The sequence below is a fragment of the Coffea arabica genome, chromosome 5e (assembly GCF_036785885.1).
Source record: "Coffea arabica cultivar ET-39 chromosome 5e, Coffea Arabica ET-39 HiFi, whole genome shotgun sequence".
NCBI lineage: Eukaryota > Viridiplantae > Streptophyta > Magnoliopsida > Gentianales > Rubiaceae > Coffea > Coffea arabica.
The window spans coordinates 50980455-51102350 of record NC_092318.1 but is presented as its reverse complement, the minus strand read 5'-3'; the positions used below and the strand labels follow the sequence as shown (position 1 = coordinate 51102350).

At 36.9% G+C, this 121896-nt stretch overlaps 18 protein-coding genes and 1 pseudogene across 122 annotated transcripts in view; 10 read left to right on the top strand and 9 right to left on the bottom strand.

Moving 5' to 3' along the window:
• Positions 1-3246: 3246 nt before the first annotated feature.
• Positions 3247-8300, top strand: LOC113688155 (protein SEEDLING PLASTID DEVELOPMENT 1-like). The gene is made up of 9 exons (XM_027205840.2): positions 3247-3773; positions 3896-4110; positions 4406-4556; positions 5033-5224; positions 5456-5618; positions 5732-5964; positions 6556-6732; positions 6861-6983; positions 7669-8300. The coding sequence occupies exons 1-9, from the start codon at positions 3345-3347 to the stop codon at positions 7966-7968; spliced, it is 1983 nt and encodes a 660-aa protein (XP_027061641.1). The 5' UTR covers positions 3247-3344; the 3' UTR covers positions 7969-8300.
• A 7838-nt stretch (positions 8301-16138) lies between these two features.
• LOC113743398 (F-box/LRR-repeat protein 13) lies at positions 16139-19011 on the bottom strand. Its single transcript, XM_027271388.2, has 4 exons — positions 18872-19011; positions 17306-18531; positions 16942-17115; positions 16139-16488 (listed from the first exon to the last, which is right to left on the bottom strand). The coding sequence occupies exons 2-4, from the start codon at positions 18509-18511 to the stop codon at positions 16285-16287; spliced, it is 1584 nt and encodes a 527-aa protein (XP_027127189.1). The 5' UTR covers positions 18512-18531; positions 18872-19011; the 3' UTR covers positions 16139-16284.
• A 975-nt stretch (positions 19012-19986) lies between these two features.
• LOC113687840 (transcription factor GTE4-like) lies at positions 19987-25510 on the top strand. 2 transcript variants are annotated; one of them, XM_027205359.2, is made up of 5 exons: positions 20179-22672; positions 22947-22992; positions 23097-23204; positions 23349-23424; positions 24971-25510. In XM_027205359.2, exons 1-4 carry the CDS (start codon positions 20432-20434, stop codon positions 23408-23410), a joined length of 2457 nt encoding a protein of 818 aa, XP_027061160.1. In that variant the 5' UTR covers positions 20179-20431; the 3' UTR covers positions 23411-23424; positions 24971-25510. The 2 variants fall into 2 exon arrangements, with proteins under 2 accessions (XP_071905240.1, XP_027061160.1); XM_072049139.1 differs by lacking the exon at positions 24971-25510 and having other exon boundaries at positions 19987-22672; positions 23349-23423.
• Positions 25511-26643: 1133 nt separating this feature from the next.
• Positions 26644-30334, bottom strand: LOC113688097 (malate dehydrogenase, mitochondrial). The gene is made up of 7 exons (XM_027205761.2): positions 29941-30334; positions 29231-29404; positions 28971-29139; positions 28775-28836; positions 28533-28654; positions 27727-27844; positions 26644-27052 (listed from the first exon to the last, which is right to left on the bottom strand). Exons 1-7 carry the CDS (start codon positions 30208-30210, stop codon positions 26912-26914), a joined length of 1056 nt encoding a protein of 351 aa, XP_027061562.1. The 5' UTR covers positions 30211-30334; the 3' UTR covers positions 26644-26911.
• A 14-nt stretch (positions 30335-30348) lies between these two features.
• On the top strand, positions 30349-36427 carry LOC140006722 (uncharacterized). 17 transcript variants are annotated; one of them, XR_011814507.1, is made up of 12 exons: positions 30349-30708; positions 30837-30913; positions 31159-31295; positions 32555-32621; positions 32770-32823; positions 33031-33105; positions 33375-33431; positions 33527-33559; positions 33735-33843; positions 34411-34440; positions 34574-34674; positions 36083-36427. XR_011814507.1 is itself a non-coding variant. In XM_072049138.1 (8 exons), exons 3-8 carry the CDS (start codon positions 32613-32615, stop codon positions 33831-33833), a joined length of 306 nt encoding a protein of 101 aa, XP_071905239.1. In that variant the 5' UTR covers positions 30556-30708; positions 30837-31295; positions 32555-32612; the 3' UTR covers positions 33834-33844. The 17 variants fall into 17 exon arrangements, 1 of the variants encoding a protein (XP_071905239.1); XR_011814504.1 differs by lacking the exon at positions 33527-33559 and having other exon boundaries at positions 30467-30708; positions 30865-30913; positions 33396-33431; XR_011814497.1 differs by having other exon boundaries at positions 30556-30708; positions 30837-31295; positions 33396-33431.
• Positions 36428-38089: 1662 nt separating this feature from the next.
• On the top strand, positions 38090-45344 carry LOC140006721 (uncharacterized). Of its 28 annotated transcripts, XR_011814493.1 has the most exons (15): positions 38093-38463; positions 38592-38668; positions 38914-39050; positions 40310-40376; positions 40525-40578; positions 40786-40860; positions 41130-41186; positions 41282-41314; positions 41490-41598; positions 42166-42195; positions 42329-42429; positions 43838-44154; positions 44537-44662; positions 44751-44875; positions 44967-45344. XR_011814493.1 is itself a non-coding variant. In XM_072049136.1 (8 exons), the coding sequence occupies exons 3-8, from the start codon at positions 40368-40370 to the stop codon at positions 41586-41588; spliced, it is 306 nt and encodes a 101-aa protein (XP_071905237.1). In that variant the 5' UTR covers positions 38090-38463; positions 38592-39050; positions 40310-40367; the 3' UTR covers positions 41589-41599. The 28 variants fall into 28 exon arrangements, 1 of the variants encoding a protein (XP_071905237.1); XR_011814489.1 differs by having other exon boundaries at positions 38094-38463; positions 38592-39050; XR_011814490.1 differs by having other exon boundaries at positions 38094-38463; positions 38592-39050; positions 40786-40914; positions 41151-41186.
• Positions 45345-45844: 500 nt separating this feature from the next.
• LOC140006720 (uncharacterized) lies at positions 45845-53099 on the top strand. Of its 28 annotated transcripts, XR_011814466.1 has the most exons (15): positions 45848-46218; positions 46347-46423; positions 46669-46805; positions 48065-48131; positions 48280-48333; positions 48541-48615; positions 48885-48941; positions 49037-49069; positions 49245-49353; positions 49921-49950; positions 50084-50184; positions 51593-51909; positions 52292-52417; positions 52506-52630; positions 52722-53099. XR_011814466.1 is itself a non-coding variant. In XM_072049134.1 (8 exons), exons 3-8 carry the CDS (start codon positions 48123-48125, stop codon positions 49341-49343), a joined length of 306 nt encoding a protein of 101 aa, XP_071905235.1. In that variant the 5' UTR covers positions 45845-46218; positions 46347-46805; positions 48065-48122; the 3' UTR covers positions 49344-49354. The 28 variants fall into 28 exon arrangements, 1 of the variants encoding a protein (XP_071905235.1); XR_011814462.1 differs by having other exon boundaries at positions 45849-46218; positions 46347-46805; XR_011814463.1 differs by having other exon boundaries at positions 45849-46218; positions 46347-46805; positions 48541-48669; positions 48906-48941.
• Positions 53100-53600: 501 nt separating this feature from the next.
• On the top strand, positions 53601-60854 carry LOC140006719 (uncharacterized). Of its 28 annotated transcripts, XR_011814439.1 has the most exons (15): positions 53604-53973; positions 54102-54178; positions 54424-54560; positions 55820-55886; positions 56035-56088; positions 56296-56370; positions 56640-56696; positions 56792-56824; positions 57000-57108; positions 57676-57705; positions 57839-57939; positions 59348-59664; positions 60047-60172; positions 60261-60385; positions 60477-60854. XR_011814439.1 is itself a non-coding variant. In XM_072049132.1 (8 exons), exons 3-8 carry the CDS (start codon positions 55878-55880, stop codon positions 57096-57098), a joined length of 306 nt encoding a protein of 101 aa, XP_071905233.1. In that variant the 5' UTR covers positions 53601-53973; positions 54102-54560; positions 55820-55877; the 3' UTR covers positions 57099-57109. The 28 variants fall into 28 exon arrangements, 1 of the variants encoding a protein (XP_071905233.1); XR_011814435.1 differs by having other exon boundaries at positions 54102-54560; positions 56296-56424; positions 56661-56696; XR_011814434.1 differs by having other exon boundaries at positions 53605-53973; positions 54102-54560.
• Positions 60855-63391: 2537 nt separating this feature from the next.
• LOC113688096 (tRNA dimethylallyltransferase 9) lies at positions 63392-68958 on the bottom strand. 2 transcript variants are annotated; one of them, XM_027205758.2, is made up of 12 exons: positions 68590-68958; positions 68256-68309; positions 68025-68067; positions 67627-67735; positions 66839-67037; positions 66470-66692; positions 65900-65994; positions 65689-65783; positions 65373-65448; positions 64031-64170; positions 63800-63957; positions 63392-63639 (listed from the first exon to the last, which is right to left on the bottom strand). In XM_027205758.2, the coding sequence occupies exons 1-11, from the start codon at positions 68827-68829 to the stop codon at positions 63873-63875; spliced, it is 1359 nt and encodes a 452-aa protein (XP_027061559.1). In that variant the 5' UTR covers positions 68830-68958; the 3' UTR covers positions 63392-63639; positions 63800-63872. The 2 variants fall into 2 exon arrangements, with proteins under 2 accessions (XP_027061559.1, XP_071905238.1); XM_072049137.1 differs by lacking the exons at positions 63392-63639; positions 63800-63957; positions 64031-64170 and adding an exon at positions 64519-64602 and having other exon boundaries at positions 68590-68944.
• Positions 68959-70221: 1263 nt separating this feature from the next.
• Positions 70222-72571, top strand: LOC113688462 (protein trichome birefringence-like 31). Its single transcript, XM_027206282.2, has 5 exons — positions 70222-70639; positions 70921-71092; positions 71310-71509; positions 71607-71753; positions 71917-72571. Exons 1-5 carry the CDS (start codon positions 70263-70265, stop codon positions 72278-72280), a joined length of 1260 nt encoding a protein of 419 aa, XP_027062083.1. The 5' UTR covers positions 70222-70262; the 3' UTR covers positions 72281-72571.
• Positions 72572-72721: 150 nt separating this feature from the next.
• Positions 72722-78071, bottom strand: LOC113688461 (uncharacterized). 3 transcript variants are annotated; one of them, XM_072049130.1, is made up of 6 exons: positions 77684-78070; positions 76864-76996; positions 74651-76628; positions 74447-74512; positions 73989-74143; positions 72722-73189 (listed from the first exon to the last, which is right to left on the bottom strand). In XM_072049130.1, the coding sequence occupies exons 2-6, from the start codon at positions 76954-76956 to the stop codon at positions 72998-73000; spliced, it is 2484 nt and encodes an 827-aa protein (XP_071905231.1). In that variant the 5' UTR covers positions 76957-76996; positions 77684-78070; the 3' UTR covers positions 72722-72997. The 3 variants fall into 3 exon arrangements, with proteins under 3 accessions (XP_071905231.1, XP_027062082.1, XP_071905232.1); XM_027206281.2 differs by having other exon boundaries at positions 76864-77042; positions 77684-78067; XM_072049131.1 differs by lacking the exon at positions 74447-74512 and having other exon boundaries at positions 76864-77042; positions 77684-78071.
• A 7016-nt stretch (positions 78072-85087) lies between these two features.
• On the bottom strand, positions 85088-88669 carry LOC113688507 (UBP1-associated protein 2C-like). The gene is made up of 2 exons (XM_027206332.2): positions 87093-88669; positions 85088-85429 (listed from the first exon to the last, which is right to left on the bottom strand). Exon 1 carries the CDS (start codon positions 88429-88431, stop codon positions 87094-87096), a length of 1338 nt encoding a protein of 445 aa, XP_027062133.1. The 5' UTR covers positions 88432-88669; the 3' UTR covers positions 85088-85429; position 87093.
• Positions 88670-88809: 140 nt separating this feature from the next.
• On the top strand, positions 88810-92432 carry LOC113688509 (uncharacterized). Of its 2 annotated transcripts, XM_027206333.2 has the most exons (7): positions 88810-88981; positions 89253-89344; positions 89620-90038; positions 90123-90175; positions 90401-90438; positions 91156-91570; positions 91998-92432. In XM_027206333.2, exons 2-7 carry the CDS (start codon positions 89301-89303, stop codon positions 92220-92222), a joined length of 1194 nt encoding a protein of 397 aa, XP_027062134.1. In that variant the 5' UTR covers positions 88810-88981; positions 89253-89300; the 3' UTR covers positions 92223-92432. The 2 variants fall into 2 exon arrangements, with proteins under 2 accessions (XP_027062134.1, XP_027062135.1); XM_027206334.2 differs by lacking the exon at positions 89253-89344 and having other exon boundaries at positions 88818-88981.
• A 533-nt stretch (positions 92433-92965) lies between these two features.
• LOC113687632 (multiple organellar RNA editing factor 8, chloroplastic/mitochondrial-like) lies at positions 92966-96450 on the bottom strand. The gene is made up of 4 exons (XM_072049127.1): positions 95955-96450; positions 94697-94794; positions 94509-94574; positions 92966-93794 (listed from the first exon to the last, which is right to left on the bottom strand). Exons 1-4 carry the CDS (start codon positions 96368-96370, stop codon positions 93112-93114), a joined length of 1263 nt encoding a protein of 420 aa, XP_071905228.1. The 5' UTR covers positions 96371-96450; the 3' UTR covers positions 92966-93111.
• Positions 96451-96977: 527 nt separating this feature from the next.
• Positions 96978-99170, bottom strand: LOC113691003 (uncharacterized). Of its 2 annotated transcripts, none has more exons than XM_027209169.2 (2): positions 98883-99170; positions 96978-97979 (listed from the first exon to the last, which is right to left on the bottom strand). In XM_027209169.2, the coding sequence occupies exon 2, from the start codon at positions 97977-97979 to the stop codon at positions 97137-97139; it is 843 nt and encodes a 280-aa protein (XP_027064970.2). In that variant the 5' UTR covers positions 98883-99170; the 3' UTR covers positions 96978-97136. The 2 variants fall into 2 exon arrangements, with proteins under 2 accessions (XP_027064970.2, XP_071905229.1); XM_072049128.1 differs by lacking the exon at positions 98883-99170 and adding an exon at positions 98098-98846.
• A 2268-nt stretch (positions 99171-101438) lies between these two features.
• On the top strand, positions 101439-103405 carry LOC140006330 (ABC transporter G family member 10-like). Its single transcript, XM_072048155.1, has one exon. The coding sequence runs from the start codon at positions 101482-101484 to the stop codon at positions 103342-103344; it is 1863 nt and encodes a 620-aa protein (XP_071904256.1). The 5' UTR covers positions 101439-101481; the 3' UTR covers positions 103345-103405.
• Positions 103406-103851: 446 nt separating this feature from the next.
• Positions 103852-108154, bottom strand: LOC140006717 (cold-responsive protein kinase 1-like; annotated as a pseudogene).
• Positions 108155-111234: 3080 nt separating this feature from the next.
• LOC113687987 (protein DJ-1 homolog A) lies at positions 111235-114610 on the bottom strand. Its single transcript, XM_027205564.2, has 8 exons — positions 114335-114610; positions 114024-114224; positions 113401-113550; positions 113138-113323; positions 112848-112928; positions 112123-112323; positions 111900-112040; positions 111235-111570 (listed from the first exon to the last, which is right to left on the bottom strand). The coding sequence occupies exons 1-8, from the start codon at positions 114491-114493 to the stop codon at positions 111367-111369; spliced, it is 1323 nt and encodes a 440-aa protein (XP_027061365.1). The 5' UTR covers positions 114494-114610; the 3' UTR covers positions 111235-111366.
• A 4705-nt stretch (positions 114611-119315) lies between these two features.
• Positions 119316-121896, top strand: part of LOC140006716 (increased DNA methylation 1-like) — a 9965-nt gene continuing 7384 nt past the window's right edge. The window contains exons 1-3 of one of the 2 annotated variants that reach the window (XM_072049125.1): positions 119316-119787; positions 120802-120847; positions 120971-121896. The exon at positions 120971-121896 is cut by the window's right edge and continues 1659 nt beyond it. In XM_072049125.1, coding sequence (XP_071905226.1) covers positions 120841-120847; positions 120971-121896 — 933 coding nt within the window. In that variant the 5' untranslated portion in view covers positions 119316-119787; positions 120802-120840. The remainder of the gene's footprint in view (positions 119788-120801; positions 120848-120970) is intronic. The other variant, XM_072049126.1, reaches the window with a different exon arrangement.

The following is a 121896-nucleotide window of genomic DNA, read 5'->3' as shown; positions in this document are numbered from 1 at the left end:
TTTGTACGACCATGAAGTATCCATATCGGGGCAACAACCAGCATCACCACTACGCTGTACTAAGACCAGACTACGCTATCAAGGGAAAAGGATTACACAAACAGTTTGTAGATAACAAATGCAAAACGGCCATTGATATGCTTAAATTATACTTCAACAAATCTATTATAAGTACATTAATTACTGGGACATCACATCATTATACAGACAAAGTTGCTCATCAGGATTAGCTGGTCTTTACGTAGATGAACAAGCTTGTAGACTAATTGTAGCTTTTCTGAAGATGACGGTAGTGTTATGCCTAGTTGCTTGATAGTAGTCCTTCATGTTCGGTTGTTCGTGGCGCCATCATCAACTGTATTCAAGGCCTTTGAAGGGTCTTGAATCATTCATGTGCTGTGTGGCCGTGTGGGACTGAAAAAAAAGAAAAAAAGAAAAAAATAAAAGAACTATAGATCGTTCCCTTCAAGGTTATCCATCCTCTTTTGCTTCATTGGCATATGTTGTTGTTTCTTGCTACGTTGTGCCCATTGATATTGATATGCTGCCCCACTTCCCACACAACCTGGAGTCCACATTGTGTGTTCTTTGTGAAAGTGATAGGAGCAATTGACAAGAATAATCATGTAGAGGACAATTAGCGGCTCAACTAAGAAATGAAGGGTTATTGATGTGGTGTTAAATTTTGTCCAAGGAAAAAAAAATGAAATAATCAAACTCTGAAGAGATTTGGCCACATAAGTTACTGTCATATTTGTGAAACCAATTGCAGTCTGCCATCGCAGATAGACATGCAATAATTGATTGTTTTTGTGTTGATGTGAAGAAAGTGTAATTTAATGGGAGTGGGGGGGAAATAATCAGTTAGTCTCTCAGGTAACATTTACCCTTTTAGGTAAATTCCAATTGAAAGAGACATTGACAGTGATAAATAGTCAACTAAAGGAAAAATTTTAACATTTTCAGTGAAAATATTTTTCAATCAAATTTTTTACCGTGCATATATCAAATCGTTATATTATATATTTTTTTAAAAAATTTTGCAAAATAGCAATCTAAACGGATGATGGCATGCATGGTTAGAAAGAATTGAATCCAAATTAAGTTGTTGGAGCATTGGACTAGACTGCAACTATTACATTAGTGCTGTTAATCAAGTCCAATCGAGCCGAATATTTAACTATCGAACTCAACTCATGCTTAGTTCAAGCCAGGCTCGAACTCGCTCGACCAAGCGGACGAGACTTGAAGTGTGCTCGAATTTGGCTCGCCAAACGAGACACGTGACTCGACTTCGAGTTCGTGAATTGATCACAACAAAAAACCTATAAATTTCAGTTTCTATTCTTTTGATTTGTAAAATAACATATATATTCTTTCTTATTGAGTCCAAGCGAACTATTCGAATAATAAACGATTCAAACTTACTCGACTCATTAATTAATCGAGTAAATTTCTAATTCGACCTCGACTCGTTTACTAAAATTGACGAGCCGAGTTCAATCGAGTTTTCGAACTGTTCGTTTTATTTAACAGCCCTAATTACATGCACATGTACAAGCATGCCAGTATCTATCAATGCCATGTCATGAGAATGAACTAATGATCGCAGACAAATTCTTGGATTCATTAAACCTACGAACTAATCTTGGTTCTTAGGCCTTCAAATTGGTAGTCTCGCCTAAGACTACGAGGGTGACTAGGTGTTAAGCATTTCGTTAAGATTTTTCCTTGTTGGAAGCACTGAAGGCAAGAAAAAAGTGGTGAGGTCAGTGCTTAGCAAATCAGCTCCTGGCCTGTGTATCATTTGCCAATCAATCTTAGTTCTTTTCCTATTGACATTGACAGTTTGAAAATCCTGCACACGCGAATGAATGAAGAAGAAGCATCGATCTTAAAAATCAAAAGTCACTTCTCAAAATACGACTACTACAACGTGGCTATTCGGTCTGACTTCAAAGGAATTAGATTACGCATGGGAATCCGACTTGACCAAGAAAGTGATTCGAGTTTGGATTACTGACCAACTCATCCATTATCACTTCCCCGTTATAACGACGAAAAAAGCAAAAGATGGCCAGCATTCAAAATTAGCAGCTGCATGCCAACTCGTGGGATGGCGGGTTTCGTGATCGGGATAGACCTTCCTCCCATTGATTCTGTGGACTATTCATTTGGTCATTAATTATCTGCTTGTAACTACAGGGAACAAACTACACCATGATTTAATGCTTTATTATGTCTCTCATTAGGTGGTTGTTGAGATAATTCGGCACATTCAGAAATATCTTGTTCTCGTGAGATTGTTTAACATTAATCATTTGTCCACGGATGATTGGTAGTTTGGCACTTGACACCAACGTTCTAAAAATCGGACCGGACCGAACGGTTTGACTGGTCATTCTTTCGGTTCGATTCAATGATTAGTCCAAAAAATTCAATTAAATCCGTTAAATTCGGTCAAGAACTAATTGAGTCGATAAAAATCGAAGGGTTCAACTGGTTTCACTACTTTTTAATTTTCTAAAACAAATATTGCAATTTATTCAAAATTTTTAATATTAAAATAAATAAAAATGATTAAACCTTTAAACTGGAATTGTATCAATTGAACCGATCAAACTACGAACCGAAAGCTCTTCTAGTTCACTCCCCTATCCAAATTTAAAAGTAGACACCTGTTTCAATTTTTAGGTAAGCATGGACATGTAAGACTTGGTGCCAAAGCATTCAAGTAGTGAATGATCTGTTGAGTAGTGCAATAAATAATTCCAAAACTGGGCCACGATTTAGGTCTCCCATTTCTGATCAATTTCATTATCAAATCATGACCAGATCCGGGCAAAACCCCCATTTTGTGGACAATACTTCAATTACAGATCATTAACCCCACTTGAAGTCTTAATCATTTACTAACTGCTACCAAATTCGCCCTTTTTCGTGAAATATCTTCGGTCTTTCCTTTTGGAAAAATCTGCCTGGCAGTAATTGAATTTAATCTGCTCAAATTTGTCCAAGAAAAATAAAGAAACAAAATTAGGCTCCCATTAGCCCAAAGAAACATGTTATGTGTCTTAGACAGTTCAGAGTACTCGGGCCACTAATCTCATGTAAAGAAGCCTATGAAGTTTACGTCTTTGTTTTTAAAATCAGGCCCAAAAAATTTTAGGCCACAAACGGAGAGGGACAAAAAAAAGAAAAAAAGAAAAAAAGAGAAATGTAGAAGTAAAAGAATATTCTAAACGAACTAAACTGAAAATACATATTATCCATTTCCCCAAAGAACCCATGAACCCAAATTTACCGCCAAAATAGATCCCCCACCCCACAAAAAAAGAAAAAAAATGCTGTTTTCTTCGACTCCCCGTCTCCAAAACGCCCTTTTCTACTACCAAGTTGAAAACCCATTAAAACCCTTCATTTTCCTCCATCTCAATGGTAATCCGGACCAAAAGCTTACCGGGTTGGCGTTGAACCGACCCAGAAAATTTCGGGTCCTTTCTTCGGTGAAATCTTCGCCGCCATCATCATCATCATCTTCTACGGGTTATTGTTATTTGAGTGACGATGATTTCGATGTGGAATTGGGTCGCTTATTGGCACTGTTGCCGGAGGAAATGCGTCGGAGAATTAGTGAACATCAGGAGCTCCACCACCTAATTGAGGTGGTCATGGATTTGGGTCGGAAACCGCTAGCCCGCTTTCCTTCGGGTGACTTTATCTTATGGGATCATCCCATTACTATGGAAGACCTTGATTATGCTATTTCTCAGGTGAAAAAGTTTTAAACTTTATTCCTATTCTAAACATTACTAATTTGTTTTTATATTTGCTTTTTCATGTTGCTGGCAGTTTTGGGATTTTTTTTTTAATTTTTTTTTTAAAATTGTTGCAGGTTGGGGACTTTGCAGTTGATAATAGAGCAGGAGTTAGCAGAACTTTGCATCGAATTAGTGCTATTAAGAATAGGAAAGGTTCTATTATCGGTCTAACCTGTCGAGTTGGCCGAGCTTTATCTGGAAGTGCTAATTTACTCAGGGATTTAGTTAAAGATGGAGCTTCCTTATTGCTTATTGGCCCTCCAGGAGTTGGAAAAACCACGATTATTAGGTATATGAATGTTCATTCTGCTTCTTAAGTTTGTATGGTTTACTGCTATGTGATCCTTACTTAGTAGGGTATTCAAGGTATAGAAAGATAGAGTAATTATCTTCGTATTGGAGGTTGATTAAGGTTTATGAGAATATACATGCTTGTTTATGCTATTTTAATAAATGCCTTAGTTGGAGGTAGAGTGGGGTTCATAAGTTAATGCTTTTAAATATTTTTATGGGCTCATTTACCTTCTTGGTTGTTATATTTAAGAGTATCTGATTGCTCTTTGCGTTACTTCTGTGTATGCAAGGGACATAGCACGGATGCTTGCAGATGATTACGATAAACGTGTCATGATTGTTGATACCTCAAATGAAATTGGTGGTGATGGTGATATTCCTCATGCAGGGATTGGAAATGCTCGGAGGTTGCAAGTTCCTCATGCTGATATGCAGCACAAAGTATGACGTTGATCTTGTAATCCCTATCTACTTATGTAAACAGAGGATAAGAAAAATATGAATTAAGTAGATAACAACCGAAGGATGAAATAGTAGTGATTCGCTAAGAAGGTAGAGTTGCAAGCTGTCCACATCTAAAAAAGTTGAGTTTTGTAGTTGAAAGAGACAAAGTTTCTCTAACCCAAACAACAGGCAAAGCAAAATTTTGGTCTGGCTTCAAGTTAAGACAATCATCATGGATTAGACAAATTTAGAATTGTTTGTCTTTCATGCACCATAACACGCTACAGTACATTTCTTTACACTTAATGTTTGTGAACTCATTCTAAAAATTGGTAAGAACATTGATTTTGGTATTTCAGTGTAAAAACTTTTGCTGTTATAACTCTCGATGTCCAGGTGTTTCAGTGTAAAAACTTTTGCTGTTACACTTAACGTTTCTTTACACTTATGCTGTTATAACTCTCGATATCCAGGTGTTGATAGAAGCAGTCGAAAATCACATGCCACAAGTGATTGTGATTGATGAAATTGGTACAAAGCTTGAAGCAGTGGCTGCAAGTACAATTGCACAGCGTGGAATTCAGTTAGTTGCGACAGCTCATGGAGTAACAATAGATAATTTGGTAATGAATCCTGCACTAGACATGCTTGTTGGTGGAGTACAGGTATGGTTTAATCTGCAACTTGGTTTCTTGCCAAAGAGAGCACCTCTCTCTCTCTCTCTCTCTCTCTGTGAGATTGTGTGTGTGTGTGTTGGGAAGGAGTGGTGGGTTGGCGGTTTATAATTACTGAACAAATTTTTTCATTATTGTGTTACTAATAGTAGATTAGTTTGATCGTATGGTCACACCAATATTGTGAGCTTCACCAAATAATGACATTAATATATTTCTCAGAGTGTGACCCTAGGGGATGAAGAGGCAACTCGTAGGGGTGTTCAGAAAACAGTTCAAGAGAGAAAAGGACCATCAACCTTTAGCAGTGCAGTGGAGATAATTTCCAAGACAGAATTGCGAGTTCATCGTAGTCTAGAGGCAACGGTTGATGCCATTCTTTCAGGTTTAGTTTCCTTCCTCTTCCTGCAAAAGATGATGATGTTGTTTTCCAGCTTTCTATAAATTTGGGTAGTGGGATTAAATGTAGCTTGGCATTGTATCATTATGTTGGAGAAGGTCGCCACCCAACTTTTCAAGTTCGCAAGATCAAGGGAATAGAAGATGGAGGAGAAGATAATTCATTGTATCATGATCCTTTAGACTTGAAAACTGACAGTATGCTTGATGATAATGCATTGATGGATGATAATGACCTATCTGATCATGATGAGAGGTCATTAGAATCTCATCAAAGCAATGAGGAGAACTCCTCTGAAGATAAGGAAGCCCTTTGTTTATTTCTGTATGGGGTAAGATATCATCTCTTTGCCACAGTAGAGTAAATTACAAAGTACAACGCGCCTGTCCACTTTGGATCATTTCTTTTGCTTTCCCACTAAAGTTTCATTCACCAATTGCTTATTACTTACTAATTTGCTGCTTTCATTTTTCAATATAAGTGATCTGTCTGACATAAATTATTTTAGTGCCATCCAAAAAACCATAATTGGGGGGAAAAAAAAAGAACATGAAGATCTAGTGACTTTTTTGTTTCCTTGCAAGTTTGTAGATGGAGTATTTTGAATTTGAAATCATGTTCATGAAATTATAACGTTTTCAAGCTCATGATTTGATTAGATTCAGCAGAGCAAGGGAACTAGTTTAACTGTAATAAGCACTCTGCAACACCTTGTCCTGAAACTTCCTTTCTTATTCTTATGTTACTCATGTTTTCAGGGGATAAAAGTAGGTTGAAACGGAGCTGTCCCATTTTTTATGCCACACATCACCTGTTGATCTGTATTTTAATCAGTTTAACATCTGAAATATGGCAAAAGTTGTGATAGCTGTTTTTTGAAAGCAGTAGCATGTGAAACTCATATAGTAAGCAGGTGTTGTAGGTCTCTGAGGCGACTATGATACAAGGGATGAAACAATTAAAAATAGATGATGCCATTGAGTTCACAGATAATATCAGTGAAGCAGATGCAATGCTAGCCATGCAGTCCAAGCTTAAAAAGAATTCTCGAATTCAAGCTGCTGCACATTCTCATGGCATTCCTATTTATGTCACGAAAGTACGTGTTCCAATAGAATGCTTGATGTGTTTTCACTGTTAAGTTGTTAATATACTGATTTCGACTACTTGAGTTTGGATTTCTCTCTCTTCCTCCATGCGCACCACTAAGTTTTATGTTTCTCACAGGCAAGCTCATTTGCACAGTTAACAAAGGCTATTCAGGCGTTAATAACTGACTATAAAGATGGTTTTCGCTTTGCTGAATCTCAAGCTACGGTGAATGAGTCAGAAAAGATTGATGCGCTGGAGGTAAAGTTTTTGACTTCTTGTTAATGCTTATGGGAATAATTGAGGATTCCATCATTGATTGAAAACATCCTGAATCAGTAAGGGTTTTCTCTTCACATTAATCTTTTCCCTGCACTGGAGGGGAGGGGGTGTTGTTCTCACTGGTTTTGGTGAGACAATACGTAAAAATATTTACAAGTTTACCTGTTTCAAAACTTTGGGATCTGTTAGTTATCAGGAAGCTTTTTAGATGCTTCACTATTTGGTCCACCAATTAACTTGTTCTGGTTTCTTAAAATGTATTCACTGCATTACTAAGATGATGTAAGATTGCATAAAACTACATCCTTGAATTCTATAATTAGCCTCTCTGCAATCATGTTAGAGGTCTAATGAGGATCTTGTATCTTTTTGATTGGTTCAATGAGTACATCCATGAAAAGAAGCTATCCAGTTTAGGCGGTGTGCCTCAGTAGGCAAATGGCAGAGATGGAGTTGCACAAGACATAATTGAAGTGCATTTGACATAGCCCAGAATTGCTGTGACATGAAAAATGGGCTTATTAAACTCGTGTAATATTACAAAGCTGCAGCCTGAAACTAATTAGTGCCTTGCGGATGCATCCACTTCCACTTTCACATTTAGTTTAAACGAAGTTGATGCCTGGATTCAGATTTCATCAGTCAAGTTTTTACTTATTTACAGGAGGCAAGAACAGCTATAGAGACAGTTGTAATCCCAAAAGGGAAAGCAGTGGAGCTACTCCCTAGGCCACTGAATATATTGCTGCTCCAGAAGGATCTTATCCGTAAATACAAGCTAAATTCAGAGAGAGTTGGTGAACCTAACGCGAGGCTTCGAATTCTTCCCTTTCAAAGTGCAACACATGAAGACGGGCATTCTGATGACGGTTTGGATGAAGATGATGAATTACTAAAGCCCGCTGCTGAAACAAATGGTTCGCCTTATACTATGGATAGGCTGCCTCTCCTGCCTGATAACTAGGCATCATATTACCTATCACAAGTTTCTCTTTATCTTAGAGCAGACTTTGACATTTGTTGGTGCCCATATCATGTTTCTGTTTCTGAACAGGGCATAGAATCCCCAGACTCTTTACAATGACCAATTCCTAGTTTACATCACATTGTCTCCATGATATTCTATATTCAAGTCAGATTGAGGTATATAGCATAGAAAGGCCCTTACAATATCAATCAAGTTTTTGTATTATCGAAATGGGGTGATAGAGAGTGACGGAATCACTTTCTTCTCCAATACTGGATCCCGTCCTTCTCATTGCAGTTCCTAATGTTCATCCGCCCTATTCTTTTTAATTGCCGTCCGGCATATTTCTCACTTTTTCTGCTTGTTGGGTTTACGCATGTTTTTGTGCATAATTACTTGGAACCGCCCCACTATATTTTTGCTCCCGGCAGGATATCATTTTCTTCTTCGCCCCAAATATTCGGGTTGACCGGTGGGTTCATGCTACCCAAATTTATGGTACATTGTCTTGCGGAATGCAATGCTTCTACCCGGAATCAAACCATATACTGTATCAATTGGCTGGCTGTGGAATTTTGTAAAGGGTAGAAACGATCAAATATGTGCATTAATCTATCTTTGGAGATGGGAAAAGAAGACGAGGGCTGCCATTTTTGGAAACTGAGGCACTGTAGAATACGGAGAACACCATTTTCGTTGGTTGATTTCTTCAAATCTGTCTAGTGAAATTGCCCCCGTTATTTTCAAATAATTCTTTTTCATTCAAGCCCCAGCCCCTTTAAATTAGCACAAAAAATCGTTAACAACTGACCTTGATGCCAATTTACAATAAAATTCTGACACTTTTTAGCAGTCACATTCATATAATCCTGACCAAGAGAATAATCTAGTTCCCATCTTTTGGCGATTCTTTTTGTTCATTTGGGTCCAAATTGTTCCAGTGGATTAACACGTGGGGGGGGGGGGGGGGGGGGGGGATTTTGACTGATATGTTCATGGCGTTGACGTGAAACCATTGATTTTATGATGGCCTGAGAAGGCACTTTTACTCTCAAAGAGGCTAAGATAAACATACACTATATGATTTGTGGCTGAACTTTTCTGATTAAACTGGATTTGCTCGATCATAATAAGATAGTGCCGCCAAAAAACCATGGATCAATCGTTATCTTTCGTCCATGTCAGTGCTCTTTTTCACCCTTTAAGCATTAATGTTAATTAGTAGTGCTTAACCGACAATTAATCTCTCCAAGTCAAACCATTAAAAATGATGCCCAGAAGCAAGGACTTAAAGATCATCATATCTATCTAATTGTCATCAAATGTAAGCAACCGGAATTGGAATAGATTTCGAAACATTTATTCTTCCATTTAATTCGTGGACATTCGACATTTGTGGCCGTTACTGAAAACTCACGTACAAAACTACTATAGTTCTTGGCCATTCCTTGGAGAATTGTGCAAGAATAACTATATACAGTACAAGCAATTTCAACATGTATTGTTGAAGAAGGACGAGGTGGTGTTTAGTTGAAATTGCTGTGCTGTTGTGGAAATACAAATATTCTCCATACGACAAAAAAGTTGTACAAACAATAAATCTCTGAAATGCATTAAAGAAATATAAAATCATACATAGACCGAAAGATGAGTAACTTGGTTCGTTTGTGCACTGAGGTTGACCACAACATTTTATATATATCCGAAAGCAGATTGCACTTGGAAGATGGAACACTTTTTTCTCCTTGTCATTTTTCTGCTAAAGCAAATCATTTCGCAGTTCTTAAAATTTAGCATGGAAAGCTGCACAAACCTTTTGGATAGTTTTCTAGTGATCACTCGTTTGTCGTTGCTCGGAATTTGGTTGGTTTCGGGACATTATCAATTATTATTTTCCAAAACCCACCACTCGTTTCTGCTTCGAAATGTGATGATTTGTGATAGTAAATGTCCCACAAACAGAATAAAAGGTTGTGCCTTGTAAATGATTGTACCTGAAAACCCACTCGAGTCCGACCGACTTCTAGCCAGTAAGCAAATTCTAGTTAGTTGTTTGTCTACCCAAATGAACAGAGAAAGGGCACATGAGAAGAAAGCAATTAGGAGATGAAAATTTACTATCCAGTAAGACAATATGAAACTGAAAGTAACGTTTCAAATCATGAAAGGTTTCTGGGCTGATATAAATATTGGTTGGTCGGGCACTTTTTGGCTGGACTGTTAGGGAATAAAAGTGAAAAGAGTGGTCATCTTGTTCGACCACTTAGTACGATCAACTCCTAAACAAATCTTCATTTGATCATTAAAGCTAGTGTGTTCTACAGAGGTCAACTTCTGTGTTAATGATTGCTTGTGTCGATCACCATTGTCCAATGACTTCCAAACTCAACCAACATTTTCCGGTTCAGTCTAAGCTCTTGTGGTACAGCACACTGCATGACCTAATTTGCAGTTTGTCCATCACAAATGGTTTTCAAAGCTGGCTGAACATTTTTTAGTTCATAACTAGGATTTGATATATCATCAACCAATCGTTAGGATAAACTCCTACTTTGGACATTCATTAGCAACATGTATGTGGTCTTACCTTAGCACGCACTTAATCGAAACATTTCATGGTTAGGCGACTTTAGAATGAAAGCGTATGAATTTAGACTCTACAGGAAGCTTGCTCGTTTGGATTGCTATTTTTAAAAGTTTTTGTAGAAAAAATGAAATGTAACGATTTGACGTATATGAGATAAGGATGTGATTGAAAAATGTGTTCACGAAAAATCTAAAATTTTTTCTGCGGAGAATCACAATCCAAAGAAGAAGATATGACCTTCAATTTCATCTAGAAACCGACAATGGATAAGTTACTTTATTGAATCCTTGCTTTAGTTTAGGGGAAGATTGCCTGGTAGTATGACCTTCGATTTCATCTAGCTAGGTTGAACGGAAAAATTAGAATATTGCGAGACATATTGTCTTAATTGGACTATTAACAAAAGCGATCAAATTGAGACTTTAGAGGAAAAGAAAACATCAGCAGCAACATATGTCCAGACCCTTGTGACTAGGCAGAAGTTAACTCTTCTAGCAGCTTTAAAGCAAAATTAAAGCGATGGAGCGGAGAAGTATTCGTCTGCAGCATATCTTTAGGATTATGATGTGTGATTATATTATCACTTAGAAGAGGATACATTGGTGCAATGGCTTTCTTTGAATATGAAGAAATTAAAGGCGGCAAATAAATCTGCGCTGCATACATATGGCAATCCCACATCCAAGAACTATATAAAGAAATCAAACAAAGTTTTCAACCCACGTCGGTCATTGAATATGTCATTTTTGGAGGTCAAATAGAATCATCAACACGAAGAAAATTTAATTCAAGAATGATAGAAAAACACAAACTTTCATTTTACTTAAGCAAGCATTATGAATGAATGTGCTCCCGGCCACTTTCATCACTCTCAAGTGGTGTCCAGTAACCCTCAATATGAATTGGTGTCCATTTGACCTGTTTCATGGATTAAATATCATTAAATTCTTGTCAATGGAGGCTTATATAAACCCCCATCACCCATTATAATCTCCACATGCATTGCCAATAATTAGTCATATACTTCCAAGGATGGCTAAACTGAGGTTCTGCTTCTGCTTCATTCTTGTCCTACTAATCTCTCTTTCGAGCTCAGAAAGTCGTAGTAGTGATCCTCATGTATTTTCATACAGTAATGGGAAAGAAACGTCGATGGAGAAAGCACAAGAAATTCTCAAAGCGAGTTCAAGAAAACAAGGTACATTTCCCCGTCGAGGCATGTATGATGCCAATCGTTTTGCCCCTGGAGGACCTGATCCCCATCATCATTGATTCATCACATCATATATAGGGTCTCGTATTCGATTTTGGATTAGGGCAAATCAATTATCCATCTCTCTCGTATTCGATTTTTCTCCTCTTATCTCCATTCTACTTTTTACTGTTTTCGTAGTCTTTTTTTGGCTTTACGTAAATGCATGCATGGTCCGATGTACTGGTCATCTTTAGGCTGGATTGAGATGTAACTCGTCATTTGCGGGCAATAAAGGATTCTACACTTTTCAACTTTGATGTTGAGCTGTTACAAAAGGGATGACGAATCAGAGGACGTTTATTTTGGATATATATCTCTTTGATCGATCTCCTGTATATATGATGCGCTATATTAAGGCTTATATATTAGTACTAATATTACTTTGTGGTCGGCCCTTCATGAAGATACAAAATGAAAATGGATGTTAAACTACTAATTCTTTCTTCGTTTTCTTTGGCATCTAAATCTAATTACAATGGTGGACCTTGTAATAATCGATCTGTTAATTAAACTAAAGGCCGTCGATGCAATGGCCACATCACCCCCAAGTATTTTATACTTTTGGCTAAAAATTTACTCGCTGGCAAGATTGTTTCTGGGTAAGACAGTGACCTACTACGTTTGCCAATTATTTTTTCCTAAGTTGGAGTGGATAGCCTTTTTTTTTTTCTTTCCAAATACGATAGATATATTCTTATTCTATACTATGGGGAGGAAAGGTGATCCAACGGGGCCAAGAGGGAGACTCGGGGGTATTAAACTATCACCGATCTAAATGAATGCTTACGCACCCGCTGGTAAAATATTTTATGAAATTTTGGATTTTAAAATGCACATCCAAATAGAGTTTTAAACCTCTCTTGGTAGTGGATAGCCAATAAATTGGTTTTCTGATTTAGGCCAAGCTTGTGTAATAGAGTACCCCCAGCTTCAAATCATGAGGAGGAGAAAGCAATTTACATAATTAAACTGATCAATGCGTCACGTTTTCATATTAAATACTAGTAACATTTTCCACATTTAAATATCCTCTAAAACCATAATGAATTTAATTTTGAATTTTTCCCTATGAATATAAACAACTTAGGGCCAAGTGTGTAAATTAATTTTAAATGATACGGCCAAATTTCTAGAAGTACATAAATTAGCCGAGCTCCATAATCAAAGGTCAAATAAAAAAAAATTTCACAAAATTATAACTCTTCTTTTGCATTTGCATTTTTTTTTGCCCCTTTGAAATGAAACAGAATCTAGATAGTTAGTATGTGAAAATAAGAAAAAAGCAAGCAACCCAAGAATGTAAATGCATTAATGAATTGGAATCATAAACTACACTCTGAGTATGGGTTTTGGCCATTCACCTATAAGTGTTTAGTTTTGGAGGGTTGAATGAGCCTCTCCTACTATTAAAAAAAATTTTAAGTTAAAACCCATAGAATGATATGGAGGGGTGGGAATCTAACTAAGATGTTTTGAATTCGAGACATACCATTTACATATATTAAAAAAAAAAGGTTAAAAGCCCGTATGATAAGTGGGAACGATTGAAGGTAATATCTTTGATTTTCATCGATTAATTCTCATACCACTTTGCCAAACAATAGGCATGGAAATATTAAACTCTAGGGTAAAATATAAAAAAAAATTCCCTGTGGTAAACCTAATACATAGAAAAGCCCCCAATGATTTCAAAATGTACAACATGACACCTCATACTTTGAACTAAATTGTAAAGGTGACGAATCCATTAAACTTAACGGAAATGACTTATTGAAACCTAAAAATTTTTTTTTAATACTAATTTTTAACAAATATACCTATTTTACCTCTTAACCCTCCATTCTCTCTGTCTAGAGAATAAAACAAATGATTTTTTTGAACTGTCTTTTGCTTAATAAGTCATTTCCATTAAGTTTAACGGATTCAGTCGCCTTTATAATTTAGTTCAAAGTATGGGTGTCGTGTTTTATATTTTGAAATCACATGAGACTTTTCTATATATTAGATTTACCACAGCGAACTTTTTTAGTTTTTACCCTAAACTTTAATATCCATTCTTACCCCTCGAACATTTGCCAAACACCCCGTCGTCTCATTTTCATTTTTTCTTTTGCTTTGCACTGGAATATAACGACTCCTGCTTTTCATTCTAGTGGTGCATAGTGGAAAAGCAACATGACGTACTTATCCATTCCAGTCTCGGGATAATACTACTAATATTTGCACGATACAGTCCAGATGGTGCGCGGCGCGGACGATGGAGGAGTTGAACCAACCAAGTAGATTTGATGACTGCAAAACCACCATCAGCGGACACGATCATGCCTCTTTTGACTTCTTACATAATGTTTCATGATCCTTGTCTATCTGGCTTACGTGGTGGTACTATATGATTACCTCTTAAGCTATCCTCGAAGAATCTATCTATGTGCAAGAATAAAAATATGAGAAATATGTAAATGCTTATATAATTGGTTATGTCTAACGACCAACTTGTGTTGTCAATATAAATACGTAAATGTTTCTGAAAAATCTTGATGTCAATCGGGCTGATGTGTTATGAATGAGTGGTACGTTAAATAAAGAAATGTGTAAGGTAACTCATTAATGGCCATGTTATGGTGCAAGTTCTTTGCAATATTTGTGGATTGGTTCCGATTTAAGTTCTTCACATATCCTTTTTCCAAATGTATCGAAAACAAAAAGGTTGAAAAAACGCAGAGAGAATTGAGAAGCAATTAAAATCATCAGAAACGAAGAATGATCCAACCATTTTTTCCCACTTTCTATACACGACGATGACGATTTTAGGAAGCATCTTCCATTACCGAAAACAGAAAGATGATGAGTTGCAGATGATGCAATTCCCTAGGGTGGAATAAAGGGTTCGTTGCCCTGTTTTGCTTTTGTTGGTCAATCCAGGCGAAGCTTATGCTAATGGCGAAACTATAAGAACAAACCCATGACTGGATGATTGACTAAAGTCGGCAGCCATACTGTCAGGGAAAGGTTTAAGTTTAAGAGGCAGCACTAAAGTTTTTGGGACGAATAACAGACATTATTCACATGTATGGTACTGCGGATGACTTGGGAAAAAGCAGAAAATTGCATATAAATGTAGGGAGACGACAAACTTTTTTCTGTCGGAGTTATCTGCTTAGCCAATTTTTAACAAAGCAGCCTTTAAAATTGAACCTGGTGGAAGAATGTCCCATCACCTGATCTTCCAGCTTCATTTGTCTGTCTAGCTTTGTCCTATATATGGGAGAATTGGGTCACTGGATAACTACTCAGTTCACTTGTTATTTAGACATTGCCAACTCTCTTGGCTTACTTGATCACTATAGGAATCAAAATTTGCTTGTGCTGATCTTTTCATTCTGATGTACAGACAGAACTTCGAAAGTATGTCGAAGTTGCATAGAACTGTGAGATTTCTGTTGCTTGGTATGATCGTATCCTTCATGTTTATTGCGACTTCAGGGGCTCGTCTTTCTCCTGGATTCGAATCTACTGCACAAAGGCCTGGAGGCAACCCTCATTTGACATGGCATGAGTTTGGGATTGATGAAGCCAAGTTGGAGTGCTATCGGAGGAGGAAAATCCTGGATGGTGCCACCATGAGAATGGCACCAGGAGGACCAGACCCTCAACATCATTCTGGAGTACCACCAGCATTGTCGTAATTATCATTGCAACTCAAGCTACAATTCGGACCAACCCAAATCTTTTGTTTGCTCACCTTTTTGCTCTCTGTGTGTGTGTGTGTCAAATTCTCTAAAATTTCATATAATTGAACTCTTGATGTCATGGGGATTATAAAAATATGATTCACATGGTCATAATTTTGTACTACTATTCCTTTTACTCTATTAATTACTAAGTCTTCAATTTTTGCTTGTATATTGTGCGTGATGTAGTATTTGTAGTGGGATGGAAGGAATAAATTAAGAGATACATTGTTTAATGAGTGAATAAAATTTGTTATGTTTTACCACATTATCCTTGTTTTAAACTCTATTTGTTGTTTTAGCCAATAAAACATTGATTTAATGGTTAAAGTTAAGACAATAGGTATTAGAGATCTTGAGTTCAAATCCCCCGTCACCTTCCTATTTTTTAAGTCTCGCCCTTCCTATATTTTTGTTGTTTGGGTGTTTACCTATGTGGTTTTAGGAGCTATATTGAGGATCTGATAGCTGGTACTGGTGATTGTCGAGACACAAATACAAAGTTAAACTCAGAATTGAGAGTCTGCCGAAGGGCTATCCTCTTCATCCACAGCCGACCCACAAACAGAAAATATCGGGTAAAATCTGGTGAAGTGCACAATGAGCAAGATGATACTTCTGATTCAAGCTACAAAACAAGGTCAATGACACTTGGTCAAGTTACAACGTGAATATCCAAGATCCAACAACTTAAATGTTATTCTCCAAGTAGCGTTCGGGAAAGCAGGTTCATGCATGATTCAAGCTCTGTCACATTGTATGAGACCATCAATACTTTCTAATATCTTTGCGTTCTCAACGAAATAATTCCGCAGCTTCCAATGATCTTCAACATTTTCAAAGTTATCAAATTCGACTTTTTTTAGGGTATGGTGCCAACATTTGAAGGGTACGGATGGGCAACAGGGGACACCCTCCACTATCAGGGGAGATTCACGAGTGAACTGAATCAGAAAAGCAAATGAAAATCAGAACCAGCAGCCAGTCTAAAGAATGAATTTATGACAAGGCTAATTATAAGAAGTTTTCTAAGAGAGGGCAAACATTAAACCAAAAGAAAAAAAACAGAAGATGTATGTTTGCCAAGATTCTACCTTCGTGAGTTTTAAGGACAAGGTACTATATGTTTTCAAAAATAGAAGGTTCATACTACTGTGTACCCATACCTTCTAGTATTAGCACTAATGACCAATAAGAATTTCAAATTTAGGTAATTTTCGGGTATTAGCATAAATTCACCAAAAAAATCAAAGTCGAACATATATTTTTTTTCCTGAAAGAAACAGTAATTAAAAACCAATAATCATCCACCACTCACTTCCAAGAGAGAGATAAGATGCTTCATCAATAGGAAACATATGGACATAAGACCATACTTTGGAAGGGAAATTGCATACCTTGACAGTTTTCTCATCACAAGCAAGATTAAGGTCTAGAGTATCCAAACAAGGAGCCATCCAAAGAAGAGAATCCAAAAGGTCCAAAATCTTTGATTTATCCACTCCATCTGAATTAACAGTCAAATGCTTGACATCATAGAGTGGCGGACACAGGTCTTTTGCGAGGGACAACTGCAATATAAAAGCAAATAATGGCATCAGATTAATTGCACTACTAGAGAATTAGCAAGATTAACGGTTGCAATAGGCTGTCCCTTAAGGATATCAACCTTGTTATCTTAACAAAAAATAACAACAAAAGATAGTGTATATATAAGCATGTCATTCAAGATATTGTATGTCAAACAAATGTAACTAATACCTTGAGTAGCTCGCCAGTAATCAATCTAATGACCTTTGAATGATTGAAGTTTTGGAGAAACTCCACAAGTTCATTATTCAATAGAACCTCATCAGTTCTCTGCTCTATATCCAGGGAAACCAACTCTTTAGCTACAGCTTCTATGGAAAGAGATACTGAAAGGCTGCCACAATAATGGAATTCAGATAAAAGAGGGGCATCCACTTCAGTCTTAACAAGGTTCTTGCATGAGTCAAGCTCCAATACTTTAAGATGATTACTCGAGATCTTAACCATTTCCAGTCCGTCACAGCCAATCAACCTGAAAACCTCAAGGAGGGGAAGATTGCAAAAAAGGTCCTCTACCCACTTATTATCGCAGGTTAGGGAATATAAAACTAAAACCTTCAAACTTTTGCAAGAATTCACATCAACCAGGGATAATGTGCCCAGACCATGGTGATTGAGGCACTCAAGATTTGGTGCTTGAATCTGAATTTTGTCAAAATTCTGGAGGCAGTTACGCGTTCTGATCTCTTTCAATTTCAGTAACCCAAAAATTTGTAGACGATCCAAACCAAGGCAATAATCAACACTCAGAAACTCTAGCTCAGGGCAGCTCATGATCAGAAGCTGAAATACTCGATGATCCATATCAGTCTTGTACAATCGCAACTCACGCAAAGACGAAAGGCTTATTATACCACCACGTGAAGGCAATTTGAGTTTGAATCCTCCTAACTCAAGCTTATGCAATGAACACCAAGTATACACAGCTTTGGGCAAGGTATAACACGGCTTGCCCCGGTACGTTCCGACCTTAAATACCAATTCCTTTATGTTGCAGGCACTAAGTTCTTTCGTCAACCTGATAATGTAAGGTGTCAAATCTAACAACTTATAGCTATGCGACAGTCGAAGACAGAACTTTTGCACGCCTACATTCTGCTCCTGCCTTTTCCGAATCATGGATTCAACACCATTCAGTAGCTCTCTTATTTTGTCGAATACAGCTTCCTCATTTTCGTTTCTTTTTGCAACAGGGAAAAGACTCCCATCTCCATAATTCAATGAGTGGAGCATGGCAACTGCATTATTCCAAGTCTTCGACACAACAGACATTTGAATTGCTTCTTTAACCTCAAGGAAAGACAAAATATGCTGCAAAATGGGTTCAGGCAATTGCGAAATTTGATCCGTCGCATCATCAAATATCCCTTCTTCCATTACTTCTTCAATACAGAAATCTACATAATTAAATTCAATCCCATTATTCCATTACAGTAATTTTATTGCGGAAAATAAACTCTAATTTCTCAATTCATCAAAAAAATTAAGAATGAATCAGGAATCTATACCTTTATCTACATAAACAGTATCCATAATCCAACGCATAGTATATGAAAATGGTAAAAATTGCCGAAAAATTATTCACTCAAATTTCAACTACCATGAGCGAGAAAAGAAAGGGTGTGATTGATTAACTTGATTGTGAAAAATCAAAAACATAGAAGCGTGGAATTAACAGGAACAGAACAAGGCATGAGAAGGTAAACAAACTATTATAACAAGAGATAAAAGCAGTACCTTCAGCCAACGACGTTGTACGCGCTCTAATTCTCTGGCTGCCCTAATCTACAACGGGGAGTTTAAATTTTGGGGTGAAAAGAAAAGAGATTTGGGAAGCGAAAACGCCGGGCACTTGGGCTTCAGTACGGAAAAGACGGGCTAGTATATAACTTTTTCGTGAAATTCGTTTCTTTTTTAGTTTTGACAAAAAAAAAAAATTCAATTTCTAAGCTCGTCGTTTAAGAAAATGAATTGACAAATAGGCCCCAAACTAATTCGAGAAGACAAAGTGATATGTCGAAAAATACGCTTGTAATGTAAATAAATAATTTTTTGGATAAACAATTCCTGTCCGAGTACAAAGTTCTAATGTTTGATAAATCAACTTGAAAAAATGCTTAGAAGTGCTGAAATAATTTTTCAAATCCTAAACGGAACTTAAGATTAAGTATATAGTAAATCATATTACGTGACGAGGTTAAAGACAAATAATTCCTCCCCAAATACAAAGTTTTAATTTTATATGAATCAATTTTTAAAAATGCTTAGAAGTGTTGGAATAATTTTTCAAATTCCAAACGAACTTAAAATCAAATTATTTAGTAAATCATATTATTTGACAAAATTAAAGGCAAATAATTCCTATCCAAAATACAAAGTTCTAATTTTATATAAATCAATTTTAAAAATGCTTAGAAGTGTTGAAATAATTTTTCAAATCCCAATTAGATCAAGTCACATATTAGTAGTATTATGAGACGAAGTTAAAGTTGATTTGGAAAACTATTCCGTACAACCAAAGTGCGTCGGACGGGAACAGCCAACGCCAGAACAAAACACTTACAATCCAAAAAAAAAAAAAATTTCCCTATAAATAAAAACAAATTGTCGATACCCTTCGCACGTGGAGAACGAAAAACAATCGCACAACCAGCGCTTGTGAATCACCACAACTGAGACTCCGCCCTCACAGCTGACGTCACTCAGCCACCCGGCCGCTAGAAATATCGTGAATCGTGAGCGCGTCTAATAAATATTTTTCCAAAATTAGGAGTTTTAACCCCAACAAAAATGGAAAATTAAAAACCGGGCGAGTAGCGTTCGGATCTACCACCACCTCACTTCTCAATCGCACTCTCTCTCTTCGCCTTCTCTCTTTCTCTCTCTATTTGCCCCTCTCCTCTGTTTCCTGAAAAGAAAACAAACCCTAAAATTCCAATTTTTATTTCGATTTTTCACCCCTGTTTTTATTTTATTTTTATTTTATAAAAATATTTTCTAAAGGAAAAAAAAACTTGCAGATCCACCTGTCTTCAAAAAATTTCATCTTCTTTCGGTTTCAACTATTTAAAACAAAACCCTAGCCCGTAGGATTCCGATTTTTGTTTGGTTATAATTATAATAGTTTTTTATTTTTGTTATTTTGATGGTGTGTCAATCGAACTAGGGTTTTTGGGAATCTGATTTTGACGTTTTTATTGAAACCCTAGCTGTTTGGGAATTTATGTGATTTCTTAATATCTAGGGTTTTGAGGGCTGAAAGATTAGGGCTTTTTTTTTCCTGATTTAGATGTTTGTATGGATTCAGGGACTTTAGGGACTAATGATAGTAATTCCGATTTGAATGTTCGAGAGAGGGTTCGGTGGGGGGATAATAGCAAAGTCTATACCCGAAGAAATTTCAGAAAAAAGGCCCAATTAGAATCTGCAAATAACGATTCTGCCACCACTTCCACCACCGCTGCTGCCGAGCCGACCGCCGCCGCCGCCGCAGCAGCAGCGTCCACCGCCGGTGACACAGAGCCCACCTCTTCGTGCCCCGCCAAAAATGAATCTTTTGGCAAGAACGCGACTTTAGAGCTCTCCTCGGCAGAAACCTTAGCTGCCCAAAATGGAATTTGTTCGCAAGAGCAGCCGCAGTCGAGATCCGAGGGGGAGCCTTCGACCTCAGACGTTGTTCGACCGCTGCCGGAGGAAGGCACCAGTGGCCAAGAGTTGTTGCCCAGTGGTGGAGAAGACCCGATATCTAATGGTGACAGAGAAGACCAAGAGGTTCTGCCTGACGTGCCAGAAGCCGTGCCCAGTGGTGGCAGAGAAGAGCCTTCCCCGAGCAGTGGCCGTGAAGCTCTGCCTGAGATGCAACCTACTGGTGGACAGGAAGAAGTATTGCCTAATGGTGGAGAAGATGAGCCGCCCCGGTGCAATGGCCCAGAAGCTGAGCAAGAAGCGCTGCCGAGTACTGCTAGAGAAGACCCTCCTGAGCGAGAGCAATCAGAGGTGGCAGTGACTGCGCCAGTTGATGAAGTACCAGAGGTTACTGGCAGTCATGGGCCCGGGAATGGTGCTGCCTCTGGGGCTTTGGTGAATGGGTTTCGGAAGCCCGTTATTACTAGGGTTGATGATAGGGTTAGGATTAATATAACAAGATCGAGATCGAAGGATGAGATGAGGAAGCTTAAGAGGAAGCTAGAGAGCGAGCTTGATCAGGTTAGAACTTTAGTGGGGAAGGTTGAAGCCAAGGAGCATCAGCTTACTGCTTACAGTACAAGTAATGTTAACACTAACTCTAGGTATGTCGGTGGCAGTGTTGGTAATTTTGGCGGTTATAATCAGCCACAGTTGTTGAGGGCAAATTCGGAGGTTGGTACATTGGGACATCAATATAGTCGGCCACAGTTACTGAGGGTGAATTCTGAGGCAGGTTCTGGGGGATATCAAGAAACAAGACCGTTTCGGCACTTGAATGTTTCTGTGATGGAGAATAATCATGGGGCGGCTGAATTTGTTGAGAAGGAGAAGAGGACGCCTAAGGCTAATCAGTATTATAGAAATTCAGAGTTTCTTTTGGGGAAGGATAGATTGCCTCCAGAAAGCAATAAGAAGTTGAAGCTCACTGCAAAGAAACATGGAGGTGACTCAGAATATGGGTATGGCTTTGGTTTTGATAGGAATAGAGATAAGGTGTTCAAGAGCTGTAGTAATTTGCTTCAGAGGTTGATGAAGCACAAGCATGCCTGGGTGTTTAGTGAACCAGTGGATGCCAAGAAGCTTAATATACCTGATTATCATATTATTATTAAACACCCAATGGATTTTGGTACAATCAAGACTAGGTTAGGTCAGAATTGGTACAAGTCTGCCAGGGAGTTTGCTGAGGATGTGAGGCTTGTATTTCGTAATGCTATGACATACAACCCGAAGGGACAAGATGTCCACACAATGGCAGAAGAGTTGTCAAAGATATTTGAAGATAGGTGGATAGCTATAGAGAAGGAACATTTTCCCTATCAGATGTATTATGATGCAGGATTGCCTATTCCCACACCAAGAAAGGCCCCTCCTCATTCCTTTACTCATATTCCTGCCCCCATTCTTGCTCCTTTTTCAATCCCTCCTGCCCCTTCAATGAGGACATTGGATAGGTCAGAGTCGATGACTGTGCCTGTTGATTCCAGATTAAAGCCCACCTATTCAAATCTTCCTCACACAGGTAGAACACCGGTTCCAAAGAAACCTAAAGCCAAGGATCCAAACAAAAGGGATATGACTTATGAGGAGAAGCAGAAGCTTAGTACAAACCTCCAGAGCTTGCCTTCAGAAAAGCTAGATGCTATTGTTCAGATTATCAAGAAAAGGAACACAACCCTTAGTCAGCATGATGATGAGATTGAGGTGGACATTGACAGTGTTGATGCAGAAACACTATGGGAGCTTGATAGATTTGTCACCAACTACAAGAAGAGTCTGAGTAAGAACAAGAGAAAAGCTGAACTTGCTCTGAAAAGAAGAGCTGAAGCTGCACAGGCTGTTCCAACAACAGTAAGGAATATAAGTCTTGTTTGTTTTTGTCTCTTATTTTCTTGTTCATATCATGAATGCTGTAGGTAGAGGAAGGCATGTGAACAGTTTGTTCAATAAAGTTTATTGTTTTTACAGCTTTTGATTTATATCTCCCATAATTCCTGGTAGAAACTAGGTCTTCAAGTTTTCTTGACATGTGTAGAGTATTGAGGAATTGTAACTCCCCTTTCTAGGATTTTTTTCCCTTGATTTTCTATGCCGTCCCTTGAAACTCGCTATTCTGGCATTGCAGAATCCAATCCCAGCAGTTGTGGAACCGCAGAAAGAAAGTAAAGCAGGTATCATCTTGTCTACTTTTCTAGTCAAAATTAGTATAACATGGCTTGTGTCAAATGTCTAATCAGTAAAGATCTTGCATTTGAATGTTCGCTTATTAACACAGATGAGAAGAATAGTCCTCCTGTTGTTGAAGTCGAAAAGCAAGGTGACAATGCCAGTGGATCTAGTAGTTCAAGCAGTTCTAGCAGTGACTCCGGCTCAACTTCAAGTGGTACTGATGATTTAATTTCCTCTTGCTATCTTTATTGCTCCATTCTGTTACTTGTTTTTGCGTTTGATACTTTTGGTGTCATAACATTTTGTGCTTGGCTTTTGACTATGTATGTATTGAGGTATTATGGTATCCTGCCTGCAGATTCTGACAGTGATAGTTCCTCTGCCTATGGATCAGATGCAGGCCACTCACCCAAAACTTGAATGGTACCTAGCAGGTAAGAACAAGCCAATTGGCTGGTTTTTATAAACTTTGGAAGCATTTGTTGCAAAAGTTTGGTAGCTTGCTCTACTTTTTTCCTTGTTCTCCCACTTCCTTTTCCTTTCTTTGTAATATTTTGTGATTGGTAATTGGACCAGGAAATAAGTATTCTTCCATGTTCAAAACATGTCTACTCCACGCAAGCTTGAGTTGGTTTGTTGTGGCTGAAGCTTTTTCAGTATGGACGAACCACAGCCTATGTGTACCAGGAATTGTGTCGATAGGAATCTCACATTTGTTGTCTATTGTAAGTAGGTTTTATTGTTGCACGCAACTTGCTTTAGGTTGCAGATTTGTTCTTGCTTTTTGCAATGGTAAGACCTGTTGCTCAAGTTAGGTAATTTATTAATTTAAGGGTGTAAGCACAATTCATGAGGCTGTTGATGGGGTCAGGTTGTATGTAGCTTGTGTTAATCAGGAATGTATACGTTCTAATTGGTTATTATTTCCTCTTGGGATCAAGACTCTTGGCTTGTGAATGCATTTAAACCTCCATAATCTTGTGAATGGATATCAATTAGAAGGTGAAGGGGATCTCATATTTTGTTTGCAAATCATCTCCACATGCATAGGTGTAGAGTTTGTTGAAGGATGTGTGTATTGGAGTTGTTTGACTCTCTGACATTGGGTAGTAGCTGCCTCAAATTTAGTATATAAGTGTACTCATATTGTGAAAATTAGTGCAAGGGATATCAAGACAGTAAAGTCACAACAGCCAACAAGTTTTACCTGATGGGTTCTGCTTTTCACATTTTGAATTACAGCGTGCTTCTAAGTTGATGGAGATTTTCATCCCCAGGGGTTGGTATGAGAAGGCTCCTATACCATTGAGTGTCTCATGTAGGTGGGCACGCTCAGTTGAGATTTGGGTGCAGAAGGAGCCGGGGGAAGATAAAACCACTAGGGTGAATTCTGAAGTGTTTAATAAATATTGTTTGAAATTTATAGCTTTCCTGCAATGTGTAGCTTGATTTGATGTACTCTTCCATCTCCTAATGGGTTAGTGATTTAAATATTATTTTATGTTTCTCTACATTTTGGTTGGACAATGCCAGAGATACATTTTTTATTTCAGGAAATATTTGATTATTTTTTGGTTGTGTGGGGCCCCTAGTAACTCCTTGCACAAGATTAGGAGCAATTAAGAAATGCTTTCCTGGCCGGACTCTGTAGATTTGTGAGAAACAACTTTGTGTTGAATTCTGGAATGCCATTATCAAACTGCATTAGTCTTCCCTAGGGTAACCAAGGCGTAATGAAGAAGGTAGTTTGTATATCTGCTTTCTCTTGTGAGTTGAGTCAATTTCAAAAGTGTGAATTCCTACTTTCTGTTGCATATTGGATTTTGAGGTCTTGTTGCTTTGTATTGCTTTTCTCAAGATATATTTTTCTGTAGTCTTTGAGATTCAACTTGAGATGGAAGATGATCTGATTATTTTCCTTTTTTCCTGAGAAAGCTCTGTTCAAATATATATCAAATTATGCGTTTCATGTTTTTGCAGAAAATTTCATATACGGGAGCTGGAATCTATCTGATGAATACTTCCGAAACTACTACTGCCTCTGTTTTGGTGATTTTGTCCAAGATCTGTTAGATGATTTCTTGGCTGGCAGAAATGGTGCCGCATTGTTGAGACATATAGCTGATGTGGATTTCTTTTTGTTCTCGGCATTTTCCAACGTTGATCTGTTAAACTGGTCGCTTCAGTTAAGAAGATTGTATGATGTTTTTGATTGATAATGGTGCCATGGAAATATATCGAGATACAGGTTGCCAACACTGCTACCAGTTTCACTTATCAAGTCTCAAGGTAGGATTTATCTTATAAATTCGGAGCTTGGTTACTGTTTGATTTATTTAGGGCCGCTAGTGATATAAGCTAGTTTAGGATCATCATTAGAGCTAGACCTGGATGGAGGAACGTTTCAGGGCTACTTTTAGAGTAGTTTGATGTGTAGACTGTATTGCCTGCTCGGACGTGTTATTGCGTATTGTATCATACTACCAAGCTGTTAAAGTAGAAAAAATAGTTTTTATGTTATCTTTGTACAGATTTCAACTCGAAAGCACGTCTAGCCACAAAACCTTTATGTAAATTATATTTGCATAATCAGTGTATTGAGCGGGGTGAAAACATTTATGTGCGTTGTTATGTTCAATTTGTGTGGCTGAACTGTCCTCGTGATTTCTCGTGCCAAAAACAAAAGAAAACAATTAAGAAAAGAATTAATCTGCTATATATTGATAGTATTTATACTTTCACCGTTAAATATATGATAAATCATCTAAGTTTAAATTTTAAATTTTGCATATGTGTCATGATTCAATTATAATGTTAGTATGTATTGTTGGTGTATATAAAATTAACTGGAAAGAAAGAAGGGAAAGAGATGTACTAATGAAATCATGAGAAAAAAGAAATCTACTAATGATGTAATGATTGAGGAATTAATAGTTTTTCTTTACATTCATTATTTTCTTGACCAATTCATTGAATATGTTTCCAACAAAACACATTCCTCATGTGGGAGCTATACATTCAAGTGTTCTACACACTGAATTAGATAATCCAAACGGCTAAAACTCCAATTATTTCTCCCAGAAAAGTTACTCTGAAGAAGATTAAACAGTTCGTGTTGTAATTATATCGTAAGAGGATTCTAAAATAGTTTTGAGGGATCAAAATGGCTATTTATTTTGCATTCCTCCAAAATCGTAACGTTGTCTTATTTTGAACCCTCCTAGTTGTCTGAAAGATGGTCAAGACGGATTCTCTGCATTCTTATCGCGCAGCTTGTTGCCATTTTGTCTGGAAAGATGGTTAAGACGGATGCTTTGAATTTTAATTCCGCAACTGGCATAAAACTTCATAAAGTTTCATTAGCCACCAAAAATATTTTACAAATCCAGAAACGTTTGGGAGGAGACTTCAATTTGGTTGTGGATTCAGAATTACCGGCTTTTTGCACTTGCACAGAATTCAAATTTAGGATACCGGTCGTAATGAAATTACGAACTAAGTTGCATGTAAGACCTCAGAATTTTAATCATAAACCTTCATTTCACTCGGTAACGACCCAAAAATGAAATTGCTCACAAACGTCTTGCTAGCCTATTATCAGGAGACATTGGCAGCAGGTGAGATTTTGTCAGGGGTAGTCTAAAGGCAACATGTTAGCTAATGATATAAATGCATAGATCGAAATTTGGCTGACCATTGTAAATTGTATAGTATTGGACATAAGTGTCCAATAATGTAAAACAAGAGGCACATCCTCATCGAGTTTGCTAGGGGTATTATTTAAAGGATATTCTGTCTACTCTGATTCCCTACATCAACTATGCCCAGATGTCCTTAGCAGCAAACAGGGCACTCCAAATGGATACAACATTTGGCACAAAAATGGCAAAATTGTCATAATAAAGCATTAAAAAGGTCATTTCAACTCTGGTTCGCGAACTTGATTCCCTTCTCAATGGATGATTTAAGCTCTGGCTTCAAAGCCTCGAGGCCTTCTTTCTCATAGTCTGAAAGTGGGCCTAACCCCAGCACTTCCTCCACACCATTCTTACCAAGTCTCACCTGATAGAACAAGCAATCATTTCACAACATCCACATAAGAAGATCACAAGATAATGCAAAAGCACCATGAACATTGGATGGACCGGTGTAAAGAAGGACAAGAAACAACAATTTGAAACTGCTCCCTTTGGCCTAGAACTTGTGAGATTCTCTGACTTATGAGGGGACTCAGAATTTCCCCGTTGTTATCAGAAGCATTTCACAGATAAGTAAAAATGGGTTGTAACCTAGCTACAGACTCAAAACACGTCTATGACTCGAAGAATTAATGAAAAAGCATACATCTCCAAAAGAAGGAAGGTTGCCTAAAGAGGCAGGTCAGGCTAGCTACATAAAGCTTCCCCTTCCAAGTGAACAACAATTTAAAACTACTCCCTTGGGCCTATAAGTGGTGAGACTCTCTGACTGATGAGGAGACTAAGAGTTTTCCCTTTATTTATCAGAAGCATTTCACAGATAAGTAAAAACAGGTTGTAACCTACCTACAGACTCAAACGCGTCTATGACTCGAAGAATTAAATAAAAAATCTTATATCTCCAAATGAAGCAAGGTTGCCTAAAGAGGTAGGTCAGGCTAGACACATAAAGCTTCCCTTTCCAAGTTAAGAGGGGCTAGTATCAACAAATGAAAAGTTAAAGAGGGGCATTACCACAAAGGACATCAATGTATGTACCTTGGATGCAAAGAAAGGTAGCTCAGTGACACTTGACTGCACAAATGAACACTCTACAACATCTGGAACGCCATTAAGGCCCTTCAAGCAGGCATCGGCAAATATGGCACCAGCATAGCTGCAGAAATATACTAGTTAGGCAAAGGACAAATCATAAATCTCTTAAACATTGCCAATAGGTGTAACATGAATCACATGACAAATTTGACAACAAAAATATGAGATCAAGCATGAAGCTGCAAAAAAGGGATTTCTCAAGGTGCACACACTGCCACTGAACTTTAGTATCATGACCTGCAGACGATATGCTCTTTACTAGTCTTCCAATACACATTTCAATAATAACTGTGGCAAGATAATAATAACTACCTCATGTTTGCAAGCAGTTCTAGCACGCAAGCTTAAGAGAAAAAATGATCCTTCTTTAGAATAGAAATATTATGCTCATTATACATAAGATCAGCATGCTTATATCTATGAGCATTCTAGTGCAACTAAGCTGATGGTTTGAAACAATTACAAGAAGCAAGGATGTGGGAAGAAATAGCACTTGAACACACAACTACCACTTAGCCACCATGAACCATGTGCATGACCAAGCTACAGCAGGATTTTCGAATCATGCAAGAATTTAGACCTGATATTAAACTGATATTATAATTTCAAAAGAATTCTTGTACACTTTCTTCACCATACAACCAAAGAAAACCAACCTCCGTAAATCCGTCAAACATCATATCGATATCTTCCATTGAAACACAGCATCATGAAGACTTGAAACAACAGAAGAATGAAAGACAACTTACGCCATTGAAAGGGTAGCCGAACCCTTTCCAGCCTTAGCTTCAACCACCTCTGTTCCACCATCCTGTGTTCTTTTTGTCAAAGCCTTTATATCCTCATCTGGCAAATTAGCTTTAGGAGTTGCCTATAGTTGTGATGCAAATCAGCCACACATGGCTCAGCCAATGGCAATGAAAACATCATATGTAAAAACAAAGAAAAAATAACAAAAAGAAAATCAGTGATAGCAGCAGCATGATGGCACCTGTGAGAACAATGGTAGAATCGTTATACCAGCGTGACCTCCAACAACAGGTACGTTAACCTCTGGAGGAAAGGAGCAAGCATTAAAAGGTAAGATAAGGCCAGAATAGACTACTTCCCAAAACCAAAACATGACAAAGAACGAGTAAGACACTATTACATACACCACACTATAATCCAAGGCCTAGCAGATATACCTGCAACATTGACTTTGGCCTTCCCAGCATAGAATGTCTTCGCCCTGACAACATCGAGTGTAGTGACGCCAAACAACTTTTTTTCATCATAAGTCCCTGCTTTCTTGAAGACCTCAGAAGCTATGGGGACAGTAGAGTTTACAGGATTGCTAATCATATTAACAAGTGCCTGATTCGTACAGAACCCAAAAAGGTTAGGACCATAGCAGCTTTTCACTCGAGTATTAAATCAATCATGAAGCCAAACAGATCATACTCACATGCGGGCAGTACTTGGCAATGGCAGTGCAGAGAGATTTCACAATCCCAGCATTGATGTTAAAGAGATCATCGCGAGTCATACCAGGCTTCCTGGGCACACCAGCTGGAATGATCACAACGTCAGATCCCTCCAGTGCCTGTCCTAGTTGCTCTTCTCCCATAAAACCAACAACCTGCATGAAATACAACCCAATCAGCCTCAGCAGCCAACTATAAACTTTGGAAAAATTTACCAGGAAGCAAACTCAGAACTTCAGTCAAAAGAAAAATACAGTCGCACATCCAAGTTACTTATCATGCAAGAAAGTCAAATCCTCTTTCGCGACTTCTAAACATCCCATCAACATCATGCAAGCAACAAGTTAGAGACGAAATTTGATCCATATCTAATTGAAATTACCAATTCTATGTGCCACGAGTAAGGTAACTAGAAGCTACTACACTACCTCAGCAGTCATCTGAATTCATCTGAAAACCGCACCGACTGCAACCAAATGAATAAAATCCAGCAAAGCTAGTATGGCGTATATTATTAGAGTGGCGTGGCAATGAACGGAAATGTGCGTCAAATAAAACTCTAAATCCCCAAATTGTACAAAATCATAAACCCTAGCGTTCAAATACAACAGTTAAGGAATTTCCATAATTCAAACAATCGAAATTGAGAAACTGGTAAATCGAGTTTGAAAATGAAGAGGAATAAAAGGACCTCAGATCTGGTATTGATGTGGCTAACATCGGCGGCAACACCAGGAGTGCCAGCTATATCGTAGAGGGCGAGCTTGGAGACGAGAGGATTAAGCTTCATAAGCAAAGCCAGAGGCTGGCCGATCCCTCCCGCGGCACCCAAAACGGCGACTTTCCTCTCGGGAGCAGATTCCGATGCGAATCCACGGCGAACTCCGTAGGCTGACGTCGTAGAGCTCATCAGATTAGATGAACTTCTCTTGAGTACGGATCTCAACATTGCTGTCCTCATTTTCACTCTCTGATTCAAAAATGAAAGCAGAATCTGAGCTCCAAATTGTGCAGTGGCGGAGAGAAAGTGAAAAAGGAGCGCTTTATCGAGCGAGCAAGTGGGGGTGGCTTTTCAACATAAGTAGATAACATGGCAACTCCATTCAGCCAGAATTTTCGTCGTCCTCTCACGTGCCCGGCATGTGGATTGGAATCATCATGTTGTTCGCGCATCGCGCGTTAGTTTTCCCATCTGGCCTCGCCTGCCAGTGTCCCATGTGCCCGTGCTTCCGTCTTTCTGATCTTCTGCTGCATTTGCTCTCTTCCCGCTGCATTCTCTCTCCCATTACATTCTCTTTCTTTCTTTTTTTGGTTTTTTTTGGGATAATGTTGCTCTATCACTTATCCGCATCCTCTGGAACCTGGTACAAAATTTTGTTGACCTCCTCCTTTGTTTTGTTGTAATAGGCTTTCTTCTTCATCTCCGGTGAGGTCAGATCTTCTCTTCGGGTTACCTCTGGTCTGCCCCTCTTTTTGTTTTTTTTTGTTTTTTTTTTTTTGGCTAAAGTTCGTATTTCTTTTGTCCCTTGTCCACTGACGTGCAGTTTTCTCTTTTTTTTCTCATCCACGGGCTTGTTACCGCCCAAGGACGTGCCATCTTCACTGTTGGTTGCAGATCTTGTGCTTTCTTCTTTCTCTCCAGTGAGGTCGGGTCTTCTCTTCAGGTTGCTCTGTATTCATGTTTTTCTCCTCCTCTGTAAAAACTTGTTTGATGCTAATGGTTCTTGTGTTTTGTTGTGCAAGCATTTTTTTCATTGCTTTTAGGAGACTGGTTTGTGATTTCTTTGGTAGCTGGGATTTGGACTCTGGAAGCCGTTTGTTTGGCTGCCCCTCTTTACTTGTCTTTCCCTCTCCTCCCCATCATCAAATTCCAGCCACATCTTCTAATGTAGCTCTCTACTACTTACAGACGGAATCCGCAGTAGAAGTTTCTGAACTGAAAAAGGAAAGCTAATCTCAGGGAGATAGATAGAAGAGAAGGTACGATGGCGTCCAAGATGCAGAGTATCGCGGTTCTTCAGACCGAGAATAACCTTGCAACCGGAGGTATATTTTCTTCAACTTTCTTCCTTCTCTCAATATCTCAATCTCTCTCTTTCGCGCTCTTTTTTCTTTTGTTTCAATTAATCTGAATTTCTATCTACATTTCAACGGAGTAGTAGTATATCGTCCTTAATTGGTGCACAACATTAGGAAATCTTGTTCTCTTTCGTTGTTTCCCCTCTTTAATAATCGAACCACTTCAAGAAAAAAACCGACCTTGGGAATTATTTTGCCCTAATACCCATTGTGGGTTTCGTAAATTTTGGTAATTTATTATATTTAGCTAAGAGAATTGGAGGTTTTGGTATAATTTGTGTAAAATTCCACGATTTTTCGGCTAGCAGTTTGGGCTTTAGAATTGCTGGCTTTGTCTGAATTTTTATCTCTTCTATATTTAATGGATATCTGAGGATCATTTAGTATCTGAAACTAATAAATCTACCAACGCTTACAGTCATGAGTGTAGAGTTAACTAAATATGTTAACCTCTTTATGAATAACTTTTTAAGGACTTTTATGCTAATTCTTCGCATTCAAAAAGGAGATAAATGGAAGAAACATTATTTTCTGATATTAGAGACACCTGCGGGAAAGAAGATGATAGCAAGTTACTGACCCCAGGTAGTATGAGATGAGATTGTATTGTAATTGAGCAGGGTTCACTTATCATAATAGATTGAATTTTGTAGTTTTGAACTGATACATTGTTCTTTTGATTGACTGAATGGCAATTTGGGAGCCATGCAGTTTGTTTTTCTTGTTTTTATTTTCTTATAATCCAAACCTGAAAAGGATTTGTTTTTTTCTCTTCCGAGTGATTGTTTGGTTTTCCAAAGATTTAAATTTTCCAGAGATTGATTGTTTGGTTTTCCGAAGGTCAATCTCTTTAACCCAAGAAAATAATAATATTAAACTGAAAAACAACAAAAATGTTGTCTTGGGAAACTATTGTTTATTTACATGGCTTGAAAGTTGAAATTGCCAGAAACAAGAAGCTCACTTTCTCTGATGGTCATATTTCTTCATCAGGTTGACCATTGCCAAAAAGAAGAGCTTAGCTACAAGACATCTCATAGCAATATCACGTCTTATTGTTGAAAAATTTGATTTTATGGTAGTGTTTGTAGGTTGAGTTATGACCCATGATTTATGCTCAGGCCCTTAAAATGGAGATATATAGTTAAGAAAAGTATAAAGGATTGGGGTGGCTTCAACATTTACCTTCAACTAATTTTCCTTGTGTTTTTCCTTTTTGAATTCAGCTTTGTGGAAATTGTGGCTCCTGTTTTCTCGCGGGATGCTTGGCGATGTGTTTGGCATATGATTCAGGTTCCCTTCTCTAACTTTGTCATTTGTATACGTATGTTTTAAGCCTTGTTGTACCTCCAACTATTTTTGCTTTTAGCTGCTCTCATTAGCCTTGGTTCTTTCCAGCTTAGAGCTCACGCTGATTTTTTACTTTCAATAACATTTCTAGAATGATTTGGTGCATGGTTGGGGATTGGATTTTGCACTAAGGAGATGTGTGGAGGTCAGTGGTTTTATTTGTTTCTTATCACTGTATTATTTGAAAGATTTAGAAAAGAAGGCTTGTCTACCTGCTTTTCATATTCCTGTTGGAAGGAGAGATCTGCGGGACAGTGGCATGTAAAACAGATAAAATTGGAAAACATGTATGTATTTCAAATGGATGTCTGCGTATTATCAGTTTCATTGTAAGTGTATTTTGCCTGTGTAGCCTGCACATGAGAAAATTGATGTGGTTGACTCTCAGTGGATAGTTCATCAAGTTATTCCTTCTCTGGGAAGTCAGGTCAGTTAACTACTTTATTACAACCATCGGGACTTGCTTTTCCTTTTCCTAGAGGTGATTAAAATAATGAAGTTTAGTTGTTTGCAAATGTTGTTCTGTTCAACTTTAATTTCCATTTTTGAGCAAATGGTTCTTCATTTATAAAATAAGCAACTTTTTAGCAGCAACCCCCTTATTTACATTTTTTTCTTCCACGTCAATTATCCTACTTGTCCCTTGATCTGGTTTCCCCTCATTTAGATTTGTTTTGTTGATAATGATGCTAACAGCTTCAGCTTCGTTGATTCCAGGGTCAATCTGAAAATGGAAAAGCTCCTTGGCAAGGGGTATGTAAGCTGTTACTTGTTCGGTTTCCATTTCAACCTTTCTGTATATTTTTTTATTGAGGCCTTTTCTTTGTCCTTCGTTTTTTTTGCAAAAGTCAACTCTGAAAGCTTCTTCATCCAATTTTATGGTAATCTGAGTTATTCTATATCACCTACATTCTAACAATCATGTTTAAATTAGGATTCATAGGTCTTATATCTGCACTCTGTTTGAATTGCATGATTTTGCATTGAACTGAATTTCATTAGATTTGTCCAAACGTCAAGTAACTAGCTTGAATTCTTTTCTATCTAATTTGGTAGGTAAGAGAGAGGTGCAGAAGTGAGTGGGTGCAGTTTCAAGATCGCCTAGCCAATGCAGATAAGAAATATATTGAACAGTTTGGGAGGACTTTGAATTAGCTAATTTCTGGTTATTACCCGTAACTTTCTTCATTTTCTTTTGTCCTTTTTCCATCTTTGTATCATTGTACGGAAGGGTGTTTTGGAGCCCAATTCTCTCACTCGATGTCTTTAAAATTTTTTTTTTTTTGCTTCTAGCGGGCGGTAGCTGAACTTCCTGTAGTAGTGAAAACTAACGATCTGAAACTGGAAGAGAGTGATCCTTTTTTGTGTATAAATAGATTAGACTTTGCTTCATTTGACTCCCATATTGCCAATATTCATTTCCTTTTCTTTCTTTTTTCTTTTCCTTCTATTTTTTTTCGCCCTTTTTTGCCCTTTTCTATTTTCTTGAGACGGGGAGGTGTGGGTGGGAATCCGTTGGTTGCCTCATACTGAACTCACCCGCTTACAGTTGTTATTTGGAGAACCATCCCCTGTTACCACTTTATTGAGCTTATTACCATCAGTAGTGGGATTATATGAGTTGGAGTACTTACCTACTTTATGTTTAATATTTCACTATTAAGTTGCGAATTTGGAGACGGAATTTCTGTTATATGCCAAATTTCTAATATTCTGGGTATCTCTTTTGCAGGAACGAGGTATTTGAACAACAGAAAGTTTTGTATCCTTCTAAGTTTTCTTGCATTTGGGTATTGATACTACTCACCTTTATTGCTCTGACTCCTATTTCTTTGCACAAGTTCCCTTTGACCTGCAATGCTTCTTTACTTTTTTTTTCTCTTAACTTCTTGTAGCTCTGATTGGAAAAGAAATATAGAGACATTGGAGAAAATAGTGTAACCAGTCTGAGGACATTGATCAATCTTGGTTCTGAAGTGTACATGCAAGCTGATGTGTATGTCTCTTCATACCATATCAATGTCATTTTACTTGGTTGTTCATAGGATTAGTATACATTTGAAGTGTTTATCAAGATATGAAAGAATTCATTTCTTTTTTGTTTGAGGTGTGTGTGATTTATTATAACTATATATGTTTGTGTCTGCCTATGCACTGAAAAAAAAAAGAAAGTATATGGTACCTTAGTTGTTCCAAGTATGTCTTCAGCTATGGTGAACAAAGTGTTGTAGGTTCTTTGGGCTACGAGCTTGGGTTTTGGTAGTCTCAGTACCAGATGGAATCATGTTAGATTGATATAGGGTGCAAGAGAAGTGTTCTTTACTTGATGTGATGGTGCTTACTGTAAACAAATATGAGAGATAATTGCAGAAACAAGGCAAAAACAATCAATTATGGGGACAGTTCAAAACTTTAACAGCTTACGAATAAGCGATCGAACCTGAATTTATCTTTCCTGATTTCCAATTTTCAACTCTAGATATTCCCCAGGCAATCACGACCTTCAAGCTTCTCATCATAACTATGCGTCTTTAGGAAACATCTGTTTTTTTGAACTTGATAAGTGGAGCCGATCCATGTATTCTTAAGGTAGCTATGTCAATGATTGAGTTGGAATGGAACAAACAAAAGAGAATGATTTATAATGTCAATGTATCCATGAATGATTTATAAGCCTATGTGCTTGATTTATCAACTCTAGATATATTGAGTGATTGAGTTGGATCTATTACAATTATCTATTGATTGAATACCTTGAGCTTTTTGCCAAAATCTGTCTCAAAACTGATTTTGATTTGTAGCTATGGTACATTTGCTACTTGAGGTTGTGATGGTTATGTTGATGTGTGGGATGGAAACAATAAAAAAAGGCTGTACCAGTTATTTTTCCTTAATTGAATTTGAAATGTCTTCCGCTCCATGACAACATTTGTCAGTTTTTTATCATACTTGTTATATTTGTCAAAACAAGGGTTCTTTTTTTTTTTTTTTGTTTTTTGCCTCTGAATTTGAGATTATGATTTCTTTGTTATACTAACTTATTCTATTGTTCGTGGAAATTTATTACTTTAGCTCATTTTTCTGAAAGTGATCAATTGGAATGCTAAAGCAAGATGAATTGTATTAGAGACTTCTTTTTGTTTCAGACTTTGACAAATGCTGTTTTATATCCTGTAAATGATGTTCTTCTGTGTTTGGTTCTTTCTGCGAGATGTTACTTTTGCTTCGGTGTGTTGTGTATAAAGGCATCTTCATAAGTTACTTGTGTGAGTGCTGTTTTGAATGATTACACTTATTCTTCTTGAATGATTTTGAATGCTTTTGACTGAATAAATAGTGTGTGCAGACTAGGAATTCATTGGTTATTTTGAATGATTTTGAATGCTTCTAATTTTTTGCTGCAGAATTCTGAACTGACTGCTCATGTGGCCAAGCAGTAAAGAGGAAGGAATCTGCTGTCCTATGTTAGGCATTGTCGTTTGATTATGAGTGCAGTTTCATTGGATGTTTTTTAGTTAATGTGTATTATGTAGTTATAGTTGTTAGAGGACTCAAGCACAGAAATTCTGTAATAGCTAGGTTGTTGCCATTTCAGTTTGTTGCCATTCTGTAATAGCTAGGTATGTATTGATCATATAATTTCTGAAGCATTCTTGATGGGAGAAAAAGACTTTGGGGTAAAGAATCAAGAAATCATATAGAGAACAAAGTTGAAATTAATGTAAGACGAGACCATACAGCTTTCCTAAGATTGATTCTTTATTTGGTTCATTATTTCTGAAATAAGTTAAATTCTTTGACCACCTTTTTTTTGCACATTACTTATTCATTTTTTTGTGTTCATCCTAGATTAGATTAATAGTTTAAATATACTTTCCACAGTAATTAATTTATAATCAGTTCCACAATTTAGGTCTTGGTTTTCTTTTTATGACGTTGGTATAATAACCTATAAAAATGTTGGGTATATCATAATTGTTAATGTGTCTAAAACAAAATGACTTCTTATATACAAAACAATTAATGTCATTCTTATATACAAAACAACTAATGTCATTTTTAGTGTGAAATGTCTTATTGAATTTCACTTTGTGTATTTCAAGCTTCTCTGGCCTCCAAAGACGAAAATTCGCTGAGAAGACAAGAGCAACAGCCGTGATGAAAGGATTGTTTTACTACCATTACTTCCTTACAAGGACTAAGGACAATTCATGAGGTCCTAGAATCCGGTATTTATTACTACCATTATATATATATTTTTTGCTTAGACGGTATTTATTATGGCTGATATGGTTTCTTTTGTTACTTTATAAACAGATCATGAAATCTCAGAATCAGTTCTCCATCGTATTGTCTCATCTATGAATCCATTCCTAAAACATGACTGGACTACATTCAATTGCTTCTATCAATTTTATCTATCAAAGTACAAGTACAAGCTGGTATAGTTTTGCATTCTCTAACCTTATTAACTCTCTTTCTTTTGTACATATGTGTATTTACTTATCACAATTTTTTTTCATACATTTATAGGATCTACCAGAATTTGCGAATCTAAGGCTAAATGAAGATAGTACGACGACTATAACTCTTACAAATAGTCATAAATATTATCATGTTGGTATGACCGGCAGATGTTTTGATCAAAACTGGAACCGTTTTGTTATTGATCATGATCTAAAAAATGGCCAGATATTGCTTTTTATTCCACAATCCAAGACTCCCTTTGTTGTGCTGGTGTTTGACCGCAAAGGAATAGAGAAGTTGTTTCTATGGCAGTTTGCATTTTCCATTTGATGGCACATCTGATTTACGTTGATTCTGCTTCAACGCAATGCACGGCATTTGTTGTATTTATGTTCTTAATGGAAAAAAGTTCTGGTTAGAAAAATGCTTCCAAAGCACTGCAAATTTAATGTTTAGCAAGTTCCTACTGTTGTAAACAACAATTGAAGCTTTCATAATGGATGTTCCAACGGCATTACTTATTAAACTTTGATGTTTAGCAATAAAGTTGATCCTACCTTTGGTTACAAAAAACAAATGGCTGGTATATATTAAATTTAGAAAAATGCTCCATTAAATTTGCATTAACAAAACTTCAGAGTTTGGAAGTTCCTATTAAAAATTTAGAAATTTAAATTTGCATTTCAGACTTTGGAAGTTTAGCAAAATTTAGAAATTCAGGCTTTGGAGGTTCCAAAGCACTTCCATTAAATTTAGAAATTTAGCAACTTCCATGAAAGTTTGTAGCCAAGAAATATCAACAAACCTTCAGACTCATGGTATATATATACTAAAAAATGTACATTTCTAAATGAAATGTTATTTTTCTTACTTCAGAAATGGAATGGGCATTTTACATTACTATCGCGCGAAGCGCGTTATTGCCTCCTAGTCAACATAAGTAGATAACATGGCAACTCCATTCAGCCAGAATTTTCGTCGTCCTCTCACGTGCCCGGCATGTGGATTGGAATCATCATGTTGTTCGCGCATCGCGCGTTAGTTTTCCCATCTGGCCTCGCCTGCCAGTGTCCCATGTGCCCGTGCTTCCGTCTTTCTGATCTTCTGCTGCATTTGCTCTCTTCCCGCTGCATTCTCTCTCCCATTACATTCTCTTTCTTTCTTTTTTTGGTTTTTTTTGGGATAATGTTGCTCTATCACTTATCCGCATCCTCTGGAACCTGGTACAAAATTTTGTTGACCTCCTCCTTTGTTTTGTTGTAATAGGCTTTCTTCTTCATCTCCGGTGAGGTCAGATCTTCTCTTCGGGTTACCTCTGGTCTGCCCCTCTTTTTGTTTTTTTTTGTTTTTTTTTTTTTGGCTAAAGTTCGTATTTCTTTTGTCCCTTGTCCACTGACGTGCAGTTTTCTCTTTTTTTTCTCATCCACGGGCTTGTTACCGCCCAAGGACGTGCCATCTTCACTGTTGGTTGCAGATCTTGTGCTTTCTTCTTTCTCTCCAGTGAGGTCGGGTCTTCTCTTCAGGTTGCTCTGTATTCATGTTTTTCTCCTCCTCTGTAAAAACTTGTTTGATGCTAATGGTTCTTGTGTTTTGTTGTGCAAGCATTTTTTTCATTGCTTTTAGGAGACTGGTTTGTGATTTCTTTGGTAGCTGGGATTTGGACTCTGGAAGCCGTTTGTTTGGCTGCCCCTCTTTACTTGTCTTTCCCTCTCCTCCCCATCATCAAATTCCAGCCACATCTTCTAATGTAGCTCTCTACTACTTACAGACGGAATCCGCAGTAGAAGTTTCTGAACTGAAAAAGGAAAGCTAATCTCAGGGAGATAGATAGAAGAGAAGGTACGATGGCGTCCAAGATGCAGAGTATCGCGGTTCTTCAGACCGAGAATAACCTTGCAACCGGAGGTATATTTTCTTCAACTTTCTTCCTTCTCTCAATATCTCAATCTCTCTCTTTCGCGCTCTTTTTTCTTTTGTTTCAATTAATCTGAATTTCTATCTACATTTCAACGGAGTAGTAGTATATCGTCCTTAATTGGTGCACAACATTAGGAAATCTTGTTCTCTTTCGTTGTTTCCCCTCTTTAATAATCGAACCACTTCAAGAAAAAAACCGACCTTGGGAATTATTTTGCCCTAATACCCATTGTGGGTTTCGTAAATTTTGGTAATTTATTATATTTAGCTAAGAGAATTGGAGGTTTTGGTATAATTTGTGTAAAATTCCACGATTTTTCGGCTAGCAGTTTGGGCTTTAGAATTGCTGGCTTTGTCTGAATTTTTATCTCTTCTATATTTAATGGATATCTGAGGATCATTTAGTATCTGAAACTAATAAATCTACCAACGCTTACAGTCATGAGTGTAGAGTTAACTAAATATGTTAACCTCTTTATGAATAACTTTTTAAGGACTTTTATGCTAATTCTTCGCATTCAAAAAGGAGATAAATGGAAGAAACATTATTTTCTGATATTAGAGACACCTGCGGGAAAGAAGATGATAGCAAGTTACTGACCCCAGGTAGTATGAGATGAGATTGTATTGTAATTGAGCAGGGTTCACTTATCATAATAGATTGAATTTTGTAGTTTTGAACTGATACATTGTTCTTTTGATTGACTGAATGGCAATTTGGGAGCCATGCAGTTTGTTTTTCTTGTTTTTATTTTCTTATAATCCAAACCTGAAAAGGATTTGTTTTTTTCTCTTCCGAGTGATTGTTTGGTTTTCCAAAGATTTAAATTTTCCAGAGATTGATTGTTTGGTTTTCCGAAGGTCAATCTCTTTAACCCAAGAAAATAATAATATTAAACTGAAAAACAACAAAAATGTTGTCTTGGGAAACTATTGTTTATTTACATGGCTTGAAAGTTGAAATTGCCAGAAACAAGAAGCTCACTTTCTCTGATGGTCATATTTCTTCATCAGGTTGACCATTGCCAAAAAGAAGAGCTTAGCTACAAGACATCTCATAGCAATATCACGTCTTATTGTTGAAAAATTTGATTTTATGGTAGTGTTTGTAGGTTGAGTTATGACCCATGATTTATGCTCAGGCCCTTAAAATGGAGATATATAGTTAAGAAAAGTATAAAGGATTGGGGTGGCTTCAACATTTACCTTCAACTAATTTTCCTTGTGTTTTTCCTTTTTGAATTCAGCTTTGTGGAAATTGTGGCTCCTGTTTTCTCGCGGGATGCTTGGCGATGTGTTTGGCATATGATTCAGGTTCCCTTCTCTAACTTTGTCATTTGTATACGTATGTTTTAAGCCTTGTTGTACCTCCAACTATTTTTGCTTTTAGCTGCTCTCATTAGCCTTGGTTCTTTCCAGCTTAGAGCTCACGCTGATTTTTTACTTTCAATAACATTTCTAGAATGATTTGGTGCATGGTTGGGGATTGGATTTTGCACTAAGGAGATGTGTGGAGGTCAGTGGTTTTATTTGTTTCTTATCACTGTATTATTTGAAAGATTTAGAAAAGAAGGCTTGTCTACCTGCTTTTCATATTCCTGTTGGAAGGAGAGATCTGCGGGACAGTGGCATGTAAAACAGATAAAATTGGAAAACATGTATGTATTTCAAATGGATGTCTGCGTATTATCAGTTTCATTGTAAGTGTATTTTGCCTGTGTAGCCTGCACATGAGAAAATTGATGTGGTTGACTCTCAGTGGATAGTTCATCAAGTTATTCCTTCTCTGGGAAGTCAGGTCAGTTAACTACTTTATTACAACCATCGGGACTTGCTTTTCCTTTTCCTAGAGGTGATTAAAATAATGAAGTTTAGTTGTTTGCAAATGTTGTTCTGTTCAACTTTAATTTCCATTTTTGAGCAAATGGTTCTTCATTTATAAAATAAGCAACTTTTTAGCAGCAACCCCCTTATTTACATTTTTTTCTTCCACGTCAATTATCCTACTTGTCCCTTGATCTGGTTTCCCCTCATTTAGATTTGTTTTGTTGATAATGATGCTAACAGCTTCAGCTTCGTTGATTCCAGGGTCAATCTGAAAATGGAAAAGCTCCTTGGCAAGGGGTATGTAAGCTGTTACTTGTTCGGTTTCCATTTCAACCTTTCTGTATATTTTTTTATTGAGGCCTTTTCTTTGTCCTTCGTTTTTTTTGCAAAAGTCAACTCTGAAAGCTTCTTCATCCAATTTTATGGTAATCTGAGTTATTCTATATCACCTACATTCTAACAATCATGTTTAAATTAGGATTCATAGGTCTTATATCTGCACTCTGTTTGAATTGCATGATTTTGCATTGAACTGAATTTCATTAGATTTGTCCAAACGTCAAGTAACTAGCTTGAATTCTTTTCTATCTAATTTGGTAGGTAAGAGAGAGGTGCAGAAGTGAGTGGGTGCAGTTTCAAGATCGCCTAGCCAATGCAGATAAGAAATATATTGAACAGTTTGGGAGGACTTTGAATTAGCTAATTTCTGGTTATTACCCGTAACTTTCTTCATTTTCTTTTGTCCTTTTTCCATCTTTGTATCATTGTACGGAAGGGTGTTTTGGAGCCCAATTCTCTCACTCGATGTCTTTAAAATTTTTTTTTTTTTGCTTCTAGCGGGCGGTAGCTGAACTTCCTGTAGTAGTGAAAACTAACGATCTGAAACTGGAAGAGAGTGATCCTTTTTTGTGTATAAATAGATTAGACTTTGCTTCATTTGACTCCCATATTGCCAATATTCATTTCCTTTTCTTTCTTTTTTCTTTTCCTTCTATTTTTTTTCGCCCTTTTTTGCCCTTTTCTATTTTCTTGAGACGGGGAGGTGTGGGTGGGAATCCGTTGGTTGCCTCATACTGAACTCACCCGCTTACAGTTGTTATTTGGAGAACCATCCCCTGTTACCACTTTATTGAGCTTATTACCATCAGTAGTGGGATTATATGAGTTGGAGTACTTACCTACTTTATGTTTAATATTTCACTATTAAGTTGCGAATTTGGAGACGGAATTTCTGTTATATGCCAAATTTCTAATATTCTGGGTATCTCTTTTGCAGGAACGAGGTATTTGAACAACAGAAAGTTTTGTATCCTTCTAAGTTTTCTTGCATTTGGGTATTGATACTACTCACCTTTATTGCTCTGACTCCTATTTCTTTGCACAAGTTCCCTTTGACCTGCAATGCTTCTTTACTTTTTTTTTCTCTTAACTTCTTGTAGCTCTGATTGGAAAAGAAATATAGAGACATTGGAGAAAATAGTGTAACCAGTCTGAGGACATTGATCAATCTTGGTTCTGAAGTGTACATGCAAGCTGATGTGTATGTCTCTTCATACCATATCAATGTCATTTTACTTGGTTGTTCATAGGATTAGTATACATTTGAAGTGTTTATCAAGATATGAAAGAATTCATTTCTTTTTTGTTTGAGGTGTGTGTGATTTATTATAACTATATATGTTTGTGTCTGCCTATGCACTGAAAAAAAAAAGAAAGTATATGGTACCTTAGTTGTTCCAAGTATGTCTTCAGCTATGGTGAACAAAGTGTTGTAGGTTCTTTGGGCTACGAGCTTGGGTTTTGGTAGTCTCAGTACCAGATGGAATCATGTTAGATTGATATAGGGTGCAAGAGAAGTGTTCTTTACTTGATGTGATGGTGCTTACTGTAAACAAATATGAGAGATAATTGCAGAAACAAGGCAAAAACAATCAATTATGGGGACAGTTCAAAACTTTAACAGCTTACGAATAAGCGATCGAACCTGAATTTATCTTTCCTGATTTCCAATTTTCAACTCTAGATATTCCCCAGGCAATCACGACCTTCAAGCTTCTCATCATAACTATGCGTCTTTAGGAAACATCTGTTTTTTTGAACTTGATAAGTGGAGCCGATCCATGTATTCTTAAGGTAGCTATGTCAATGATTGAGTTGGAATGGAACAAACAAAAGAGAATGATTTATAATGTCAATGTATCCATGAATGATTTATAAGCCTATGTGCTTGATTTATCAACTCTAGATATATTGAGTGATTGAGTTGGATCTATTACAATTATCTATTGATTGAATACCTTGAGCTTTTTGCCAAAATCTGTCTCAAAACTGATTTTGATTTGTAGCTATGGTACATTTGCTACTTGAGGTTGTGATGGTTATGTTGATGTGTGGGATGGAAACAATAAAAAAAGGCTGTACCAGTTATTTTTCCTTAATTGAATTTGAAATGTCTTCCGCTCCATGACAACATTTGTCAGTTTTTTATCATACTTGTTATATTTGTCAAAACAAGGGTTCTTTTTTTTTTTTTTTGTTTTTTGCCTCTGAATTTGAGATTATGATTTCTTTGTTATACTAACTTATTCTATTGTTCGTGGAAATTTATTACTTTAGCTCATTTTTCTGAAAGTGATCAATTGGAATGCTAAAGCAAGATGAATTGTATTAGAGACTTCTTTTTGTTTCAGACTTTGACAAATGCTGTTTTATATCCTGTAAATGATGTTCTTCTGTGTTTGGTTCTTTCTGCGAGATGTTACTTTTGCTTCGGTGTGTTGTGTATAAAGGCATCTTCATAAGTTACTTGTGTGAGTGCTGTTTTGAATGATTACACTTATTCTTCTTGAATGATTTTGAATGCTTTTGACTGAATAAATAGTGTGTGCAGACTAGGAATTCATTGGTTATTTTGAATGATTTTGAATGCTTCTAATTTTTTGCTGCAGAATTCTGAACTGACTGCTCATGTGGCCAAGCAGTAAAGAGGAAGGAATCTGCTGTCCTATGTTAGGCATTGTCGTTTGATTATGAGTGCAGTTTCATTGGATGTTTTTTAGTTAATGTGTATTATGTAGTTATAGTTGTTAGAGGACTCAAGCACAGAAATTCTGTAATAGCTAGGTTGTTGCCATTTCAGTTTGTTGCCATTCTGTAATAGCTAGGTATGTATTGATCATATAATTTCTGAAGCATTCTTGATGGGAGAAAAAGACTTTGGGGTAAAGAATCAAGAAATCATATAGAGAACAAAGTTGAAATTAATGTAAGACGAGACCATACAGCTTTCCTAAGATTGATTCTTTATTTGGTTCATTATTTCTGAAATAAGTTAAATTCTTTGACCACCTTTTTTTTGCACATTACTTATTCATTTTTTTGTGTTCATCCTAGATTAGATTAATAGTTTAAATATACTTTCCACAGTAATTAATTTATAATCAGTTCCACAATTTAGGTCTTGGTTTTCTTTTTATGACGTTGGTATAATAACCTATAAAAATGTTGGGTATATCATAATTGTTAATGTGTCTAAAACAAAATGACTTCTTATATACAAAACAATTAATGTCATTCTTATATACAAAACAACTAATGTCATTTTTAGTGTGAAATGTCTTATTGAATTTCACTTTGTGTATTTCAAGCTTCTCTGGCCTCCAAAGACGAAAATTCGCTGAGAAGACAAGAGCAACAGCCGTGATGAAAGGATTGTTTTACTACCATTACTTCCTTACAAGGACTAAGGACAATTCATGAGGTCCTAGAATCCGGTATTTATTACTACCATTATATATATATTTTTTGCTTAGACGGTATTTATTATGGCTGATATGGTTTCTTTTGTTACTTTATAAACAGATCATGAAATCTCAGAATCAGTTCTCCATCGTATTGTCTCATCTATGAATCCATTCCTAAAACATGACTGGACTACATTCAATTGCTTCTATCAATTTTATCTATCAAAGTACAAGTACAAGCTGGTATAGTTTTGCATTCTCTAACCTTATTAACTCTCTTTCTTTTGTACATATGTGTATTTACTTATCACAATTTTTTTTCATACATTTATAGGATCTACCAGAATTTGCGAATCTAAGGCTAAATGAAGATAGTACGACGACTATAACTCTTACAAATAGTCATAAATATTATCATGTTGGTATGACCGGCAGATGTTTTGATCAAAACTGGAACCGTTTTGTTATTGATCATGATCTAAAAAATGGCCAGATATTGCTTTTTATTCCACAATCCAAGACTCCCTTTGTTGTGCTGGTGTTTGACCGCAAAGGAATAGAGAAGTTGTTTCTATGGCAGTTTGCATTTTCCATTTGATGGCACATCTGATTTACGTTGATTCTGCTTCAACGCAATGCACGGCATTTGTTGTATTTATGTTCTTAATGGAAAAAAGTTCTGGTTAGAAAAATGCTTCCAAAGCACTGCAAATTTAATGTTTAGCAAGTTCCTACTGTTGTAAACAACAATTGAAGCTTTCATAATGGATGTTCCAACGGCATTACTTATTAAACTTTGATGTTTAGCAATAAAGTTGATCCTACCTTTGGTTACAAAAAACAAATGGCTGGTATATATTAAATTTAGAAAAATGCTCCATTAAATTTGCATTAACAAAACTTCAGAGTTTGGAAGTTCCTATTAAAAATTTAGAAATTTAAATTTGCATTTCAGACTTTGGAAGTTTAGCAAAATTTAGAAATTCAGGCTTTGGAGGTTCCAAAGCACTTCCATTAAATTTAGAAATTTAGCAACTTCCATGAAAGTTTGTAGCCAAGAAATATCAACAAACCTTCAGACTCATGGTATATATATACTAAAAAATGTACATTTCTAAATGAAATGTTATTTTTCTTACTTCAGAAATGGAATGGGCATTTTACATTACTATCGCGCGAAGCGCGTTATTGCCTCCTAGTCAACATAAGTAGATAACATGGCAACTCCATTCAGCCAGAATTTTCGTCGTCCTCTCACGTGCCCGGCATGTGGATTGGAATCATCATGTTGTTCGCGCATCGCGCGTTAGTTTTCCCATCTGGCCTCGCCTGCCAGTGTCCCATGTGCCCGTGCTTCCGTCTTTCTGATCTTCTGCTGCATTTGCTCTCTTCCCGCTGCATTCTCTCTCCCATTACATTCTCTTTCTTTCTTTTTTTGGTTTTTTTTGGGATAATGTTGCTCTATCACTTATCCGCATCCTCTGGAACCTGGTACAAAATTTTGTTGACCTCCTCCTTTGTTTTGTTGTAATAGGCTTTCTTCTTCATCTCCGGTGAGGTCAGATCTTCTCTTCGGGTTACCTCTGGTCTGCCCCTCTTTTTGTTTTTTTTTGTTTTTTTTTTTTTGGCTAAAGTTCGTATTTCTTTTGTCCCTTGTCCACTGACGTGCAGTTTTCTCTTTTTTTTCTCATCCACGGGCTTGTTACCGCCCAAGGACGTGCCATCTTCACTGTTGGTTGCAGATCTTGTGCTTTCTTCTTTCTCTCCAGTGAGGTCGGGTCTTCTCTTCAGGTTGCTCTGTATTCATGTTTTTCTCCTCCTCTGTAAAAACTTGTTTGATGCTAATGGTTCTTGTGTTTTGTTGTGCAAGCATTTTTTTCATTGCTTTTAGGAGACTGGTTTGTGATTTCTTTGGTAGCTGGGATTTGGACTCTGGAAGCCGTTTGTTTGGCTGCCCCTCTTTACTTGTCTTTCCCTCTCCTCCCCATCATCAAATTCCAGCCACATCTTCTAATGTAGCTCTCTACTACTTACAGACGGAATCCGCAGTAGAAGTTTCTGAACTGAAAAAGGAAAGCTAATCTCAGGGAGATAGATAGAAGAGAAGGTACGATGGCGTCCAAGATGCAGAGTATCGCGGTTCTTCAGACCGAGAATAACCTTGCAACCGGAGGTATATTTTCTTCAACTTTCTTCCTTCTCTCAATATCTCAATCTCTCTCTTTCGCGCTCTTTTTTCTTTTGTTTCAATTAATCTGAATTTCTATCTACATTTCAACGGAGTAGTAGTATATCGTCCTTAATTGGTGCACAACATTAGGAAATCTTGTTCTCTTTCGTTGTTTCCCCTCTTTAATAATCGAACCACTTCAAGAAAAAAACCGACCTTGGGAATTATTTTGCCCTAATACCCATTGTGGGTTTCGTAAATTTTGGTAATTTATTATATTTAGCTAAGAGAATTGGAGGTTTTGGTATAATTTGTGTAAAATTCCACGATTTTTCGGCTAGCAGTTTGGGCTTTAGAATTGCTGGCTTTGTCTGAATTTTTATCTCTTCTATATTTAATGGATATCTGAGGATCATTTAGTATCTGAAACTAATAAATCTACCAACGCTTACAGTCATGAGTGTAGAGTTAACTAAATATGTTAACCTCTTTATGAATAACTTTTTAAGGACTTTTATGCTAATTCTTCGCATTCAAAAAGGAGATAAATGGAAGAAACATTATTTTCTGATATTAGAGACACCTGCGGGAAAGAAGATGATAGCAAGTTACTGACCCCAGGTAGTATGAGATGAGATTGTATTGTAATTGAGCAGGGTTCACTTATCATAATAGATTGAATTTTGTAGTTTTGAACTGATACATTGTTCTTTTGATTGACTGAATGGCAATTTGGGAGCCATGCAGTTTGTTTTTCTTGTTTTTATTTTCTTATAATCCAAACCTGAAAAGGATTTGTTTTTTTCTCTTCCGAGTGATTGTTTGGTTTTCCAAAGATTTAAATTTTCCAGAGATTGATTGTTTGGTTTTCCGAAGGTCAATCTCTTTAACCCAAGAAAATAATAATATTAAACTGAAAAACAACAAAAATGTTGTCTTGGGAAACTATTGTTTATTTACATGGCTTGAAAGTTGAAATTGCCAGAAACAAGAAGCTCACTTTCTCTGATGGTCATATTTCTTCATCAGGTTGACCATTGCCAAAAAGAAGAGCTTAGCTACAAGACATCTCATAGCAATATCACGTCTTATTGTTGAAAAATTTGATTTTATGGTAGTGTTTGTAGGTTGAGTTATGACCCATGATTTATGCTCAGGCCCTTAAAATGGAGATATATAGTTAAGAAAAGTATAAAGGATTGGGGTGGCTTCAACATTTACCTTCAACTAATTTTCCTTGTGTTTTTCCTTTTTGAATTCAGCTTTGTGGAAATTGTGGCTCCTGTTTTCTCGCGGGATGCTTGGCGATGTGTTTGGCATATGATTCAGGTTCCCTTCTCTAACTTTGTCATTTGTATACGTATGTTTTAAGCCTTGTTGTACCTCCAACTATTTTTGCTTTTAGCTGCTCTCATTAGCCTTGGTTCTTTCCAGCTTAGAGCTCACGCTGATTTTTTACTTTCAATAACATTTCTAGAATGATTTGGTGCATGGTTGGGGATTGGATTTTGCACTAAGGAGATGTGTGGAGGTCAGTGGTTTTATTTGTTTCTTATCACTGTATTATTTGAAAGATTTAGAAAAGAAGGCTTGTCTACCTGCTTTTCATATTCCTGTTGGAAGGAGAGATCTGCGGGACAGTGGCATGTAAAACAGATAAAATTGGAAAACATGTATGTATTTCAAATGGATGTCTGCGTATTATCAGTTTCATTGTAAGTGTATTTTGCCTGTGTAGCCTGCACATGAGAAAATTGATGTGGTTGACTCTCAGTGGATAGTTCATCAAGTTATTCCTTCTCTGGGAAGTCAGGTCAGTTAACTACTTTATTACAACCATCGGGACTTGCTTTTCCTTTTCCTAGAGGTGATTAAAATAATGAAGTTTAGTTGTTTGCAAATGTTGTTCTGTTCAACTTTAATTTCCATTTTTGAGCAAATGGTTCTTCATTTATAAAATAAGCAACTTTTTAGCAGCAACCCCCTTATTTACATTTTTTTCTTCCACGTCAATTATCCTACTTGTCCCTTGATCTGGTTTCCCCTCATTTAGATTTGTTTTGTTGATAATGATGCTAACAGCTTCAGCTTCGTTGATTCCAGGGTCAATCTGAAAATGGAAAAGCTCCTTGGCAAGGGGTATGTAAGCTGTTACTTGTTCGGTTTCCATTTCAACCTTTCTGTATATTTTTTTATTGAGGCCTTTTCTTTGTCCTTCGTTTTTTTTGCAAAAGTCAACTCTGAAAGCTTCTTCATCCAATTTTATGGTAATCTGAGTTATTCTATATCACCTACATTCTAACAATCATGTTTAAATTAGGATTCATAGGTCTTATATCTGCACTCTGTTTGAATTGCATGATTTTGCATTGAACTGAATTTCATTAGATTTGTCCAAACGTCAAGTAACTAGCTTGAATTCTTTTCTATCTAATTTGGTAGGTAAGAGAGAGGTGCAGAAGTGAGTGGGTGCAGTTTCAAGATCGCCTAGCCAATGCAGATAAGAAATATATTGAACAGTTTGGGAGGACTTTGAATTAGCTAATTTCTGGTTATTACCCGTAACTTTCTTCATTTTCTTTTGTCCTTTTTCCATCTTTGTATCATTGTACGGAAGGGTGTTTTGGAGCCCAATTCTCTCACTCGATGTCTTTAAAATTTTTTTTTTTTTGCTTCTAGCGGGCGGTAGCTGAACTTCCTGTAGTAGTGAAAACTAACGATCTGAAACTGGAAGAGAGTGATCCTTTTTTGTGTATAAATAGATTAGACTTTGCTTCATTTGACTCCCATATTGCCAATATTCATTTCCTTTTCTTTCTTTTTTCTTTTCCTTCTATTTTTTTTCGCCCTTTTTTGCCCTTTTCTATTTTCTTGAGACGGGGAGGTGTGGGTGGGAATCCGTTGGTTGCCTCATACTGAACTCACCCGCTTACAGTTGTTATTTGGAGAACCATCCCCTGTTACCACTTTATTGAGCTTATTACCATCAGTAGTGGGATTATATGAGTTGGAGTACTTACCTACTTTATGTTTAATATTTCACTATTAAGTTGCGAATTTGGAGACGGAATTTCTGTTATATGCCAAATTTCTAATATTCTGGGTATCTCTTTTGCAGGAACGAGGTATTTGAACAACAGAAAGTTTTGTATCCTTCTAAGTTTTCTTGCATTTGGGTATTGATACTACTCACCTTTATTGCTCTGACTCCTATTTCTTTGCACAAGTTCCCTTTGACCTGCAATGCTTCTTTACTTTTTTTTTCTCTTAACTTCTTGTAGCTCTGATTGGAAAAGAAATATAGAGACATTGGAGAAAATAGTGTAACCAGTCTGAGGACATTGATCAATCTTGGTTCTGAAGTGTACATGCAAGCTGATGTGTATGTCTCTTCATACCATATCAATGTCATTTTACTTGGTTGTTCATAGGATTAGTATACATTTGAAGTGTTTATCAAGATATGAAAGAATTCATTTCTTTTTTGTTTGAGGTGTGTGTGATTTATTATAACTATATATGTTTGTGTCTGCCTATGCACTGAAAAAAAAAAGAAAGTATATGGTACCTTAGTTGTTCCAAGTATGTCTTCAGCTATGGTGAACAAAGTGTTGTAGGTTCTTTGGGCTACGAGCTTGGGTTTTGGTAGTCTCAGTACCAGATGGAATCATGTTAGATTGATATAGGGTGCAAGAGAAGTGTTCTTTACTTGATGTGATGGTGCTTACTGTAAACAAATATGAGAGATAATTGCAGAAACAAGGCAAAAACAATCAATTATGGGGACAGTTCAAAACTTTAACAGCTTACGAATAAGCGATCGAACCTGAATTTATCTTTCCTGATTTCCAATTTTCAACTCTAGATATTCCCCAGGCAATCACGACCTTCAAGCTTCTCATCATAACTATGCGTCTTTAGGAAACATCTGTTTTTTTGAACTTGATAAGTGGAGCCGATCCATGTATTCTTAAGGTAGCTATGTCAATGATTGAGTTGGAATGGAACAAACAAAAGAGAATGATTTATAATGTCAATGTATCCATGAATGATTTATAAGCCTATGTGCTTGATTTATCAACTCTAGATATATTGAGTGATTGAGTTGGATCTATTACAATTATCTATTGATTGAATACCTTGAGCTTTTTGCCAAAATCTGTCTCAAAACTGATTTTGATTTGTAGCTATGGTACATTTGCTACTTGAGGTTGTGATGGTTATGTTGATGTGTGGGATGGAAACAATAAAAAAAGGCTGTACCAGTTATTTTTCCTTAATTGAATTTGAAATGTCTTCCGCTCCATGACAACATTTGTCAGTTTTTTATCATACTTGTTATATTTGTCAAAACAAGGGTTCTTTTTTTTTTTTTTTGTTTTTTGCCTCTGAATTTGAGATTATGATTTCTTTGTTATACTAACTTATTCTATTGTTCGTGGAAATTTATTACTTTAGCTCATTTTTCTGAAAGTGATCAATTGGAATGCTAAAGCAAGATGAATTGTATTAGAGACTTCTTTTTGTTTCAGACTTTGACAAATGCTGTTTTATATCCTGTAAATGATGTTCTTCTGTGTTTGGTTCTTTCTGCGAGATGTTACTTTTGCTTCGGTGTGTTGTGTATAAAGGCATCTTCATAAGTTACTTGTGTGAGTGCTGTTTTGAATGATTACACTTATTCTTCTTGAATGATTTTGAATGCTTTTGACTGAATAAATAGTGTGTGCAGACTAGGAATTCATTGGTTATTTTGAATGATTTTGAATGCTTCTAATTTTTTGCTGCAGAATTCTGAACTGACTGCTCATGTGGCCAAGCAGTAAAGAGGAAGGAATCTGCTGTCCTATGTTAGGCATTGTCGTTTGATTATGAGTGCAGTTTCATTGGATGTTTTTTAGTTAATGTGTATTATGTAGTTATAGTTGTTAGAGGACTCAAGCACAGAAATTCTGTAATAGCTAGGTTGTTGCCATTTCAGTTTGTTGCCATTCTGTAATAGCTAGGTATGTATTGATCATATAATTTCTGAAGCATTCTTGATGGGAGAAAAAGACTTTGGGGTAAAGAATCAAGAAATCATATAGAGAACAAAGTTGAAATTAATGTAAGACGAGACCATACAGCTTTCCTAAGATTGATTCTTTATTTGGTTCATTATTTCTGAAATAAGTTAAATTCTTTGACCACCTTTTTTTTGCACATTACTTATTCATTTTTTTGTGTTCATCCTAGATTAGATTAATAGTTTAAATATACTTTCCACAGTAATTAATTTATAATCAGTTCCACAATTTAGGTCTTGGTTTTCTTTTTATGACGTTGGTATAATAACCTATAAAAATGTTGGGTATATCATAATTGTTAATGTGTCTAAAACAAAATGACTTCTTATATACAAAACAATTAATGTCATTCTTATATACAAAACAACTAATGTCATTTTTAGTGTGAAATGTCTTATTGAATTTCACTTTGTGTATTTCAAGCTTCTCTGGCCTCCAAAGACGAAAATTCGCTGAGAAGACAAGAGCAACAGCCGTGATGAAAGGATTGTTTTACTACCATTACTTCCTTACAAGGACTAAGGACAATTCATGAGGTCCTAGAATCCGGTATTTATTACTACCATTATATATATATTTTTTGCTTAGACGGTATTTATTATGGCTGATATGGTTTCTTTTGTTACTTTATAAACAGATCATGAAATCTCAGAATCAGTTCTCCATCGTATTGTCTCATCTATGAATCCATTCCTAAAACATGACTGGACTACATTCAATTGCTTCTATCAATTTTATCTATCAAAGTACAAGTACAAGCTGGTATAGTTTTGCATTCTCTAACCTTATTAACTCTCTTTCTTTTGTACATATGTGTATTTACTTATCACAATTTTTTTTCATACATTTATAGGATCTACCAGAATTTGCGAATCTAAGGCTAAATGAAGATAGTACGACGACTATAACTCTTACAAATAGTCATAAATATTATCATGTTGGTATGACCGGCAGATGTTTTGATCAAAACTGGAACCGTTTTGTTATTGATCATGATCTAAAAAATGGCCAGATATTGCTTTTTATTCCACAATCCAAGACTCCCTTTGTTGTGCTGGTGTTTGACCGCAAAGGAATAGAGAAGTTGTTTCTATGGCAGTTTGCATTTTCCATTTGATGGCACATCTGATTTACGTTGATTCTGCTTCAACGCAATGCACGGCATTTGTTGTATTTATGTTCTTAATGGAAAAAAGTTCTGGTTAGAAAAATGCTTCCAAAGCACTGCAAATTTAATGTTTAGCAAGTTCCTACTGTTGTAAACAACAATTGAAGCTTTCATAATGGATGTTCCAACGGCATTACTTATTAAACTTTGATGTTTAGCAATAAAGTTGATCCTACCTTTGGTTACAAAAAACAAATGGCTGGTATATATTAAATTTAGAAAAATGCTCCATTAAATTTGCATTAACAAAACTTCAGAGTTTGGAAGTTCCTATTAAAAATTTAGAAATTTAAATTTGCATTTCAGACTTTGGAAGTTTAGCAAAATTTAGAAATTCAGGCTTTGGAGGTTCCAAAGCACTTCCATTAAATTTAGAAATTTAGCAACTTCCATGAAAGTTTGTAGCCAAGAAATATCAACAAACCTTCAGACTCATGGTATATATATACTAAAAAATGTACATTTCTAAATGAAATGTTATTTTTCTTACTTCAGAAATGGAATGGGCATTTTACATTACTATCGCGCGAAGCGCGTTATTGCCTCCTAGTCAACATAAGTAGATAACATGGCAACTCCATTCAGCCAGAATTTTCGTCGTCCTCTCACGTGCCCGGCATGTGGATTGGAATCATCATGTTGTTCGCGCATCGCGCGTTAGTTTTCCCATCTGGCCTCGCCTGCCAGTGTCCCATGTGCCCGTGCTTCCGTCTTTCTGATCTTCTGCTGCATTTGCTCTCTTCCCGCTGCATTCTCTCTCCCATTACATTCTCTTTCTTTCTTTTTTTGGTTTTTTTTGGGATAATGTTGCTCTATCACTTATCCGCATCCTCTGGAACCTGGTACAAAATTTTGTTGACCTCCTCCTTTGTTTTGTTGTAATAGGCTTTCTTCTTCATCTCCGGTGAGGTCAGATCTTCTCTTCGGGTTACCTCTGGTCTGCCCCTCTTTTTGTTTTTTTTTGTTTTTTTTTTTTTGGCTAAAGTTCGTATTTCTTTTGTCCCTTGTCCACTGACGTGCAGTTTTCTCTTTTTTTTCTCATCCACGGGCTTGTTACCGCCCAAGGACGTGCCATCTTCACTGTTGGTTGCAGATCTTGTGCTTTCTTCTTTCTCTCCAGTGAGGTCGGGTCTTCTCTTCAGGTTGCTCTGTATTCATGTTTTTCTCCTCCTCTGTAAAAACTTGTTTGATGCTAATGGTTCTTGTGTTTTGTTGTGCAAGCATTTTTTTCATTGCTTTTAGGAGACTGGTTTGTGATTTCTTTGGTAGCTGGGATTTGGACTCTGGAAGCCGTTTGTTTGGCTGCCCCTCTTTACTTGTCTTTCCCTCTCCTCCCCATCATCAAATTCCAGCCACATCTTCTAATGTAGCTCTCTACTACTTACAGACGGAATCCGCAGTAGAAGTTTCTGAACTGAAAAAGGAAAGCTAATCTCAGGGAGATAGATAGAAGAGAAGGTACGATGGCGTCCAAGATGCAGAGTATCGCGGTTCTTCAGACCGAGAATAACCTTGCAACCGGAGGTATATTTTCTTCAACTTTCTTCCTTCTCTCAATATCTCAATCTCTCTCTTTCGCGCTCTTTTTTCTTTTGTTTCAATTAATCTGAATTTCTATCTACATTTCAACGGAGTAGTAGTATATCGTCCTTAATTGGTGCACAACATTAGGAAATCTTGTTCTCTTTCGTTGTTTCCCCTCTTTAATAATCGAACCACTTCAAGAAAAAAACCGACCTTGGGAATTATTTTGCCCTAATACCCATTGTGGGTTTCGTAAATTTTGGTAATTTATTATATTTAGCTAAGAGAATTGGAGGTTTTGGTATAATTTGTGTAAAATTCCACGATTTTTCGGCTAGCAGTTTGGGCTTTAGAATTGCTGGCTTTGTCTGAATTTTTATCTCTTCTATATTTAATGGATATCTGAGGATCATTTAGTATCTGAAACTAATAAATCTACCAACGCTTACAGTCATGAGTGTAGAGTTAACTAAATATGTTAACCTCTTTATGAATAACTTTTTAAGGACTTTTATGCTAATTCTTCGCATTCAAAAAGGAGATAAATGGAAGAAACATTATTTTCTGATATTAGAGACACCTGCGGGAAAGAAGATGATAGCAAGTTACTGACCCCAGGTAGTATGAGATGAGATTGTATTGTAATTGAGCAGGGTTCACTTATCATAATAGATTGAATTTTGTAGTTTTGAACTGATACATTGTTCTTTTGATTGACTGAATGGCAATTTGGGAGCCATGCAGTTTGTTTTTCTTGTTTTTATTTTCTTATAATCCAAACCTGAAAAGGATTTGTTTTTTTCTCTTCCGAGTGATTGTTTGGTTTTCCAAAGATTTAAATTTTCCAGAGATTGATTGTTTGGTTTTCCGAAGGTCAATCTCTTTAACCCAAGAAAATAATAATATTAAACTGAAAAACAACAAAAATGTTGTCTTGGGAAACTATTGTTTATTTACATGGCTTGAAAGTTGAAATTGCCAGAAACAAGAAGCTCACTTTCTCTGATGGTCATATTTCTTCATCAGGTTGACCATTGCCAAAAAGAAGAGCTTAGCTACAAGACATCTCATAGCAATATCACGTCTTATTGTTGAAAAATTTGATTTTATGGTAGTGTTTGTAGGTTGAGTTATGACCCATGATTTATGCTCAGGCCCTTAAAATGGAGATATATAGTTAAGAAAAGTATAAAGGATTGGGGTGGCTTCAACATTTACCTTCAACTAATTTTCCTTGTGTTTTTCCTTTTTGAATTCAGCTTTGTGGAAATTGTGGCTCCTGTTTTCTCGCGGGATGCTTGGCGATGTGTTTGGCATATGATTCAGGTTCCCTTCTCTAACTTTGTCATTTGTATACGTATGTTTTAAGCCTTGTTGTACCTCCAACTATTTTTGCTTTTAGCTGCTCTCATTAGCCTTGGTTCTTTCCAGCTTAGAGCTCACGCTGATTTTTTACTTTCAATAACATTTCTAGAATGATTTGGTGCATGGTTGGGGATTGGATTTTGCACTAAGGAGATGTGTGGAGGTCAGTGGTTTTATTTGTTTCTTATCACTGTATTATTTGAAAGATTTAGAAAAGAAGGCTTGTCTACCTGCTTTTCATATTCCTGTTGGAAGGAGAGATCTGCGGGACAGTGGCATGTAAAACAGATAAAATTGGAAAACATGTATGTATTTCAAATGGATGTCTGCGTATTATCAGTTTCATTGTAAGTGTATTTTGCCTGTGTAGCCTGCACATGAGAAAATTGATGTGGTTGACTCTCAGTGGATAGTTCATCAAGTTATTCCTTCTCTGGGAAGTCAGGTCAGTTAACTACTTTATTACAACCATCGGGACTTGCTTTTCCTTTTCCTAGAGGTGATTAAAATAATGAAGTTTAGTTGTTTGCAAATGTTGTTCTGTTCAACTTTAATTTCCATTTTTGAGCAAATGGTTCTTCATTTATAAAATAAGCAACTTTTTAGCAGCAACCCCCTTATTTACATTTTTTTCTTCCACGTCAATTATCCTACTTGTCCCTTGATCTGGTTTCCCCTCATTTAGATTTGTTTTGTTGATAATGATGCTAACAGCTTCAGCTTCGTTGATTCCAGGGTCAATCTGAAAATGGAAAAGCTCCTTGGCAAGGGGTATGTAAGCTGTTACTTGTTCGGTTTCCATTTCAACCTTTCTGTATATTTTTTTATTGAGGCCTTTTCTTTGTCCTTCGTTTTTTTTGCAAAAGTCAACTCTGAAAGCTTCTTCATCCAATTTTATGGTAATCTGAGTTATTCTATATCACCTACATTCTAACAATCATGTTTAAATTAGGATTCATAGGTCTTATATCTGCACTCTGTTTGAATTGCATGATTTTGCATTGAACTGAATTTCATTAGATTTGTCCAAACGTCAAGTAACTAGCTTGAATTCTTTTCTATCTAATTTGGTAGGTAAGAGAGAGGTGCAGAAGTGAGTGGGTGCAGTTTCAAGATCGCCTAGCCAATGCAGATAAGAAATATATTGAACAGTTTGGGAGGACTTTGAATTAGCTAATTTCTGGTTATTACCCGTAACTTTCTTCATTTTCTTTTGTCCTTTTTCCATCTTTGTATCATTGTACGGAAGGGTGTTTTGGAGCCCAATTCTCTCACTCGATGTCTTTAAAATTTTTTTTTTTTTGCTTCTAGCGGGCGGTAGCTGAACTTCCTGTAGTAGTGAAAACTAACGATCTGAAACTGGAAGAGAGTGATCCTTTTTTGTGTATAAATAGATTAGACTTTGCTTCATTTGACTCCCATATTGCCAATATTCATTTCCTTTTCTTTCTTTTTTCTTTTCCTTCTATTTTTTTTCGCCCTTTTTTGCCCTTTTCTATTTTCTTGAGACGGGGAGGTGTGGGTGGGAATCCGTTGGTTGCCTCATACTGAACTCACCCGCTTACAGTTGTTATTTGGAGAACCATCCCCTGTTACCACTTTATTGAGCTTATTACCATCAGTAGTGGGATTATATGAGTTGGAGTACTTACCTACTTTATGTTTAATATTTCACTATTAAGTTGCGAATTTGGAGACGGAATTTCTGTTATATGCCAAATTTCTAATATTCTGGGTATCTCTTTTGCAGGAACGAGGTATTTGAACAACAGAAAGTTTTGTATCCTTCTAAGTTTTCTTGCATTTGGGTATTGATACTACTCACCTTTATTGCTCTGACTCCTATTTCTTTGCACAAGTTCCCTTTGACCTGCAATGCTTCTTTACTTTTTTTTTCTCTTAACTTCTTGTAGCTCTGATTGGAAAAGAAATATAGAGACATTGGAGAAAATAGTGTAACCAGTCTGAGGACATTGATCAATCTTGGTTCTGAAGTGTACATGCAAGCTGATGTGTATGTCTCTTCATACCATATCAATGTCATTTTACTTGGTTGTTCATAGGATTAGTATACATTTGAAGTGTTTATCAAGATATGAAAGAATTCATTTCTTTTTTGTTTGAGGTGTGTGTGATTTATTATAACTATATATGTTTGTGTCTGCCTATGCACTGAAAAAAAAAAGAAAGTATATGGTACCTTAGTTGTTCCAAGTATGTCTTCAGCTATGGTGAACAAAGTGTTGTAGGTTCTTTGGGCTACGAGCTTGGGTTTTGGTAGTCTCAGTACCAGATGGAATCATGTTAGATTGATATAGGGTGCAAGAGAAGTGTTCTTTACTTGATGTGATGGTGCTTACTGTAAACAAATATGAGAGATAATTGCAGAAACAAGGCAAAAACAATCAATTATGGGGACAGTTCAAAACTTTAACAGCTTACGAATAAGCGATCGAACCTGAATTTATCTTTCCTGATTTCCAATTTTCAACTCTAGATATTCCCCAGGCAATCACGACCTTCAAGCTTCTCATCATAACTATGCGTCTTTAGGAAACATCTGTTTTTTTGAACTTGATAAGTGGAGCCGATCCATGTATTCTTAAGGTAGCTATGTCAATGATTGAGTTGGAATGGAACAAACAAAAGAGAATGATTTATAATGTCAATGTATCCATGAATGATTTATAAGCCTATGTGCTTGATTTATCAACTCTAGATATATTGAGTGATTGAGTTGGATCTATTACAATTATCTATTGATTGAATACCTTGAGCTTTTTGCCAAAATCTGTCTCAAAACTGATTTTGATTTGTAGCTATGGTACATTTGCTACTTGAGGTTGTGATGGTTATGTTGATGTGTGGGATGGAAACAATAAAAAAAGGCTGTACCAGTTATTTTTCCTTAATTGAATTTGAAATGTCTTCCGCTCCATGACAACATTTGTCAGTTTTTTATCATACTTGTTATATTTGTCAAAACAAGGGTTCTTTTTTTTTTTTTTTGTTTTTTGCCTCTGAATTTGAGATTATGATTTCTTTGTTATACTAACTTATTCTATTGTTCGTGGAAATTTATTACTTTAGCTCATTTTTCTGAAAGTGATCAATTGGAATGCTAAAGCAAGATGAATTGTATTAGAGACTTCTTTTTGTTTCAGACTTTGACAAATGCTGTTTTATATCCTGTAAATGATGTTCTTCTGTGTTTGGTTCTTTCTGCGAGATGTTACTTTTGCTTCGGTGTGTTGTGTATAAAGGCATCTTCATAAGTTACTTGTGTGAGTGCTGTTTTGAATGATTACACTTATTCTTCTTGAATGATTTTGAATGCTTTTGACTGAATAAATAGTGTGTGCAGACTAGGAATTCATTGGTTATTTTGAATGATTTTGAATGCTTCTAATTTTTTGCTGCAGAATTCTGAACTGACTGCTCATGTGGCCAAGCAGTAAAGAGGAAGGAATCTGCTGTCCTATGTTAGGCATTGTCGTTTGATTATGAGTGCAGTTTCATTGGATGTTTTTTAGTTAATGTGTATTATGTAGTTATAGTTGTTAGAGGACTCAAGCACAGAAATTCTGTAATAGCTAGGTTGTTGCCATTTCAGTTTGTTGCCATTCTGTAATAGCTAGGTATGTATTGATCATATAATTTCTGAAGCATTCTTGATGGGAGAAAAAGACTTTGGGGTAAAGAATCAAGAAATCATATAGAGAACAAAGTTGAAATTAATGTAAGACGAGACCATACAGCTTTCCTAAGATTGATTCTTTATTTGGTTCATTATTTCTGAAATAAGTTAAATTCTTTGACCACCTTTTTTTTGCACATTACTTATTCATTTTTTTGTGTTCATCCTAGATTAGATTAATAGTTTAAATATACTTTCCACAGTAATTAATTTATAATCAGTTCCACAATTTAGGTCTTGGTTTTCTTTTTATGACGTTGGTATAATAACCTATAAAAATGTTGGGTATATCATAATTGTTAATGTGTCTAAAACAAAATGACTTCTTATATACAAAACAATTAATGTCATTCTTATATACAAAACAACTAATGTCATTTTTAGTGTGAAATGTCTTATTGAATTTCACTTTGTGTATTTCAAGCTTCTCTGGCCTCCAAAGACGAAAATTCGCTGAGAAGACAAGAGCAACAGCCGTGATGAAAGGATTGTTTTACTACCATTACTTCCTTACAAGGACTAAGGACAATTCATGAGGTCCTAGAATCCGGTATTTATTACTACCATTATATATATATTTTTTGCTTAGACGGTATTTATTATGGCTGATATGGTTTCTTTTGTTACTTTATAAACAGATCATGAAATCTCAGAATCAGTTCTCCATCGTATTGTCTCATCTATGAATCCATTCCTAAAACATGACTGGACTACATTCAATTGCTTCTATCAATTTTATCTATCAAAGTACAAGTACAAGCTGGTATAGTTTTGCATTCTCTAACCTTATTAACTCTCTTTCTTTTGTACATATGTGTATTTACTTATCACAATTTTTTTTCATACATTTATAGGATCTACCAGAATTTGCGAATCTAAGGCTAAATGAAGATAGTACGACGACTATAACTCTTACAAATAGTCATAAATATTATCATGTTGGTATGACCGGCAGATGTTTTGATCAAAACTGGAACCGTTTTGTTATTGATCATGATCTAAAAAATGGCCAGATATTGCTTTTTATTCCACAATCCAAGACTCCCTTTGTTGTGCTGGTGTTTGACCGCAAAGGAATAGAGAAGTTGTTTCTATGGCAGTTTGCATTTTCCATTTGATGGCACATCTGATTTACGTTGATTCTGCTTCAACGCAATGCACGGCATTTGTTGTATTTATGTTCTTAATGGAAAAAAGTTCTGGTTAGAAAAATGCTTCCAAAGCACTGCAAATTTAATGTTTAGCAAGTTCCTACTGTTGTAAACAACAATTGAAGCTTTCATAATGGATGTTCCAACGGCATTACTTATTAAACTTTGATGTTTAGCAATAAAGTTGATCCTACCTTTGGTTACAAAAAACAAATGGCTGGTATATATTAAATTTAGAAAAATGCTCCATTAAATTTGCATTAACAAAACTTCAGAGTTTGGAAGTTCCTATTAAAAATTTAGAAATTTAAATTTGCATTTCAGACTTTGGAAGTTTAGCAAAATTTAGAAATTCAGGCTTTGGAGGTTCCAAAGCACTTCCATTAAATTTAGAAATTTAGCAACTTCCATGAAAGTTTGTAGCCAAGAAATATCAACAAACCTTCAGACTCATGGTATATATATACTAAAAAATGTACATTTCTAAATGAAATGTTATTTTTCTTACTTCAGAAATGGAATGGGCATTTTACATTACTATCGCGCGAAGCGCGTTATTGCCTCCTAGTGGTACTTAAATGGGGGCTTGGGGGTCTTTATCTTTTTATTAGGAAGATAAAGTAGAGGAGGGGACTTGGGCCGGAAAGTATTCGACTTTCGCCTTCGAGGAGTCCGCCTTTTCTTCTCCGCTCTACTTTTGATTTGATAGTCATCCAAAATTTGCCAACGAAGTCTTAAATGTGAGTAGTACACTACTTTATTTAGTTTAAGGTAGGAATTCCTGCCAAAAAAAGGGAAGAATTATGTTGAACTACTTTATGTTGGTTTCATATGTAACAAGTCAAATACCTTTGCTCAATTCTGTCCATGCTCTTTGATATAATTAAAAACAGCATTTGGTTAATTAATTCTGCGAAGATCAAGTTTATGAAAGATATTCACAGGGTGGTGCAAACTTTATTAGCTCATGTTCATGATGATTATATTATGTTAGCTCATGATGTACACAAATAGCAATTTGGCCCAATATTATACAAACAACTATATGAAGTACCAACAAGAATAGCAAAGCAAAAAGGTACTCATAATTGTAGATTACTCCTGCTTAATATACAGCACTGTTTCTTGGCACTCTTTAGTTGCTTCTTTTTTATGAGAAACACTTCCCTAGTTTTTTTCTGGGTATTATGAGAAACACTTCTTGATTGATTTGTTGCTATTATGATTTTGTCGAAAGTGATTTTCGGGCCAGTAATAGAGTCCTCAAGAAAGCGCCAACCATCTATGCAAATTGAATGAGGCCTTGAAGATCTTGATCTTCTGATGAAATGGAAGAGAGCATTACAGGAGCTGTTACAATAGACTGAATTTCGCAATTACCAGACCCAATTTTGCAACATATTTTGTCCTTCCTTGGGGTTAAACCAAGCTTGACGTGACGTGACTGGGTTCCAACTGGGATAACCTTTTGATTCTTTGCGGGAGTTGTATTTGCCAAGGGACATATGCTGACAATCAGCTATTTAAGCTTCTGATTAAGAGGTGTCCCGGGATGGAGGTATTGCCTCTTTGTTGGTGCCATGGTTTTGAAGGTCCAGAAAGTTTTGCGTTGCTGAAATTGCAGAGGATCAGATTGGTAAAATGTGTTGTAGGACTCGACAGGATTGAGGTTCAGTGAAAATATTGTTCCTGCCCCTTTTATTCAGTCGGCTTTGTATTGCTCCTCGTTTGGATACTCTTATCCATTTTCACTCAGTCGTTCTTCTAGAAAACTAACTATACAGGTAAATTTATACTTGGGAAAGTTTAGTGATGCTTTTTTCTCTTCAACGTCGAGGAACCATATAAGCCTTGTAGCTCATTTTTAATTCCTTTGTGGATTATGGCTCCGCTGGTTCTTATTTTTATTTGCTTCTGATTCAGTTTGCTTATGGAACTTCCAAATGTCGAAGAGGAAGACCCCTATTGCACATCAAAATCTTGCAAAGAAGTTACAAGGAAGCTGAAGAACTATTTTCTTGAGAGCGCAAAGATGCTGGAGAGTATTGATGGTCTCCTAGAAGATGAATTTTTAAGTCTTGCAAATGCTTCTTTTTCTCGTTTAGGGCCGCTATGAATGGGATTCAGGAAACTATGGACATTCTACTTTGGTTGAAGCAATAGGTGATTAGGCTAATATATATTGGGCTTGACTAGTTTTGGTTGAAGAAGCGTAGCGTCTGTTGAAAGTTGAACCTAAAATCACGCCATCTTATTCTGAAGGAGCCTTTTATAGAGTGTGTAGTTTCCAAAGCAATATGCAAAATCCTGTTCACCAAAATTTCGAAGATTTTGACGAACTTGAATGTGTTCACGGATTTAACAAAGTCACTGTTTTTGCACCTATTGCTAGTCTGCTCTGTGATCTGGAATGATCCACTTTTGAACACCATCCATGGCAATGCTTTGGTCTTCGCAAGACCATGAGACAAGACGGCAGTGACGTGGGACTCGCAGTGGCTGTTAGCAATTGAGTTTCCAGTTACTTCATTCCCTCCATTTCTACCTGTCTTCCCTCTTAAGAGAGACAGAACAGAATGGCAAATTGATACTTTCCATTCCACTTTCTTTTCTTCCAATTTCTCAACTAAGGAAGCATAGAGATTGCTCATTTCTTGGGGAGGCTCAATAGAATATCTACAGAGACTACATCTTGTATATTGTAATAGTTCACACTTGGTCTAGCATCAATTAGTTTTTGATTTTTTTTACCTTCAAATCCAGCCTTTCCACGGAAGCTGTACTTGACAAAATCTTCAAGGCCCAGGCATTACAGACAAAAAAAATCCTCTTGAAAAGCTTTGCCAAATGGAGGTCTTCAACCCTTCTGCACAAATAAGTTTAAACAACCTTCACTAGGAGGATATGCAATTTTTTTTTTTTTTTTTTTTTAAAAGGAGGCTGACCTAAACATAGAGGGATAAGAAATAAGAAAAAGAAGTCCCAAACCAACCATTTGTTGTCCTTATTGGAACTTGAAAGCTAACCTTCACAAGAATCTAAAAGGTTTTGAGATGTCCAACGGCCAAAGGTCAGAGATGAGGCACTTTTGTATATCATTTAACAAACAGACAGACTTGGTTGCCGTTGAGTCCTCCTTATCCAGTCTAGAATATGCGAACAATCTTCACGTTGAATGTATTGCCTTCACATGGGAATTAAAGGTAAAAACCCATTCCTCATTTGCAGTAGGACGATCATATACAGACAGCACATACCTATTTTTTGTTCGATATGCCTTCAACTGTGAAGCTGCCTTCCGATTTGATACATCCTTATGCATTGCAAGTGAGTCAGGCACCTTCAAGTTCCCGGTTTCATCATGATATGAATCATGTATCAATTTTAAAACCTTTTCCTGCAAACATGCTGATATTTAACACGTAGCATAGGGATATGAAAGTGCTCCTGTTTTTTTTTTGGGGGGGGGGGGAGAGAAAAAAGATGGAGGGACTAGCTATCCAATTTTGAATATAGCATCAGCCTCCATAAGCGCAAGTTCCAAAGAGTGCTGAAAGGAAAAAGTCCAGTGCAAATAAAAGCCACAATTAGTAAAGGTTGATCACATTGTCCTTCCAAGCTAGGCAGAGTTACTGCTATTCCACAGAATTTATGTGACATCCTACATTGATGGCAACTCCTTTACGGCCCATCTCATCTCTCTTACAGCAGATAGAAAGCCTCTTCACTATGGGATCCCCATCCTCCCTTTTTGTTTTTATCTCTAAAAATCTTTCCTTCTCCACCAGTGACAATCTTCTAATTACATTTCAAATGCCAGAAGTTAAGACTGCAATAAAGCTGTTTCACTCTTACTTCCGTTCACAACAAAGCATTGTGATGTTACTTCAGGCATAAGAAGGAAAGAGAAAGCCAACCAAGTTAGTATGAAATCATGTTGAACCATGAGGACAATATGAAACTAACTTCAAAGATTCAACCTTAATGAAATATCAAGGTTCAAGACCCGTGAACATCGTTCCTGTGCTTGAATTTGCTAACCAAGTAATGCTTTTCTTAAAGGCTACAGGAGGATTCCCAATTTGGCTGGTCAGGTTCATCATAAACAGTCAACCAAAAGCAGCTTCATTGCCACTTAGAAAGTAATCTAATTTAGAGAAGCTGTTAAAACTTTAAGGAAAGAGCTAGAAATGTATATCTTATGAGAAACTCTAGTAAGAACTCCCTGGGTAAGACATTATTGGTCTGCCCTCAACATTGGCCCAATCAGATGAAAGAGATCCCAGGCATCAAGGCCTTTCAAGTTGATAAGGATGGAGATACTAAAAGTTTCACAAGGCTGTACGGGTCAAATATCCAGGTCCTCAAATCCACTCCCCATTGATGATTGGCTCTGTCTGCTACAATCTTAACAATCTAAAATGTATTTGGTTGGAAAAACATTCTTTTTTTAGCGCGGCTCCAAGAAGTATGCTTTTCTAGTATCTTGCTCAGGAATCCAATTTTTTACTGCTAAGTATTGTAAAGAAGTTTATGTTAAGCAAAGTTAGATAATTAGTGAAATGATAAACAAGAAGTTAGGAAATACAGATGACATACCAGAGACTTAGATGCATCAATCCATTGATAAATATGTTCATTGCGGAACCATGTTAACTGCCTTTTCGCAAAGTTTCTGCATTGGGAAACAGAAGAAAACATGTGGCTAAGGACTGTGGCGCAAAGAACAATGCACATCCCATGTAACATAAACAAACTCAGGTTAAGAGATACAAATATTTAAGCAGCAAAAGCTTTTATGAGCAAAATAAAAAAGAAAGATCCAGCAAATGTTCTGGTGCAAAATTAAGGCAGTAACTTTTGAGAGGACTCATGACTAACATGCTGGTTAAGTTCCGATAAAGATATGAAGTACCTAGATGCTTTCTGAAATGCAGATAGGAAGGTATAAAAATCTCGAGCAGAACTCTGACCATCTTGCTCTCTACAGCACAAAAGGTACTCCATTGCCTGAAGAGTCAAATAAAGATCAAGGGTCTCATTTTTTTGTCAGCTCATAATTCAGGATTAGCTTAAAAAACATGATTTTTACGAATTTATCATAACAATCTTGAAAAAGAGTATACTTGTCGGTAACCAATAGCTCGGGTTGCAGAACTAGAATTAGGCAAGAGACCCAAGTCAAGAAGCCAACTTGCTTCAGATAGTAATCCATCATCTCCTGTGATGAAAAGCCCTCGTCAGAATAGATACTAAGAAAAGCCACTGGCAAGAGTAGAAGCTGAGACTGTCAATTTGATCAATTTGAAGAGTAACTACAATCACAATCAAATAGTATGTGTCTGCATTGTTGAACTTTGCACCTCACATTGTGCACCACAGGTTAAGGATCATTAGTAGAGCTATTTACAAGTTGCCGTCAAACTTCAAACTGTTTGAAAAGGCAATAAAGATTTCTTTTTAAAACTAGATCAACATCAAATATTTTCTAGAATTTCCAGGAATAAATAGATTACACAAAGGCAGAAATGAATAAAATAGATAATCAACAAAACACACAAACAGTTCACAAAATCAACCAAACGGAAGTAGCAGAGGAAAGTTCCTATGTCCCAATAGACAAGGAAAGCTACACAATTAAATTTTGAGACACCTCAAGTTCAAAAGGCAGGGTAACTATGAAGTTTCATTTGCACCTGAAAGCATATCTTCACACCGGAAATCAATTGATCTGTAAAGGTCCAGCCTTTGGGTGGAAAGGAAAAAACAAAGGAAGCCATAGTCCAATTTCTTCGAGTTATCTTCCTGAAGTCCATCAACAGAAGACTTGATGTCTGAAGAGTCAGTCAGATGAAAATCCAAGCTTTCCCTGAATGAATCATACGGCACTTGAAAAGCTGATGTAGGTGAACCACTAGACTGTGATGTACACAACCATACATGTAAATATGGTGGCTAAACCTACTCGGAAATATCTATTCTAGCATTGTGAAACAGATGAAACAGCAAGTTCTAGATTCACATTACAGAGATCTCACACAAAACTAATAAGCTTGCAAACCAACCTTAATGATCTCAAGTCTGCGACGTAAGCGATACCAATCATTTGGTGCTAAAAGTTTAACACTTGGATCTCCTGCTTCAATTACCAACTGGACAGCTGCATCCCAATCACCATCTCTCTCTAGATCTGCCAGTTCTGAATAAACTTCAGAGGTAATCTCACGAGAGGCTTTGGGAACATCTGGCTTTCCATATATGAACCTTATATATCAAAGAGAGAAATTTATCATTATGTACCACATAAGCAGCAAGCAGTAGAATCTGTAGTAGCAAATCCAGTTAAACCACACCATCCAATGTCAATAGCCACAGCAGCTGAGGAATAACTATCATGTTTCTTTTCCATATGGAGATCTAGGCGCCACAATTACATTTAAATTAACATAATGGGTGCTATGGGTATCACTAAATAATTTCAGACTGGAGTGTACTAAAATCTGACCAATTAGCCTGATTTTAGAAGCTAGCTGAGAATTGCTAATGCAACATCCATGTACATCTATCTTGACCTTTGAATCAACACAGTGAAGTCTGGCAAGGAGGGCTAACAAATAGTTGTAAAGGACCAGAATTTCCTCACTTAGGTCTCATAAATATGTAGGTCAACCAAGAAAAATGAGATGGTTTGAGGAATCAGATCCTCAGCTTTCCAATCTCAGATTCTAATTTCTATCTCCCATAAACCATTATTTTTAAGCCCAAGAATAAACAAATCAACACCTGCTTCCCATTCCTTTTACTCTCAGATGAGGTAATCAAGTGAAGCTTTTGGTACAAGTAATAAACATACCATCGCAAGTAGAGTCCAGTACCGCCAACAACTATTGGAACACGGCCAGCATTAAGGACATCTCTTGTAGCTTGCCTTGCATCCATGAAAAATTGCCCAACGGAATAATCTAATTATGCAAACATAAAACAAAATAACATTAGAGATAAAAATATAACAAGTAACTGCAGTACTAGACATATCAAAAAAGATGTGCAAAATCATTAACTCAAAGAGTGCTCTTATTTAAATTCCATTACAAACTCATATTGATTTAAAACAACAAAGCTATAGCAATCAGCTTTTCGAGAAGTTCAATCATTTCATGCATTATGCCTCATCTCTATTTTACTCCAAGATAATAGAAAATAAACATCCATGGAAATATATTTTGTACCATCAATATTGATAAGTAATACCTTCAGATGGATGCAATATGTCAATCAGATGGTGTGGAACTTCCTGTTACATAAAAAAGAATCACAATCAGAATAAACTTGACATGATACAGCCTAATGAAATGACTAACTAATCCCAAGGGAAAAAAAGGTAAGAACAATTCTGGAGCAAAAAAACCAAAAATGAGCAACAAAAAACTGAATATGCATATGAGAAGTTTATCCAGGAGTTGCATTATAAGAATTCAATACCTTTCTTTCACTTAATGAAGGCTTCGCTGATCCAACATCGAGTCCTTGATAAACCTGGTTAAAATAAAAGCCGAATAGCTCAATACAGAAACTCTGAGGTTTATCAACTTAACATGAATCATTTAAAAATTGAGTTTATCAAAATTAATTTCTTCTCCTCAACAAGAACCCAATGCAGCAAAATAAATTTAGCGTCTTCGTCCTTGTCTCTGATGGAGGGATCGTTTTAAACCCTCCCGAGCTTCAAAGCAGTAAATAGGGACAGAAAAAGAGAAATTTTCTCCTTTATGAGTAAATAAAATGAAATTCTTGAGTATGGTTGTTTTACTTGGACCTGAACAGAGTCGGCACTGATAATTTCGCCATTGAGCAGCTTAGCAAGCTCTAAAGCCAGCTTACTTTTGCCGGCACCGGTGGGGCCGGAGATGACAATCACTTTCTCCCTCTTATCCACGGAGGAGGAGGAGCAGGAGGTGCTGAAGAGTCGCCCGATGCGGTGGTGGAGATGAAAGGGACGAAAGCAGGGGAAGCGAAGCGGTGTCCCCGCCGAGTACGGGAGGCGGAGGCAACTCATTCGAACTCCGACCAAAAAGAAAATTGATTATCCTCAATCCACATCCACAGGGGATATCAAATTACCATCATCATTGGTATACACCTTCTAATCCCTCGTATCAAATTATTTCTATGCCACTTCAAAAAATGTATGAACTAAATGAGTTTGTTTGGATAAGAATTTATTTGGATGATTTATTTGATCCAGTTACTGTAACACTTTTTGTGATGTGATGTATGTGAGATAAAAAGGTGATTGGAAATTGTGTGTATGATGCAAGCAAAACAAAATCTGAAATTTTTATTCCAAATTCTTGTTGTCCAAACAAACTCAATGTTTTCACTTTCACTCACCAATAAAAGGAAGGAAAAAAAAAACCCTTTTCAACATATTGACTTATTTCTTAATTTTCTTTTATCTAACTCTACTAGCATCATAGAGGGATTTTGGGAGGAGTCATGGATATATAAACAATTTTGAATTGTTATTTTTTTGTCCAGATGAATCTTCTTATAATCAGAAATTATTCATGACAAGCACAACATTATTAGATTGAAAATAGATCTTCTTATAAATGACTCGTCCAGGGAAAATAGATTGAAATTCGGAAGAATAATTAGGAGTGTAACAAAAAAAAAAGGAAAAAAATATTTAAAAAAAAAAAAGGAAAAAAAGAGAAAAGCTTATGACATAAGTTATCGAAGGTGGGTTGCCATGCAAAAGGAGAAGGAAATGGAAAATATGAGGCAATCAAGGTCGAGTAATTTTGTTTTATTAAGATGCTACTCCTGTAATTTTGTTTTATTTACGGCATGTAGTTAGAAGTATGGGAAAATTTCAGAAATCTCCTCCGGCTCTGTTTGTCAAGTGAGTTTTTTGGAGGTTTGTCTAAAACTTTACTGTAACTTAATGTAGAAATTTTTTAAAAAATTTTTTAAGTGTTTTTTTTTTTTGAATATTTTGAAATGTATAGTTTAAAACTTTGGAAAGTTTTTTAAGATTGCTGTAGCTAAAATTTTAAAAAAACTTGTAGGAGGCAAACTTGGCTGCCAAAGTTGAGAAAAGGTTTGCATGAGACCTTGCGGTTACCAAACCAAGAACTATGAGCAATAGAGCTAGTCCAAGTTTTTGACTTAACGAGACAGTCGTTTTTTCTAACAGAATTAAGGAACATTATTGATATTTGACACATCTCCAGCAATTGTTTATATTTGTGAAGCTGAAATTGACAACCAAATTCCACAGCTCAATTACAGTACACAAGTTTGCTTGAGACACACCTAAACTTCATAACATACCAACTTGCTGTTGCATATTAGTTGCGCAGAATACCTCAACTATGCTTTTATTCCAAGATATTGCACCTCAGCTAATGGTACAATACTCGTCTTCAAGAATGACTACCAGAAGAATAGCAAAGGATGATGATCTTCTAGAGAATTTAGCTCCCAATGACTACTCAGCCCATTCAATATCATCGCCGAATGCAGCTGGTTTTCCCGGTTGCATTGGCTTCTCTGCTTGTGCTAGGAGCCGTACGAGTTGCACTCGATAGTTTGAAGAACAACGAGTCGTATTTTCTTTGGCAATCCCGTTTGGCAGGAAGCAGAAGGCCTAGACTTCCAATTATTGTTTCTGAAGATGAGCTGATTGAAGATGGCTGCGATGTGTTTGAAGGAAAATGGGTATGGGATAATTTAAGCTACCCGCTTTATAGAGAAGAGAGTTGCCCTTACTTGGTTAAACAGGTTACCTGCCTTAAAAATGGAAGGCCTGATTCTTTGTATCAAAATTGGAGATGGCAGCCTAATGGATGCAACCTGCCTAGGTAAAATCAAACTGGTTATCTTCTGAACCACGTTGTTCTATCGTACAACCTTTTCCGCTCCCACTGCATCGTAGCATTCACTTGCCTATTAATAGGTGGGGAAAAAGAATGTGAAAGCACAAAGTAATATAGGAGATTTCAACACTATCATTGAGATAAATAACAGTTGTTCTTGAAAACAGTCGACACTATATATGATATGACAGGACCTGCTATGATTCTGGGCATTTTTCTTTTAAATTACCCCTTTCGTATAACTGATTCACTGTTAAAAATTTCAGGTTTGATGCATTGAAGTTGCTAGAGATTTTGAGGGACAAAAGGCTGATGTTCATAGGGGACTCAATACAGAGAGGAATGTTCGAGTCTATGGTCTGTTTAGTACAATCCGTAATTCCAGAAGGAATGAAGTCTCTTGAAAGGATTCCTCCCCGAAAAATTTTCGTTATTGAGGTACGACTCGATTCTTCATTCAATCATAATGCCTAAAAGATGAGAATGAAAATGGAAAAATGGGACAATAAAGAGCATGGCATACCTTAACAGGACTAGTCAGTTGAATTTGTTTAATGCATTTGCTTCGGGGGGTTTGCTAATTGAAATGAAACAATCTCTTTTTAGTGCATCACTTACAAGAAGTGAAATTGATTAATCCCTCATCTGATTCCAGGAGTTTAATGCATCGATCGAGTACTATTGGGCACCCTTCATTGTTGAGTCTATTTCAGATCATGCTACGAATCACACTGTACTAAAACGAATGGTCAGGCTTGATTCCATAGCTAAGCACAGCAAAGAGTGGGAGGGAGTTGACATTTTGGTTTTTGAGAGCTATGTATGGTGGATGTACAAACCTTTGATCAATGCAACGTACGTACTCCCATATTTCCTATTCATTTGACTCACATCATTATTCAGAGTTATGGCTATGGATTCCAGCTAAAACTTTCAGACCATCTTCGTTTAGATATGGATCTCCAGACGATGTTAGAGAATACAATGTAACAACTGCGTATAAGCTGGCCATGGAAACTTGGGCAAATTGGATAGAGACCAGAATCAACCCTCGCAATCAAAAGATCTTTTTCATGACCATGTCCCCGACGCATCTGTGGTGAGTTTTAATCTACCGATCATCCATAGTTTTATAACCCTGCCTGACTTAAACGTATCAAGGGGCAGTTAATGTACAATCACAGCAAAATTAAGACTTACAAAATCTGCATGTAACATAGACCAATTGTCATTTCATGCTTTTTTCCTGACTTTTATTGTAGGAACTGGGAGTGGAAGGCTGGAAGTGAAGGTAACTGCTTCAACGAGTCACACCCCATTGAAGGGCCACACTGGGGCACTGGTTCCAGTCTTGACATCATGGGATCAGTGAAAGATGTTTTAGGAAAATTGAAAGTGAATGTTAGATTGTTAAACATTACACAGCTATCAGAGTACAGGAAAGATGGCCATACTTCAGTATTTGGCGAACGTAAAGGGAAGCTCTTGACCAAAGAACAGAGGTCTGATCCAAAAACGTATGCTGATTGCATTCACTGGTGCTTGCCAGGCATCCCAGACGTATGGAATGAGATTTTCTATGCAGTTCTTTTGCAGGATTACCGTAATAATTCAGGAATTGCATGATTTGTCCTCGAATTTTTCCATCTTGCTTTGACCAACTTCTCAGGTATTTCAACATTAACATATGGATATCCTAGTAGTAAGACCAGAAATGTTCAACCGAGAGCTTTCTCAGTTATGCTAGAAATGAGTATGCATGCCACATATGTAGCAGATTTTCACGTTTAACATCATTGAACAGACTTGCAAGTCTCTGCAAGAAGACTATTGAGATGCTTACTGTAGCAGAAATCGTGTAACCTTTTTAGCTGTAGGACGCACCAATAAAGCATGGATATCGTTCTAAAGGCTGCATTTTGAACGGAAGTTCAACTGTTGCACTAATTTCATCTAATGCAATTTAATTGGCGGCAAATTCTAACTTACACTACAGAAAATAGTGTATTTAAACATGGTCAATTTGAATGCTTGACTGAAAGAAACAATAGAAGAAACCACTTCAAGGATTAGAAGAACTTTTTGTATTATATTTTGGTGTGTGAATGTGTGTGATCTTAACATTTATTTACAATCCAGTCGCTGCCAATGCTGGACTGGCAAAAGAAGAACCATCATCTCATGGTTTAAAGAAGTTTTTTTGAGTTGTTTACTCTCAGTTGCTACAAAAGACCTTACAAGAAATTGAACCGCCTCAAGACGTAGGATAGCCGGAGATTCATCAGCCCAGGAAAGAAAGCTCCGAACTCGTTTGGCTGCATCTTCACTGAGGAGCAAAGGAACTTAGAGAAGCTCCCATTCTGACTCACCCAAATCACGTGCTTGTGAGGGTCTTGATGCAGATGTCATATGGGGTGAAAGATGCTGATCTGAATGGAAGCTGGTATCTGAATCAATGTCTCCATACCAAATTGACAACTGCTCATACTCCTTTATTATTCTCTTTCTTGAAGCAAAAGCCTCCTGTATCAGTTTCTGGGGTTGGGAAGGTTGGGAAAAAACGCAGGACAAGATAAAAAAAAAAGGATTAGTTATGCTCGTTTCCACCTGTTCAGCAGATCAATCTACAATAAACCGCTATTTCTCTTCAAGCAGGGAGGTCAAAAGGATCAAAAGCATCAAGCCCATCATCACATGCTTAAGGAATGACTAACGATGCTGCAATTTGAAAGCATTAACAATATACAGAACCAGATGACTCGATATACATACAAACTAACCAAGGAAAAATGAAAAAATGAACTACTCAGTACAACATTGAAACTCCTACTTGATAAAAGAATTCACCTTTTATTCTTTTTATAATGTGGTAAGCTTGTTTCTTGGAGCATAACTAATCATAACAATTATGACAATGAAGCTTGTCGTAGTAATAACTTTAAAATTCATGACATGGAACTCTTCTAGAAAAAGTATTGAAAACTTCCAATAAGAACATACAATAAGTGTGTGCTTATCAAAAATCAAGCAGTGATTCATCAAAATCGTACTCAGCTACATGTTTTAAAAGAATACTTTAATCAACTTCAGCTTAATGTACAACTTTTGCTTTAACTAACTCTTAAGATGGCACGCATGACAACAATTAAAATAAGAGTAAGGCACTGCATATTTCAAACTTCAACAAATACTATAAGCCACAAAACAAAGCATGCTCTGTCAGATCTAAAAGATCTTTGATCAGCATGAGCACAAAACACCACACCATCTCAAGCTGCACACAAACATAGAACCCACCAACCCAGAAAGAGACAGATAGAGACAGACAAAATACCTTGTATGATCTAAATTTTCTTGGTCTGCAGGAGGCGGCATACAGTAGCTCATTATCCACAATAACACAGCTTTCCTCAAGTTTTGCTTTATCAGAGAGATCGATAGTCTCCATGTCAGCATCGGAAATATCACTAACAGAGTCATCCACTATCCCTGTCAAAAGCATTTGAAAGTCAGGAACCGTGTGATACATATTGCTGATATAGACACTTCGTAAAGAAAGTACAGTTGTATCCAAACTAGTGTTTGCAGTTTCTTTTTGAGACTTTCACAAACAACAAATAAGGTCCATTTGGATGATGCTATAATTAGCCACTAACTAGAAGTTTCATGAAAACTATTCAAACCACAACCTTCCTCCCCTTCTAAAAATAGAACAATGAAAAAAGAACAAAACTGTGAATAGTTTGAATGCATTAGAATCCTCAATGAAGACATCAGCTTCTAATTGACTACCTTCGAAGGATTGTTGAAGCTTATTCCCAAAAGAATCAAGCATAGATTTATCAGTACTGGAGGAATCTGCACTTAAAATGGTCATCAGTCAATTTGAGGAAAACAAAAGAAGGGTGAAAGAAAGGAAAAAAGAAAAGAAAAAAGTATGTGAACTGGAGAAGATTTCACAATTCCTGAAGAACACCAAAAGCTTGTAACACCCACCTGCAGATGAGGAAGTCCTTGGGAATGCAGGAACCAGGTTTACATCCTTGTTCCTAGAGGTCAAACCAAATAAGGATGCACAAGAACTGCTGGATAGTGTTGACGCAGAACCACCGGAATCAGTATAATCACAACAGACTTCCTCTGTCTTCTTAGTACAATTTCCATGTGAAAATTCTGGCGGGTCTAAAAGTTCTGTCGACATGGAAGAACTTGAAGCTTCTGTCTCAGCTAATTTATGCTTCCAAGAAATTCCTGAAGACACTAGTTCAGATGATGAGTTAGTACTCAAAACATCCGAAAGGTTATTGCACATCGTCTTATCCTTCTGGGAGGCACTTAACCCTGCATCATTAACTGAATTAACTGGTGACATCTTAGTGGGCATGGTATTTCTATGATCTTCAGTCCTATATATTAGTGATAATCCAGATAAATATCCACTATTTAGAGAACTCAGCTCATCAGTCTCCACGTGGAGCTTCCTTGAACATTTAGGAAACCTTAAATGTTCTGAAGATGCATGTTTCTCCACCAAGCAATCCTTGTCAAAACTGAAATCCGAGGACATGCATGAACGGTAACAATCTAAAGACAAGTCAGTTTTAGTTTCATTAGAACATTGTGGGCTATTACATTCTCCCTCTTTCTGTTGGAAAGGTCTGAGAATTTCGTCATTAACTGAAGTTTCCGGTGATAACTTGGCTGGAATGGTTGACCAATAATCTTCATTTGTAGAAATAGGTAAAGATTTATACAAACTTTTGTCCTGCAGCAACTTTGAATCCTCAGCATCAGGATGCTTCTCCCTTGGATGTAATGACAAATCAGACGAACTTTCATGGCTAAGGTAACCTCTATTATCAACCACCAAATGCTCCTTTCTAACATTTGCTTCAAGACCCGTACCACATTTTATGAATTCTACATGATCATCATGTTGTGAAGACAGGTTCACTACTGCTTCATCAGCAGGTTCTGCATTATCATCAGCTACCTGTTTGACTGGAACAACTCTAAGCACAGTATTAGGAACCAAAGTTTCTGGAGAACATTTCTCTAGATCAGGAATTTTATGATCCTCATCAGCTGAAGACCTAAAAGATGAATTTTTGTCTTCCAAACCCACTGGATGCTGCTCCTGTGTCCATAATAGCTCCCACGAATTCTTACCCTCAAGAGAACTTGCAAGTTCAGAAGCATGATGCTCCTTAACTTTGGCATTCTCTTCAGCCCCTGTCTCCAACTTCTTGTACATTGTAGATTCACCGTCTTGTTCAAGAAACAAGCCAGTTTCTGATTCCTTAGAAAGATCTGTGCTATTGCATGTCATCCTGTCCATCTCCGAAGTCCTAAGACCCACACCCTGAACAAAAATTCTTGAAGAAAACTCATCCAGGATACTATTTCTCAAGTATTCTTCATTAGAAATTTCTGCTGGCCCATATAAAATTCCATCAACAGGAGACTCCAAATTATCAATAAGTAGATTATCTCTCGGACATAATGGCAATTTAGATGAATATTCTGCTCTAGGAAAATTTAGATAACTACTTGCAGAGTAATCCTCCCATCTCACATTCTCCTGAAGAACCAACTCCGTGTTACTACAGATAGCTGCATCACTAGTTTCTTTCCAGTGTGAGTCTTTTTCTGCAACTTGAGCAGAATCTGAAGCAGGAGGAGGGCTGAATTGCCCTAGATGGTCCACTTCATTGGGATCACAACCTTTAACATCAAACCTGTCCTGCTCCTTAGATGATTTCTTTTCACTGACATGTCTATGCTTTTCTTTGAAGGCTACCCTAGATTTAAAACTGGTCCTTTCGACATCATTTTGCGTTCTGGTCCCTCCATGAGCTTTTGCTTGTTTATTATCCTCCAAATAAGGGTGAAAATCATGCACCACATTAGGACATATTTTATTCACACTTTCACCAATTGTTTGCACTTCATTCTCCACATATTTACTGGTATCCTGTAAAAGCAAGCAATTCAATGATGAGAGAAAACTCCAAATAGATAATCATATGTATCACATGGAACAGGGGGACCAGAAGGATTAGAATGAGTGACAAACACGTCAATACTGATTTTAATCCTAGTATTCCAAGGAGTCCATCATTAATAAGCCAAATTATGATTATGATTTTCAGATTGAAGCAATCATAAAAATTGGGTATGACAAATAAAAACAGAAAGGGAATGAATACCTTATTCACAAAATCATCAACCTCCTGGCAGATAGCCTCAAACTTGTGGTATATGTTACCAACCCATGTTCTACCTTTGGATTTTAGATCCATAGTGCATATATGCTACCTTCCTCAAACAGGGATGAAAATTCTGTGTTTTGAAAAGATACCATCACCCAATTCAATGAGGATACAGCCTGGAAATATTTTTTCGAGATGTCATTAACACAATATAACAAGTTTGCAATTTAAAATTTTTTCTCATACAGTTACTTAGCTCCAGCAAACCTACAACCCTCAATCTGCTGTTAAAAATCTACAATCAAGGCATCTGCTTAATAATTCCCATTAGCACAGGCATGCACGGATAAAGATGCCTCAAAGATACGCTTTATACTACTTGGAAGAAGAACAAATAAGAGGGATAAAAAAGAAGTCTTTGTCAAAGTTGGGCAATAACAGTATGATGATCAACTAAATGGAATCAAGGATATCAAGAACCTGAGTTGAATTGAACCGGCCTTTATCTCATTCTATACCTATTTCAGAAATTTAACAAATTCAACTAATTTATAGTATCATCCACAATATTCAAGGAAAGCTCCAATTTTTGAACATCAATGAATAATTAACATGAAGAACCACTGAAGTACTAAAGATCGTTTAAGCTTTTAGAACCCAGAAATTACTTTATTTTATGTTTATTTTCAGCTAAATTAAGCTTTTGATCAACCTATATACTAGCACACACGATCAGCAGCCAGGCGGACATACATATACAACTTTCATAGGAATAATATTATAACTCTGAAGACATTCTAGATATTCTAAAACTTACCGGCTACCGAGGCTGCTGCCGGTCGGTGGGTGGTTATGATGATAAGCTGAGAGACGACGACGATGACGATGATGATGGTGGGGGGAGGCGGAGTTGCTTTGTTTGTTGGGCAGGAGAGCTTGAGGGACAAAACTCAGAAGTTAATAGGGGACTTTTTGTTTTGACAAAAAAAAAAAAAAAAAAAATAGGGGACTTTTTGGGCTGCCGGCGTATCAATTATTTATACTGATATTCACTATTGTATATTTCGTTTCCATTTTTAGTTCTGCTCAAAAGGGTTGCTTTTTTTTTTTTGGGGGTGGTGGTGGTGGTGGTGGTGGTGTTGGTAAATTTATTGTGGCCCCCATGAATTATTGAGCAGGAGTGATTTGAATCAATTTAGCAATTACTAATGTCTATATTTATCAGAGGGTTATTATCAATTCCTCAATAGGTTAATCATTTGGAACTGGAAATTGATACTCTATTAGATAAGGCTTTTGCTGTTTTCCTTTGCTTTTAATTACCTTGTCGTGGTATATACCATATAGGGGTTGACTGGACTCTTTTTTTTTTTTTTTTTTTTTTTTTGAATTTGCTTTTGGCCTTTGGGAATGTTCTTTTTACCTTTAATTTGGGTCAAGCAGAGGCTAAGGACCTACCCTGCCTTTTTTATTTATTTGTCTTCTAGATTATTTTTCGTCTTTCTAATTATTTTTCCTTCACGTTATTCTTAATTTTTTCCCCTTCCATGAGAACAGAAGACCTAGTAAAAATGTGTGTTCACCGAAAACGAAAAAACTTTTTTTTACAAAAAGTCACAATCCAAAGAAGGCCAACTTTCCATCAAGAATCCAATAGATTTGACTAGCTATAATATCTATAATTCATCTAAATTAGTGATTTTGCATAAGTTGCAAGTCCAAGCTAACACTGAATGCAGAGAAACCAGAGGATGCATGTACAACATATAATACGAGAACAAGAACAACATAAGTAGATGTACTTGATCCTTACGCAATTGATCCAATTATTATTTAAACGCAGTATATCTCCCTTTGTAAAACTTTACTAGGCCAACATATATGTGTGTATGTGTGTGTGTATATATAGTTATATATATATATATATATACACACACTTAATGAAATAATATTGAACAAGCATTTTAAGCCAGAAAAAAAAAATCCCTCTCATTTGTGCATGCTATCTCTTAAGCAATACCCTCAATGCTAAACAAAAATAAAAAAGAGGGCTATGCAGTACTTCAACCTACTACAAAATCCAAAATAACCTGGTTGTGTACCTCTTCCTCCTTAATGTCAATAGCTAATACTAATATACTACTACTATCTCTTAATCACATCTTTAACGAACGCTGTCACCAAGTAAAGATTAGAAATAGTGCTCTGAACTCATTCTGCTGTACAAGATTGCAACAAACCAGCCTCAACATTTTAGTCCTTCAAAATCTGCAGCACGGACTCTATCTTCCAGAAGGCGAAGAAGCTCCAGAATTAGCAGCACCAGCAATCCGAGGAGCAGGACGTAAAGCTGATGATGATTGTCCTTCAGTCCAAGGCCCCAATTGGCCGCTACTGCCGCCCATAACAGGCTCATTCTGATAGTAATAATTGTAGGGAACCAATCGACGAGAATAATAGACACAATAGTAATAGGAAACAGGCAAAACCAAAGTTCTCGGAGGCGAAGGCAGTGGCTCCACTATATCCGTTGGGTTCCTATTACTTCTCTCCCTTTCCCTCAACACCATTTTGCAAACCAGCCGGAAACCATCAACAAATTTCACCCTCTCAGCCAAAGCAGCTTTTGCACTTTCCGCATTCTTATACAAAAGATAAGCGAACCCTCTTGATTTCCCTGTCCCCATATCAAACCCCCAAGGCCCTTCTTCAATTTCACCGTACTTCTCAAAAAAACTCAACAGAGTCTCAGAACTCATCTCGGCTGGCACATTCTCCACCCGAATTTTCCTTTTCATTCTCATTTTCTCCATCTCATCGCTACTGATACTACTATCATCAGTCTTCCCTGATGAATGATCGGGCCCAACGCAAATGCTGGTAAAACTGACGAATCCATCAATTTTCTTGCTGGGGTTTTCCAGGGCAAGCAAGAAAGACTCGGCATTCTTGAAAGTAACAAAACCATAGCCCTTACTATATCCAGTGGTCCTGTCAAAGATGACTTTAGCTTCTTCAACTTCTCCGTAATTTGAGAAGAAGCTGTGGAGATTTTCAGGGGTGGTTTTAGGGCCAAGATTTCTGATAAAGATCTTGCGGTGGGATGGGTTGTCATCAACGATGGAAAGAACGGCATGGAGAATGGCGGGGTGGGCAACGGCAGCTTCCTGAAGGATTTCAACTAATCGGGATTTCGTGAAGGAGTGCAAAATGTTGTGAAGGATTTGTTTTTCTTGGTTTTCGACGTTCAATGAAGCTTCAAGTTTTCTGGTTTCCTTGAGATCATCAGGATTTGGGTTAGCGGTAACGGTGGAATGCATCTGATGGAGTCGGTGCAGGGAAAATGACTCAAGATTGACTCTAGGAGGAGTGGGTGGAGTGATGGAAGAGCAGCCATTGGAGAGCTTGAGCTTTGAAGAGAATATTCTCTTTCTTTCAGAGTCTAAATCCTTGGAAACCTTGATTTGGTTCATTTCTGCAGTTTGCCGAAGGACAGTAAGAAATCAGAAATCAACCGTTGATCTCTGTGAAAAAATGGATAAGTTCAGCCCGCCTGAGGTGTATGTATTACTAATAGTGGAAAAGTAAAACCCTGGATGGAGTAGATGGCCAAATTGGGAAGAGGGTTGCCGGATGACTAATGTACTAGTAGTATATGGTGAAATTGGCAGGTTCTGGAGGGAGCCGGGGTTGGGGCGGGGGGTATTCTTGGTCTCCAAGTTTTTGCAAATTCGAACAATCTGGTTGCCGTTTGTGCTCTTCACTCAGGAGACGAGGGCATTTTATTTTTGGTGGAACTGACACTACTGATTCAGAAATCACGAGAACTGCTGTTAAAACGCTTGCTGATTAAGTGCCATAGCCCGTCAAGTTGTACTGATCATATCCCATAAACGAGCGGTATCCTCCTGAGTCTAAGATATCAAAGACACTCGACCTTAATTTAAAATACTTCATTCTCCCCGCTGGCACGAAATAGAGCTGGAAACCTGTTAAATACAAAATGCAATACATTAACTCGGTATGTTTCAGCTTAACCCAAGACCAAAACCCATTTCAGTGTGTAAAGGAAAAAGCGTATTCTAGAATTTATGGGTTTATATTTTAAAAACTGTAGTATTATTTTTATATCACCGAATAACGCGAATTTCTTGCAATATTGTCAAAAATAAAAATTGTCCCAAAATTGGTGCTGTTTGAGGGTGGGTTTCGAATTAGGGGTCGCCGCAAATTCGATGTGAGGCTTCCAATAAAAATGCTTTTAATTTTCATTTATTTTTGATTGCTTAAGTTTTCTTTTTTAAAAAAAAAATTTTTGCAAAAGCTTCGCCGCTCATGAAAGGTTTTTCTTCTTCTTTGTTTTCCATGAGTGGCGATTTTTTTTTTTTGTATCGCCACTCCTGAGCGGCGATAGATTCTTTTCTTTTTTTTTTTAATAAAACTAACCAGCGAGGAAGCTTTTTTTTTCATATAACGTAACCTTTTTTTTTAATTAGGGTTTAGGTTTAACGTTTTACCTAACATGAAATCTCAATTTTCAGGTCCTCACAGTGTAACCCTTAATATAAACATAAACCCTTTAACCGTAATCTTAAAATCAAAATCCTTAAACCATATTACTAAAAACCCCATTACTAAAATCCTATTATAAACCAGAATTGTCAAAAATTTAATATGCGATACTATGTTAATTTTATAAATTTAGATGATAATCAAGTATGCTATTAAAATACTAATAAAATTTGCCTAAGTCATATTTTTGAAATTTTTAATGTGAATGTTAATTTAAATAATGCAGCGTTGAACAATATTTATAGGATGTAATAATTAGCATATGAACTTAAATGATAATAAAACAAAAGGTTCGATAAGAAAAATCCAAAAAATCTAAATATCACCTATCAATGCCCCTCTTGCCCTTATCGCGCGAAGTGATAGAACAGCCACATTTGCAATGAATCCTTTCGTGTGATAGAATTTATCCTAATTGTAATCGTTCGAACCTCCGAAGTGGTGCATAAACTTGTTCAAAGCGTGTGGTCGTCATCATTGTCATCATCAACAGAAGGATCGAACACCGGAGTTTGACCGTATCTAAGACAAATATCGCCGCAATTGAGATTTGCGATTTTACTTAAAAAAAATGCCGTTTCACTTTTTAAAAAATTATTTTAGACAATTATTTTGGCCTCAATCTGCATCCATTGATCACATTGTGATCAACGGTCCATAACTGACGCCACCAATCAAATTTGCGGCGTCAGGAAAAAATAAAAAAAAATTTTAAAAAAATGTGCCGCAGACCAGCCTGATCACATCACGATGACTGGTCCCGATGGTAAATGCTTAGCCGCTCATTAGCTTGCCAAACAAACAAAAAACAAAAAAGAGAAAATTGAGAAAACTAAAGCAAGCCAAAAAAAAAAAAAAAACCCGAAGCTTTTGCAAAAAATTAAAAAAAAAAAGAAAACTAAAGCAACTCAAAATAAATGAAAATTAAAAACATTTTTATTGAAAGCCTCGTATCGAAAGTGCGATGATCCTTAAATCAGAAACACTCCCCAAACTACACCAATTTTATAACAACTTTAAATTTTAACAATAATATTCTTAGAAATTCAGCCCGCATAACACATTAACTAATATACGACTTTGTTTGCCCGGTATACAAAACCACACCAAGCCCAAGAAACCCCGCCGCCACATCGCGCCCCCCCCCCCTCCCCAACAAAAAAAAAAAAAAAAAAACCGATAACCAACCGGCATTTGCCATTTGACAATCCAACAATTTTTTTGATATTTTGTTTATTATGTAACGTAGCATGTTTTAACCTTCTGTCATGACCTGCACGACACTACCGAGATTTATTAATTTGCAAATCAAAATCACGAGTGACAAAATTTTGAGAAATTTGAGCTAGCAGCAAGTTCAACCCCTAAACCACAGTGAACGTGGATATTTTTACACATCCCTCTTTGTCCCCACTTCCTCTCTTGTCCATCTGGAGAGCTTTTATCCCGCATCACTAGGAATGAGCCTTTCTAGTCATCCAGTTAACAGCATTGCTGCTTCTGCTGCTGCTTTATTTCTTCAATCAAAAGATGACGCGACTACACAAAAATTCAACATCCATACAATCGACTAGAAGATATTCCAATCTGGGAACATTTTCATATATGGTAACAGATTACATCCGCCCAAGAGTTTCTCGAAATGTACATTACATTCAATGACACTCTTATTCCAGACTTCCTCTATAACCGCCCCATGATGTGATGGTATACTTTCTTCGGGCAAACAAGTCGCCCAGATGATTGGCAAGTTGCCGCGACCTTGATTGCTCCAGCAGATTTATGCAAAGACTGTTTCACAATCTCAAAGAGGAAAGGGACTTCTGAACCTTATAGGATAGCAATTTCAAACATACCCAGATGGGGCCAATATAGCATTAGCCATTGTTAGCCACCCCAAGTCAGTTATATGACCAAAGGGTGATTCCAAAGGACATTTACAGCTTATTATTATAGGACAACGGCATCATCAAGTCATCAAGAAGGGAGTAGCACACTCGGACAATTACCGATTCAGTCATAGGAACACTGTCATGAGAGTAAATCAACAAATAAAGCAACATGGCAGAATTCCCCGTTTACCCAAAAAAGGCACTAGACCGAACAACAACGCTAACAAACTGAAAAGACTATAATGAACCCTCTGACATGTCCATTATTGATGTCACTGGAAACTAGGGAGGAGAGTTTTGGCCACAAATGGAATCACAAACCAGTCAACCTAGAGACAAACGGCAGGGTGCAAATATTTTATTACCCTCTTGAATTCCTGCAGATTTGACGTCTTTTTAGGGTTAGTGTGATAAAATGACTAATGGTACAAAGAAGTGACTCCTAAAATTTCTAATTCATTCTTATTATCAATCTCAAATTTTCTCTGCTTTCTCTTTGCTTTTCCTGTTCTGATTTTTGTTGATCATTTTTCCAGCAGTTTCTGCCTTAGAGATATGAGTTCTCGGTCTTAGATAAAGTCTACATACGACTATTGGCTTACCAACAGGTTTGCTGATGTGTCATCTTCTTTCCAACTTGGGCATCTAAAGAACTTCTCCAAATGATTACCAGTTCAATCTCATCCACTTTCAATAGAAAATTTTCTAAAACAGAGAATGTATACCAACCAACACATTTCACCAAAAGAACATAAGACTAAGAGCTTAAGGTTCCATTTGAAGGAGACAGATGAGAGAGCAGAACTTGAGTAAAACAAAATACCTACAAGCGCCACTTCAATTTCTAAAAACATGTCAACAGGAACACATAACAATTATACCATAGTTTATTTACTAAAAATCCAAAATTCTTCAGAGTTGAAGAATAAATAGCCCGATTAAGAAAGCAAATTCTTAAGGCCAGGCATTAAGATACACCACCTCTCGTGCTAAGCATCAAAAAGATGCATCGGTACTCAGGCTAAGCCACAAAATCTACTCACAGAAATATCTTCTGATGCCTAAATTGTAAATAGAAAACAAAAACTATTAGCAAAATATTGTGTCCAATGATAACAATTCAATTTGACTAGCTTGCTAGAACACTGCATGATTTTTACTCATGTTGAGACCTAGGACAAGCCAATCAGGGGTTGGTTGACCACTCCAAGAAGACACAACTCAAGAACTACAAGAATTTTCCACAAGAATCAGAGTGCAAAAAATACCTGATTAACAAGAAAACTTTCATCCAATTTGTCCACGATAAATGATACCGTCAAGCAATCAGAGTTCAAATGTCAGTGCAACACATAAATGGTTGTCTTTCCAAGTGCAACACATAATTGTATGTTTTTTCACTAGATGAAGATAATTCACTTACCTAACATTTAGCTTCCAACTGAAATTTTCAAAATTTAATGTAGACAATTTTCCTTATCGTGCCTCCGTTTTCATTTCCTCCATTCTTTTTGCCCCAAAGAGAGAAACCAAAAAATGCTCTTTTAGTCTAATTCACCTAATGCACACTCTAACTCACTTCAAAGAAAATTATCAAGGATTTGTATTTGTGGTGGATTACTAGATTACGCCTGGAAGGTGACAACTGTAAATGCAATGTCTAATTGACAGAATACTACACAAGGAAACCAAAAAAGGCAAACAAATACATAAAAAATAACATAGCATCTAAACATATGGCAGATGCTCCAAAGACAGATCAGAACCAATTAAAGTCAAATGCCATAAGCAAAAGTCAGCTGCACCCGCAGCAAAACAAACAACTAAAGTCAAAGTCTAATTCATATCTTTTTCCCTAAAAACACATAGCAATCTAAATAAGTTCGTACAGACTCAAATTGCATAGAAGCTCTAGATCAGAAATACAAAATACTCAGTCACTTAGATTACTAGCATTTCACTTGATGACATCATGAAGCGCAGATGTATCGAAGAGCCAAACTACACAGCAAATCAAAATCATGAAGCCAGAGTTCATATTGTCTGCACGAAATCACCAGAACCATAAAAAGCAACTGCGCCAACAAGCTCTCACACACCTGAACCAAACATCCATTCACAACTTAAAATGTCAATCCACATACACCTTGCAAAACAAAGCTCAAACATCATAAAAACTCAAGAAACAAAAGGCAAGAATTTAAGCCAAGAAGCAGCAGCACCATGACAATATAGAAGTAACCAAACACACCATAATTCTCTCCGACACTAGAGATGATACACCCAAAAAAAAGGGTCTTGTCACAGAGCAAAACAACAATGAGTAGTGACAAAATTCAGACAACCAACAACCAAGCGCAATAAGGAAAAATAAAAAAGGAATTATAATTTCTAGAATACTACAATAACGGTGAGAAAAACTACTGCTGTTGTTACAAAGAGAACGAAGGTTAAAAATATGTAAATCATGCATTATTGAAGATTCACATGAATAGCATAGGTTCATGTGATCAAAGTAGATGCACATAAAATACATATCAAACACAGGTAGAACCAGGAAGAGAATTTGAAGATTTACTGTTGATTACCCCTTTCTTTCAGCTATCAGCTTAAGGCAAAAAATTTGTTAGTTTACAATCCAAATGTTGTAAAAGCATAATTCTCATCCGTAGATGGTGCATAAGAAAAATGAAGCAGAAGCCTCCAAAAAAGAACTTGCCCATTAATTTAGAATAGTAGATAAATAAAACATCTCATAGGATGTATGACTTCATATGAACCAGCACAAAGAAAAATACAACAGACTACAACAAAAGAAGACTTTCTGGCTGCGTAGACTAACAAGAGAATCGCTAAATGAACCCACAAGCATGGGGACCAAATCAGAGGCTAACTCCAAAATTACATAACAAAAACGATCAGGATGAACAAAAGCACATAAACAGGTCAACCCCTGTAAATATGGTCTATGTTGCGCAAAGATAGAGCAATACTGTTATTCTTACTAATGCCGCACATTGCAATCATCAATTCTGACTCATTTACACTACATGAAAAAAACATATCTCCACCAATTACTTCCAAGTATTATCCGAAACAAATTGAACCATGCAACCAATTCAAATGGTAACAAGTTTCTCAAAATTCAAAAAAAATCAAATCTTTTAAGGCACATTGGCGTACGATATTAACTCTGCATGCAAATAAAAAGCTGGAAGAACTCAGAGGTAACACTTTCTTAAATCTGGAAATTATTATAGGAAAGTCTTCTACGATGTATCATTCAGCAACAAGTTCAAATAATACAGAGTGGGGGAGAAAGGTAACAACAAACACAACGATAAGCACTAAACCATCCATGATGCACTTTGTATGAAGCACCAGTTCATCACATACAAGTATGAAAATGGCACAGTGTAATAAAAAATGAAACAAAACAAAAAATGCATGGTACTGACCAGACATATTAATGAACACCAAAACAAAACCAAAAACATGCAACCTCCCAAATCATGCAGAAATCCATGAAAGAATTCACTGTCAAACAAGTTATAACTCCAACTAAAAAAATACAATAGAACATGTTCACTCCAGATCACGTGATGAATGGTTAAACAATCACCAAAATTGACAAGAATCCCTAAAACAAACCACAAAAAGAGAGTACAACGAGAGAACGGTGAACCAGCAGAATGTAGGTAGAAAGGAGTGACACATTTGTTCAAAAAATGATGCAATATTAGAATAAATTAGAAAATCTACCTCAATAGTAAGGAGGCACCCCTTGGTAGATTCCCCCAGTTGGAACTCTGGGAGCTGGTGAGGTTCCTGCTGTCTGATGATGCTGGCTTTGATATCCAGACGAAGATAAGCCATAGTGTGCCCCCTGTTGATAATCTCCAGTTGGCATACCACCTGAGCTTGGTGGCAATCCATAAAAAGAACCACGACCAGCACCACCAACTCCACTCCCAACACCACTCAATCCTCCACCAGCTCCACCCAACCCACCATATCCAGTAGAACCAGGCCCACCATAATGCGTCCCGCCACCATAAGGACCAAGTCCACCACTAACACCTAAATTAGACCCCATCCCTTGGCTGCCAATACCGGACATCCCTGGACCACCAACACCAACGCCGCCACCACCACTACCTAATGACGAATTCAATTGATTCCCACCCACCGAAGGCACGGAAAATCCACTATATCCAGTTACACCACCAACTCCACCGTGCCCACCATATTGCGCAGCAATCCCACCAGGCATCCCCACCCCAATACCATCATTGTTCCCTTCATTACCACCCTGAGGCCCTCCAGGACCTGGCTTCTTCTTCCCATCAATAGCAAGTTTACAGTTCAACTGATGCCCATCTATATTCTTCACAGAATCCACCAAAGACGCCCTCGCAGCATTGGCAGTTTTATACACAAATAAAGCAAACCCTCTCGATTTCCCCGTTGCCTTATCAAAGCCTAATGGTCCCTCTTCTATTTCGCCATACATGGAAAAATGAGCTAACAGCCTCTCAGCCGGCATATCATAAGGTACATTTGCCACATAAATCTTCCTATCCGAAACATCCACCTGATTATTCCCCCCTCCGCCACCCGGCCCACCAGACACACCAGCAGCCGCTAGCTGAGTAACCGTCATCCGACCATCAATTTTCTTACTAGGTTCCTTAAGAGCTGCCATTGCCCCATCAATATGCTTGAAAGTGATAAAGCCATAACCTTTCGATTTTCCAGTGACTTTGTCGAGAATTACAACAGCTTCTTCGAGATCACCGTATTGGGAGAAGAGAGCTCGTAGCTTGTCCGTCGTGGTTTCCCAACCAAGGCCGCGGATGAAGAGCTTCCTCTGTGCTGGGTCCCGGTCGGCGATGGATCGTACTAGGTCGAGAACGTCCACGTGGCGAAGGATGGCTGATTGGACGATCTCGAGTAGCTGTTCGCGGGAAAAGGGTTCGAGGATTTTACGCGCGTCTTCGACGGAAAGCTTGAAAGGTACCATTCCTGCGGCGACGGCGCCGTCTGGATCGTGTAATAGAACGCCGTTTTCATCGAGCTTCCTCTTCTTAATCGGATCCATTGCTGATGTAATAGGAAGGGAAAGTGAAAAAAAGGAGATGTTAAAACCCTAATCCTAGTCAGAGTCAGGACCGAGAATTGAAGTGGAAATTAGACGGGCGTTTCCATTTATACGGATCGAAGATGACGTGGAGCGGCGGAGAAGAATCCAATTGAATTGGGTTGGGCTGGGCTTGTTGGAAGACGAAATTCTGGATTAAGATTTTTCAGCCTATGGGTTGTTCATGTTGCTTAGCAGTTAAAGCTACAACTAGCGACCCAAAATGCATGAAATGTTACACACACACAGGTAAAAAAGGGCAAAAACAAGGGCAATTTTCATGCTTGCGTGTAAAAATTAGATAATGATTTCCAACACCCGCTACGTGGTGCGCGTGTAAGACAATCGTAGGATTTTCCTCATTGCTTGCATCGAGCATCTAAACTGTTCACTCAACCAGTGCCAGTTCTCCCCTCCTCCATCTGACGATTGCTTTTGGAATTCTGGGGGCTATTCAATAAGATAACTATTCGTAGTACATTTTCTTTACTGCAATGCTCTTGTCTCCCTGGTAAGGCTCCCCATCACTTGCCTCTGTATTTTCTGTCAAATTCTTGATGTGGGTTTTTGCAATTTCAATTCATAGCTTCCCAAGTTGCAATCTTTCATGATCTCCTGTCATGTTTCCTCCACTTTCCAGAATTTGCTTGCTAATTTAATCCCACATTGTGCATTTCAAGTTATAGAACTCCAAGTAGATTTTATGTGCTCTTTTCCCCGGCAAAATTGAGTGGTCTGGATGGTTTTAGTGCAATTACTGATACCTATTTATACAAATGCAGAAAATATTGGAAAACCAGTTTGGAAATTTGCTTTTCTGCTTGAAGATTATGGCTAACATATTAGCATGTGTGGTGACGGTATTAAATAGAATGTAAGTAGTTGAATACAACCTTTTCCCTGTTTTGTGTTTATTCAGATAATTAGGGACATTTACTTGGGAAAATAAAAAGTAGGTCTTGGTGGCGCTGAATATTGGTTGATATGAAGCTTAAATTGTCAAAAGATTCGTTTCCCATCTGAACTTGCTAATAAAGCTTTTCTCGTCACTGGTTTCTGTACTGTCATTTATGTTATGACGTAGCCAGATAGAGAAAATTTGTGCCCTGATGAATGTTTAGTTTATTAGTGACACAACATTGCTCTCAGGAAGCTCTCCACTCCTATTCACAAGGACAACAGTCTACTAGTACCAAATTCTGGTTATGCAGTTGAACACATACGAGCACGATCAAGCACAACAGTGTTGATTGTTGGTGTGTCTCGTGTGAAGAAGGTCTCTTCCTTGGTTACCTGTGTTAGTTCGTGCTTGGTGCCTTATCATTGTAGAAGTTTTCCGGCCAGCATTAGTATTGCGGAGACATTTCACGTTGTGGATTCTTGTCAAAAAAACTGTTCTAGTTTATTAAAGGACCAACCTTTAACTGAAGATACTCGACAGGATAATCTTTCCAATCTGGCAAAGAATTCTAACTCTGAGAATGAAAGGGAAATGCAAAGAAGAAAAAGGATTGGACTAGCAAATAAAGGAAAAGTCCCATGGAACAAAGGCAGAAAACACAGTGAAGGTACCATGTTTAACTCCTTGACAGCATTAGAAATATTTCTCCTTCAAGCTTTTGTCACTCTAAATTCTCTTACTACATATGCAGAGACACGGGAGATAATCAGCCGAAGGACAAAAGAAGCCTTGAGAGATCCCAAGGTGAAGTCGTGTAAGAACCTACTAATTTAGAAAATATTTATTACTTCATGATTACAGTCTGCCAATAAAGTATGTGTTTGACATCAGATGGCTGCTCCTCTGGTCATACTGTTACATTTTGCACTAACTCTTCCCGTATATTATTAGCAGCAAAGGTCCGTGAAACCACATTCTTTTACTGCTATAATTTTCTGTAACATTTTCCTTCTCTGTAAAAATTATCAGGTAAGAGCGAAGATGTCTGAATGCCCTCGCTCGCTTAGGTACTTTCTATTTTCTCTCTCTCTCTAAATAGTCAATTTGCTTTTTTGATACTTATGCAGTATATTTGCTTTTTTTTTCTCTTCTTTAAATTTAAAATGCAGATTATACAAGTATGAAATTTGTTGTGCATTATTCCCAAACTTGTAGTCCAATATAGTCAGGAGCTGCTAAAATCCTGGAACACTACTTCAGGTGAATAGTCATTAGGCACCAGTATTGTGCTTTCTTGTCTTTGACTGGATTAAAGATGTAATTCTTTTGTTATCCGGTGGTTGACAAACTTTCTTCTTAATTTAACATGTGGCTACATATAAGAGCTAGAACCTGCCATAGAAAGATTGTGAATGGCCTATAGCTGCAGTTGACTCACCCAAGAGAACTAATTGAATGTATGGTGCAACTTTGCATGATTTATATTCAGCTTAACATGTTCTAGTGCCTACAATTTTATGTAAGATCCACTGCCAAGATATTTCATAACTTAGACCTTTTGAATTGAGATGCATCATTCACATCACAAATACTTTGTTTCTCCATTTTTCAATTACCCTGTTTTTCCTTGTATTTGACCCCAAAATTCACCCTTTTCATACACAGCATGAGCTCTCTAACTGTTTGTACCATTGCATGGATGCTTGACATACCATGTTCAACATTGACACTTAAGACTCTTGAGCTTGGGAGATTTAGAACTAAAGTGTTATTCTGTTTTGCAGTAATCAGACTAAGACAAGAATAAGCAGGTCACTGCAGAAGCTGTGGGGACAACGTTTGAAATGGAAAAGGTCAGAGGAAAAACTTTTGCAGTTATGGGCTGAAAGCATTGCTAGAGTTGCTAAGACAGGGGGTAGTGACCAACAAGAACTAGATTGGGATAGCTACGAGAAGATGAAAAGAGCAATAGCTCTCCAACATCTTGAGCGTGCAGCACAAATGGCAAAGGAAAAGGAAATGGCACATGTACTAGCAGAAAGAGCAGCAAAGGAAAGAGATGAAAGAAAGAAAATACTTGCTCAAAGGAAAAGGGAACTAGCGCAGAAGGCAAAAGTTAGAAAAAGGAAAAGGTCAAAGGAAGAGAGAGAAGAATTTGCTGCCAATCAAGAATCTAAATTGAAGGCAAAACTGACGAAGGTACAAACCTTTGAAACCCCACGTGAATGAAGCTAGATATAGTTTTAATTTTGTTCTCTAGACATGAATTTGCCAAAAATAAATGACAATTCGTTTGCACTTTAGGTTTTGAAAAGGACACCACTCTATGCCTTCGTACGGTGCTCATGTTTTAGTTACTGATACATTTTGCTGTTTAGAAGAATTTAAATGAGGGGTTCATAATTTAGTACATATGTTGCATTTAGGAGCAGATTATTTGTACTGATTTGTTTCCTTTGAAGAGGACCCATGCTTTGGAGTTACCTATGATGAACTCTCTAGTTGGGTTGTATCAAATTTCAGTCAGAACTGGATGCTGTTGTCTGTACTCTTTTTCTTTTTGTTTCAAATCTTAGATCGTGTTATCAGTGTAGTGGTTCATAGAGGTTGTTTTGGCTGTTTTCAGATCCACAAACTGAAACCTGCTAGCAGTCATTTCAGCAGTCATCACCAACGAACCTGGAAGAACGTGGATGTAGGAAAGTTGGATGCATTGTTCACAAGAACAGAACAACACCAAGTCTCTCTAGCGGATCAAATCCGTCTAGCCAAGATCAAAAGAGCTGAATCTGCAACTCAAGACAACTCCGAAATTAATTCCTGGTTACAGACCAAAGCAGAGGGTTGGTAGAATAAACTAAGATCCTAATCAGTCAATGAGAATGGAGCACTTTACGCATTATAAATATGATCTTTAGCTCAATATATGAATGTTGTCATTCTCCAATAAGTGAACATGAAAATGAAATAGATTACTGTAATCTTTTAGAATTCTGCTTTGTAACCGACAATTCTCATTCTGAATTAGGGGTTAGAGTGCGTTATATTCCTGGCTGACTCATTTCCATGTCCCAACCCGCTCCCTATTTTTGCTCCATTTGATTTGTTCCCGCCGCTCTCCCTATTTTTCTCCATATTTCTCAGAGAAGCAGGAACTGCGAGCAGTTAAATTACTGAATTAAGGTGGTAAAGAAATCGACAAAGAAGGGGAACTCATTTCCATTGTCAATGTTTAACTCTGTTTTTACTAACTTTTAATATAACCTAAGATAGAGGAGACATGGACACGTCACTGGTTTAACATCCTCTCTCCACCAGTAACCTCTCCATTGATATACAGAACTCTCGTGAACAGCTGGTAAGCCATGTTGGACAAGTATGCAGATAGCTTAGCGCTTCAGTAACATTTTGCGCTGTATTTCGAATTTCAGATCATGATGAGAAACTAATATTGGTTAAACAAGCATGATAGGCTAACAAGTTTCACCTGAGCTCCCACGGACATGAAAAATACAGGTTTGGGTAACTTGCCTGCCAATGATATACCAATTGTACATCACATTCAAGGCAGCAGGAGCAAAATATTCTTGCCACTCTCCTCCCAACTGTTAAACCACTTCCATTCAACCAAAAATAAACATATCACCAAACTAAACATCATCTCACTGGTTACCATATAAGCTTAGGCTTTCAAGACAAAATCCTAAAGATAACAAATTTCATTTACATCCACAGTCTGCTTATTGATAGTTTTGAGGCGGTGGAATATCCCTTCCAGGCATGTTCTGGTTCTGGTAAGGATTTCCACCAGCCACGTTTGGTGCATAATTGTTCTGATTCGGCCCAGGACCAGGTTGATAAGGTGCTCCTCCACTCTTCGGTGCATTATCATATTGGAAATTTTCTGCATTGTTTGGCACACCTCCCATGTTGTGCTGATTTCCGCCCATATAGCTTGATGGGGGCTGTTGTCCCCCATAGTTTGGTGGCTGTTGTCCCCCATAGTGTGGTGGCTGCTGTCCCATGTTGTAGTTTGGTGGCTGTTGTCCCATGTTGTAGGATGGTGGCTGTTGTCCCATGTTGTAGTTTGACGGTTGCTGTCCCATGTAGCCCGGTGCTTGTTGTCCTCCCATGTTATTGGATGGCATGCCACCGAGGTTGTTGGGTGGCATGCCACCCCTATTGGGTGCACCACCTCCCATGTTATTGGGGGGTATGTCCCCTGTATTGGTGGGACCAAAGTTCCTAGGCCCTCCAGGCCCCCCTTGGCCCATGTTTCTTCTCTCAAAGTTTCTGCTACGGTCATGGTTGCGTGGTCTGTCATTGCGTCTATTTCGCTCATTTGCCCGAGCATTGTTTCTCACCCACTCCTCATGATACTTGGGGTCATATGGAACAGCCTGACCATTAATGAAAGGTTCCCCTGCAATATCCAGTAGCATTGGCAGTTTAACATTATAAACAGGTAAACATTAATGTAACAGGCAAACCAGGATGCAGCATGAATGGACAAGGTAACAGATCATGCAGATGCTCAATGAGTCCGAAGCATCGTAGCAGTTGGATGGTAAATGGTTAAAAATATGTTTCAGAAACCAAGCAAGCAAGCTTGAATCAGAAGAGCAAAGTATCCCAAACTCACAAATCATCAAAATCATAGTAGCAGGACATATGTAGGTGAAATGAAATAGAAACCAAGAAAACAAGTTGGGACTGCTGAATTGTCACATCACAGCAGAGCAGTATCAAACAGCTGGAGCAAACTTGCTGTCACAAGGAACTAAATTTGCAAATAACACTAGAAGAAAAGCACATATATAACTTGAATAGATCGAACCATGCATGCCAAAAGTAATCATAGGGAAGTAACTCTTGAATAGATCAAACCAACTAGCAGAGAAAGTCTAAGTATAGCAGTCACTTCAAATAATTGTTTTCCAAACTACTAGTAAATGTAAAAGGTAAAATTAAAAGAAACCAGATAAGAAAATAGTTTAAGGAAAGAAAATAGAAAAGAAAATCATTCCCTCACAAGTCAGTTAATTCAATAACATAATAATCAACCAAACTGCCAAAAGAACAAAGTTTCACTGTTGAAGATTCAAATGGCTCAGCAACCAAACACAGACACTAGTACCTCCATAATCCTTGTTCCTAACGTCCAAGTAAGAATCTGGAAGGACCCAGCGGACACGAGGCAGTTCTACACATGAACAAAAGAAAGAAAATGCTTAGGAATTAGATTCTTTCTCAAATTTTGGCAACAAAATTGCTAAGGATACCATATTCATCAAAGCTTAACAAGAAGCCACATAATTCAGTTACCTTTCATCTTATAAGAAAGCTCTTCAGACACAAGGGCTCCAAATGCAAAGTAGTGTCTAGTGGAGACTGAATAGATCTTCATTCTTGCTTCCTCCTCACTGTAACAACAAGTGCAAGTAAATAACCACCAAAATGAAATGCTAGCCAATTGAAAATTCAATTATTTCCAATTGTACCAATCACTGAAATACCATATGAGGGTAGATTTGCTCAATCCACAAACAGATACCCGAAAACAGAAGCGTATCTAACACAGACAATGGGCTTGTTTGAATGAATTTTCAGATAATCACACAGACCAAGATATTCTATGGGCCACATAGGTTGGTGGCACATACACCAAAAAGCATAGGCACTCCTACACACTAATCCATGTGGCACAAACCTAAGGACACTCCTCAATGAGGGCAACCTAGTCTAGGATTATCCCATAAAACATAGTAGAAATTTCACTATCATCAGTGTTCTAGAGCATTTCCTCATTTTTTAAATGTTAGTTGCAATTTTTTAATGGCTAAACAGATACACATTATCAGTCAGAAATTTGTACAACAGTAAAGAAGAACAGGCCACGTTACTGGGAAAAAGAAAGATAATAAGCCCCAAAAGTATGTATCTAATTTAGCATTACAAACAGCAAGAACTACACCACCCTTCAGTCAATGTCCCTTGGACTCCATACTCCAGAAATGCCCATCGGATGAAAAAATTTCACAATCAATGTCATCAGAACTTCAGAGTCAAGTGTCTCCAAACATCTTAAGCAATTAAACAAAGACAACCAACCGAAATCATTTCCAATCCTAGTTTCTCCTGAAAGACATCACTTTTAATTGTCCATGGCTCATCGGAAACAATAAAGTCAAAAATTTTCCTAAACTAATAGCTATAACTCTCCTACTTTAAATTTCCGACGACATGCAAAAAGGGATAATAGACCTCGTCGTTCATATTAAATATAAAATGACGCTTATGAGAATCCATTACTATTAATTTAATATAATATATAATAGGAGGCAACTTTATGCTAAAAAAAGAAAAAAAAAACAGAAGTATATGCTTTAGGTCAACATACATCTATGGAGTTTTGAAAAATCTAAACATCTCAGACCTAGATATAGAGGTAGGAGTTTCTCGAAAATCTACTAATAAAATAAATACTATCTATCAAACACTCACAAACTAATACTAACTTCAGTTAAACGAAAAAAAAAATTAACAAACAAGTAATTCAATTCAGAAAATTCTCGTCACAAACCTTCCAACAACTTCTGCTAGGGTTTTGATATAGCTATCGATGATCTCATCTCTGGTGGGATCCCCTTCAGGCTTCTCCATAACCACAAGCCAGTGTTCAAAATCACATCCATCAAGCAAAATCGTCTCTTTAGGTGGGCGATTGGACCAGTTAGGGTTTGGGTCGTTGAGAGACGACGATGTGTGACGAGTCGCAAAACCTCGAAGGCCAGTCGCGACAGAGGTGCTGCTGCGGAGGCTGCTCGCGACGGCGACGAGAGGGCGGAGACGGAGAAGGGACAAGGAGGAAGCGGTAGTGGACAGAGATTGCGAAGGTTTAGATAGAGAAAGTGAAGCGAAGGACCGAGAGAAGAAGGAAGTTAGGGTTTGTTTGGTGGGAGTGAGTAGAGACGACCGAGTGAAGAACCGAGTCGCCATTTCTGTAGAAGCCCTCAACTCAGCGGAAACGAAGAGAGTGAGATAAGGAGAAAGGGGTATGTATGAGAAGGGGAAACAACGGTTTAGGGTTTTGTTATTTATATAGAGCGAGAATTCTCAGATTGCCCCTGGACTTTGACAAAATGACATAAATATCTTCTTTTTTTTATTTCTCTTTCTGTTGCTTTTGTTTACACGTGTGAGTTGAAAAGTTCTTGAAGTTTTCCCAAATTAAAAATGACTTTTTATTTTCACAACACAACTAGAATTTAGAAGTATGATATCTGAGGTAAAAAAATAATTAAAAAATATGTTCACGGAAAGTTCTAAATATTTTTTTAGAGTAAAATGGCAATCCAACCAAGATATAAATTAGATTTTTTGGATCAGCACCAATTGGTTCTGTTACAAGTAAATAGACACTACTCACAAGCCATTAACCTTCCCTATCAGGTGAATGCTCATCCCTCTCAAGCCACAAGACAATAATAAGGAAGACAATTAGACAGATATCAACAACATCAGCAGTTTGCTTGGGAGGGAGGGAGAGCAAATGGACGGGAAACATTAGCTGGGAGTATAATGCGTTGCTTGTCACTCAAAAGTCTACAATAACACAAGAATCATTATCATCCAATGCAGGGGCCAGAGCTTACAACATCCATTTCAAGCAGCAAGCAAAGTTTAGTAGTCTACTACTGGAAATCATCCACAAACTCAGACAAGATTGTCATCAGTAAACGTCTAATATATACACAGAAGTCCTTCAAAAATTACAATTGTAGCGCAAAGGATAACGTCGATGCAACATCCTTTGGAGCCATCTCCTACGCGGTTCTGCTGGCAAACATATAAAACACTCTCTCTCACCATCATCCTTGAGTAGTTCAAAAGCATCTAGGTACATTTCGCTGGATTGTGGAATATCTTCCATTTCATTCAGGCACCTTAGAGCAGCAGCAATGGAGTAATCAGGAGCAGTAACAGCTAAACTAGATTTGATGGAACTACCGTTTGGCATCCTTTCAGTTGTGAGATCAACAAGTTTACTTACACAGGCACGCAACTCATTCATCCATGAATCTCCTCTCGATTGACGTTTTAAAGCAGATTGTTGAGGATATTTGACACTTACAGGTGGTGATGGTTGGCCTACATAATCATCCTCCAAGACTTCACGAGTTTGACGTTCAAGATCTTCTAAACCCGCTGATAACAACTCATCCCGCATATCAACGGATTCATGCCCAGCCTGGTCCAACCCTTGGTTAAATTTCCACGACGTCATGTTATTTCTTTGCTCTGAGCTCCCTCTCATATAATTTAAAATGGTTGGCGGCCTATCTTTCTTCCCTCTATTATACACAGGACATATTCCTTCTGTTATGTGACGAAGCAGATGGGTTGTCCCACTTCTACTTGAACATGTAAAGAGCTTGTTGCAATGATTGCACTGGCATTTTTCATACGTTCCATCCTCCTTTATGAGTTTGGTGAAATGCTCCCAAGCTTTAGATCTTAACTTTACTTCTCTTTTCCGTTTTTCTCCAGTGCTTGCTTCAGATAGGTCGTTGACATCCACAGAGAGCTCATTATTTGCATCTGACATCTAATTGAAAGAATTCAACAAATCACAAATATAGTTTAAGATGTTCAGTAGAACCACTGAACAAGAAAGAAGTGAAGCAGCTTAATGTCCATGCCAGTACGCTTGTAGTATATGATACCTTAACTTCACACAGTCCTTTAAAATGCAAACATATAGCCTGGCTTTGATGAGTTGATCCAAAAAGAAACCAGGTTTCTGATGCATGTTGTGACCAACTAACTAGTAAGGCCAACCACCATGTTTTGACCAAACTCAGCCCGGAATAGAATGCACAATGTCGAAGCATTTTCACTTTCTGTTTTAACATCAGCACAAAAGCAATCTTTTTAATCTAGGACGTTACTGGACGTATAAATTGTAGAGATCCCTTTTGTGATAACTACGTGGTTAACAGTCGTGGGCATGCAAATTTCTGTTGAGTTAAGACTAGCATAACTACATATAGACCATATAACACACTTCAGCAAGTTATGGTTAAAATCTATTTCGACATGATAACCTATGATTTGTCTTCAACTTGACATTCTATAAGCTATACAAAGACATTCCAAAAAAGGCATAAAAGAAAGAAAGAAATCCTCTCATTTTTCATTTTTCTTCTATTCTAAGACTGTACAGCTGCAATTATCCTAACCTGCAGAACACAGAAACTAAAGGCTACCACAAAATAAGCTAGACCATAAATAAATAAATAAATAAAGTGGGACAAAAGAAGCTATCTTTTCTGATTTTTAAGGTGATCATGCTTAGAAGGATGAGCAATCAGCAGCAAAAAGTTGCCCTAATTTTTCTCCAACAATAGTGATTGCATGATAAAAGATTGCCGAACATTTGAACAAAATAAAGAAATTGAAACAAAATAAAGCTCGACCGAAGCTAAAAATGAAAGGGCGAAGCACTTGCCGGAGTAGGAGGAGAAGCCACCGCAGCAGCCTGCCGCCACCGAGGTCAATCCGGGAGGACTGGTACAGATACGTTGGGTGGTAGCAAATGCTAACGATTAAACTAGAATCTGGAAACCCTAGTTGAAGATCATTGATTGGAACGGGCCCATTTTGGGCTGAAATGAGTTGCTGTGACATGATTTTGTGGGCCTAATTCCACAAGTTCGGGCTTCAAAACCATCGTTGGAATCGGCCCGGCTCGCCCAAACATTCTTTTCTTCTCGTCCATCCTTTTTATTTTCTTCCTCCCATTCTGTCGGCCCAATAATGCAACATCAGATCACGCTAGCAATCAGCTTAGAGCCGTGAGCTGTAGCAGTGCCTGGAACCACGACTTCAGTCACACTAGCGTGTAGGAAAGGGAAGAGTCTTGAATCTTTTGATTAGGCCTCACGCCTTCGGCCAATAGTAAAGCTGTAAAAGTAAGAGGAATTGCCTTTGAGTAATTTAATCAATTTGTAATCTTCTCTGCATGTCATGCAAAACCCAAACGTTTATTGGTTTTAGAATTGAGTTTTTTGCCAAAATAACACTCTTGCTAAAAAATATTCGCAATGTGATTCACTTTCAAAATTTATTCCCATAATGATGTTATTATTGACATCTAGTTATCTTGATTGTTCTAATGTAGTTTATAGATAAACTAAAAGTTTTAAGAAAGGAAAGTTCTAATGTAGTTTATAGTTTCCAACATAAACTAAAAATTTTAAATTTTTTTTATTATAAAGGCACAAGAAGATTGCATAACTTTTATAATTTCCTTATAATTACTTAAAATAATTTCTACCATTATTGACCTTGCTATTATTGGTCTTTGATTTTTTTTTTAAATGTATCAAACCTATTGCATATATTTTTTCAAAAAATAAATCTTAAAAATACAAAAATTGCAACGAAAATTGTAAGCAATTACAAAAACTTCAAGGTTGTCATATTTGTTATGTTATCCTTCCTACTTGTTGAAAAGACTAGAGAATAATTTTCATTTGCCTTGAGATTATCGACTCGGGAAACATATTTTTTTAGACACTATTAATACAAATATTAGTTTCTTAGAATTCCGTTTGACAAGAGAAAGATAACCAAAGAAAAAAATGCAGGAAGGTATAGAGAGAAAATTGGAGAAGATATTAGATGAGAAAGAGAAATGAATGACGCATTCATCTCCATCGTGGCACATATGTAGCTTAAGTGACAGAAAAAATATCATAAAGGTAATAAATTTTAAAATTAGGTTACTTTGGATATATGTTTTGGAAGAAAAGTATTTTGGCAATAAATTCTTTAGATTTAGAAATGCGATTTATATAAAAATATATATAGTTACCAATTACTTCAGAGAAATTGGAAATGCCATTTAAATTTTTAAAGTCAGTGTTATGTGGCATGATCTGAATATGCTAGTGTATAAAAAATTTACCCAAACATAAAAAGGGATAGTAAAAAAATTGGTGATTTTTAAAGGGTAAAGCTTTCGTTACCTTTGCATATGCTTAGGAAAAAGTTTATAGTAAAACTCTTCTTGGGCTTTTGTTAATGGCTAGTTTGTCTTGGCAAATTTTAAACCATAGGTTCGTAAGTTTTACCTAAGGGTAGACTAGAGTTTGGAAATGGTTAATAGGACTGCTAATGGACTTGAGCGGCGGCACGGCCACAATGTCAATTTTCTAGGTGTAGCGTACCACATTTTTATTCGGCCAATTCTTTTGCCAGACTTTTCTGAAAATTCCTAATAAGATTTGCTTTTATTTTTATTAAAAAGAAAAAGAAAAAAAACTTCAAAAATTAAGTGACCAATATTCTTCACCTAAAATTAAGTGATCACATTCTTCTCAGTTATTTCTAAAGCAGTAGCTTGAACAGAGCAATTAAAGTAGATCAAGTGACCATGTTCTTCATCTAAAAGGCCAGGTGTTTAGGAGAGTTGTGAAAGTCTGGGAAACTGCAGGAAGCACAAGAAATTTGCAGGTTTGTGAATATCTAAAGGGGTAGGTCAATCTCAATGTTTTGGCATGGCAGAAGAGATGGGTTTGAATCATATGTTACAAGTTACTAATGTCTAACTATGGGCAAGAAAAAGGGCCAAAGACTACCAAACAAGGAATACCTTTTGCCAATTCTAGCATTAGTTAAGTGTAAATACGACGCTTAAAATATTGCAAAGCTAGCAGTTAGAGAAGATTTGATGAGACAACCAACAACAACCCTGCATGGTCAACTTATTGTTTACCTGCAAATGCAAAGACTCCAGGAGCAAAACTTGTTTTCTTTTCTCTCCTGCTTTCTAGTTTCTTTGATACTTTCCAAGTCTTCAAGCTACAACACTTTGCTTCTGATCAGAAGAAAGAAGAACAAGTTAAAGAACACAAATTTTTAACTCCAGTGCTGATTTTTGTTAAGCCTTTATACCAATAATAGAACTAACTGCTGGCTCCTAAGTTAACTTGTAAAGGAATATAAAGTTTGGTGCGTTAGCTCATCTTTCCTTGCTGCTTTCTTTACCAATGCCGCCTTCTTTCTAGCTTTCGCTTCCCCACTCTCACTTCTGCTCTTTCCCTATGGAATTGCCTATCCGGACACCAGATTCTATTGGTCGGAGAGCTTCATACATCATTGAGACCAAAAATCTGTCCTACAAACTTCTCAGTCCATGTAATGAGTTCAGTCTTTTATGTTGCAAGAATCCCAGGAAAGCTGCCAAGTTCATTTTGAAGGATGTAAATTGTGAAGCAAGGCCAGGGGAGATGACTGCAATAGCTGGCCCAAGTGGGGCCGGAAAAACTACACTTCTTGAAATCCTCGGTGGAGAAATATCACCAAGAAAGGTATCCGGAAAAGTATTGGTTAATGGTTGTTCAATACATCCAGAGTTTTTTCGCAGAATATGCGGGTTTGTCACCCAAGATGATGCACTGTTTCCATTGCTTTCTGTTGAAGAAACTCTCATGTATAGTGCTCTTCTTCGGCTATCAGGTGGGAAAAAGGAGGCCATCAGCAGAGTTAAAGTGCTGATAAAGGAACTTGGGCTGGACCATGTAGCTGGTTCCAAGATCGGGGAAGGATCAAATCATGGGATTTCAGGTGGCGAAAGGAGAAGAGTGTCAATTGGAGTTGAATTAGTTCATGATCCATCTGTCATTTTAATCGATGAACCAACTTCAGGGCTGGATTCAGCTTCTGCACTTCAGGTGATTACATTGCTCACACAAATAGCTAATAAAGAAGGTAAGACAGTTATCCTAACCATACATCAACCTGGATTCAGAATCTTGGAGTTGATCAATCGCCTTGTTTTGCTTTCAAATGGACATGTCGTCCATAATGGTTCATTAAAGCTTCTTGAACAGCGGCTTAAAGATTGTGGTTATTGCATTCCTCCACGCATCAATGTGCTTGAATTTGCCATTGAAGTCCCAAGCTGTATCTTAATACAAAGTTCAGAACAAGCTTCCAAATCTCTTGATGGCTCATTCTTTCCCAAGGATATGGTTGTAACTGAAGGAAGGTACAATAAAGATGATAGTTGTGTGAGAAATTTAAACAACTTTGGGGTCAAGCGCCTTTCCTGCTCAAATTCTCACTTGGAGGAGATTTTCATCCTTGGAGAAAGGTTTTGCAAAAACATATTCAGAACGAAACAACTCTTTGCAGCACGGATAATGCAAGCGTTGACAGCAGGACTCATAATTGGGACCATTTTCATGAATGTCAGAAATGATCAAAGGCAGATTGCCTTACAAACTCGGATAGGATTTTTTGCTTTCACTCTAACCTTCTTACTATCTTCCACAACTGAAGGCCTACCAATTTTCTTGCAAGAGCGAAGAATTTTTATGAGAGAAACTACAAGAGGAGCATATAGGGTATCTTCTTACGTTATTTCAAACACCTTTGTCTTCCTTCCTTTTCTTTTAATGGTTGGTCTTCTCTACACAACTCCAGTTTACTGGCTAGTTGGTCTGCGGCAAAACATTGATGGCTTCCTCTACTTTGCCTTGGTGGTTTGGATGGTTGTGTTGATGTCAAATGCCTTGACAGCATGCTTCAGTGCACTGGTCCCAAATTTCATCATGGGAACATCTATTATTGCAGGATTAATGGGGTCTTTCTTTCTTTTTTCTGGGTATTTTATCTCAAAGGAGAATATACCCAATTATTGGATCTTTATGCACTATATAAGCTTGTTTAAATACCCATTTGAATGCTTTATGATAAACGAGTATGGAGGGAAAGGAGGGAGAAGATGCTTAGAACGTGAAAGAGGGGAATGCAGTTTATATGCATATGAATTCCTGAGACAAGAAGGTCTGCAAGAGTCGCATAAGTGGAGCAATTTATTGATCATGTTGGCTTTTGTCATCGGCTATAGAGTTCTATGTTTTCTGATCTTGTGGTGCAAATGTTACAGATCCAGAAACTAGTCCTTTTCCATTTCCTAAATGAATGTTTGTAGAAATCATATATTGTTTCGATAGAGTTCAATAATTTATGGACAGATAATTTAATTGTTCATGTTTTTACCAGAAATTTTCTGAGATATTGTCAGTTTAGCATAGTATAACAGCACCCTTTTTGCATATGTAATAAACAAGAGACTGGATTGTTGGCTACTTCAAACAATTCATACTGGTAACCATTAAAGAGGAAGTGTTTAGCAGAAAAGGAGATCATAAATTTTATAACAGCAGCTGTCCCAATATGATGTGATCCGAATATCATCTGAAACCTTAAAAGATGAATTTACTCTAAACAGAGTGAAGAGTTTGCAAATTTCCTGATGTTCATTTTAATAATTACAGCAAAAGAACTGAATGTACTCTAACAGAGAAACAAAGGCAAACCAAGTTACATCCTTCAACAAAGGTCCCCAAATGTCATGGTCAAAAATGGAGCAACAAATACAAGAATGGCAAAGAGTAGGCATCTACTTTCATATCAAATCATCACATAGTGCTTATGAATTATCATTTATCACCATATTTGTAACAACACCGTGCTTGCTCCTACCTTCATCAATTTTGGGTTTCAGAGTTTAAAACTGATGAAAACTGCCGGAGATGAATCCATCCAAAAAGCACCCTTCACATTATCTTTACAAAATTTGTTGGATTGAAAACACCCAATGTTACACATCAAGAATCTAGTAACACCACTACCCCCACCCGTCCCCCCCCCCCCCCCCCAAAAAAAATAAGGGAAGAAAAAGAAGCCTTAAATAATGTACAGAGATTCAGTGCTCAAAACTGCAACCTAGAAGGATAAACAAAGCTGCTGTTTGAGTCTTCTAGCAGCTAACTGTCCCGGTCATCTATTGAAGTGTCCCGGTCATATATTGAAGAGAAACTCATGGAGGGATATGTCATGGTTGTGTTCTCAGAAGATGATGAATTTCCCTTCTTTCCAGAGCCAGCAGAGACTGTATAAGTTGTGGTACTGTTATGCCTCAGAATCATAAGCTCCTCTATAATCCCAGGTTTTGCTATCTGTTTTTCATCCCAATCTATCTCTCCAGTCAACATTTTCACCACGGTAGACATGGATGGCCGGTTTTTAGGCACATCTTGGGTGCATAAAAGACTAATCTTCAGATACCTGGTAGCCTCATCAACATCAATATCCCCTCCCAAATCAGGATCAACCATTTGAACTAGCTCTCCTTTCTCAAAAAGAACCCACACCTGCAAATAAGAAGTCATTCAGGGAATGGAAAGGAGAACAAGGGAAAAAGGGAAGGCCAATTATCAGCAGAAATAACTAGACAAGAAAATGAATATGGAACTGCACACATGAACAGTCAGTTTCCAATTGTTATTATTGTGAACTCCTACTTGAGATTTGAAACATTAAGCTGCATTCAAACATCATCATCTCATATATTAATTGTGGCCAAACAACATTTCATCTCTCCAATAGAGCCATCTGGCAAAAGAAAACATAGTGATCAGAAAAATGCCAACACGAACCACTAAGTTAATACACTTGTAGACCTTCTTGATACAACAAACACTTTCAAATCATGAGTGAGGTAGACACTTGCACATTCAACTATAAGGATGATAAGGAATTCAACTGGTAATACATGGTGGTTAAAGGTTGTGGAACGAGAGAGTATGGTGATTATATAATGCAAAGAGCGGTTTTACAACTATCCCGTCAAATAGATTACAGATGTCAGCTACTCCCCATGTTGATAAATAGTTCAGTGACTACTTTCACTTATCTCTCCTCAGTTGTCATGACCTGCTTGTTGACAGAAAATGAGCAAAGGCCCAGAATCAGGCTAAAAGGCATAGTTAATGGATAACAGATGAATCCAAAGGCATTCACTAGTAGCATCAAGACCATGCATTTTGCTATCATCAGCTATACCTAAAATGTGTGATTATATTACTTAGATATGTTTACATTGTAGAATGGGAAAAAAGTGAAAAGGAAGGACAGATAGGTTGGCAACTTGAGTTTCAGTAGGAACTGCTTCATTATCTAATATTGGTTTATACTCATCATTTCAGGTTCTAAAAGGTGGAGGCTAGGTATCTTAATCCATTCTTCCATAGTAGACAAATTAGTACTCATCTACTCAGCACATCAGTTAATATCCTACTCATTTGTTTCTTGTAGCAAGAACTTCTTCAGATGGTAATTCAAAAATATATTCTACTTATAATAGTCCAAGGAATAAACCTCTCAGTATGAGCAAATGAAGAATTGCATACCTTTTCAAGAAGAAACTGTTCACCGACAGGCAACCGCTTGTTTGTGTTGCATCTACCACTGACAATCTCCAAAAGGAGAACACCAAAGCTATATATATCAGCTTTCCGTGTCAACTGGCCTCGAATTGCATACTCAGGGGCCAAATAACCTCTAAGAACATGCAACAATGTAGAAATTATAAGTAAAAAATACATTAGACTTTGAGTCATATAGATTAATTGCATTTGTTGCAAACTCTTTGCTTTCTTTGTCCATTTTCTTCTGCAGTACATTATATGAGAGGAAGGAGTTTAGATATATACTGAAAATAAACTTACAGAGTCCCAGCAACGCGTGTGCTAATATGGGTTAAACTAGACGGAAAGAGCTTCGCTAGACCAAAATCTGAAATCTTTGGTGTAAGGTCTTTATCAAGAAGAATGTTGCTTGCTTTTATATCTCTATATGACAAGAGGCGATGAGTTACCAAGAAGAGTCTGAGCAAGGCTATTATTTTCAAGATAGCCATAGACCAATATCCTGTGGTCCCCTTCAGCACAACAGCCATGCAACTTTACCAGGTTTTCATGTTCTAGACCTGAAATTGTCACTATTTCCGTCAAGAACTCTCGTACGCCCTGAGTTGAATCAGCAGAAAGCACTTTTATAGCAGCCAGTGTTCCATCTTTTAGCCTCCCCTGACAATTAGTAGACAATTCAACTACATATCTCAAGCACCAGTAGCAAAGTAATTCCCCAAAGAAGGATGATATGAAACAAAAAGTATTACCTTATACACTGAACCAAACCCTCCTTTCCCAATTTTATTTACAGGACTGAAATCTTCAGTTGCAATTCGCAAATCTCCGTAGCTGTAGAGCCTAGCATTGTCTACATTTAAACCTTCTGTATACATTTTGAAGCTACTTAGAACAGTTTCATGCATATAAAAAACGCATCATTGTATATAGTATATATGCCATAAAAACATGTTCAAGAGCTGTTGCAAGCATTTATTGAAGAAAGTGATCAAGAATTAAGAAATGTGAGCTCATCATTGAAGTCAAGAATTAACGAAGGACCATTATCATGCTTCAGACAACATGAATTTATCCAATTCGGTATCTGGATAATAGATTGGATGTTAAAGTACCAAGTGACTCTTCCAGAAACCCACCTTCCTCAAGTTCTATTGTTCCCCAAGTTGGAGAAGAAGCTTTTTGTTTGAAACAGAAAGTAAAACAACTCCCTGCACCCATCTCGTGTGCCAATTAAGAATTCGAATCAGAACAAACTACCTGTCAAGAACAACTGTGACAAATAAATTTGTAAAGTTTAGAACTTTGTCAAGTTCTGATCTGACATTACAGGTCAGGTAAAGATTTATATAAATTAAGATTACTATTTTGCTATCGATAACACATAGTGTAACTATAAGATAAGTGAAGCAGAAATGATCTCTTTGAAGGTACAAATTGAAGGAATAAAAAGAAAAGGAAACAGAAAGGCTTAAGTTCTAATTCTGAAATTGATCAAGAAGTGAATCCTAAGACCTCTCCTGAGAAGACCCTATCGGTATTACCAGGCCAAAGGCAACGTTTGCATCATCATTTAAAAGAGGAATTTGCGAGGCACAGTACCTCAGGACCAAGTCAAAGCCATCCGCAAGAACTAATATGCACCAATGACGAATGAAAACTACATAAATTCTCCGTAAAAGGGAACAAAAGGCATCATAGCACCTACACAAGCATTTACCATATTGTTTTGCGCATTGGTTTTAGAAAAGCAGGATTCAGCAAACACACATTAGATTATAATTACTGGTTCCTGTTCATAATTCATATCCAATTGAGCCAGATTCAACAGGGCCAATCAGCTACCTTTGCAAAGACATCATAATAATAAATTATTTGCCAATAAGGATATAAATGACCTTTAAACTAGCTATAAGAATCACTGAAACCAAGGATAACATGCACTTATCAAGCTACAAACATAAGAATATGGTCTATAACAAGATTCACAGAAAAATTCACAATTCATCAAAGGTGCTTGACTAATCAAGCATGAAAAGGATTGAGAGAATCGCCGAAGTTCAGAGAAAAGCTATCCGCTATTGCACATGCTAAAGAAGGCCCAAAAATATCTTCAAGAAACAAAGAGATGGAAAGCTCACCTTTACGGTACTATCTTGGTGAACCAGGAGAGGGCTGGTGCAGGAGAATTGTAATGGCTTAAAAGTGGGCTGGGATGCTTTTATTTTCGCAAGACAGACTAAAATAAAATTAGAAATAGTCAAGTTTGAAGTTTCATTCCAGCATTTAGTTTTTACCTGGTCAGAGCCGTTAACTGATTTTGTTCTGTGCTCCAGTTCCAACTTCCAACTCCAGTTGTAGATTGGTAGGAACTCATTAATACACGAGCTGATGGGTTAATAGCTACGCGTAATTCTTGTCTTTGTTTTGTTTGGTTTCGAGGGAGACAGCAAATGGAAAAAGGAGGAGAAAGGTAGGGATGGCAACGGGCGGGGTGGGCCGGGGGACCCCTCCCCCAGCCCCCGTTCCCCCTCCCCCCGCCCCGTCCCGCCCGCCCCGCTTCCCCGTGGTGTTTTCACGGATTAATAAAAATTTGTTATATAATTTTATTATGATTAAATTTTAGCAAATAATTAAGTAGTAAAATATCAATATATCATCAAATTATTATTCATTGTAATTTTACAATTGAAACTTATAAAAATAATCAAATAAAAATTATTTGAATACAATCCAACATGATGAAATAAATATAATTAAAATAGTCAAGTTTTCACTTTTGGCACAAATACAATCACTAATTCATTATTGTGCTTGTGCTTTTTTTTTAAAAAAAAATGTTATTGTATTAAGTGTAATTAGGGATTTAGTATAAATGTATTAATAAATTTAATATAACCAATTAATAATTTATATTAGTACACATATATAATTATTAGTATAATTAATAATATCAATTATATTATATATACTAATAGTCATTATATAATACATATAACTAAGAATATCATTATCATAAATTTGTAACTAATTAAATTATATATTATATATATAATTATATACATATAAATTTTATATATTTATTTTTTTAAAACGGGTGGCGGGGCGGGAGTACACTCCCCCGCCCTCCGCCCCCGCCCCAGCCCCAGCCCCAATCCTTTCCCCATTAGCCTCCGCGGGCACCCGCCCCTATTGCCACCCTAAAAAGGGGGAGCCCATCTGAATAATTGTCACGACCAGCTCAATATAGTGAAGATTCTTTGCAATGACAATTCTACATTCGAAAAACAAATTGGGCCAATCTTAATTTATTGTCATTGCAACGATCGAACAAGAGGCAAGTGCAGGCCAAGGTAAAGAGTTTGAGCAGTGTAAATTCTGTACTCTAATGCTTATATAGTAGTAATAGGGCTGCAAACGAATCGAGCCGCTCGCGAGCGGCTCGAGTCAAGCTCGAGTCGAGTTCGATGTTAATCGAACTCGAGTCGAGCTCGAGCCGGCTCGAGTCAAACTCGAGCTCGAGCTCGAGCTCAGAATATTAAGCTCGTTAGCTCGCGAGCCGGCTCGCGAGCTTGGGTATATATATATTTATTTTTATTTTTATTTTTATTTAATAATAAAATTACGTATATTATATATATATTTTTTATTTTTTATTTTCATAGTAAAATTACGTATATGTCCTTAAAATTTTATTATTTATTAAGAAAAAAATATTATTTTATTTATTTATTTTTTAAATAAAATATTTATTTTTTATTTTTTTTCGAGCTCGAGCTCGGCTCGACTTGATTCGAGTCGAGCTCGAGCTCGAAATTTGCCGGCTCGTCGAGCTCGAGCTCGAGCTCGAGCTTGGTAAAATTTAGTCGAGGCTCGGGTCGATTAGCTCAAAGCTCGACTCGGCTCGGCTCGTTTGCAGCCCTATTTGTAGTAGTAAAAACCGAACAAAGGTAATCGCAAATGATTTACGGCGAGAGCTGTCACGTGTAAAAGGGACAAGAATTTTAGACCATTGACCTTCAACATGAATGAATAACACGTGGTAGTTTTATGTTAGCAAAAAGTCGTCAGACAACACCGGTCAGCGAAGTGTTTGGATTGTAAAAAATTATCACATATATTAAATCGTTATATTTTTAATTATTTTTTTATTTTATATATATCAAATCGTTACAGTATTTTTTATAAAAAATTACAAAGAAAATGCCATTCATACTTTTTCTTAATCATTCAACTCATCCTTCTCTCAAACTTTTCATTATCTAAACTTTGCTGCAAAATGGCTGATTTGTATATTATATATAAAGCATGAGGAAGGAATTTCATATTAAAATTTTGTGTGATTTTATTATTCTACTTTCACAAAAGCAAAAGTTTGCTAATAATAATTTTCATTACTATTAATTTTTTATTTTAATTGTTTTCTTAATTTGCACGCCCATGAAGTGCGATTTTCCCACTAGATTGATTGAAGCACGTTGTAAGGAATCAATTACTATATTTTTTTTGAACTTTTATACATATGCACGAAAGAAAAGGCACTTGATATTTAATTCAAGAAATTTCTGATAGACGTTGGAAAATACTACTACTTTTAGTCATAAAGATTAATAAGATCCCAATATTTTGCATGCACAATAAATTAATGACCAAACATTAGAGAATCCAACTCATTGCAAGCAGATTAGCAGAGTTAAGGTACCGGAAACAACACACATTACATGTCCAAGAGTGCAAGTTTTCTTTGACAGCACAGTTGCATCAAGTTCTTGCTTTTTTTCTTTTCACGTTTGGTAGCCAATTTCTTTGTAGGTAAAAACAACGGAGGACCCAAAACCACAACAACAACAACAACGGGAGCTTCTCGAGCTCATAATTTGTACATGGGGAAATTTGGCACGTACAAGGTTTTTCTTTGGAAAATTCATAATTTTTTCCAAGATTCATTTGCTTAAATAACAAAATGTTATCCCTCAATCGAAATTTTAGAGACGGCATGCAGGGTCCATCTCCCGCGTGATCTTGCTGTTTTCCAAATCTTGACCTTTTCTAAACTGAAGTCTAGAAATTCGGCTTTTATAAACCTAATCCCAGAAGAAACCTCAAAAGCCGGCAACTCTTGAGGTCCTTCCAGGGACTTATAAACCAAACCCAAACCCCCCCCCAATCGGGAGAAGTAAAATCGGGAGAAGTAAAATTCGCTACATCTACAACTTTTTGTGTTTTGACTGACAAGAAGAAGAAACGTCAAAACTCGTGTGCCCACCTCAGCTTCTCGCTGCAATCGGAAAGGGCAGAGCAACTTCAAAACGGATAACGGTCTCAGAAGTCCCAAACCAGTGAAACCACTGTCCCAACTCCCAACACATCATCCATGAGAAAATGAATCTGGTTCTTGACTACTCCGACATTAAAGGCCCAAATGACAAATGCAACCAGCTCGTTTGACTGGCTGCTTAAGCGCGTTGTATTCTTGGAACTTTAAAAACTAGTGCAAATGTTTTGACCTCTGATGACCAATATAAGCCATCCCATTGCAAAGACAACGTAAAAGCCAAAAGATACGAAAACTGAAAATCTCAGAACACCCAAGCTCCAAAATTTATTCTATATCATACACGTCTACATACACAAGGTCGATTAGTTCATCATCGGATTTCTTTGGGGAAGGGGACGAGAAAGGTAAGAGGGAGTCCGGTTCCAAGCCCACTAACGAACAAAAACCAAGAACTTTGCAAGTTCTAGAGCCTTCTCGCGCCCAAAGAGCTTCTCTGTAATAGCAAACGCGAACTCCAGTGAGGTTCCTGGCGCTCTACTAGTGATGAGATGGCCATCCACAACCACCCTGTTCTCTGCCTCGCTTGGATCAGTCAGTTTGTCGCACAGTGCAGGGAACGCAGTAGCCTTTTTACCCTGAAGAGAGCAAAAGACATCATATCAAGGTGAAAAAGAATACATACTTAAAACTGAGTAGGTATTAGTGACAAAAACGGACATGAAACTACCCAGTGCAGGGTAAACCAAATATTTTGACATCAGAATGGTAGCCTTCAAACTAAACGAGGTACACAAAGAAGAGACGAGGCTGATGGAAGCACTACAAATTTCGAGGCAAAATTTCAGGAATTCATGAATTTGTTGACTTCCAATATGCTTGAATTTTGGAGAAAAGCTTTATACTCCTTAGCTGCATATACCCAAATTGAACACTAAACACGCAGTGACGCATCTCAAAATGCTACCTTGAGCAAGCCGTGTGGTTCCAAGACTAAAGCAGGGGAAGCACAGAATGCTCCATACGGTCTATTAGATTCACGCTGCTTCTTCAGCAAATTAATTAACTTTCCTGATTTCGCAAAGGCTTGCGCGCCACCAAGTCCTCCCTGAATATGTACAAAATGTTAAAAAAATCAGACTGCATTTTCAGGTGTTGTTGGCTTGATAGAACAAATGTAGCTCTCATACCGGCAACACAATAACATCATATGAGCCATTAACAACATCATCAAGGAGCACATCTGCAACGAGTTTCACTTTTCTAGAAGCCACAACTTCTAGTTTATCCTCAACAGATGCCACCAGAACTTCAGCATTTACCCATCGAAGTACATCAATAATAATAAGAGCTTCCATTTCCTCAGTGCCATTAGCAATAGGTACAAGAATCTAAAAGGCAAAAAGAAGAGGAAAACTGGATGTAAACACATGATTGTGCAAAACAATGTTAATGGCTGTCAATTGCATATTCAAAACAGTCATTGATTTTTAGTTCACAAAGAATACAAAGAGGAGGTTTGACACAAAAAGTCAAATTTTGGAATGTGAAAGGAAGAGAAGCAGTTTGGTTACCTCTAGAAGCAGCAAAAAATTTAACCTGAATAAGGTCTTTGATAGTAGAACAAGTTGACATGAATTATCAGCCTAGACATACTGTGACAGAAAAGGCAAAGTATATAATCAACAATGCAACCTAACTGGCATGGCTTGGTAGATAAGGAATTATCACATCACAGGCCCCTCAATTTGTCATGGACATGCATGTGAGATTACTGGAGGTTGAACAAATTGAAGTACCAGACTAAACCTACATAGTGATTCAAGTCGAGGCAGGGGTATGACATCGTGGCTTGGATGAGATGTACTAGTACAAAAAAGTATTAAGCAACAACCTAAACCTAGACATAAATTACCTTAGGGGAGCCATCACATGTCCAATTGACTCGATTAAATTCAGCAAACAGGAATTCAGCCCCGTGAATGGTGCGCATAACCTAGGAATAAACAGCTTGTGAGAAATGCTTATACAAAAATTATGCAAGAAGCTAATTATGTAAAAACTGCCGCACAGAATAGATAGATGCATCAGGAAAAGTAGTAAGCCAGATAATAACAAAATGGTCGATTGTGATCCTCTAGAGTCTATAATAAACATTAAAACGCCTTATGTCAGTGAGGAAAGGTAAAAGGCAAAGAAACGTACCAATGGCCCAGAAACTTCTTTAGCTTTTTCCTTCCCAAATAATTGTTCAACTAGTGCAACGGCATACTCCATGGCTGTTCCAGGTCCTTGACTCGTCACAACATTGCCATCATGCTCAACTATTGAGTCGCTAAAAATCGCAGCAGCGGCAGATAACTGCTCCCTGAATGATGGATAACAAGTTGCCTAGTCAAAAAAATCATTATCTGGTTAGAAGTTGATCACTAGATAGCACTATAACTTCATGGAATATCGTTCATCACCTTCTTCCCCTTCAATAGGCCCCATGAGCCAAGTGCAACAGCAGGAGATGCACATATTGCAGCATATAATCGGCCTTCTGAAGCCTGCTTTTTCACTATGCTTTCCAAAGTTTTATTATCTTTAAGCGTTGTTGCACCAGGCATTCCTCCCTATACCAAAAACAGATAAATGAAGAATAAATTAATTTGCCAGAAACAAATTCAATTTTCTCGACGAGAGGCCACTATAGTAATGAATCACTCAAATGAGACACCAAAAAATAAATAGCTGTTTCTAACGGTATGTTTTAAGGATCAGTTTCAAAGTCAGATTTTTAAAAAAAATAAAACCAACTGTATTTGTATAAATTTCTAATAAAAATGTCAACTGGAGTAAAGGAGTCATTGAAATTAAGAAGCTCACTCATAAAGCTCTATGGTATTCCATTTTGATCGCCACTTTTCATACAATTTCCTAATACCCCGCTCTCAACAAGGGGGAAACTTTAAAAAAAATGGCAAATAAATAAGAAAACCAACACTGAAGGCCACCAAAAAACAGGGGAAAAAAAGCAATCAATAAACCAAAAAAAAAAAAAAAACAATTTTAGTCCATACGGCATAAGCCAAAAACTTGTCGATACCGGAAGAGAAATGAGGTCGAAGACGTTATCGGCGCAGTCAGAAATCAAGGCATCGGCAACGATTTTAACACCGCGGCAAGCATCAATTTGCAGCTGCTTCTCCACCGAAGCTACCGTAACCTCCGCGCCAGCTCTCCTCAACACATCTATTGGCACCACCGCCTCCACTGGCTCGGTCCCATTCGCAATCGGCACCAAAACCTATCACCAAAATGGTAGACAGACAAACAAAAAACAAAAATCAAGCTCAAAAACGAATTCTAGTAGTAGAATTTTTTGTCAGCAGTGAAATTTTGAGTATGGTTCTTTGCCTTTTTGTTAACGGAAGCCATGACTGAGAACGAAAAGCGCTGCTTGTGAAGAGGGGGGAAAGTGAGGAATGAATAACACAAGTGCTTGGGAAGTTGAGCAAGAGTCGCGAAGGACGACACGCGCGTGAGGTTGCGGACCTCAAACGCCAACGCCCCCATTTCAATCAATCCCTTATATTATATATAGTATATTACTGCAGCTGCTCTGCGGCTGCGTGACTCTGTGTAAATGTGACGAAGGCACTAGGTAAAGGTGCCGCTGGCTCGCGTCATTGTGATATTCGTGGCAAGCCTTTAGGACCACAGCGTGGGCAAGTATCATTTCAGGGATTGGTATTTCAATTTGGCCTCAGGAAATGTTCTAGTTCAGTCCTTAGCTCCATTATAGTTACTCTCTTGACCTACGATCTAACCGACCTTGCTTGTCCCCAAATAATAGGTGTATTTGCGTGCATAAATTATTTAAAATTTTTTTTATCATAAATATATTTTTCAATCACATTTTTATATTTTTAAATACTTTTACATTTCACATTTATCATATAATTAAAAGTGTTACAATAGTCATTTTAAATAATACATACACGCACAATATATGAAGCAAAGACCGAAGAAAAAACATGGCGTTGACTATATTCATTCTTTTTTTTTCTTTTTCATCATTTACTAAGTTTTGGAAAGGTAGTTTTATCGAATTTTTTAGGCATAAGCTAGCCTCTCTATACAATTTTAGCTCTTAAACTCTTACAATTTTAGGCAAAAGGTAGTTTTGCAAAGACCGAAGAAAAAACATGGCGTTGATTGTGTTCATTATTTTTTTTTTCTTTTTTCATCATTTACTAAGTTTTGAAAAGGTTGTTTTACCGATTTTTTTAGGCGTAAGATAGCCTCTTTATACAATTTTAGCTCTTGAACTCTTATGTATATAGTTAATAGCTTAAGTGTTTGAAAGAATGAAAGTCAAATATCATCTTTAGAAATATAACTATTTTAATGAATATAATAGAAAGTGTAACAGATTGCGACTACATGGGTGAAACATTTGCCACGGTCTATCATGGCTTTTAAATGTGAATTACAACTTTATTTTCCTAACAGGAGACTTGTGGGATTTGAAAACTGAGGATGAGATTTTTTTAAAAAAAAAATTAGAATTCAGAGTCTTTAATTTCTAGATTTTAAATATGATTCACTGGATGAAGAACTTCTCTACATTCATTTCTTAAAATGACTTGTGTAAGATGTTAATTCCCATGAGATTTTTTTTTTTCGGTGCTCATGCTCTATCCAAAGTTACATCAAGTTGCAGCTACAACAAATAATAGCGTTGAGCCTACTTTGAACACTTTTTATTGTTTAGCTGTGATACCAAATTTGTTTTTTTATTTTTTTAGGGGTTAATTGCACTTTATCTCCTTAGGCCATTTCTCAATTTACCCCCAACGTTTGTTTTCTACAGTTTACCTCAAAGACTAACGGTCAACTCTAATGGAGATAAACAGAATAATGAAAAGACAATAATACTCTTAAGAAAATAATGAACAACCCAAAATACCCATATCTCTAGGTTTATGAAAGAGATAAATAAAAGTTTCCAAAATTACCATGAGATGTGGACTGTGGAGGAGGGGAATTTCTCTCCATTTGGCACATGGGACAAAAAAAAAATTATTCATATAGCTGTCTAAAACTCTTTTTGACTTATTCATGTATAGAACAAAATTAAAGACAATAATAACATATTATTAATGAAAAATTCTTACATTGTAATTTGAGTAACAGTAAAATCTTCTTTTCGAATTTTCAAGTATCCAAGAGGTGCACAATGGTGCCTTTTTACCACATCACGCATTTTTTGGGGCGATCTTTCAATGTTATTTGAAGCATTTTGTGACATTTTTATGATACTTTTGGTTGACAAAGAAAAATTTTAAGAACTTTTGGATTTATTGAAATGAAAGAGAAAAAATAAGTTACAACTGGATGGAAGCATGAAAAAGAAAAAATAGGCTAAAAAACACCAGACACCCATTTTTATAACTCATTGAAGAACATTTTAGTCAGCCAAAACAAATGGCTCTCATCCAATAGCAATTTCGGTATCTTGAAGTTTTTAACGGTGCAATTGCTTAGCTAGACTGATGGAGGGGGTAAACTGTGAAAAACAAACGTTGGGGGGTAAATTGAGAAATAGCTCATACTTAAAGGGGATAAAGTGTGATTAATCCGGTTGATAATTTTACTACTTTTGAGGGTTGAACTGAAATTAACGCTAATGTTGCCACGTCACTTGGGACTGTGATCGAGATTACTATGGGGTTTGACTATGCGAAGAAGATCAGGAAACACTAGGCTAATGTCTGGCCCATTGCGTCAAATTGACTGGGCTTCCTCGTGTGGACTTGAGCAAGGAGTCCGTGCACGCAGGATAGAAGCGCTCTTTTTTAAAAAAAAAAAATAATAATTATTAATAAGTAAAAGTTTTAAATTCAGACCTCTTACTTATTATTCCTTTCATTTCATCGTCCAATCCAATTTTTCCCCTCTTCAAACTTGCTTGTGTCTAACTCACCATTGTGACGTTAACAAGGGGTTGTCCGTTCCAATCAAACATTTCAAGAAACAAGTAGACATAATTTATTGTCCTACACTAGAAACATAATTTTTTTTTTGGGCTACTTGTAATGATTTAGTAATACCCTACTTTACTAGCTCTCGAAGGCAAAATCATGAGCTTCACTAATATTATTGTCATTTGAGCGTATAATAAATAGATCTGAAAATTTGGCAATATCTACGTTTGCATAAGTTTTTAAATAATTACTTTACACAAACTTTTTGGGAACTGATACAATTGAGGATTAGGGGCAAGGTAAAAAAAGAAAGAAAGAAAGAAAGAAAGAAACCATAACCATGTATTGGAAGAAACTTTTGCTCTATTATTTGACCCCTTTTATGAGATTTACATCATGAAGTACTTTGTTATTCGTCATGATACATTTTTTTTGCCCCCGTGAATTCAGTAAAGAAACTACCATATCCATGTGTGATGCAAACAATAGTACAAAATACAATCCTACTACATATGATTATCTTAGTGCACTTTTGCACCGACCACCGAATCCAACCTGTCGCAATTCTTCACTAAATATCATAGTAAGCGAGAGTGAAGATCGATCCATAAACTTTGAAAGTTGTAGCCGCCTGCAGTAAAAAGTAAAATCAATTTATCATAGTCATCAATTATTACAAGTACGTACTCCATAAAATTTCACTTTTGCGGATTTGTTTTGTTTAGACATAATAAACGAACTAATGCATTGGTCAACTTTGTCACGTTTATTTCATATGTTTGCGCAGCCGTTCTTTATTTGAGATATTTTTACTGTAGCATTTTTTGTGATGTGATGTATATGAGATGAAAAGGTAATTGAAAAGATAAAAAGGTGTATTGGAAATTGTAATGATGATGTAAACAAATATATTTGAGGAAATAAAGGTCAATTCAAACAAAGATATCATCTGCTATAACTTTCCACGCTGTACTCTTGTTACATATGAATAACTCTGTTTGGATTGTAAGTTATTTGGGATTATTTGAGATATTTTTACTGTAGCACTTTTTGTGATGTGATGTATGTGAGATAAAAAGATATTGGGAAGATAAAAAGGTGTATTGGAAATTGTAAAGATGATGTAAGCAAATAAAATTGGAGAAATATGAAGCAATCCAAACAAACTAACTAGTATTTCATGTAATAATGAATAGGAATTTAACTTTTAAAATATTTATCTTAGTGGGACGCTATGTTAATTTGAGAAAAATTATGAAATTGCGTAACATACTAGTATAACATGTAAATGAGTCACAAAAACCCCAAGCCTCTTAATGATCAGCCATCATGATTCGTCCTAATTAATAAGAGAGGGAGGAGGATCCGAGTTAGCGTTTTTGACGAATCAGATGTTTTTCTTTGCCTATCTTCTTTAGTTCTCCTCCTTTCCGACCACCGCCTCGGATTCAAGAGACCCCACGCTAAGGAGAAAAAAGAACAAGATAAACAGTAGTACTTTTCAATCATACACATATTTCTATGCCATTAACACCAATAATTGTCTACAATATATTTTACATTGACATTTGTTACTGTTTTTAAGTTCATCTTTTTTTTTTTTTTTTTTTTTTTGCATAAAATCACAAGCAATCTATGATGATGTCGACTATTACATTCAACAAACTAATCACAACTTCAAAGGCCTGTTTGGCATATGAGTTTTTTGAGTGTTTGTTTAAAACTTTACTGTAAAAATTATAGGGAAAAAATTTTAAAGTATGTAAATTTTGGGATATTTTGAAATATATAGTTTAAAAATTTTGAAGAATTTTTTGAGATTATTGTAACTAAAGTTATTAAAAAACTCGTATAAGGCAAACTTAGCTAAAAACTTATTTGCCAAACAAGCTCTTATTGATGAACATAATCAAATTTGTTTTCTCGAAAAAAAAAAGAAATAATCAAATTTGTGAAAATCAAGAGAGAGCCACATTAATTTCATAAACTAAAATAAGATTGAAAGAGGAGTGACTCCTACCCAAAACAAAACAAAGGGAAAAAGTATCCGTTGGCATTGTGGCTGTTGGCCAATCCTACCTAAAAGGAACGGCTTTTGAAAGCTGATTCTATACTTTTCAACAAAAAAAAAAAAACTGATACTATAAAGTTTTGAATTAAATATTTATCGACCATCAATATAATGAATTTTGTACACTAACAAATGTAAATATATATATAACTTATACAAAGAGTGAATTTCAAATTTAAAATTAAATTATGCATACCCGCTTATATATATACATATATATACTTCCAGTTCATTAAAAAATTACTCCAAAATTTTTATTATTAGTGTATTCTATTGATAAAAGAGATGAGAAAAGCAACTGAATTTCATAACAAATAAATAAATGAAGGAAAGAGAAGAAGGGTAGAAAGCGGGAAAATAAAAAAACAAAAAAGAAAAAGAAAAGGGGAAGAGAGAAAGTGGGAAAGAATGGGTAACTAAGTAGTTAGCGAGCGAGTGAGGAAGTCATGCTGCTTTTGCTGTGCTTGGCTTGGCTTTGCCATCTGTTGTTGTATAGTAGTAGCAGACTTTTTTTTTTTTTTTTGTTGAGCACCATTTTTGGCCTTCCCAAAGCCATATCTCCTCCCCATTTCCTCCATTTTTTCCTCAATTTCAACAGTTTTCCAGCTAAAAAGCCTAAAAACTCAACCCCATCTTTATAGTTTTCTCTGTGGATTGGATATTTCTCTCAATTTTAGGCGTTACCGATTGCTGGTGGCCAAATAAGAACCCTAATCTCAAGATTTGTTGATTTTGAACCTCAATTGTTCTCGTACAAATCCTTTACCTGCGGATAATTAGATTTCATTTCAGCAAATGCGGAGCTCCCCGTGAGTTATTTTGTTTTTTTTTTTCCCTTTTGGGAAATTCTGATTCGTAGGATTTGAAATGTGATTTGGAGCTTGATTTTTTGGATTGAGAAGCTTGGCTTCCTGTTCTGTTGTTCGGTTTTTGTCTAGAAATGTGGGAATTTTGAGATGGATTTGCTAAATTTTAAAATTTTTAGGGGATTTTTCGAAATGAGAGATCCTCGAGTGTAAAGGGAATGTGTACATAAATGACTGCTTTCGCTTTCATTTCTGCATTTTGGGCAATTAAATTCAAGTTAATTCCAAATTCAATTGTTACCAGAAATTTATTTGACGGCAATTTAGTTTTTCTTTCATTTCTAAAGATATAAGATTGCTCACTGGTACACATTTTATGGATGCAAGTTTTTGACGTTATTGTGTATACTCTCTATTCCAATTTGTTGTTCCATTTTCTATAGAGCCTTATTTTAAGACGTTCTCAAATTATTTCTGATATTAGAAGTATAGTTATATAGCTATGGTTTTGCAATTTCCTTATCTGTGCGAGTGGAATATTTCAATGGCTTCATTTACTAGTCGAAAATCTTAACTGCCTAGGTCCTTTTAACTAAAGCCACACTTTAGGAGTATTTCTTCGTCTTCCTTCTTTTGTATGCTTTCTTTATTGGAGTCTTAATTTGGATAGTAAATTTGATCATAAAACAGCTTCACATGATTGTCTTGATCTTTTGCACTGTTTTCTAAGTGAGAAATCTGGATTTTAATTGATATCCTGCCGTTTACAGATCTCTTCCTTATTAATCTTCTCGCCCAGATATGAAAGTTTGGTTAGTCATTATGGGAACTGGAGACTCTTCTTTTGTGCATTTTATTCCCTTCCTTCACTCGTGTTTCTAATTGAATAAATGTGTCTGGCTATCTGAATCTAGAAAAATTGTCGAGTTTTGTGCCAATCTCGGATAAGCTATGACTTTCTTTCTTGTAAAGCTTTTCCCCCCCTGTTTCATTTACATTTCTTCTTTGTCATTGCAGACAACAGTGCCTGCTCTGAACACTGTTCTTACCTGGATTATGGAAGGTAGTATTCATCATTTTCCTGCCTTGTTATGGTTCAGAAAATCTGTCAAGTGGTTTGGTAGAATCTTCTGGTTAAAATCCACTTGAGTTTAATCTGTTGATCTGGTTTTATTGTAAAATAAAGGGGAAAACGAGATATACCACAAAAACTGCATGTACAATAACATGACAAGTATGCTATTTGGAAAAGAATTTGAGGGGTTGCAGGATGATACTTTAGAGGGATCACTTGATGAACACAAGATATTTACAGAGATTTTTATTGAACCTGATAGTGGAGGCAGAAAGAAACAGTGTCTTGTTTCTGGTGTAATCAATTTTGAAGTCGACGGCACTCAGCAAACCGATGGAACTTTCTGTTCAAATAATGCTAACTCACAATTAACAAGACCAGAGGATCCTTGTGAGCTTAAAGAGGATTCTTGGGGAAATCCTGGACAAGGACATGGCTCCGAGGATTTTACATTTTCTGTGTGGAGTAACAATGATATGAACTTTAAAAGAGCTAGGTTGTCAGGTGGTGACTTTGATGCCAAACCATCTTCGGGAGTGATCTTGAAGGTATCTGGTCCTTCAGAAGGAGGTGATTCTGGAGTGTCGCAACCCACTTCTCTTGCTGTAACTTGTCATTTGGTTGAATCATCTAGTCAGGGGGTGACAAGTTATTCCTATCTTCTGAAGCATCATCAGGCGGTAAATGCAGGAGATGTAATTAGCGAAAATGAAGCCTTAAATTGTAATTTATCTAGCTTAGATGGAAATGAGGGAAAGGATATTGCTGTCAGTAATGCCTTGGCTTCACCTGTTTTTCAAGAGAACTCTGCAACCAAAGTTTTGGCTGCCACTCCACCTGCCATTGTTGCAAATAAGTTAGGTCCTGGTCGGCCGGCAAAACCGAGGTGGAAAGACTCTTGCTTTTTGGAACTGGATGAAGCTGAACTATTGCTGCCTAGAAATAATAAAAATGATCCTCGCCCTCTCTTGAGGTACCATATCAGTTGCTTACTTAGGGCAGCGGGATGGGTGATTGGTAGGCGCAAAAGGAACAAT

Coding starts and splice junctions, on each gene's coding strand:
- LOC113688096 (XM_027205758.2), bottom strand. CDS start 68,829: ATGAGTTGCCTCCGCCTCCCGTACTCGGCGGGGACACCGCTTCGCTTC. Junction 66,693..66,838: donor GCAGACTTGAGATCATTAAG/GTTGGTTTGCAA, acceptor TGTACATCACAG/TCTAGTGGTTCACCTACATC. Junction 65,449..65,688: donor GCATTTCAGAAAGCATCTAG/GTACTTCATATC, acceptor TTCCCAATGCAG/AAACTTTGCGAAAAGGCAGT.
- LOC113688507 (XM_027206332.2), bottom strand. CDS start 88,431: ATGGATCCGATTAAGAAGAGGAAGCTCGATGAAAACGGCGTTCTATTA.
- LOC140006721 (XM_072049136.1), top strand. Junction 40,861..41,150: donor TTCCTTCTCTGGGAAGTCAG/GTCAGTTAACTA, acceptor CGTTGATTCCAG/GGTCAATCTGAAAATGGAAA. Junction 41,187..41,281: donor GAAAAGCTCCTTGGCAAGGG/GTATGTAAGCTG, acceptor TTTTTGCAAAAG/TCAACTCTGAAAGCTTCTTC.
- LOC140006330 (XM_072048155.1), top strand. CDS start 101,482: ATGGAATTGCCTATCCGGACACCAGATTCTATTGGTCGGAGAGCTTCA.
- LOC113687632 (XM_072049127.1), bottom strand. CDS start 96,370: ATGGCGACTCGGTTCTTCACTCGGTCGTCTCTACTCACTCCCACCAAA. Junction 94,795..95,954: donor CTAGCAGAAGTTGTTGGAAG/GTTTGTGACGAG, acceptor TTGTTGTTACAG/TGAGGAGGAAGCAAGAATGA. Junction 93,795..94,508: donor TAGGAACAAGGATTATGGAG/GTACTAGTGTCT, acceptor TGGATATTGCAG/GGGAACCTTTCATTAATGGT.
- LOC113691003 (XM_072049128.1), bottom strand. CDS start 98,286: ATGTTAAAACAGAAAGTGAAAATGCTTCGACATTGTGCATTCTATTCC. Junction 97,980..98,097: donor AAGGACTGTGTGAAGTTAAG/GTATCATATACT, acceptor TCTTTCAATTAG/ATGTCAGATGCAAATAATGA.
- LOC140006719 (XM_072049132.1), top strand. Junction 56,089..56,295: donor CACTAAGGAGATGTGTGGAG/GTCAGTGGTTTT, acceptor TTGCCTGTGTAG/CCTGCACATGAGAAAATTGA. Junction 56,825..56,999: donor CTTCTTCATCCAATTTTATG/GTAATCTGAGTT, acceptor CTAATTTGGTAG/GTAAGAGAGAGGTGCAGAAG.
- LOC113687987 (XM_027205564.2), bottom strand. CDS start 114,493: ATGGGGGCGTTGGCGTTTGAGGTCCGCAACCTCACGCGCGTGTCGTCC. Junction 113,324..113,400: donor GCCTATTGAAGGGGAAGAAG/GTGATGAACGAT, acceptor TTTTTTGACTAG/GCAACTTGTTATCCATCATT. Junction 112,929..113,137: donor AAGAAGTTTCTGGGCCATTG/GTACGTTTCTTT, acceptor GTTTATTCCTAG/GTTATGCGCACCATTCACGG.
- LOC113688461 (XM_072049130.1), bottom strand. CDS start 76,956: ATGGATCTAAAATCCAAAGGTAGAACATGGGTTGGTAACATATACCAC. Junction 74,513..74,650: donor AAGGACTTCCTCATCTGCAG/GTGGGTGTTACA, acceptor TTTTAAGTGCAG/ATTCCTCCAGTACTGATAAA. Junction 74,144..74,446: donor GCTTCAACAATCCTTCGAAG/GTAGTCAATTAG, acceptor TGCTTTTGACAG/GGATAGTGGATGACTCTGTT.
- LOC113687840 (XM_027205359.2), top strand. CDS start 20,432: ATGGATTCAGGGACTTTAGGGACTAATGATAGTAATTCCGATTTGAAT. Junction 22,993..23,096: donor GCAGAAAGAAAGTAAAGCAG/GTATCATCTTGT, acceptor TTATTAACACAG/ATGAGAAGAATAGTCCTCCT. Junction 23,205..23,348: donor CTCCGGCTCAACTTCAAGTG/GTACTGATGATT, acceptor TCCTGCCTGCAG/ATTCTGACAGTGATAGTTCC.
- LOC140006722 (XM_072049138.1), top strand. Junction 33,432..33,526: donor GAAAAGCTCCTTGGCAAGGG/GTATGTAAGCTG, acceptor TTTTTGCAAAAG/TCAACTCTGAAAGCTTCTTC. Junction 33,560..33,734: donor CTTCTTCATCCAATTTTATG/GTAATCTGAGTT, acceptor CTAATTTGGTAG/GTAAGAGAGAGGTGCAGAAG.
- LOC113688155 (XM_027205840.2), top strand. CDS start 3,345: ATGCTGTTTTCTTCGACTCCCCGTCTCCAAAACGCCCTTTTCTACTAC. Junction 3,774..3,895: donor TTGATTATGCTATTTCTCAG/GTGAAAAAGTTT, acceptor AAATTGTTGCAG/GTTGGGGACTTTGCAGTTGA. Junction 6,733..6,860: donor TTCCTATTTATGTCACGAAA/GTACGTGTTCCA, acceptor TGTTTCTCACAG/GCAAGCTCATTTGCACAGTT.
- LOC140006720 (XM_072049134.1), top strand. Junction 48,334..48,540: donor CACTAAGGAGATGTGTGGAG/GTCAGTGGTTTT, acceptor TTGCCTGTGTAG/CCTGCACATGAGAAAATTGA. Junction 48,942..49,036: donor GAAAAGCTCCTTGGCAAGGG/GTATGTAAGCTG, acceptor TTTTTGCAAAAG/TCAACTCTGAAAGCTTCTTC.
- LOC113688462 (XM_027206282.2), top strand. CDS start 70,263: ATGACTACTCAGCCCATTCAATATCATCGCCGAATGCAGCTGGTTTTC. Junction 70,640..70,920: donor AATGGATGCAACCTGCCTAG/GTAAAATCAAAC, acceptor TAAAAATTTCAG/GTTTGATGCATTGAAGTTGC. Junction 71,754..71,916: donor ATGTCCCCGACGCATCTGTG/GTGAGTTTTAAT, acceptor CTTTTATTGTAG/GAACTGGGAGTGGAAGGCTG.
- LOC113743398 (XM_027271388.2), bottom strand. CDS start 18,511: ATGGAAGAAGGGATATTTGATGATGCGACGGATCAAATTTCGCAATTG. Junction 17,116..17,305: donor TTACTGGCGAGCTACTCAAG/GTATTAGTTACA, acceptor TTTATATTGCAG/TTGTCCCTCGCAAAAGACCT. Junction 16,489..16,941: donor GTGATGAGAAAACTGTCAAG/GTATGCAATTTC, acceptor TTTCTGATTCAG/TTCACTCGTGAATCTCCCCT.
- LOC113688097 (XM_027205761.2), bottom strand. CDS start 30,210: ATGAGGACAGCAATGTTGAGATCCGTACTCAAGAGAAGTTCATCTAAT. Junction 28,655..28,774: donor TTCTACCATTGTTCTCACAG/GTGCCATCATGC, acceptor TCACAACTATAG/GCAACTCCTAAAGCTAATTT. Junction 27,053..27,726: donor TACCTTTCTTTGCATCCAAG/GTACATACATTG, acceptor TTGTTCTATCAG/GTGAGACTTGGTAAGAATGG.
- LOC113688509 (XM_027206333.2), top strand. CDS start 89,301: ATGGCTAACATATTAGCATGTGTGGTGACGGTATTAAATAGAAT. Junction 89,345..89,619: donor GTGACGGTATTAAATAGAAT/GTAAGTAGTTGA, acceptor CATTGCTCTCAG/GAAGCTCTCCACTCCTATTC. Junction 90,039..90,122: donor AGGCAGAAAACACAGTGAAG/GTACCATGTTTA, acceptor CTACATATGCAG/AGACACGGGAGATAATCAGC.